The following is a 137,673-nucleotide window of genomic DNA, read 5'->3' as shown; positions in this document are numbered from 1 at the left end:
TGTGTAATCATGCACATTCATTTAAACTTACGCTTCCTCAACACTGACATCAGGCTTCCACACGAGTTCAGCTGGAACAGTCACATCTTTAATACCACAAAATTCTGCTTTGTTCCAACGTACAAACTCATTGTACCACATCTTCAAAGAGAAACAGAGAGAGAACAACGTATTTAAACAGAGTGATGAGGAAAATTATTCAGTCAGGAATTGCTTTTTTCCTCAAAGAGAACTCACCAACTGGATCATACCATAAGGAACAAATATCTGGTCCTTTTCTCTCTATGAACAAAGAAATAGAAAACGTGTGAAATATGTCTTGGACAAACCTGGCAAAGATCACTGTCAAAACAAATGTCTATGTGACAGTTTCATGCTCACACTGCAATAATAAACTAGTAGCAAAGATTACAGCTCCATTTCTTTCAGAATTGACTTTTGTTTGTGCATCTATGTGCAATAAAGTATGCGTCTCTTCAGTGCTAAACTTTACACAGAAAGAAAACATGATTAAAAATACTGAATAAAATAAAAGAGGCATTAAATCAAATAAAGTATGAATCAATAAACAGAGCAGTTGTTCATGTAAATATAGTAAACAGGCTGCATGTGACTGTGAGTGGTGTCAGGGTTTTTAAACTATGCATTACTGATTCTTTCACTTGATATTTAAAGCAGCAAAGATAGAAACATTGAGGTCTTTTTTCTTTGACTTCAGAATGGGTGCAGAGCTAGTTTTTATTATTCATAATTTACTCTGTATATCTGTCCTTCATATACCATTGTTATATGTACTAAACACAAAAAGAGGACAATATGTCCTAACTGCACACATTTCTATATGGATATGCATTATACTCTTGTGTATGATGTTGTTGATATAACATTGTTACAATGTGCTCTAATAAAAATATATTGAAATCGTTCATTACTTATAATTTTTGAAAATACTTACTTTTAGTTTAGTTTTTATTAGTTTAAGTGTTAGTTTGAGGTTTTTGTAAAATGTAGATTCAAAAAGGTCATAATAAGTATTGTGGTATAAAAACACAAACGATGCAATTTTAAAAATGTATTAGCACAGATGAACAACCATCCCTGAATTGAATATAAACTCTAGTTTTTGTTCTTATTTCAGTTTCCGTTTTTTTTGTTAATTTAACTATAATAACCTTGGTGCATACAAAAATTGCAGTAGAATTCCATCATTTATTTTGGCCCAGCATTCTACATAGTCTGATGGCTGCTTTGTGGACTTGTCATTGCAGTAATTTCAATAGGGTTAGGGTTAGGGTTAATATAAGACTTGTAATTAGGGCTGGGTGATATGGCCAAAAACATTATCACAGTTAATAAAGATATTCATATCAGTCAATTTCATCATGATAAAATGTCAAATTATTCAATATAAGTATTTGTACTCCATAAACAAATGGACCAATATACCCTCCTCCACAAACAAAATAATAATTATAGTCTATAATTGTGCTGCAAACAATCACTCACCACTTCTAGAATGGCATAGACATAGAACCCCACATACACGAGTGTGGGATCACTGTAGTCAGCAACAGGTCGGGTCATGTGCAACGCCTTATTGTCGTAGGTCAAATTCAAATGCTTGATAACATCCCGATAAGAACATGTCCTCTCAGAGGATGCTCCATCTGCAGAGAAAACAATACAATTAACCAAGAAAGAATTCTCTCTTAACAATAAAACTGTAAATAATTTGGACTTAATATCAGGACCTCAGTTCTTTTTATGTATTAGTTGATATTTTAGCTTCTGTGAGGACCATGTTGGTTCATGAGTTGGTTCACATGAAGTTAACTCACTTAACATCTCATCTTGTTCATCTACATTGCACTTGTGTATTGTCTTTCACTTCTTGACATCTACTTAAGACACTTAACTAAGGATTTTCACCCGTCTACACACACATTCATGAAACACTTGAATTCTTCATGCATCCCATTCACAGCTGACACACATACAAAGGCTTTTAGCAGCCATTTATCCATGAACCATCATGTTGATAGAGGGATTGGTGTCTCCATCAATTTGGCTCAATGAAGAAACAACTCCCATTTTAGCACAGCACAGTTTAACAGCATCACAAACTACATCCTCCAAAGTGACCATGCAGAGGAATCAACTCTTCCTTCAAGAACAACTGAATTAGAGGTGTTTCTAAAACTATTGCATCTGAGTGTCTATAAGTTAATAAAAATCTCATCCAGGTTCTGATGAGTTCTAGTCATGTATAATAGTTTTAAATCAGTTAATTCAGATTAAGTCCTTTTACTTATTGGCACCACAACAGGGAGCATTTACAATTTGGCTGACAAACAAGTGTCCACATTACTTTGGATTAGCCTCACTGTGAGCAGCAATGACACTATTACTTGGTAGTAAATAGTAACGATGAATATTGTTCACATTGAGGCCTGTGGATTAACTGTAAGAATTCTTACCTGTGAGGAGGAACAGGAAAAACAAGCTGACAAACATCACAAGTTCATTCAGGACCAGAAATAATCCAAAGTCAGAGATGTGAAAATGTTCATCCCTGTCCTCACTGTGCTGTCTATAAATATTAACCCACGCTACAAAGGGGATGGGCAAATTGGATAACTCATCCATTTCTTTTCTTTTTTCCTTTTTTATAGCATGTGTCTAAAAGGCAGTGGGTCTCAACCACAAGAGCTTCTGAGGAAACTATTAAAAATGTTTCTTCATGAGTTCACAGATCAGGGCTTTGTGCGGTCAGTTAACTTCTTTACAGACAAACAACTGCTGCAGGATAAATGATCGTACTGTGTGATGGCAAAACATTTAAATGCCTCAAAACACATTAAACACTATGGTATTTGTACCCCAAGGTATACTAATGCAGTTGTGAGGAAGTGTGTGGTGAGATTTCGCGGAGCTTCTGAAAGAAAACACAACTAATGGGATCATAATATACAACATTGGAAATATGTTCAAGTTCTTTATTTAGGAGGTAAAGAGGAAAGTTTCCACTTGTTTTTGTTCATCCTATTAAAATCCATGACAACATTAGAAACACCTAAAACAATTAGGAGCAGTACAACACCTGTGATCTCAATGCTAAAAACAGTTGTGGCCTTTAAGGCCTTCTCTGCACACCGCTCCGTTTGTGATAGCTGTCATGTTGAAATTATGGAAATATTACAAATGTAGTTACTTTATAATGAAACAACATTAAAACTATGTGATACAGAAAAAAACTTCACCAGCATCACATCATATTTTGCAAAATATTCCAGCACAGACTCAAATAACGTTTAACGTTTCGCTTAAAGGGGAAATAAGTAGTTTATAGTGCCATCTAGAGGAGAGGCTGAAATTTACAACAAAGACCTGCTGCTCTGCTCACCCCCTCCCTTCCCTGAGCGCTACGGTATCAGCAGCTGGTCAAATGTCGTCCTCGTCGTCTTTCTCCGTGTCAGCAGATGAGGTTCGTGAGGTGAGGGAGAGGGCGAGCTACCGCGGCCGTAGCAGACGAAGCGGAGAGAGAGGAGGTGGGACTTCCGCTACAAGTAAAGAGACGCGTGTTTTGTTCTCTCGCGTTTGTCCTTACAGGCTCCGGTAGAAACATGGCGTCTCGCTGCTAACAGTGGCTATGCAACCGCGGTCCGCGGTCATGTTATTTAACATGACTTTTTGAAACACTACGAAAATTAAACAAAAACTATTATACAGCGACTAGATAATGCAGGAGCACATAATATGTATAAAAAAGTGGATTTTGGGTCATATAAACCCATAAATACTACATATTGTACCTTTAAACCCTACACAGCCCAATTAAGTGCACCCAACGATGGTGAACATAACATTGCCATCACTTTAGCAACATTCGCATCTCTTGCTAAATAGTTAGCCATGACAGACACTGCTCTGCTAACCTCTGTTAGACACGTCCAGCATGTGAACCATAATGTGAATCAATAGATTAATTTATTTAAATACTACTAGCAGCCTACATGCTAACTTCACAGGTGATTACATATTGTTTCTCAATGCAGCAAACTGAACCAGAAGCTCACACACAGATAAGTGTTACTATTATTATTTAGCACTACTGAACCCATTTGAAAAACATATAGACTAAAAACAGACTTGCAACTGAGAAATAGAAAAGGAAAAAGACTTTGTTGATCCTTTTAGCCACTCTGGTCCAGTAGCCAGGTTTTGCTTCGTCCGTCCTGCTGCTAACGAGTAAAGTAAGTGTTTTTATCAGCTTGCTCAGCTCATCGGTGGTCAGGGAGGCCTTCACCAGTTGGATATTGTCATCCTGAAAAATAGTTTGATAAACTTTGGTCAGCGATTGGATTATGCAAAGGCATCTGCTAAATTTCAATTTCATTGTTGTGCCGCTTAACCGTAATGCATTTTTTTTATTATTATTATTTCAAACATTGACCTAATACAAAAAAATGGATAAGACACAACCAGTTTTGTGTTATGCAGTAGCAAACTATGCCATCCATCCCAACAAGCATGCAGTGGTGGGAGAAACGATATACTTTTGAAGAACCTCATGCCTTGAACTGGATGCATTGAAGCCAATACAAAGTTTCAACTTTTCTTAAACCAGGCTTTATTTTACAAAGTGGGTCAGGGCGAATGGCAAGCTTTCATGTCAGGAGACACAGTCTGCATTCCCCTGTTTAGAATTAAAAAAATATCTGTCACTACAAAGTAATCTCACAGTTAATCCATAGCATCCAGACAATGAGGAATCAACACCCTGGCTGAACTTTTGAAGGTCTAGTGTGTAATGAAATTTGAATATAGTTCCAATATATATGGTTTATAAGAGTATAATCATTTTTAAATAAAACGTTTTTGGTTTGGTTGCCTCTGTTTAGCAACCGTAATGGAAGGCTTACACGTTGACTTCCTCTCTCGTAGGTTCCCTGATGTGCTGAGTGGAAGACTGCTCCATTTGTTACAATCTGCACTCTCACCAATAGATGTCACTCATACATTATTACTACCAAGTTTATGTGTTGAATAATTATGTGCAACTTAACTCTAACCTCTTTTGCCACCGGCAGCATTTCAGATGACGTCTTAATAGGAGACACATCACAGCCAGATGTAGACTGAGGAGACAGTTTATTCACCTCTGAAAAGAGAAAACATGGTTCGCATACATGCAAAATATCACAATTAACCATTGCGCATGAGTTTGCTTAAGAAGAGAATTCATAAAATACCTAAAGGTGAAAATCACATTAACAAACAAACACAAGGTTAATTTCCATACTGTTTAAACAGTATAATGTCTGGCATTATTATTCATTATTCCATATTTTTTACCTCTTCCAGGTCGGGTTTTGCCTCGTTTGTCCTCGCTCAGCCTCAGGTCTTCATCTGTCTCATAGTCCTGTGGTGCGTTGTCTTTCTCTATCAGATACATTATTAAAACACTCTCCAGGAGGCTGAGCATCATCAGAGAAAAAACTCCAATGCAGTAGGTGGCTGATGGGACAAGACATCTTCATTAATGCAGATAAGTAACTAAACAGAGTCAGGACATGGGGCTTATTTACCTATCAGTGGGATCCGGTCTGATGAAGAAGGCAGAATATCATTGAGAATGAGCTGCATCACAGTTACAGCGAGCAGCACTGTGACCTTGAAGCCCAGCTTCTCGCCGCCACTGTCTGAGATCAGGAAGGAGGCCAAGTCCAGACACAGGAAGAACACAATTGGAAGTATGAAGTTGACTATGTAGAGTGCCGACCTTCTCCTCATGTTGATCTGTTAAACAGTGAACAATTCATAGATGGACAGTAATTTAGCACCAAACAGACCTTTTTTAAAAACAGATTTATTTAAAGAGTTTGTGTGATGCTAGAGAGGGTACAATGTGAGGTAAAAGCTGTATGTATTCTATGATTAATAATTAGTGATTGATTAGTGATGCAATCACTACTTAGTTTTTTGATCTGAGTAAAGTTTTAATGATTTACGTCCAGTGTGTACCTTTAATTGCTCCACTTACTTGTCGACCAGTCACATCTGATCGTAGTCTATATATGGGTGGCTGTCTCTGGGCTTTTCCCTGATGCCGAATCCACGCCCTGCTTCCTGTCCGTCCCGCTTCCGCGTCGCAGGTATGAGCGGTGTGAAATGTTTGTGCCGTTGCGTGTTCATTCATGCAGTAAATGACGATCGCTATTTTACTCAGGTTGCCTAAAAGCAGCTCCCCCACTTCTTCTAGACGTGGATCTTTTACAGATCGCGCTTGGTAGGTCTTTTGTCATCTTTTTGAACGTAATCACATGATGCGCAATTTAGGAATGGGCGTGTAATTATAGGGTGCCTCGGATAGTGGCTGCGTGCGCACAGAGGGTTCACTCCCCCATGCGCTTCGGTGAATATAATTGCACCGAGATTGGTATGTAGACTTGTGCCTTTTTCATATTTTGTTTAACCGTTGAAATTTATATTTTTAACACGGTTCCTTCATGTTGACCTCGGAACAACATGCCTGGTTTGGCGCTCTGGCAGCTCCAGACATATTCCCGTTTGCTGCGCTCTTCCTCACCCTGCGCTGCGCTCCCCAGTGTCCACAGGAGGCAACCTGTATCGCTCATAAGCATCAACAGTGTTACTGGGTTTATAATTATGCCGTTTTTAACGGAGTAAATAGAATTTGGCCACATTTACCTTAATTAGTTTATTTTAGTTTGTTTATTGTGTTGAATTATTCGAGTAATGACGTGTCTTTTTGTTAATTGTGTCATTTCTTTAATTTCCATGCACCACAATTTTGTTTAGTTGTTTGATTTTGGGCCATTAATTTAGGTTGGACATTCATTTTGATTGAATATTAACTTGTATTCTTTACTGATTATTTTATTTTTGGTATTTTGTTTATTGATGATCTTATTTTTGGTATTTTGTTTATTTTCCTGGTCGGTGACTAAAATTCTATTCCTCCTTGTGTCCTTATAGTCAGCTGCATATATGACTTGACCCCAAAAAAATTCTAACAAAAGGTTTCTCAGTGGTTTACAGTAGTATCAGATGTACTTAAAAACATACTAAAAGTTTACCAAAGTTTGACTCCGGGAAAGGCCCCATTTTCAAAATGGCCGCCGCCAGGTCCTAAAAATGACCATTACTCCTTTGTTTACCACCTAGACCAGGAATACTGGTGCCTGATAGATGTTTTGGCCATGTAATATTCTAAATAGCATATTTGCATGATAGATAAGTGAGTACAAGTACAAATATATGTTAAAGTAATTGTTTACAAGCATATATATGCGAAAAATACGTCAAATTTCCCTTTGTAATTGTATATTTCTCCTTTTTCATGTTGTTTTGCACTGTGTTGGTGGTTTCTGTGGTTCATAACCATTCTTTTGATTCCAATGAGGATTCCAATAAGGACTAAATTCATTAGAACTGTGTGGTACTGTAAAATTAGTCAAAACAGGGCTGCCACGTGAAGGCTCAGTACCGCTAACCCCTTTTCATTTTTTGTGTTTTATTTTTTTTAAATATTTTTTATAATGCTTTTATTTATTTTTTTTGCCTTTTGTTTTTATATATATATATTTAAACACTATTCTTATTTATACACTTTAGAGTGTGACCTTAGTTAACCATTAGTCATCACACTCTTCCTCCCATAGAGGTTGATTATAGTGATTCTCACAATTCCCAACTTGACATGGTCCACAAGCAGGCATGCATGGTAGTCCATATGCCCTGCAACTGCACCGTTGTGTTTGGCAAGCAGTTGTGCAATTACAGTGGATCATCTGCAGGAGGCTTTCTGGGGCAGCAGTCTTACTGGTCATAACTGGCAGGAACCGGTTGTCCACCAGTTTCCATCCCCAATCCACTGTGTTTAGGTCACCTTCCTTTCCAATCCAAACCATGATCTGGAAGTAAACTCTTTGGCAGTGGTATTTGGTTGCGGACTCAGTTGGAGGCAGACGCTCTGGGGCAACAAATGATTTGGCGGTAGCAATTTTCTTGCTAAAAAGGTTGTAGCGCAAAGAGGCAAGTGAATCAGTACTCTTTCCGCCAAACAACACTGCCATTGCCTTGGTCCCATGGTCCTCTATGACATTCCTTGCTTGATGTGGGAGAAGAAACACATTTGCACAGGACTGGATGGTTGCCTCACCATTCACAAGTTTCTGGAATGCTGTCTGTTTGCCAACACTAAAAATGCGTGAAGTTGTATCACATCCTGTGAAGGCGTGAATAAACAGCAACTGGGAACACAGGTCACTATCCAGGACTTGTTTCATCTCACTGATGTTGTACACTTTAGTAGCTTTGGACTTGTCTGAACGAAAATAGAGGCCTCTATTTTTCGTCCCAGCATAGTAGAGGAGAAGAATGAGTAAGTCTGTATCCTCCCCTATCAAGGTTGTGGGCTGATGTTCTGAGGCCTTGACTGCAGCTTTGACAATGTCCACGTCTGCATCACCTGATGCATTGATAACGGTGCAGCCCTTCTTCTCCAGCTCCTTGGTCATGAGATTGATAAGTCCTTGTTTGTTGCAAGATCTGGAAAGGAAATCATCCTTTCTTCCCACAAACTCAGTGTCTGCATTGAAGTTAACAATGGGGTGAGTGTTTTCACCACGTCTCTGATGCGTATTGTCTTTGATGGATGGACCTTCTCTATAACCATCAAAAACGACTGTTGCTTTACCATAAAGGCGCATCGTGAAGTCTGCATATGACTGTGCAATGGCACCGTAACTGGCACCCTTTCTCCATGCCAAGCGGTGAACCAGGGAACCACCATCAAGGGTTAGGACTCAAAAGCCTTTGAAGTCCCCCGCCCCCAAAAAAACAAAAAAACATCAAGGTATGTTTCGAACCATGAGTCAAACATTGTGATACAAACCAAATAGTGAGTTTGGTGTATCGTTACAGCCCTATTTATCTCATAAAATCATATTCCATAAGTATACAATTATGCCAGTGCAATTTAGACAAGCCCAATGAATTAATAGACCCAAAAAACATGGTGTTAGACACCAAAATTACTTGGCTAGGTCAAAAAATGAAGGAGTTAGGACATTTTAAGGAATTCCCGCCCATCTTGGACGCCATCTTGAAAATTATACCTTTCCCGTGGTCAAACTTTGGTAAACTTTTAGTATGTTACTAAGGACACCCAATACTACAAGAAATAGCTGAGAAACCTTTTGTTAGAATTTTTTTAGGGTTAGGTGTTTTTTTCCCATATATGCAGCCGCCTATTAGGTGCTGAGAGCCGAAGGTGGTTGAGGCTGTTTTTGGGTGGTGTTGTTTCCGTGTGCTGTGTTGTCCGAGCACCCTTTTGATCTCCCTTCTGGCATGTTGTGAGTGTGTGCACTGTGTGAATCAGGGTGACTCCATAGATCTTCTCCCTCCTTAGCCTTCCTCACCACTCCTCAGCCTCAACCCTACATATTCCCCATCCCCTATCTTAGCTTTTATATGTTGTTTTAACCTCCTGTTAAAGATAATTATAATAATTACGTCTCAAGCTCCTTCGTATGATGAACCTGTGTGCCCTTATTGGGGTATTGTGATCTTAGTTTTAATTTTTGAATTAAATATTTTCCCTGGTTTAACATCTCCAGGGTGGCATTTTATATTGAATGATAGAGCAGTTTATTCCTTATTCTTTAAAGACGCTACTGCGCAGTCCGCCCCAAGGTCAGCTCCATGTATCAGCAGAAGAAGCACCTTTAAGTATCCTAACTCTGGGACTCACAGGCAGACTGACAGAGGATGCCCAACTGTTAACATACTTGTTTTATGTTCGGCATTGTCTCAGTTCTCCTCAGATCTGAGCTGCTTCCAATAAAGCTTTTCAACTTAACTCATCTCTGACTCCAGGAAATTCCATCTTTGGTCGACTCACTTAATAATCAAATCTCCGCAACAAATTGGCGTCACGAACAGGATTTCAACAGAACTACAGACTGGTAAGTGCAACATTCTTAGTTTGCCTTACCATGTCTGAGTTTGACGAAATCCAAAGAACTGTGTAGATAAAGGGGATTGATTATCGACTGATTTACAATTAATAAGTGTGAACAATTCTTGTAAATATTCACATAATAATAGAGTGATTTTGTTCAAAAGTAGAACAAACGTGTTTCTTTGGGGAGGACTGTGGGGGTATGTAGTATAAGATTATTGTCACATTATGAGTGACGTTTTGGTTTCTGGTTCAGCATCAAGCTGTGTCCGGCACAGGGGGCCTCGTGAGAACCAAATCATCGGAAAATTAAGTTTTCGGGGGGATGAAATAAGCCGCCTCGTTTGGTGTCAAGACCGAGAATCTGCCCTGTGTCCTGCCGGAAACGGGGTACGCCCAAATTCCATGTGCACATGGTGTAGAAATAATCACTCATAACCCACACAGGTCCCAGAAACAAAAGAAAATTAAAAGGAGTGAGGAGTCTCTGATGCTGTTGAATAGCTAACGCCTTGTTTTTTTAAGTGTCTATATAGGAATTGGTCAGTTTAGAGTGAAGAATAAATAGGATAATGAAATAACAATCTAAACTGTGACTCTATTCCAGAGAACGACTGCACAGACAAGCTTGATACACTGTTCTGTCTGCTCCTCTTTCAGAAAGATACTAAAATTCACAAAACAGCTACTATTTTTATGACCTTATCTATCCACTCACTAATGTCTGTACACTCATGATGGTTTTATTAAGAATTTGCCATGACAATTTGTTGTCAGAAGGGGGATCGAGTAGAGTGGTGGTCTGAGGCTCCATGGACAGCGAATGGCCAACCTGGAGACAAAATCTCTCCAGCCTCCACCCTCCATTTGTGTAGAGATGGGGGGGCTGATGTGAGGTCTCAGATCGTCACCACTGAATCTTAACAAACTCAGTTCATCTTAACATCCAAACATTTCCTGAGTGGTGTAGATAAGGAGAAAAGAAAAAATTAAATAAAAGTATAGAAAAGTAGGCAAAGTGAAGAATGATTGCATAAACATTTGTCGAGGACATGTGACAAAAAAAAAAAAAAAGAAAGTTCATATTTTGCGACCACCATACTCGCACAGTTCCTCTCTCTGTTCACAGATCACTGCACTGAAACTGACCTGACCTCCACTCCTGCCCGCCATCGAGACACCAACCACCAGTACTCAAAGACCCTCCCACCGTTCAGACAGCTCCACCCAGAAGGGAGATTGAAGTGTCAGATTCCTCCTCCCCTGACTCCTCCTTTAACCCCCCCATAGGCCCAACGTCTACATCGTCATGAGAAATGGGCGTCACAGGGGACGGGCAACGACTACACACGCTGAAGAAGAAATGGTGTGTAAGGCCAGACAGGAGGAGAGGGTGAGACTGTGATAACACTTCAAAGCCTCTACAACAAATCCACTGTGTCATATGATGATGATGATGATGATGATGATGATGATGATGATAAGTAAGGTGACCATGGTGCAGAACACACCTTGCCTATGGTCAAACTGGCCATTCTTGAGCACTCAACACTGGTGTTCAGGCCTTGACTGCTGCTGACATCACTGCAGCTACTTAAACATCTGTCATACTTTTGAGTGTGACCTCAAGTTTGGTGAGCAAATGATGATTGTCTGCTCTGATACTCTGCAAGAACTATGCAGACATGCTAACCACACCCAAGGTCAACTCGAATGGAAGAAGAAAGACTAAAATGAAAAGATGTAAAAGAACTTTACATGGCGCCAATAATGATGAACATTCTTTGACATGACGAGCTACAAACCAGTCAACAAGCTCGAGAAGGGGGCAGGAGGAAGGAGAGGTGACTCAGTGAACGTGTCTGACTGTGATACAAGAGGAGGGAGGTAACACACACACACACACACACACACACACACACACACAACTGCAAAGAAGAAATGCTTGCTAATGCAGAAAACAATACAGATTCACACAATCTTATTGCACAATCCAGTATGTGCATTACTCAGAAAATACACCCCCATGCACACATACATGATCAGCGTACATGCTGAGTACATTTTGCCTACATACATTTCTTGTAAACAGTAGAATTAAAGCAGAATTTACTGAAACCCCAAACTGAGTGGACATAATGTGCACTACAAAGGTTCCTCTGGTCAAAAAAGATAAATGAATGAGTAACTGTAACTCAAAGGCGAATACTTTTAAACATGCTTTTCTGTTTTGTCACATGTAGATTTGTTAGGGAACGACCTTGATGGTCAGACTAGGAATGTCTTTCTGTTTCCACACCTGATGGTGGCGTTGTCAGAAAATGCATGCATTCTAAGCTAAACACACACACGCATGTTCATGTCAGTGCCACACAGTTTTAATATGCAAGTGAATGGAACTTTCCACTGTTTCTGTTAACATTTTGATAGAAGCACAATCTGATGTTTCTCTGTAGTAGACTGATTTTATGTCAATTGATGAGTTGCACTGCACTGAACTTGTGTCTGTCTGTCCTGATGAAGCCAACAGTTGGTTTAAAAATAATAATAATGATACATACACACATGTTCTGGTCAGCACATAGATGACATGGGTGTGCATTGGCTATATCACTTATTTCTGCACAGTTTGAACTTTATGATGTCATCAGTGCCTCACTAGATAAAAAAAAACAAAAAACATTATGATGATGCATAGGTCTTTTTGTTGAAAGACACATGCAAGCTTGCAAGTGACAGAGAACACATCATTAATCTGGTTTGATTTCTCCAACAGGTGTGCACTCCCAGACTGGACCTCTGTTAAATGCTGAAGCATTTTTGTTTGTTGATGTTTCTGTTTTGTTACTAACACAGTCTGTGGTTATGTTGTATCTATGCTGTTTGTTCTTAATCATGCTGTTCTGTCCTCAGGTTCTGCTCCTGTCCACTACTCAGTTCTAGACACTGAGCTTGTGGCTCTTTATGAAGCCTTTACATTAGCAGCTGGTTAAACTAGTTTAACAGTGTACAAATCTACACTGATTCATGTTATGGTTGTTACAACTCGAACTGTTAAATTACTAAGTGATTATTGTCATAAATCTTAACATAAGTCACTGCAGAACTGATAATAGTTCATGTTCAGTGGGGAAGGAGATGACAATATTTAGTTCTGGTCCAAATAATCAGTTAAAATTCATCCCATGTTTTGGTATTTATATGCTATGGTGAGCATGGCATTAAAGTAACTGGGTTTGTTTGATTATTTTGATATAAGTCGGTGCAGTTAAATTTTTTTAGACAAAAGATTTTATGTTTCCAAAATTGTACTCCATCGACTGCACAGGATTAGGTTGGTTTTTCATTTCCTTTTGAAAAGTTTACAAAAGAAGAGATAATGTTCGATTGTTGCAAAATTATAAAAAAAAACATTTTGAGTGTGCAAATTCTTTTGACTAAAAAGAGTTACAAAAATAAGTAAATAGTAAAATGTATATTTTATACATTTTAATATTTATTTTACACTTTGTAAAAAAATGCACAATTCAACAATTCAGTTATTGAACATATAAGGGAGTTAGTAAGTAGAAAAGTGGGTTTAATCATTTTCTTTGCCAAGTTAAAATTCTAAGTCCCTTGTGATGAAGATGATATTTTTTTGTGTTGCTTTTAATAATAGGAATTTCATGTTTCTTTGAGGAGATTGTGAGAATAATATCTTATTGTCATAATCTGGTTACAAGTTTAAGAGTAAATACAAAATACTAATGGTAATTCTATTGACATGTCACTGATAAAGGGGTACATGTCATTGATTGTGTAGTTTACTTATTATATGTAAAGATATTTCCTTGTGGATATTTTCACATGGTAACATGAAAGCCTCTTAAGAGTTAATGAAAACGATTTGCATCCATTGAACCACATTGTCTCCAGCATGTCCAACTCCTATTCTTGTAGTCCTAAAATATCTTAAAGCAGAACTAGACCGGAAGTTCCTATAATCGCTGTTTTTTGGTGTGTATCTGCGTCATTACCTTGTTTATGAAGCCCTGACGGTTCGAAACAAACAGTTCAGCCATTTCTGAGAACGTTGTGTTTTATTGTAATCTCGGGGCTCAACGAGATCACTGAAAATCCCGTAATAGTTACGTAAGCAGCGGTTCTCCTGAACAACCGAAAACTGTCAGAAAAGAGGATTTCTATGGGCTAGTTCACAGCAACTAGGAGGTTTTTGACCATAAAAACAAATTAATATATGTAAGTAGACCTGCATAACTAACATTTATGTGCAACAGGACCACTATATGTGACCTTTAAACATTTTTCAAGCAATGTTCTCTCCAATTCATGTAATTAGTTGAGGACCACTGGAAGATGCAACCCCCCCCCCCCAAGTTTCATCAGAAAGCCTTATTCCTGCTTCTTGTTTCCCACTTGTCTTTAATATATAAGGCGTTTTCAGTTTTTAGCAGAAAAGAAGGCATTATACAATTTAGAAATGGACTTAGTTTTAAGATAATGTCGTACCTGGAGTTATCTGAAATAGTCACTTTGTACTAGGCCATGTTTGTCCTGCAAAGACTGAAAACTCTGTATCTTACTGTTGTATGTGGATGAGAGATAGACAGGTTATAAGTCCTTCCCTTGCCCAAGTTTCTTTTATCCGTTCTCTTGGGGATGAATTCTGAATCAAGATCACAGCATCTAAAAAGGTCTAATTAATACAGATATATATTGATTTATTGTATGGAAGACATGATTTAACACAGTTGATCATTCATTACTCCGGTGATAAATCATTGGTTAAGAAGCAACTTAAATTTTAGGTTACAATATGTGAAATTGTAATGACATTAAAATCCCTCCATGTAGATGTAAATATCCAAAAGCATTGTGATTTGATACAAAACACGTGATCTGTTGAAAACATGATAATGTTTGCATGTACTGAACTGTTCACATGTACTTTCATAAATGTCATATTGTTTGTGGGAAATACCTACAAAACAAATAGAGCACAGAGCACCACAGGAAGGCATTCCTAACTGTGGTCATTGGACTCAACAACTCCTCCCTCCATTAATGTTTGACATCTATGTTGGGATCTGTGCATATTATTTAAATTACCGGTACAATAACATATTTATGTGCCATCACTCAAATTACAACCATCTCTAGATTATTCAGTCATTACTGTATTTACATCTCTCTTGTATAAATTTCACATGTTGACATGTTACATAGGAATGTATACGTTTACTTATCTTTACGTTCAATCTCATTCTATTTAGTTTGTATTATTATTCCTATACATTGTATGTATATCCTTTCATGAATTTCCCCAGTGGGATCAATAAGTATTCTGATTCTAGATACAGATTACCTTATAGATAACCCTAACCCTAGAATCATCAATAAGACTCACCTCACACTGAGAGATGTATGCTATTAAAACTGTACTGGATAACATTTAAATATAAACAAATTAGCTTTGTTACGTTCAAACAATTGTCAATATCAGCCTTCTCTGTGTTTCTCAGTATAGCAGCATTTAGATCTCGTGTCACCCGACGACAGTCCTGCACTGCACACAGAGAGCAATTTATGTATGAACAAAATGAAAACACAAAGAAGTGTCCACAAAGTGTGTAGTAAGTGATTTCTTCTCAGGTGGTACTTGGTATATATGGCGAACGAAGGTGGCAGGGTCCGATATACCTTTGTCCAATATAATACAATTCTGATAACTCCACCCTTGGAGATGTTCAAACCAGGGAAAGTATTTCATCTGAAAATCAAAAATAAAGATCAAAATACTCAAATAAGAGCCCACAGGTTCATTATACCAAGGAGCAAGAGATGTGGTTCCATCCAACAATAATCTTTATTCTACTTTGATTTAGATGAACAGCTCGTTATCAGGCTTCTGCAGAGCTTGATGATGAGCTGATCATTTGAATCAGGTGTGTTGGAGCAGGGCAGTGTTCCCTGAGGACCAGGGTTAGGAAACACTGATTTAAAGATCTAAAGACCCTGCTAACCCTCGTTCGCCCACATATATCTAGTACCACCTGAGAAGAAATCCCTTCCGACACTCTTTGTGTCCTGATAACTTGCTTTAAGGACACCGTTTCTGAAATCATGAGACATAAGACATGGACATCACTCTTTCTACATTAATTTGAGACCATTGCTGTTAGTATTATCAGGAAATTATTATCTACAAAGCAACAATACACAGGTTTGCTTAGATTTTCATGCTTCATCTTTAATACTGATGTATTTATTAATGACTACATGCTGATTACATTAGAATGATGCGTTAAATACATTTCATGGTGTAGTAGTGGACCATAAAATTCCATTGTCATGCTTGTGAATAATAATGTTAAACAATACATATGTGGTGTTACAATTCAAGTGGCAGACAATACACTACCTTAATAGGTGATAACTTGTTGGTTTTTAGTGACTAAACCAGACGTTCAAACAAGTATAATTGTGACAACTAGAAAAGGCAATTTTGAAGAAATTGCAGTGGGATTGCTGTCAAATGAGAAAGCTGAGGCAACACTGAATTGCTGGTTTGAAGCATTTGAATTTGTATGAATAGATTGAACAATAATGTGAGTTTGTCTGCAGAATGAGCAGAAGCTGCGCTGTGTTGCTGCTTGAAGCAGTTGAAGTTGTATTTCTATGAACAAGAAGTTGAAGTTTTATGAATAGTTATAAAAGTACAAATGGACTAAAATGTATATGAAAGAAATCAACACAGATTTTTTTTGTGGAAAAAACCTTTAAAAAGTATCAGCAAAGTGAGTAAATTTTAGGTGGAAGGAAACTTTAAAATGTTGAGAACTGAGACAAAGTTGTATTTTTGTTGAATTACTCCTTAAAACAAAAAGTATCTCGACAGTGATATTTTGGTCGGGATGTTTTTTTTTCGGAAAGATTACTCTTCAATGCTTTTTGGACAAATTGGAGCTCGCCCTAAAAGAGGAGGGGCTATCTTCGACCAAGTCATGTCTCGCGATAAGTTGCTCGCTGTTAAAAATCCGCTCTGCTGGCGGCGCCCTACGCGAAGCGCACTCTTATTAAAAATACACGGAGGATTGTACTTGTTTAACCGGTCCCAGCACTAACTGATAAGTACACCAATGTACTTATGTAGTTTTACCAGTGCCACTGAGTTCACACTTTCATACGTGTTAGCTGTTTATGGCTCGTAGCAGCGGACAGCAGTCGTTCAAGGCGACATTGTTGGTTTGTTTGCTAACATTGTTGATGTTTCTATCAGTCAGGGTTTAATTGTAGGTCATGCAAATCAGACTGTTTTGTGTAAGAAAGTATTTTAAGATGCATTTAGCAACACATCTAATGAATTATCTAATGATAATAAATACTTGACTTAATATGCTGCCCCTGTCTTCATGTGGTTGCTGGACACATCTTGTGTCCTGTTTAACTATTTTACATCATACACTAGATTCATGGAAATAATTTTTGTCTATGAAGTCGCCATCGAGTGGACACAAGAAGGACTCTGTTAATCACCTAACAAGTAATTGATACTGTCTTGCTCTATGCACCGATTGAACCGAATGGGTCACATTAATCATAATCAGAATCATTTATCCCAATGAAATTTTCTTCAGGAGCATCCATTGAAGTCCAAATAGAAAACATGCAGGCTAAAAACACAATGGTAGCTGAGACATAGCAAATGAAAAAAACTTTGTTGATTCTTTTCGCCACTCTGGTCCAGTAGCCAGGTTTTGCTTCCTCCTTCCTGCTGCTGAGGAGTAGAGTCTTTATCAGGTTCCTCATCTCATTCGAGGCCAGAGACGCCTCCATCAGTTGGATGTTGATATCCTGAAAAGAGGTTTCATAAACTGTGGTTAATAATAAGTAGATGTGTCCATTTTTTTTCCAAATAAATATTCCTCTCATTCCAATTGTGTCCAACTTGACTCTAACCTCTGTAGCCACTGGCAGCTTTTCAGATGGCGTCTCAATGGGAGACACATCACAGTCAGATGAAGAGTGAACCTGTTTATTCACCTCTGAAGAGATTAGAGACAAAGCATGGTTAGCATACACTCAGAATAACACAATCACCAGTTTTTACATGTCTGCTTCAGAGAATTAATTAAGTCACTTAAGGTGAGCACCATAACAATCACAGAGTAATGTCCAAACTGCTTAAACTCATCATATTTAAATCATATTTTTTACCTCCTTCACATCTAGCTTTGCCTCGTTTGTCCTCGCTCAGCCTCAGGTCTTCATCTGTCTCATTGTCCTGTGGTGCGTTGTCTTTCTCTATCAGGTACATCATTAAAACACTCTCCACGAGGCTGAGCATCATCAGAGCAAAAACCCCAATGCAGTAGATGGCTGATGGGACAAGGCAGCTTCATTAATGCAGATAAGTAACTAAACAGAGTCAGGACATGGGCTGTTACTGGACCTTATTTACCTATCAGTGGGATCCGCTCTGATGAAGAAGGCAGAATTTCATTGAGAATGAGCTGCATCACAGTTACAGCGAGCAGCACTGTGACCTTGAAGCCCAGCTTCTCGCCGCTGGTGTCTGAGATCAGGAAGGAGGCCAAGTCCAGACACAGGAAGAACAAGATGGGGAGTATGAAGTTGACAATGTAGAGCGCCGACCTCCTCTTTATTGTGATCTGTTCAATGTTAAGCGATTCACAAGCCATTATGAGTTGGTAACTTTAAGAAAGCAGCTAGCACGTAGCTACATTTATCACATCAGCTTTGCAAATAAACACTTGGATAAAGACAGTAATTTAGCACCAAACAGACATTTTGTGCATCTGATCTCAGTTGTGTGTGATGCTAGAGAGGCTGCAATCTGAATTTAAATCTGATGTAGTCTTTGATTCAACCCTGTTTGCTTCTAAATGTGCTTTACAAATAAAGTTGACTTGATTTGACATGACTTTAATCATAAGTGCAATCAATGCTACTTTGTTTTGGCCTGAGCACAGGTTTAGTGATTTACATACTTACAGTCAGAATCGTTACGCTGAAAGAATATATATCAGTTTCATAGTTCTTTTTAATGTTGATCAACTCCCACTCTGTTGACTGTCTCTGTATCATCAATCGAGAGCTTTCTGTGAGCCTTTCATCGTTGAATGAAAATATCTTGATTTCTTTATCTTGAGTGGGAGGTAAAACAAAATTGTGCAGGGTTAGCAAAGATTGATGTACATTGTTGCAAATCAGGCAGACATGAGGACACACATACAAACAACAGGTTACAGACTCACCATTGTATGCAAAAGACCTAAAAGTGAGGTTACAGCTCTGAGTGTCAAAGGGGAATTTGTAAACTTGCATCTTGCAGGTGCAGACCAGCACCGGTTTGTCACTTTTTACAGAAATCCCACTAGAATCTATTAAGACATGATGGCTAGGATTAGACTTGTCACTCTCTGTCCTGTGAATAAAACACACAAACACGTATATGAATTTCATGTAATGTAGTATCTCCTGTACATTACATATGTAGCAGAATAGAGATGACATGAACAGCTGTCTGATGTCTCTTTAATTGCTCTGTGCTGATCAGCATATTAAATATAGAAATAAATCCCTATTCTTTTAACCATGGTTGAAAAACAACACAATTCTTGTAACTCAGCTACTCAATGATGAGAATCTGAGTTCCTCCAAACATTTGGTTTTCCTGTTACCCCAATATTACCCCATTGTAATGGATGCTGACTGTTTGACCTACTGACCTACTTTCTTTGTCGACTGATTGCTTTGCTTTAGCGTCGTTGTTAGACTTTGCCCACAGTTAGTCTGACTGACTTCTGCCAGTATCACAGAGTACTGGTTTCACATGCTTGTAATTTATATGTTTAATATATCTTATCTTATCTAAAGTTTACAACAATAGTAGTTGGTGTTATTTTTTTTATTGATGATCAAAAATGATTTTGTTTTCTTTGAGCATCAAAATGAGCAGTATGGCTGAAGGTCAAACAATCAGGCTTCACAGATTCTCTCCCCCAATTTAGCCATTGTATTGTGTTTAATGATTAATCACATTTTTATGTTGTGAATAAATTACTTGATTACTGTTGGATGAGACCGTGTCTCTTGCTCCATGGAGGTGGTTTGATTTCTGATTTTGTTCAGTAATTACAAATGTGCTGTTTACATCTTTCTCAACAGTAACATGATGTCACACAATATCAGAGACTGAGAATCAAGTGTGTGATCATGCACATTCATTTAAACTTACGCTTCCACAACACTGACATCAGGCTTCCACACGAGTTCAGCTGGAACAGTCACATTTTCAATACCACAAAATTCTGTTTCGTTCCAATGTAAAAACTCATTTCTCCACACCTTCAAAGAGAAACAGAGAGAGAGAACAACGTATTTAAACAGAGTGATGAGGAAAATTATTCAGTCAGGAATTGCTTTTTTCCTCAAAGAGAACTCACCAACTCGATCATACCATAAGGAACAAATATCTGGTCCTTTTCTCTCTATGAACAAAGAAATAGAAAATGTGTGAAATATGTCTTGGACAAACCTGGCAAAGATCACTGTCAAAACAAATGTCTATGTGACAGTTTCATGCTCACACTGCAATAATAAACTAGTAGCAAAGATTACAGCTCCATTTCTTTCAGAATTGACTTTTGTTTGTGCATCTATGTGCAATAAAGTATGCGTCTCTTCAGTGCTAAACTTTACACAGAAAGAAAACATGATTAAAAATACTAAATAAAATAAAAGAGGCATTAAATCAAATAAAGTATAAATCAATAAACAGAGCAGTTGTTCATGTAAATATAGTAAACAGGCTGCATGTGACTGTGAGTGGTGTCAGGGTTTTTAAACTATGCATTACTGATTCTTTCACTTGATATTTAAAGCAGCAAAGATAGAAACATTGAGGTCTTTTTTCTTTGACTTCAGAATGGGTGCAGAGCTAGTTTTTATTATTCATAATTTACTCTGTATATCTGTCCTTCATATACCATTGTTATATGTACTACACACAAATAGAGGACAATATGTCCTAACTGCACACATTTCTATATGGATATGCATTATACTCTTGTGTATGATGTTGTTGATATAACATTGTTACAATGTGCTCTAATAAAAATATATTGAAATCGTTCATTACTTATAATTTTTGGAAATGCTTACTTTTAGTTTAGTTTTTATTAGTTTAAGTGTTAGTTTTTAGGTTTTTGTAATATGTAGATTCAAAAGGGTCATAATAAGTATTGTGGTATAAAAACACAAATTTTAAAAATGTATTAGCACAGATGAACAACCATCCCTGAATCGAATATAAACTCTAGTTTTTGTTCTTATTTCAGTTTCCGTTTTTTTTGTTAATTTAAATATAATAACCTTGGTGCATACAAAAATTGCAGTAGAATTCCATCATTTATTTTGGCCCAGCATTCTACATAGTCTGATGGCTGCTTTGTGGACTTGTCATTGCAGTAATTTCAATAGGGTTAGGGTTAGGGTTAATATAAGACTTGTAATTAGGGCTGGGTGATATGGCCAAAAACATTATCACAGTAAATAAAGATATTCATATCAGTCAATTTCAGTCCTAATCATGATAAAATGTCAAATTATTCAATATAAGTATTTGTACTCCATAAACAAATGGACCAATATACCCTCCTCCACAAACAAAATAATAATTATAGTCTATAATTGTGCTGCAAACAATCACTCACCACTTCTAGAATGGCATTGACATAGAACCCCACAGTCACGAGTGTGGTCTTACTGTAGTTAGCAACAGGTCGGGTCATGTGCAACGCCTTATTGTCGTAGGTCAAATTCAAATGCTTGATAACATCCCGATAAGAACATTTCCTCTCAGAGGATGCTCCATCTGCAGAGAAAACAATACAATTAATCAAGAAAGAATTCTCTCTCAACAATAAAACTGTAAATAATTTGGACTTAATATCAGGACCTCAGTTCTTTTTATGTATTAGTTGATATTTTAGCTTCTGTGAGGACCATGTTGGTTCATGAGTTGGTTCACATGAAGTTAACTCACTTAACATCTCATCTTGTTCATCTACATTGCACTTGTGTATTGTCTTTCACTTCTTGACATCTACTTAAGACACTTAACTAAGGATTTTCACCCGTCTACACACACATTCATGAAACACTTGAATTCTTCATGCATCCCATTCACAGCTGACACACATACAAAGGCTTTTAGCAGCCATTTATCCATGAACCATCATGTTGATAGAGGGATTGGTGTCTCCATCAATTTGGCTCAATGAAGAAACAACTCCCATTTTAGCACAGCACAGTTTAACAGCATCACAAACTACATCCTCCAAAGTGACTATGCAGAGGAATCAACTCTTCCTTCAAGAACAACTGAATTAGAGGTGTTTCTAAAACTATTGCATCTGAGTGTCTATAAGTTAATAAAAATCTCATCCAGGTTCTGATGAGTTCTAGTCATGTATTGTAGGAGCCATTTTTTATGTTGTGTAGGTATTTACTTTTCCACAAGGGTGCAGTATTGTTTCTGTTCCTTTCTTTTACCCCAGAATCTGCCCCAGCTGTTAGAGATCAGGAGAGCTGATTAGTTTGAGTTGAGTGGTGGTGGGAGAGACACAGTTTTTACACGACAGCCAGAGAATCAATAGAAGCTTTTTGTTTGTCAACTTGCCTTATCCTTTTTGTTGAAATAAACGGGAACCTCACCCAAAGACATCATAACCTTCGCAACCTTTCTTTTTTATTCACTCTGGAATCGAGTTAAGAACCATCCCAAACCACCATCAGGTGACAAGTTTTGTTTTTTGAATAGTCACCACACAAGTAAAAACTGTTTGCCCTGGATGGAGGACAAGGCAAAGGAGCTTTGCCTTGGATGGAAAGAGGCTGCTGTGTGGATCAAGAGGAGGCCATGGAGCTTGCAACCCCTTCCCCCTCTTCACCAGACAGAGCCAGATGAGAAGGGTAAAGGAAACAGCAGACAATAAAACTGCACGAACAAAGAAACTGAGCCTGTTTGAGTGATTTAATGGAACTGGACTGTGTTGATGCATTGGATTTTGGAACTGGATGTCATGAATGTTGATGAATGGAAAAGGTAATGAAAATGGAAAGCTAATTGGAAAATGGAGGAAAATGATCATCACCTGTGAATGACTGCTATTGTCTGCTGACGTCACATGTTGACATATTGACAGTGTGGAAATGGAGAAAAATGCTGATGTTGAAAATGTTATTCTTGAGGAGCGTGTTGCAAAAAGTGATGTTGCAACTGCAAACAGTGATGTTGCAAAACTTGAAGAACGTGCTGTAAAAAGTGATGTTGCAAAAAGAGAGAGAAAATTAACTGCAAAAGGTGTTTCATTTCTAATCGAAAACCTACAAAAGAACCGGAAGTTAACCTTGAATCAAGCATCCAAAATCAAGTTGCAGATCGAGGATCTGTTATCTGTCAAAATAACAACTGATTCTTTGAGCAATGTTGAAAATCTTATAAAGGAGTTTAATAAACTGTGTGATGCTGCTGCTGAAACTCATGATGCATTGTTGGAAATGCCACTGCCTGAAGAAGAATGGAAAAGGCAGCAAACATGGTTTGAACAGAAATTTAAAGCAAAAGAAAAGTTCATGTGTGATGTGTATAAATGGTTGAAGGATGCTCAAACACATTGTGACAAAGAGTCTGTACTTCAGGAGGATGAGATTCAACCCAATGATAGTATTTCAAATGTTTCCCCCCTTGGAAAAACACGGGTCTCATCTAAGTCTAAATCTTCGTCTAAATCTTCCATCACAAGCTCTGCATGCTTACGAGCAAAAGCTGAAAAGGCAGCACTAATCCAACACATGGCTGCTCTGGAGAGGAAACATGCACTGGAGGCTCAAGAGGAAAAACTGCATGCAGAACAGGAAAGATTGAAAAGACAAAAGGAACAACTGGAAATGGAAACCCAACTAGCTGCTGCTACAGCTAAAATAGCCATACTGGAAAGCAGTGTGGTGGGAAGTGGTTCTACACCATCTGATGGAATGGACTCATATTTCAATAAAGCCACAAAATCAAAAATGGAAATGTCACAAAGGTCAAAGTCAGAACCAGTGCAACAACCACCCTCACAGCAACCACCCTCACACCTGCATGATGCACGCCCTAAGGAAAGAAAATCTGCCCAAACACAACCATGGGAAACCCTCACTTCAATACAACCCATGCAATCCCTACAAAGACCACCAGGAGGCCATACAACTGTCTTCAATTCACTGCAAGGTCACAGGTCAAGCAATGTTTGTACCACACCACAAATGAACACAAATGAAAATAAAATACAGGACATTGGCAACATTATGCAGCGACAAACAGAAATCACTGCTCAGCTGGTTCAACAACAACACTCAGCATCTCTTCCACCTCGAGCAATACCCATATTTGATGGTGACCCTCTACAGTATGGATCTTTTATCATGGCCTTTGAGCAGGGGGTTGAAAGAAAAGTCAATAATCTCCAGGACTGCTTGTACTACCTAGAACAGCACACCAGGGGGCAGCCTAGAGAACTGGTCAGAAGCTGCTATCACATGCCAAATGATCAAGGCTATCACAGAGCCAAGTATTTGTTAAAGGAACACTTCGGCAATGAAATGAAGATTGGGGCAGCTTACATGGAAAAAGCTTTAAGTTGGCCACCAATAAAAGCTGAAGATGTTGCCGCTCTTCAAACATACATGTTGTTCTTGAGAGGATGTTGCAACATGATGGAAAGTCTACAATATATGGCAGAAATGAATGTACCATCAAACCTGAAACAGCTTGTGATGAAACTGCCCTACAAATTAAAAGAAAGATGGAGAGCAGCTGTTTGTGACCTACAGGAGAGACGAGGAAGTAGAGTTTTGTTCTCTGATTTGGTCAACTTTCTGGAACATCAGATCAAAATTCTCTCTGATCCTGTTTTTGGTAACCTACAAGACACACAAACTGCTACACTTAAAGGAAAAGCTCCCCCAAGATTTCCACCCAGGAATAAAAATCCAGCAACTGTGGCAGCTGTAAACACTTCAGCAGGTATAAGGTCTGCACCGCTCTACCATGCCTTTTCTTTATCAAAAAGCAAGAATACATCATGTTGCATATGTAAAGAGGATCACGCAATAGAAGATTGTGTACATCTTAAGAACAAAGTGCATCGTGAGAAACTTGATCTTTTAAGGCAAAGTGGTGTTTGTTTTGGTTGTCTAAAACCAGGTCATATCAGCAAGAGCTGCAAAAAACGTCTAACATGTGATGTATGTAACTTCAGACATCCTACAATGCTTCACAATCCAGCTAAATTCAGAACATTTGAACAATCAAACAACACTGTTGTCCCTCAGCAGACCTGTGCTCACACTGGGGCCGGTACACAGAAATGTGTTCTCTCAATTGTACCTGTACAAGTAAAGGTTAAGAATGGAAACAAAATTTTGACCACTTACGCTTTCCTTGATCCAGGAAGCTCAGCTACCTTTTGTACAGAACGCCTGATGAGACAGCTGAACATGGACAGTAAACAAACACACATCTTCCTGCGAACTATGGGACAAGCACACACTGTAAAGACTCATGTTCTGACTGGACTGGAAGTAGCTGGTTATGATGACAACAGGTTTCTAGACCTACCTGAGGTTTACACTCAACAAACCATGCCAGTTACAAGAAACAATATTGCGACAGAAAAGGATCTCAGAAGATGGCCTTACCTGCGAAAGATTAAAGTTCCCGAGCTTGAAGTTGGAGTGGATTTGTTGATTGGCACAAATGCCTCAAAGCTTTTGGAGCCTTGGGAAATCATTAACAGCTGTAAGGATGGACCCTATGCTGTTCGGACCCTATTGGGGTGGGTGGTGAACGGCCCACTTAAAGGAAGTGGAAGTGATACAGGGAAGAATGGCTGCCCTACTGTCACTGTCAATAGGATCTCCATTGATAAAGTGGAACAGTTGTTAATCACACAATACAACCAAGACTTCAATGAAAGGTCATGTGATGACACTTTAATGTCAAGAGAAGATATGAGGTTTCACCACATTATGGAAAAAACAATTCGTCTTGAAAACAACCATTATTGTGTTGATTTACCTTTTAAGGATGATGATGTCATAATGCCAAACAATCGATGCATTGCTGAACAACGAGTCATGAGTTTGAAAAGAAAGTTTCAGAGGAACAAAGAGTATCATCAGGAGTATGTGCACTTCCTTAATGATGTTATTAAAAGTGGCTATGCGGAGCAGGTGCCTCAACAGCAACTGAACGGAACTGAAGGTAAAATCTGGTACATACCACATCATGGGGTGTATCATCCCAAGAAGAAAACCCTGAGAGTTGTATTCGACTGTGGAGCAAGTTTCAAAGGCACATCTTTGAACAGCCAGCTGTTACAAGGTCCTGACCTCACAAATTCCCTCTTTGGTGTTCTTCTGAGATTTAGGCAAGAAGCAGTTGCCATCATGACTGATGTTCAAGCTATGTTTCACCAAGTCCAAGTTTCTCAGAAACATGTTGATTTTCTCCGATTTTTGTGGTGGCATAATGGAAATGTAATGCAACCGTTGGTGGACTTCAGAATGAAAGTTCATATATTTGGAGCAACTTCATCACCGAGCTGCGCCAATTATGCGTTAAAGAGAGTTGCTGATGACAACACGGCTCATTACAGTGACAAAGTGTTACAGACCATCAAACAAAATTTTTACGTGGACGATTGTTTAAAGTCTGTGTCTTCAGAAGAGGAAGCTTTGCAAATGGTACAAGATCTCACTGCTGCATGTGCCAAAGGAGGCTTTCGGCTCTCAAAGTGGATGAGCAACAGTCGAGCAGTTCTTGCCAGCATCCCTGAAGAAAATCGTTCCAAAGCAACCAAAGAGCTCAATTTGGATAAAGACAACTTACCTGTTGAAAGAGCTCTTGGATTGCACTGGTGTGCAGAAACAGACATGTTCATGTTCAAGATTGCACTGGAAAATCGTCCATGTACCCGCCGTGGAATCTTGTCAGTGGTTAATTCTATCTATGACCCTCTTGGTTTCTTGTCACCATTCACACTGCCTCCTAAGCTGATGCTACAAGAGCTGTGCAAAAGAAAAATTGGTTGGGATGACACAATACCACAAACCTTTCTGCAGAAGTGGACACAGTGGCTGACAAATCTGCATAAATTGTCACTGTTAAAGGTGGAACGGTGTATCAAGCCGAAGAACTTTGGAAAGGTAAGCAATGCACAGCTGCATCACTTCTCAGATGCTAGTGAGTGTGGATACGGCGCTGTTTCTTATCTGAGATTGAAAGGCATCTCTGATGAAGTTAACATTGCTTTCATGGTTGGAAAGTCCAGAGTCGCCCCCATGAAACAAACCACAATACCAAGGCTTGAACTCACAGCTGCTGTATTAGCTGTCAGACTAGACAAGATGATTACAAAGGAGCTTCAACTGGAATTGGACCAGTCAGTGTTCTGGACCGACAGCACGACGGTGCTTAATTACATTTCAAGTGAAACAAAGAGATTCCACACATTTGTAGCGAACAGAGTGGCTGTCATAAGAGAAGCTACAGAGGTGGCCCAGTGGAGGTACATAGGCTCTAAACAGAACCCCGCTGATGAGGCTTCAAGAGGACTGTCAGCTGATGATTTTCTGAAACGTGAACGTTGGCTCAAAGGACCAGAGTTTCTGCTGACTGAGGAAAGGACCTGGCCAAAACAGGAGCTAAACAAACCTGCCGTCAGCTTGGATGACCCCGAGGTCAAACAAGACCTCACAGTTAGTGCTTGTGTTGTTGATGATGCATCCAATACTATGAACAAGCTTCTAACCTATTCTTCAGACTGGGAAAAACTCAAAACTTCAGTCGCCTGGTTTTTGAAGTTTAAAGACCTGCTTCAACAGCTAAGGAAAAAAGGTAAAACATGCAACAAAGGACATCAACACAAAGCAAAGATAAATGTTCAACCATTGACACGGGATGACTTACATAATGCAGAACTGGAAATTGCACGCCTCTGCCAACAGCAAAGATTTCACAGGGAAATCTCCCTCTTGGAGAAAGGAGCATCATCTGTGCCAACCAACAGTGACATCTACAGGTTGGATCCCACACTCCAAGATGGGCTGTTGAGAGTAGGAGGCCGCCTGAGAAAAGCATCCATGCCTGAAACAGTAAAACATCCAATAATTCTGTCTAAAGATCAATACATATCCAAACTTATCTTACAACATATTCACAAGCAAGTGGGTCACGCTGGACGTAATCATATGATATCTACACTTCGAAAAACCTACTGGATAACAAATGCAAACTCAGCCTGCAGGAAAATCATTGCTGATTGTGTTACCTGTCGTCGTCTTCAAGGGAGAGTTGGAGAACAGAAAATGTCTGACCTTCCAGCTGAAAGACTCCTGCCAGACTTGCCACCGTTTACTAATACAGGCGTGGATTATTTCGGCCCTATTGACATCAAAAGAGGTCGCAGCATGGTCAAAAGGTATGGCGTAATCTTCACATGCATGACCAGCCGGGCAGTACACCTTGAAGCAGCCCACTCACTGACAACAGATTCATGCATAAATGCCATCCGACGGTTCATGTGTCGACGTGGGCAAATCTCCAACCTCAGGTCAGACAACGGCACCAATTTTGTTGGAGCTGAAAGAGAGCTAAGGGAAGCTCTTAGAGCCCTGGATCACAACAAAATTCAAAGTGCTTTGGCAAAAAGAGGAATAGCATGGACATTCAACCCTCCTGCTGGATCTCACTACGGCGGAACATGGGAGCGGATCATTCGCCTCATAAGAAAGGTGCTGTATTCCATTGTCAAACAGCAAACCATGGATGATGAGAGCTTTTGCACTATTCTTTGTGAAATTGAAGCCATTCTCAACAGTCGCCCAATAACCAAACTATCCGATGACCCTAATGACCTGGAAACACTTACACCCAACCACATTCTTCTGTTGAAGGCCAAACCCCTTCTTCCTCCTGGACTTTTTGATGAAAGTGATATATACATCAAGCGAAGATGGAGACAGGTACAGTATCTGTCAGATTTATTTTGGAAGCGGTGGGTAAGGGAGTATCTTCCACTGCTCCAAGAAAGACAAAAGTGGACAAAGCCACGAAGGAATTTTTCTGTGGACGACGTTGTTGTTATCATGGACCCTTCTGCTCCAAGAAGTTCATGGCTGATGGGTAAAGTGACCAAAACCTTTCCAGACAGGAGAGGTGTTGTCCGGTCAGTTCAGCTGAAGACCAAGACAGGCTTTCTGGAGAGGCCTGTCACCAAGCTCTGCATGCTATTGGAGACATAAAGATTGTTATTAAAGACTGATTTATGGATTGACTTATGAAAGAAAGAAGATTTGATTTATGGACACCGACTTCTGAAAGAAGAAGACGAAGATTTGCACACACACACACTCTTTTTGGCTCCTTTTTGAAATATGTTTATATAATTGTAGTGCACACCAACACAATTATGGGGCCGGTGTGTAGGAGCCATTTTTTATGTTGTGTAGGTATTTACTTTTCCACAAGGGTGCAGTATTGTTTCTGTTCCTTTCTTTTACCCCAGAATCTGCCCCAGCTGTTAGAGATCAGGAGAGCTGATTAGTTTGAGTTGAGTGGTGGTGGGAGAGACACAGTTTTTACACGACAGCCAGAGAATCAATAGAAGCTTTTTGTTTGTCAACTTGCCTTATCCTTTTTGTTGAAATAAACGGGAACCTCACCCAAAGACATCATAACCTTCGCAACCTTTCTTTTTTATTCACTCTGGAATCGAGTTAAGAACCATCCCAAACCACCATCAGGTGACAAGTTTTGTTTTTTGAATAGTCACCACATGTATAATAGTTTTAAATCAGTTAATTCAGATTTAGTCCTTTTACTTATTGGCACCACAACAGGGAGCATTTACAATTTGGCTCACAAACAAGTGTCCACATTACTTTGGATTAGCCTCACTGTGAGCAGCAATGACACTATTACTTGGTAGTAAATAGTAACGATGAATATTGTTCACATTGAGGCCTGTGGATTAACTGTAAGAATTCTTACCTGTGAGGAGGAACAGGAAAAACAAGCTGACAAACATCACAAGTTCATTCAGGACCAGAAATAATCCAAAGTCAGAGATGTGAAAATGTTCATCCCTGTCCTCACTGTGCTGTCTATAAATATTAACCCACGCTACAAAGGGGATGGGCAAATTGGATAACCCATTTATTTTATTTTCCTTTTTTCTTTTTTATAGCATGTGTCTAAAAGGCAGTGGGTCTCAACCACACAAGCTTTTGAGGAAACTATTAAAAATGTTTCTTCATGAGTTCACAGATCAGGGCTTTGTGCGGTCAGTTAACTTCTTTACAGACAAACAACTGCTGCAGGATAAATGATCGTACTGTGTGATGGCAAAACATTTAAATGCCTCAAAACACATTAAACACTATGGTATTTGTACCCCAAGGTATACTAATGCAGTTGTGAGGAAGTGTGTGGTGAGATTTCGCGGAGCTTCTGAAAGAAAACACAACTAATGGGATCATAATATACAACATTGGAAATATGTTCAAGTTCTTTATTTAGGAGGTAAAGAGGAAAGTTTCCACTTGTTTTTGTTCATCCTATTAAAATCCATGACAACATTAGAAACACCTAAAACAATTAGGAGCAGTACAACACCTGTGATCTCAATGCTAAAAACAGTTGTGGCCTTTAAGGCCTTCTCTGCACACCGCTCCGTTTGTGATAGCTGTCATGTTGAAATTATGGAAATATTACAAATGTAGTTACTTTATAATGAAACAACATTAAAACTATGTGATACAGAAAAAAACTTCACCAGCGTCACATCATATTTTGCAAAATATTCCAGCACAGACTCAAATCACGTTTAACGTTTCGCTTAAAGGGGAAATAAGTAGTTTATAGTGCCATCTAGAGGAGAGGCTGAAATTTACAACAAAGACCTGCTGCTCTGCTCACCCCCTCCCTTCCCTGAGCGCTACGGTATCCGCAGCCGGTCAAATGTCGTCCTCGTCGTCTTTCTCCGTGTCAGCAGATGAGGTTCGTGAGGAGAGGGAGAGGGCGAGCTACCGCGGCCGTAGCAGACGAAGCGGAGAGAGAGGAGGCGGGACTTCCGCTACAAGTAAAGAGACGCTTGTTTTGTTCTCTCGCGTTTGTCCTTACAGGCTCCTGTAGAAACATGGCGTCTCGCTGCTAACAGTGGCTATGCAACCGTGGTCCGCGGTCATGTTATTTAACATGACTTTTTGAAACACTACGAAAATTAAACAAAAACTATTATACAGTGACTAGACAATGCAGGAGCACATAATATGTATAAAAAAGTGGATTTTGGGTTATATAAACCCATAAATACTACATATTGTACCTTTAAACCCTACACAGCCCAATTAAGTGCACCCAACGATGGTGAACATAACATTGCCATCACTTTAGCAACATTCGCATCTCTTGCTAAATAGTTAGCCATGACAGACACTGCTCTGCTAACCTCTGTTAGACACGTCCAGCATGTGAACCATAATGTGAATCAATAGATTAATTTATTTAAATACTACTAGCAGCCTACATGCTAACTTCACAGGTGATTACATATTGTTTCTCAATGCAGCAAACTGAACCAGAAGCTCACACACAGATAAGTGTTACTATTATTATTTAGCACTACTGAACCCATTTGAAAAACATATAGACTAAAAACAGACTTGCAACTGAGAAATAGAAAAGGAAAAAGACTTTGTTGATCCTTTTAGCCACTCTGGTCCAGTAGCCAGGTTTTGCTTCGTCCGTCCTGCTGCTAACGAGTAAAGTAAGTGTTTTTATCAGCTTGCTCAGCTCATCGGTGGTCAGGGAGGCCTTCACCAGTTGGATATTGTCATCCTGAAAAATAGTTTGATAAACTTTGGTCAGCGATTGGATTATGCAAAGGCATCTGCTAAATTTCAATTTCATTGTTGTGCCGCTTAACCGTAATGCATTTTTTTTATTATTATTATTTCAAACATTGACCTAATACAAAAAAATGGATAAGACACAACCAGTTTTGTGTTATGCAGTAGCAAACTATGCCATCCATCCCAACAAGCATGCAGTGGTGGGAGAAACGATATACTTTTGAAGAACCTCATGCCTTGAACTGGATGCATTGAAGCCAATACAAAGTTTAAACTTTTCTTAAACCAGGCTTTATTTTACAAAGTGGGTCAGGGCGAATGGCAAGCTTTCATGTCAGGAGACACAGTCTGCATTCCCTGTTTAGAATTAAAAAAATATCTGTCACTACAAAGTAATCTCACAGTTAATCCATAGCATCCAGACAATGAGGAATCAACACCCTGGCTGAACTTTTGAAGGTCTAGTGTGTAATGAAATTTGAATATAGTTCCAATATATATGGTTTATAAGAGTATAATCATTTTTAAATAAAAAGTTTTTGGTTTGGTTGCCTCTGTTTAGCAACCGTAATGGAAGGCTTACACATTGACTTCCTCTCTCGTAGGTTCCCTGATGTGCTGAGTGGAAGACTGCTCCATTTGTTACAATCTGCACTCTCACCAATAGATGTCACTCATACATTATTACTACCAAGTTTATGTGTTGAATAATTATGTGCAACTTAACTCTAACCTCTTTTGCCACCGGCAGCATTTCAGATGACGTCTTAATAGGAGACACATCACAGCCAGATGTAGACTGAGGAGACAGTTTATTCACCTCTGAAAAGAGAAAACATGGTTCGCATACATGCAAAATATCACAATTAACCATTGCGCATGAGTTTGCTTAAGAAGAGAATTCATAAAATACCTAAAGGTGAAAATCACATTAACAAACAAACACAAGGTTAATGTCCATCCTGTTTAAACAGTATAATGTCTGGCATTATTATTCATTATTCCATATTTTTTACCTCTTCCAGGTCGGGTTTTGCCTCGTTTGTCCTCGCTCAGCCTCAGGTCTTCATCTGTCTCATAGTCCTGTGGTGCGTTGTCTTTCTCTATCAGATACATTATTAAAACACTCTCCAGGAGGCTGAGCATCATCAGAGAAAAAACTCCAATGCAGTAGGTGGCTGATGGGACAAGACATCTTCATTAATGCAGATAAGTAACTAAACAGAGTCAGGACATGGGGCTTATTTACCTATCAGTGGGATCCGGTCTGATGAAGAAGGCAGAATATCATTGAGAATGAGCTGCATCACAGTTACAGCGAGCAGCACTGTGACCTTGAAGCCCAGCTTCTCGCCGCCACTGTCTGAGATCAGGAAGGAGGCCAAGTCCAGACACAGGAAGAACACAATTGGAAGTATGAAGTTGACTATGTAGAGTGCCGACCTTCTCCTCATGTTGATCTGTTAAACAGTGAACAATTCATAGATGGACAGTAATTTAGCACCAAACAGACCTTTTTTAAAAACAGATTTATTTAAAGAGTTTGTGTGATGCTAGAGAGGGTACAATGTGAGGTAAAAGCTGTATGTATTCTATGATTAATAATTAGTGATTGATTAGTGATGCAATCACTACTTAGTTTTTTGATCTGAGTAAAGTTTTAATGATTTACGTCCAGTGTGTACCTTTAATTGCTCCACTTACTTGTCGACCAGTCACATCTGATCGTAGTCTATATATGGGTGGCTGTCTCTGGGCTTTTCCCTGATGCCGAATCCACGCCCTGCTTCCTGTCCGTCCCGCTTCCGCGTCGCAGGTATGAGCGGTGTGAAATGTTTGTGCCGTTGCGTGTTCATTCATGCAGTAAATGACGATCGCTATTTTACTCAGGTTGCCTAAAAGCAGCTCCCCCACTTCTTCTAGACGTGGATCTTTTACAGATCGCGCTTGGTAGGTCTTTTGTCATCTTTTTGAACGTAATCACATGATGCGCAATTTAGGAATGGGCGTGTAATTATAGGGTGCCTCGGATAGTGGCTGCGTGCGCACAGAGGGTTCACTCCCCCATGCGCTTCGGTGAATATAATTGCACCGAGATTGGTATGTAGACTTGTGCCTTTTTCATATTTTGTTTAACCGTTGAAATTTATATTTTTAACACGGTTCCTTCATGTTGACCTCGGAACAACATGCCTGGTTTGGCGCTCTGGCAGCTCCAGACATATTCCCGTTTGCTGCGCTCTTCCTCACCCTGCGCTGCGCTCCACAGTACAGGAACGCTGCTGCTTTGCCGGCAGTAGAAACTGTGTCCACAGGAGGCAACCTGTATCGCTCATAAGCATCAACAGTGTTACTGGGTTTATAATTATGCCGTTTTTAACGGAGTAAATAGAATTTGGCCACATTTACCTTAATTAGTTTATTTTAGTTTGTTTATTGTGTTGAATTATTCGAGTAATGACGTGTCTTTTTGTTAATTGTGTAATTTCTTTAATTTCCATGCACCACAATTTTGTTTAGTTGTTTGATTTTGGGCAATTAATTTAGGTTGGACATTCATTTTGATTGAATATTAACTTGTATGCTTTACTGATCATTTTATTTTTGGTATTTTGTTTATTGATGATCTTATTTTTGGTATTTTGTTTATTTTCCTGGTCGGTGACTAAAATTCTATTCCTCCTTGTGTCCTTAGGTGCTGAGAGCCGAAGGTGGTTGAGGCTGTTTTTGGGTGGTGTTGTTTCCGTGTGCTGTGTTGTCCGAGCACCCTTTTGATCTCCCTTCTGGCATGTTGTGAGTGTGTGCACTGTGTGAATCAGGGTGACTCCATAGATCTTCTCCCTCCTCAGCCTTCCTCACCACTCCTCAGCCTCAACCCTACATATTCCCCATCCCCTATCTTAGCTTTTATATGTTGTTTTAACCTCCTGTTAAAGATAATTATAATAATTACGTCTCAAGCTCCTTCGTATGATGAACCTGTGTGCCCTTATTGGGGTATTGTGATCTTTTTTTAATTTTTGAATTAAATATTTTCCCTGGTTTAACATCTCCAGGGTGGCATTTTATATTGAATGATAGAGCAGTTTATTCCTTATTCTTTAAAGACCTCGTGCGGCCACAAACAATCCAAAGTGTGCTTCGCATTGCGACACTTTGCGCAGCAAAAGAACCCTCTCTGCTGATCTCCAAGCAGGCCTGCTTGTAGCAGCCTGTTATCCTCCCATTAGAGGCAGTGACACCAGAGCCTGTTTAAGGACCAACCAAGGATCCAGAGGCCAGTTTGCTCCAACCAGCTAAGCACCTTCAAAGACTTGGTAACATAACTGGGCCTTGCATAGCATCACACGATTTGGCTAAGCATAGACTGTGCCACTAAAGTGGCTAACAAAGAAGCACAGCAGCCATACGATCAAGAAGCCATCTTTGAATCCGCCACCTTGTTGTAGTTTCTTTGTCAATCGCCATCTTGATTTGATATGCCGTCGGAGAATAATTGCGGCGCCCATGAATAGGCTATAAACTTGTTTTTCTGACGCTACTGCGCAGTCCGCCCCAAGGTCAGCTCCATGTATCAGCAGAAGAAGCACCTTTAAGTATCCTAACTCTGGGACTCACAGGCAGACTGACAGAGGATGCCCAACTGTTAACATACTTGTTTTATGTTCGGCATTGTCTCAGTTCTCCTCAGATCTGAGCTGCTTCCAATAAAGCTTTTCAACTTAACTCATCTCTGACTCCAGGAAACTCCATCTTTGGTCGACTCACTTAATAATCAAATCTCCGCAACAAATTGGCGTCACGAACAGGATTTCAACAGAACTACAGACTGGTAAGTGCAACATTCTTAGTTTGCCTTACCATGTCTGAGTTTGACGAAATCCAAAGAACTGTGTAGATAAAGGGGATTGATTATCGACTGATTTACAATTAATAAGTGTGAACAATTCTTGTAAATATTCACATAATAATAGAGTGATTTTGTTCAAAAGTAGAACAAACGTGTTTCTTTGGGGAGGACTGTGGGGGTATGTAGTATAAGATTATTGTCACATTATGAGTGACGTTTTGGTTTCTGGTTCAGCATCAAGCTGTGTCCGGCACAGGGGGCCTCGTGAGAACCAAATCATCGGAAAATTAAGTTTTCGGGGGGATGAAATAAGCCGCCTCGTTTGGTGTCAAGACCGAGAATCTGCCCTGTGTCCTGCCGGAAACGGGGTACGCCCAAATTCCATGTGCACATGGTGTAGAAATAATCACTCATAACCCACACAGGTCCCAGAAACAAAAGAAAATTAAAAGGAGTGAGGAGTCTCTGATGCTGTTGAATAGCTAACGCCTTGTTTTTTTAAGTGTCTATATAGGAATTGGTCAGTTTAGAGTGAAGAATAAATAGGATAATGAAATAACAATCTAAACTGTGACTCTATTCCAGAGAACGACTGCACAGACAAGCTTGATACACTGTTCTGTCTGCTCCTCTTTCAGAAAGATACTAAAATTCACAAAACAGCTACTATTTTTATGACCTTATCTATCCACTCACTAATGTCTGTACACTCATGATGGTTTTATTAAGAATTTGCCATGACAATTTGTTGTCAGAAGGGGGATCGAGTAGAGTGGTGGTCTGAGGCTCCATGGACAGCGAATGGCCAACCTGGAGACAAAATCTCTCCAGCCTCCACCCTCCATTTGTGTAGAGATGGGAGGGCTGATGTGAGGTCTCAGATCGTCACCACTGAATCTTAACAAACTCAGTTCATCTTAACATCCAAACATTTCCTGAGTGGTGTAGATAAGGAGAAAAGAAAAAATTAAATAAAAGTATAGAAAAGTAGGCAAAGTGAAGAATGATTGCATAAACATTTGTCGAGGACATGTGACAAAAAAAAAAAAAAAGAAAGTTCATATTTTGCGACCACCATACTCGCACAGTTCCTCTCTCTGTTCACAGATCACTGCACTGAAACTGACCTGACCTCCACTCCTGCCCGCCATCGAGACACCAACCACCAGTACTCAAAGACCCTCCCACCGTTCAGACAGCTCCACCCAGAAGGGAGATTGAAGTGTCAGATTCCTCCTCCCCTGACTCCTCCTTTAACCCCCCATAGGCCCAACGTCTACATCGTCATGAGAAATGGGCGTCACAGGGGACGGGCAACGACTACACACGCTGAAGAAGAAATGGTGTGTAAGGCCAGACAGGAGGAGAGGGTGAGACTGTGATAACACTTCAAAGCCTCTACAACAAATCCACTGTGTCATATGATGATGATGATGATGATGATGATGATGATGATGATAAGTAAGGTGACCATGGTGCAGAACACACCTTGCCTATGGTCAAACTGGCCATTCTTGAGCACTCAACACTGGTGTTCAGGCCTTGACTGCTGCTGACATCACTGCAGCTACTTAAACATCTGTCATACTTTTGAGTGTGACCTCAAGTTTGGTGAGCAAATGATGATTTTCTGCTCTGATACTCTGCAAGAACTATGCAGACATGCTAACCACACCCAAGGTCAACTCGAATGGAAGAAGAAAGACTAAAATGAAAAGATGTAAAAGAACTTTACATGGCGCCAATAATGATGAACATTCTTTGACATGACGAGCTACAAACCAGTCAACAAGCTCGAGAAGGGGGCAGGAGGAAGGAGAGGTGACTCAGTGAATGTGTCTGACTGTGATACAACAGGAGGGAGGTAACACACACACACACAACTGCAAAGAAGAAATGCTTGCTAATGCAGAAAACAATACAGATTCACACAATCTTATTGCACAATCCAGTATGTGCATTACTCAGAAAATACACCCCCATGCACACATACATGATCAGCGTACATGCTGAGTACATTTTGCCTACATACATTTCTTGTAAACAGTAGAATTAAAGCAGAATTTACTGAAACCCCAAACTGAGTGGACATTATGTGCACTACAAAGGTTCCTCTGGTCAAAAAAGATAAATGAATGAGTAACTGTAACTCAAAGGCGAATACTTTTAAACATGCTTTTCTGTTTTGTCACATGTAGATTTGTTAGGGAACGACCTTGATGGTCAGACTAGGAATGTCTTTCTGTTTCCACACCTGATGGTGGCGTTGTCAGAAAATGCATGCATTCTAAGCTAAACACACACACACACGTTCATGTCAGTGCCACACAGTTTTAATATGCAAGTGAATGGAACTTTCCACTGTTTCTGTTAACATTTTGATAGAAGCACAATCTGATGTTTCTCTGTAGTAGACTGATTTTATGTCAATTGATGAGTTGCACTGCACTGAACTTGTGTCTGTCTGTCCTGATGAAGCCAACAGTTGGTTTAAAAATAATAATAATGATACATACACACATGTTCTGGTCAGCACATAGATGACATGGGTGTGCATTGGCTATATCACTTATTTCTGCACAGTTTGAACTTTATGATGTCATCAGTGCCTCACTAGATTAAAAAAAAAAAAAAAAAACATTATGATGATGCATAGGTCTTTTGGTTGAAAGACACATGCAAGCTTGCAAGTGACAGAGAACACATCATTAATCTGGTTTGATTTCTCCAACAGGTGTGCACTCCCAGACTGGACCTCTGTTAAATGCTGAAGCATTTTTGTTTGTTGATGTTTCTGTTTTGTTACTAACACAGTCTGTGGTTATGTTGTATCTATGCTGTTTGTTCTTAATCATGCTGTTCTGTCCTCAGGTTCTGCTCCTGTCCACTACTCAGTTCTAGACACTGAGCTTGTGGCTCTTTATGAAGCCTTTAGATTAGCAGCTGGTTAAACTAGTTTAACAGTGTACAAATCTACACTGATTCATGTTATGGTTGTTACAACTCGAACTGTTAAATTACTAAGTGATTATTGTCATAAATCTTAACATAAGTCACTGCAGAACTGATAATAGTTCATGTTCAGTGGGGAAGGAGATGACAATATTTAGTTCTGGTCCAAATAATCAGTTAAAATTCATCCCATGTTTTGGTATTTATATGCTATGGTGAGCATGGCATTAAAGTAACTGGGTTTGTTTGATTATTTTGATATAAGTCGGTGCAGTTACATTTTTTTAGACAAAAGATTTTATGTTTCCAAAATTGTACTCCATCGACTGCACAGGATTAGGTTGGTTTTTCATTTCCTTTTGAAAAGTTTACAAAAGAAGAGATTATGTTCGATTGTTGCAAAATTATAAAAAAAAACATTTTGAGTGTGCAAATTCTCTTGACTAAAAAGAGTTAAAAAAAATAAGTAAATAGTAAAATGTATATTTTATACATTTTAATATTTATTTTACACTTTGTAAAAAAATGCACAATTCAGTTATTGAACATATAAGGGAGTTAGTAAGTAGAAAAGTGGGTTTAATCATTTTCTTTGCCAAGTTAAAATTCTAAGTCCCTTGTGATGAAGATGATATTTTTTTGTGTTGCTTTTAATAATAGGAATTTCATGTTTCTTTGAGGAGATTGTGAGAATAATATCTTATTGTCATAATCTGGTTACAAGTTTAAGAGTAAATACAAAATACTAATGGTAATTCTATTGACATGTCACTGATAAAAGGGTACATGTCATTGATTGTGTAGTTTACTTATTATATGTAAAGATATTTCCTTGTGGATATTTTCACATGGTAACACGAAAGCCTCTTAAGTGTTAATGAAAACGATTTGCATCCATTGAACCACATTGTCTCCAGCATGTCCAACTCCTATTCTTGTAGTCCTAAAATATCTTAAAGCGGAACTAGACCGGAAGTTCCTATTATCGCTGTTTTTTGGTGTGTATCTGCGTCATTACCTTGTTTATGAAGCCCTGACGGTTCGAAACAAACAGTTCAGCCATTGCTGAGAACGTTGTGTTTTATTGTAATCTCGGGGCTCAACGAGATCACAGCAACTAGGAGGTTTTTGACCATAAAAACAAGTTAATATATGTAAGTAGACCTGCATAACTAACATTTATGTGCAACAGGACCACTCTATGTGACCTTTAAACATTTTTCAAGCAATGTTCTCTCCAATTCATGTAATTAGTTGAGGACCACTGGAAGATGCAACCCCCCCCCCCCCCCCAAGTTTCATCAGAAAGCCTTATTCCTGCTTCTTGTTTCCCACTTGTCTTTAATATATAAGGCGTTTTCAGTTTTTAGCAGAAAAGAAGGCATTATACAATTTAGAAATGGACTTAGTTTTAAGATAATGTCGTACCTGGAGTTATCTGAAATAGTCACTTTGTACTAGGCCATGTTTGTCCTGCAAAGACTGAAAACTCTGTATCTTACTGTTGTATGTGGATGAGAGATAGACAGGTTATTAGTCCTTTCCTTGCCCAAGTTTCTTTTATCCGTTCTCTTGGGGATGAATTCTGAATCAAGATCACAGCATCTAAAAAGGTCTAATTAATACAGATATATATTGATTTATTGTATGGAAGACATGATTTAACACAGTTGATCATTCATTACTCCGGTGATAAATCATTGGTTAAGAAGCAACTTAAATTTTAGGTTACAATATGTGAAATTGTAATGACATTAAAATCCCTCCATGTAGATGTAAATGTCCAAAAGCATTGTGATTTGGTACAAAACATGTGATCTGTTGAAAACATGATAATGTTTGCATGTACTGAACTGTTCACATGTACTGTCATAAATGTCATATTGTTTGTGGGAAATGCCTACAAAACAAATAGAGCACAGAGCACCACAGGAAGGCATTCCTAACTGTGGTCATTGGACTCAACAACTCCTCCCTCCATTAATGTTTGACATCTATGTTGGGATCTGTGCATATTATTTAAATTACCGGTACAATAACATATTTATGTGCCATCACTCAAATTACAACCATCTCTAGATTATTCAGTCATTACTGCATTTACATCTCTCTTGTATAAATTTCACATGTTGACATGTTACATAGGAATGTATACGTTTACTTATCTTTACGTTCAATCTCATTCTATTTAGTTTGTATTATTATTCCTATACATTGTATGTATATCCTTTCATGAATTTCCCCAGTGGGATCAATAAGTATTCTGATTCTAGATACAGATTACCTTATAGATAACCCTAACCCTAGAATCATCAATAAGACTCACCTCACACTGAGAGATGTATGCTATTAAAACTGTACTGGATAACATTTAAATATAAACAAATTAGCTTTGTTACGTTCAAACAATTGTCAATATCAGCCTTCTCTCTGTGTTTCTCAGTATAGCAGCATTTAGATCTCGTGTCACCCGGCGACAGTCCTGCACTGCACACAGAGAGCAATTTATGTATGAACAAAATGAAAACACAAAGAAGTGTCCACAAAGTGTGTAGTAAGTGATTTCTTCTCAGGTGGTACTTGGTATATATGGCGAACGAAGGTGGCAGGGTCCGATATACCTTTGTCCAATATAATACAATTCTGATAACTCCACCCTTGGAGATGTTCAAACCAGGGAAAGTATTTCATCTGAAAATCAAAAATAAAGATCAAAATACTCAAATAAGAGCCCACAGGTTCATTATACCAAGGAGCAAGAGATGTGGTTCCATCCAACAATAATCTTTATTCTACTTTGATTTAGATGAACAGCTCGTTATCAGGCTTCTGCAGAGCTTGATGATGAGCTGATCATTTGAATCAGGTGTGTTGGAGCAGGGCAGTGTTCCCTGAGGACCAGGGTTAGGAAACACTGATTTAAAGATCTAAAGACCCTGCTAACCCTCGTTCGCCCACATATATCTAGTACCACCTGAGAAGAAATCCCTTCCGACACTCTTTGTGGACACGTCTTTGTGTTTTCAGTTTTTTCATACTTAAATTGCTCTCTTGTGTGCAGTGCAGGAGTGTCGCCGGATGACACGAGAACGAAACAATATTGAGAAACACAGAGAGAAGGCTGATATGGACAATGGTTTTAATGTGACAAAGACAATTTAAATAGCATACATCTCTCAGTGTGAGGTGAGTGGTGACTGTTTTGTTATCAAGTGTTTGTAGAGATCCTGATAACTTGCTTTAAGGACACCGTTTCTGAAATCATGAGACATAAGACATGGACATCACTCTTTCTACATTAATTTGAGACCATTGCTGTTAGTATTATCAGGAAATTATTATCTACAAAGCAACAACACACAGGTTTGCTTAGATTTTCATGCTTCATCTTTAATACTGATGTATTTATTAATGACTACATGCTGATTACATTAGAATGATGCGTTAAATACATTTCATGGTGTAGTAGTGGACCATAAAATTCCATTGTCATGCTTGTGAATAATAATGTTAAACAATACATATGTGGTGTTACAATTCAAGTGGCAGACAATACACTACCTTAATAGGTGATAACTTGTTGGTTTTTAGTGACTAAACCAGACGTTCAAGCAAGTATAATTGTGACAACTAGAAAAGGCAATTTTGAAGAAATTGCAGTGAGATTGCTGTCAAATGAGAAAGCTGAGGCTACACTGAATTGCTGGTTTGAAGCATTTGAATTTGTATGAATAGATTGAACAATAATGTAAGTTTGTCTGCAGAATGAGCAGAAGCTACGCTGCGTTGTTGCATTGAAGCAGTTGAAGTTGTATTTCTATGAACAAGAAGTTGAAGTTTTATGAATAGTTATAAAAGTATAAATAGACTAAAATGTATATGAAAGAAATCAACACAGATTATTTTTTTGTGGAAAAAACCTTTAAAAAGTATCAGCAAAGTGAGTAAATTTTAAGTGGAAGGAACCTTTAAAATGTTGAGAACTGAGACAAAGTTGTATTTTTGTTGAATTACTCCTTAAAACAAAAAGTATCTCGACAGTGATATTTTGGGTGGGATGTTTTTTTTTCGGAAAGATTACTCTTCAATGCTTTTTGGACAAATTGGAGCTCGCCCTAAAAGAGGAGGGGCTATCTACGACCAAGTCATGTCTCGCGATAAGTTGCTCGCTGTTAAAAATCCGCTCTGCTGGCGGCGCCCTACGCAAAGCGCACTCTTATTAAAAATACACGGAGGATTGTACTTGTTTAACCGGTCCCAGCACTAACTGATAAGTACACCAATGTACTTATGTAGTTTTACCAGTGCCACTGAGTTCACGCTTTCATACGTGTTAGCTGTTTATGGCTCGTAGCAGCGGACAGCAGTCGTTCAAGGCGACATTGTTGGTTTGTTTGCTAACATTGTTGATGTTTCTATCAGTCAGGGTTTAATTGTAGGTCATGCAAATCAGACTGTTTTGTGTAAGAAAGTATTTTAAGATGCATTTAGCAACACATCTAATGAATTATCTAATGATAATAAATACTTGACTTAATATGCTGCCCCTGTCTTCATGTGGTTGCTGGACACATCTTGTGTCCTGTTTAACTATTTTACATCATACACTAGATTCATGGAAATAATTTTTGTCTATGAAGTCGCCATCGAGTGGACACAAGAAGGACTCTGTTAATCACCTAATAAGTAATTGATACTGTCTTGCTCTATGCACCGATTGAACCGAATGGGTCACATTAATCATAATCAGAATCATTTATCCCAATGAAATTTTCTTCAGGAGCATCCATTGAAGTCCAAATAGAAAACATGCAGGCTAAAAACACAATGGTAGCTGAGACATAGCAAATGAAAAAAACTTTGTTGATTCTTTTCGCCACTCTGGTCCAGTAGCCAGGTTTTGCTTCCTCCTTCCTGCTGCTGAGGAGTAGAGTCTTTATCAGGTTCCTCATCTCATTCGAGGCCAGAGACGCCTCCATCAGTTGGATGTTGATATCCTGAAAAGAGGTTTCATAAACTGTGGTTAATAATAAGTAGATGTGTCCATTTTTTTTCCAAATAAATATTCCTCTCATTCCAATTGTGTCCAACTTGACTCTAACCTCTGTAGCCACTGGCAGCTTTTCAGATGGCGTCTCAATGGGAGACACATCACAGTCAGATGAAGAGTGAACCTGTTTATTCACCTCTGAAGAGATTAGAGACAAAGCATGGTTAGCATACACTCAGAATAACACAATCACCAGTTTTTACATGTCTGCTTCAGAGAATTAATTAAGTCACTTAAGGTGAGCACCATAACAATCACAGAGTAATGTCCAAACTGCTTAAACTCATCATATATAAATCACATTTTTTACCTCCTTCACATCTAGCTTTGCCTCGTTTGTCCTCGCTCAGCCTCAGGTCTTCATCTGTCTCATTGTCCTGTGGTGCGTTGTCTTTCTCTATCAGGTACATCATTAAAACACTCTCCACGAGGCTGAGCATCATCAGAGCAAAAACCCCAATGCAGTAGATGGCTGATGGGACAAGGCAGCTTCATTAATGCAGATAAGTAACTAAACAGAGTCAGGACATGGGCTGTTACTGGACCTGGGGCTTATTTACCTATCAGTGGGATCCGCTCTGATGAAGAAGGCAGAATTTCATTGAGAATGAGCTGCATCACAACTACAGCGAGCAGCACTGTGACCTTGAAGCCCAGCTTCTCGCCGCTGGTGTCTGAGATCAGGAAGGAGGCCAAGTCCAGACACAGGAAGAACAAGATGGGGAGTATGAAGTTGACAATGTAGAGCGCCGACCTCCTCTTTATTGTGATCTGTTCAATGTTAAGCGATTCACAAGCCATTATGAGTTGGTAACTTTAAGAAAGCAGCTAGCACGTAGCTACATTTATCACATCAGCTTTGCAAATAAACACTTGGATAAAGACAGTAATTTAGCACCAAACAGACATTTTGTGCATCTGATCTCAGTTGTGTGTGATGCTAGAGAGGCTGCAATCTGAATTTAAATCTGATGTAGTCTTTGATTCAACCCTGTTTGCTTCTAAATTTGCTTTACAAATAAAGTTGACTTGATTTGACATGACTTTAATCATAAGTAAAATCATTGTTACTTTGTTTTGGCCTGAGCACAGGTTTAGTGATTTACATACTTACAGTCAAAATCTTTACGCTGAAAGAATGTATTTCAGTTTCATTGTTGTTTTTAATGTTGATCAACTCCCACTCTGTTGACTGTCTCTGTATCATCAATCGAGAGCTTTCTGTGTGCCATTCATTGTTGATTGAATTGACCAAGATTTCTTTAACTTGAGTGGGAGGTAAAACAAAATTGTGCAGGGTTAGCAAAGATTGATGTACATTGTTGCAAATCAGGCAGACATGAGGACACACATACAAACAACAGGTTACAGACTCACCATTGTATGCAACAGACCTAAAAGTGAGGTTACAGCTCTGAGTGTCAAAGGGGAATTTGTAAACTTGCATCTTGCAGGTGCAGACCAGCATCTGTTTGTCACTTTTTACAGAAAACCCATCAGAATCTATTGTGACATGATGGCTAGGATTAGACTTGTGACTCTCTGTCCTGTGAATAAAACACACAAACACGTGTATGAATTTCATGTAATGTAGTATCTCCTGTACATTACATATGTAGCAGAATAGAGATGACATGAACAGCTGTCTGATGTCTCTTTAATTGCTCTGTGCTGATCAGCATATTAAATATAAAAATAAATCCCTATTCTTTTAACCATGGTTGAAAAACAACACAATTCTTGTAACTCAGCTACTCAATGATGAGAATCTGAGTTCCTCCAAACATTTGGTTTTCCTGTTACCCCAATATTGCCCCATTGTAATGGATGCTGACTGTTTGACCTACTGACCTACTTTCTTTGTCGACTGATTGCTTTGCTTTAGCGTCGTTGTTAGACTTTGCCCACAGTTAGTCTGACTGACTTCTGCCAGTATCACAGAGTACTGGTTTCACATGCTTGTAATTTATATGTTTAATATATCTTATCTTATCTAAAGTTTACAACAATAGTAGTTGGTGTTATTTTTTTTATTGATGATCAAAAATGATTTTGTTTTCTTTGAGCATCAAAATGAGCAGTATGGCTGAAGGTCAAACAATCAGGCTTCACAGATTCTCTCCCCCATTTTAGCCATTGTATTGTGTTTAATGATTAATCACATTTTTATGTTGTGAATAAATTACTCGATTACTGTTGGATGAGACCGTGTCTCTTGCTCCATGGAGGTGGTTTGATTTCTGATTTTGTTCAGTAATTACAAATGTGCTGTTTTCATCTTTCTCAACAGTAACATGATGTCACACAATATCAGAGACTGAGAATCAAGTGTGTAATCATGCACATTCATTTAAACTTACGCTTCCTCAACACTGACATCAGGCTTCCACACGAGTTCAGCTGGAACTGTCACATTATCAATACCACAAAATTCTGTTTCGTTCCAACTTAAAAACTCATTGTACCACGCCTTCAAAGAGAAACAGAGAGAGAACAACGTATTTAAACAGAGTGATGAGGAAAATTATTCAGTCAGGAATTGCTTTTTTCCTCAAAGAGAACTCACCAACTCGATCATACCATAAGGAACAAATATCTGGTCCTTTTCTCTCTATGAACAAAGAAATAGAAAATGTGTGAAATATGTCTTGGACAAACCTGGCAAAGATCACTGTCAAAACAAATGTCTATGTGACAGTTTCATGCTCACACTGCAATAATAAACTAGTAGCAAAGATTACAGCTCCATTTCTTTCAGAATTGACTTTTGTTTGTGCATCTATGTGCAATAAAGTATGCGTCTCTTCAGTGCTAAACTTTACACAGAAAGAAAACATGATTAAAAATACTAAATAAAATAAAAGAGGCATTAAATCAAATAAAGTATGAATCAATAAACAGAGCAGTTGTTCATGTAAATATAGTAAACAGGCTGCATGTGACTGTGAGTGGTGTCAGGGTTTTTAAACTATGCATTACTGATTCTTTCACTTGATATTTAAAGCAGCAAAGATAGAAACATTGAGGTCTTTTTTCTTTGACTTCAGAATGGGTGCAGAGCTAGTTTTTATTATTCATAATTTACTCTGTATATCTGTCCTTCATATACCATTGTTATATGTACTAAACACAAAAAGAGGACAATATGTCCTAACTGCACACATTTCTATATGGATATGCATTATACTCTTGTGTATGATGTTGTTGATATAACATTGTTACAATGTGCTCTAATAAAAATATATTGAAATCGTTCATTACTTATAATTTTTGGAAATGCTTACTTTTAGTTTAGTTTTTATTAGTTTAAGTGTTAGTTTTTAGGTTTTTGTAATATGTAGATTCAAAAAGGTCATAATAAGTATTGTGGTATAAAAACACAAACGATGCAATTTTAAAAATGTATTAGCACAGATGAACAACCATCCCTGAATCGAATATAAACTCTAGTTTTTGTTCTTATTTCAGTTTCCGTTTTTTTTGTTAATTTAAATATAATAACCTTGGTGCATACAAAAATTGCAGTAGAATTCCATCATTTATTTTGGCCCAGCATTCTACATAGTCTGATGGCTGCTTTGTGGACTTGCAGTAATTTCAATAGGGTTAGGGTTAGGACTTAAGACTTGTAATTAGGTCTGGGTGATATGGCCAAAAACATTATCACAGTAAATAAAGATATTCATATCAGTCAATTTCAGTCCTAATCATGATAAAATGTCAAATTATTCAATATAAGCATTTGTACTCCATAAACAAATGGACCAATATACCCTCCTCCACAAACAAAATAATAATTATAGTCTATAATTGTGCTACAAACAATCACTCACCACTTCTAGAATGGCATAGACATAGAACTGCACAGACACGAATGTGGGATCACTGTAGTCAGCAATAGGTCGGGTCATGTGCAACGCCTTATTGTCGTAGGTCAAATTCAAATGCTTGATAACATCCCGATAAGAACATTTCTTCTCAGAGGATGCTCCATCTGCAGTGAAAACAATACAATTAACCAAGAAATAATTCTCTCTTAACAATAAAACTGAAAATAATTTGGACTTAATATCAGGATCTCAGTTCTTTTTATGTATTAGTTGATATTTTAGCTTCTGTGAGGACCATGTTGGTTCATGAGTTGGTTCACATGAAGTTAACTCACTTAACATCTCATCTTGTTCATCTACATTGCACTTGTGTATTGTCTTTCACTTCTTGACATCTACTTAAGACACTTAACTAAGGATTTTCACCCGTCTACACACACATTCATGAAACACTTGAATTCTTCATGCATCCCATTCACAGCTGACACACATACAAAGGCTTTTAGCAGCCATTTATCCATGAACCATCATGTTGATAGAGGGATTGGTGTCTCCATCAATTTGGCTCAATGAAGAAACAACTCCCATTTTAGCACAGCACAGTTTAACAGCATCACAAACTACATCCTGCAAAGTGACCATGCAGAGGAATCAACTCTTCCTTCAAGAACAACTGAATTAGAGGTGTTTCTAAAACTATTGCATCTGAGTGTCTATAAGTTAATAAAAATCTCATCCAGGTTCTGATGAGTTCTAGTCATGTATAATAGTTTTAAATCAGTTAATTCAGATTTAGTCCTTTTACTTATTGGCACCACAACAGGGAGCATGTGAGCAGCAATGACACTATTACTTGGTAGTAAATAGTAACGATGAATATTGTTCACATTGAGGCCTGTGGATTAACTGTAAGAATTCTTACCTGTGAGGAGGAACAGGAAAAACAAGCTGACAAACATCACACGTTCATTCAGGACCAGAAATAATCCAAAGTCAGAGATGTGAAAATGTTCATCCCTGTCCTCACTGTGCTGTCTATAAATATTAACCCACGCTACAAAGGGGATGGGCAAATTGGATAACTCATCCATTTATTTTCTTTTTTCCTTTTTTATAGCATGTGTCTAAAAGGCAGTGGGTCTCAACCACAAGAGCTTCTGAGGAAACTATTAAAAATGTTTCTTCATGAGTTCACAGATCAGGGCTTTGTGCGGTCAGTTAACTTCTTTACAGACAAACAACTGCTGCAGGATAAATGATCGTACTGTGTGATGGCAAAACATTTAAATGCCTCAAAACACATTAAACACTATGGTATTTGTACCCCCAAGGTATACTAATGCAGTTGTGAGGAAGTGTGTGGTGAGATTTCGCGGAGCTTCTGAAAGAAAACACAACTAATGGGATCATAATATACAACATTGGAAATATGTTCAAGTTCTTTATTTAGGAGGTAAAGAGGAAAGTTTCCACTTGTTTTTGTTCATCCTATTAAAATCCATGACAACATTAGAAACACCTAAAACAATTAGGAGCAGTACAACACCTGTGATCTCAATGCTAAAAACAGTTGTAGCCTTTAAGGCCTTCTCTGCACACCGCTCTGTTTGTGATAACTGTCATGTTGAAATTATGGAAATATTACAAATGTAGTTACTTTATAATGAAACAACATTAAAACTATGTGATACAGAAAAAAACTTCACCAGCGTCACATCATATTTTGCAAAATATTCCAGCACAGACTCAAATAACGTTTAACGTTTCGCTTAAAGGGGAAATAAGTAGTTTATAGTGCCATCTAGAGGAGAGGCTGAAATTTACAACAAAGACCTGCTGCTCTGCTCACCCCCTCCCTTCCCTGAGCGCTACGGTATCCGCAGCTGGTCAAATGTCGTCCTCGTCGTCTTTCTCCGTGTCAGCAGATGAGGTTCGTGAGGAGAGGGAGAGGGCGAGCTACCGTGGCCGTAGCAGACGAAGCGGAGAGAGAGGAGGCGGGACTTCCGCTACAAGTAAAGAGACGCTTGTTTTGTTCTCTCGCGTTTGTCCTTACAGGCTCCTGTAGAAACATGGCGTCTCGCTGCTAACAGTGGCTATGCAACCGCGGTCCGCGGTCATGTTATTTAACATGACTTTTTGAAACACTACGAAAATTAAACAAAAACTATTATACAGCGACTAGACAATGCAGGAGCACATAATATGTATAAAAAAGTGGATTTTGGGTCATATAAACCCATAAATACTACATATTGTACCTTTAAACCCTACACAGCCCAATTAAGTGCACCCAACGATGGTGAACATAACATTGCCATCACTTTAGCAACATTCGCATCTCTTGCTAAATAGTTAGCCATGACAGACACTGCTCTGCTAACCTCTGTTAGACACGTCCAGCATGTGAACCATAATGTGAATCAATAGATTAATTTATTTAAATACTACTAGCAGCCTACATGCTAACTTCACAGGTGATTACATATTGTTTCTCAATGCAGCAAACTGAACCAGAAGCTCACACACAGATAAGTGTTACTATTATTATTTAGCACTACTGAACCCATTTGAAAAACATATAGACTAAAAACAGACTTGCAACTGAGAAATAGAAAAGGAAAAAGACTTTGTTGATCCTTTTAGCCACTCTGGTCCAGTAGCCAGGTTTTGCTTCGTCCGTCCTGCTGCTAACGAGTAAAGTAAGTGTTTTTATCAGCTTGCTCAGCTCATCGGTGGTCAGGGAGGCCTTCACCAGTTGGATATTGTCATCCTGAAAAATAGTTTGATAAACTTTGGTCAGCGATTGGATTATGCAAAGGCATCTGCTAAATTTCAATTTCATTGTTGTGCCGCTTAACCGTAATGCATTTTTTTTATTATTATTATTTCAAACATTGACCTAATACAAAAAAATGGATAAGACACAACCAGTTTTGTGTTATGCAGTAGCAAACTATGCCATCCATCCCAACAAGCATGCAGTGGTGGGAGAAACGATATACTTTTGAAGAACCTCATGCCTTGAACTGGATGCATTGAAGCCAATACAAAGTTTAAACTTTTCTTAAACCAGGCTTTATTTTACAAAGTGGGTCAGGGCGAATGGCAAGCTTTCATGTCAGGAGACACAGTCTGCATTCCCCTGTTTAGAATTAAAAAAATATCTGTCACTACAAAGTAATCTCACAGTTAATCCATAGCATCCAGACAATGAGGAATCAACACCCTGGCTGAACTTTTGAAGGTCTAGTGTGTAATGAAATTTGAATATAGTTCCAATATATATGGTTTATAAGAGTATAATCATTTTTAAATAAAAAGTTTTTGGTTTGGTTGCCTCTGTTTAGCAACCGTAATGGAAGGCTTACACGTTAACTTCCTCTCTCGTAGGTTCCCTGATGTGCTGAGTGGAAGACTGCTCCATTTGTTACAATCTGCACTCTCACCAATAGATGTCACTAATACATTATTACTACCAAGTTTATGTGTTGAATAATTATGTGCAACTTAACTCTAACCTCTTTTGCCACCGGCAGCATTTCAGATGACGTCTTAATAGGAGACACATCACAGCCAGATGTAGACTGAGGAGACAGTTTATTCACCTCTGAAAAGAGAAAACATGGTTCGCATACATGCAAAATGTCACAATTAACCATTGCGCATGAGTTTGCTTAAGAAGAGAATTCATAAAATACCTAAAGGTGAAAATCACATTAACAAACAAACACAAGGTTAATGTCCATCCTGTTTAAACAGTATAATGTCTGGCATTATTATTCATTATTCCATATTTTTTACCTCTTCCAGGTCGGGTTTTGCCTCGTTTGTCCTCGCTCAGCCTCAGGTCTTCATCTGTCTCATAGTCCTGTGGTGCGTTGTCTTTCTCTATCAGATACATTATTAAAACACTCTCCAGGAGGCTGAGCATCATCAGAGAAAAAACTCCAATGCAGTAGGTGGCTGATGGGACAAGACATCTTCATTAATGCAGATAAGTAACTAAACAGAGTCAGGACATGGGGCTTATTTACCTATCAGTGGGATCCGGTCTGATGAAGAAGGCAGAATATCATTGAGAATGAGCTGCATCACAGTTACAGCGAGCAGCACTGTGACCTTGAAGCCCAGCTTCTCGCCGCCACTGTCTGAGATCAGGAAGGAGGCCAAGTCCAGACACAGGAAGAACACAATTGGAAGTATGAAGTTGACTATGTAGAGTGCCGACCTTCTCCTCATGTTGATCTGTTAAACAGTGAACAATTCATAGATGGACAGTAATTTAGCACCAAACAGACCTTTTTTAAAAACAGATTTATTTAAAGAGTTTGTGTGATGCTAGAGAGGGTACAATGTGAGGTAAAAGCTGTATGTATTCTATGATTAATAATTAGTGATTGATTAGTGATGCAATCACTACTTAGTTTTTTGATCTGAGTAAAGTTTTAATGCTTTACGTCCAGTGTGTACCTTTAATTGCTCCACTTACTTGTCGACCAGTCACATCTGATCGTAGTCTATATATGGGTGGCTGTCTCTGGGCTTTTCCCTGATGCCGAATCCACGCCCAGCTTCCTGTCCGTCCCGCTTCCGCGTCGCAGGTATGAGCGGTGTGAAATGTTTGTGCCGTTGCGTGTTCATTCATGCAGTAAATGACAATCGCGATTTTACTCAGGTTGCCTAAAAGCAGCTCCCCCACTTCTTCTAGACGTGGATCTTTTACAGATCGCGCTTGGTAGGTCTTTTGTCATCTTTTTGAACGTAATCACATGATGCGCAATTTAGGAATGGGCGTGTAATTGTAGGGTGCCTCGGATAGTGGCTGCGTGCGCACAGAGGGTTCACTCCCCCATGCGCTTCGGTGAATATAATTGCACCGAGATTGGTATGTAGACTTGTGCCTTTTTCATATTTTGTTTAACCGTTGAAATTTATATTTTTAACACGGTTCCTTCATGTTGACCTCGGAACAACATGCCTGGTTTGGCGCTCTGGCAGCTCCAGACATATTCCCGTTTGCTGCGCTCTTCCTCACCCTGCGCTGCGCTCCCCAGTGTCCACAGGAGGCAACCTGTATCGCTCATAAGCATCAACAGTGTTACTGGGTTTATAATTATGCCGTTTTTAACGGAGTAAATAGAATTTGGCCACATTTACCTTAATTAGTTTATTTTAGTTTGTTTATTGTGTTGAATTATTCGAGTAATGACGTGTCTTTTTGTTAATTGTGTCATTTCTTTAATTTCCATGCACCACAATTTTGTTTAGTTGTTTGATTTTGGGCCATTAATTTAGGTTGGACATTCATTTTGATTGAATATTAACTTGTATTCTTTACTGATTATTTTATTTTTGGTATTTTGTTTATTGATGATCTTATTTTTGGTATTTTGTTTATTTTCCTGGTCGGTGACTAAAATTCTATTCCTCCTTGTGTCCTTAGGTGCTGAGAGCTGAAGGTGGTTGAGGCTGTTTTTGGGTGGTGTTGTTTCCGTGTGCTGTGTTGTCCGAGCACCCTTTTGATCTCCCTTCTGGCATGTTGTGAGTGTGTGCACTGTGTGAATCAGGGTGACTCCATAGATCTTCTCCCTCCTCAGCCTTCCTCAGCACTCCTCAGCCTCAACCCTACATATTCCCCATCCCCTATCTTAGCTTTTATATGTTGTTTTAACCTCCTGTTAAAGATAATTATAATAATTACGTCTCAAGCTCCTTCGTATGATGAACCTGTGTGCCCTTATTGGGGTATTGTGATCTTTTTTTAATTTTTGAATTAAATATTTTCCCTGGTTTAACATCTCCAGGGTGGCATTTTATATTGAATGATAGAGCAGTTTATTCCTTATTCTTTAAAGACCTCGTGCGGCCACAAACACACCAAAGTGTGCTTCGCATTGCGACACTTTGCGCAGCAAAAGAACCCTCTCTGCTGATCTCCAAGCAGGCCTGCTCGTAGCAGCCTGTTATCCTCCCATTAGAGGCAGTGACACCAGAGCCTGTTTAAGGACCAACCAAGGATCCAGAGGCCAGTTTGCTCCAACCAGCTAAGCACCTTCAAAGACTTGGTAACATAACTGGGCCTTGCATAGCATCACACGATTTGGCTAAGCATAGACTGTGCCACTAAAGTGGCTAACAAAGAAGCACAGCAGCCATACGATCAAGAAGCCATCTTTGAATCCGCCACCTTGTTGTAGTTTCTTTGTCAATCGCCATCTTGATTTGATATGCCGTCGGAGAATAATTGCGGCGCCCATGAATAGGCTATAAACTTGTTTTTCTGACGCTACTGCGCAGTCCGCCCCAAGGTCAGCTCCATGTATCAGCAGAAGAAGCACCTTTAAGTATCCTAACTCTGGGACTCACAGGCAGACTGACAGAGGATGCCCAACTGTTAACATACTTGTTTTATGTTCGGCATTGTCTCAGTTCTCCTCAGATCTGAGCTGCTTCCAATAAAGCTTTTCAACTTAACTCATCTCTGACTCCAGGAAACTCCATCTTTGGTCGACTCACTTAATAATCAAATCTCCGCAACAAATTGGCGTCACGAACAGGATTTCAACAGAACTACAGACTGGTAAGTGCAACATTCTTAGTTTGCCTTACCATGTCTGAGTTTGACGAAATCCAAAGAACTGTGTAGATAAAGGGGATTGATTATCGACTGATTTACAATTAATAAGTGTGAACAATTCTTGTAAATATTCACATAATAATAGAGTGATTTTGTTCAAAAGTAGAACAAACGTGTTTCTTTGGGGAGGACTGTGGGGGTATGTAGTATAAGATTGTCACATTATGAGTGACGTTTTGGTTTCTGGTTCAGCATCAAGCTGTGTCCGGCACAGGGGGCCTCGTGAGAACCAAATCATCGGAAAATTAAGTTTTCGGGGGGATGAAATAAGCCGCCTCGTTTGGTGTCAAGACCGAGAATCTGCCCTGTGTCCTGCCGGAAACGGGGTACGCCCAAATTCCATGTGCACATGGTGTAGAAATAATCACTCATAACCCACACAGGTCCCAGAAACAAAAGAAAATTAAAAGGAGTGAGGAGTCTCTGATGCTGTTGAATAGCTAACGCCTTGTTTTTTTAAGTGTCTATATAGGAATTGGTCAGTTTAGAGTGAAGAATAAATAGGATAATGAAATAACAATCTAAACTGTGACTCTATTCCAGAGAACGACTGCACAGACAAGCTTGATACACTGTTCTGTCTGCTCCTCTTTCAGAAAGATACTAAAATTCACAAAACAGCTACTATTTTTATGACCTTATCTATCCACTCACTAATGTCTGTACACTCATGATGGTTTTATTAAGAATTTGCCATGACAATTTGTTGTCAGAAGGGGGATCGAGTAGAGTGGTGGTCTGAGGCTCCATGGACAGCGAATGGCCAACCTGGAGACAAAATCTCTCCAGCCTCCACCCTCCATTTGTGTAGAGATGGGAGGGCTGATGTGAGGTCTCAGATCGTCACCACTGAATCTTAACAAACTCAGTTCATCTTAACATCCAAACATTTCCTGAGTGGTGTAGATAAGGAGAAAAGAAAAAATTAAATAAAAGTATAGAAAAGTAGGCAAAGTGAAGAATGATTGCATAAACATTTGTCGAGGACGTGACAAAAAAAAAAAAAAAAAAGTTCATATTTTGCGACCACCATACTCGCACAGTTCCTCTCTCTGTTCACAGATCACTGCACTGAAACTGACCTGACCTCCACTCCTGCCCGCCATCGAGACACCAACCACCAGTACTCAAAGACCCTCCCACCGTTCAGACAGCTCCACCCAGAAGGGAGATTGAAGTGTCAGATTCCTCCTCCCCTGACTCCTCCTTTAACCCCCCATAGGCCCAACGTCTACATCGTCATGAGAAATGGGCGTCACAGGGGACGGGCAACGACTACACACGCTGAAGAAGAAATGGTGTGTAAGGCCAGACAGGAGGAGAGGGTGAGACTGTGATAACACTTCAAAGCCTCTACAACAAATCCACTGTGTCATATGATGATGATGATGATGATGATGATGATGATGATGATGATGATGATGATGATGATGATGATGATGATGATGATAAGTAAGGTGACCATGGTGCAGAACACACCTTGCCTATGGTCAAACTGGCCATTCTTGAGCACTCAACACTGGTGTTCAGGCCTTGACTGCTGCTGACATCACTGCAGCTACTTAAACATCTGTCATACTTTTGAGTGTGACCTCAAGTTTGGTGAGCAAATGATGATTGTCTGCTCTGATACTCTGCAAGAACTATGCAGACATGCTAACCACACCCAAGGTCAACTCGAATGGAAGAAGAAAGACTAAAATGAAAAGATGTAAAAGAACTTTACATGGCGCCAATAATGATGAACATTCTTTGACATGACGAGCTACAAACCAGTCAACAAGCTCGAGAAGGGGGCAGGAGGAAGGAGAGGTGACTCAGTGAACGTGTCTGACTGTGATACAAGAGGAGGGAGGTAACACACACACACACACACACACACACACACACACACACACACACACACACACACACAACTGCAAAGAAGAAATGCTTGCTAATGCAGAAAACAATACAGATTCACACAATCTTATTGCACAATCCAGTATGTGCATTACTCAGAAAATACACCCCCATGCACACATACATGATCAGCGTACATGCTGAGTACATTTTGCCTACATACATTTCTTGTAAACAGTAGAATTAAAGCAGAATTTACTGAAACCCCAAACTGAGTGGACATAATGTGCACTACAAAGGTTCCTCTGGTCAAAAAAGATAAATGAATGAGTAACTGTAACTCAAAGGCGAATACTTTTAAACATGCTTTTCTGTTTTGTCACATGTAGATTTGTTAGGGAACGACCTTGATGGTCAGACTAGGAATGTCTTTCTGTTTCCACACCTGATGGTGGCGTTGTCAGAAAATGCATGCATTCTAAGCTAAACACACACACACACGTTCATGTCAGTGCCACACAGTTTTAATATGCAAGTGAATGGAACTTTCCACTGTTTCTGTTAACATTTTGATAGAAGCACAATCTGATGTTTCTCTGTAGTAGACTGATTTTATGTCAATTGATGAGTTGCACTGCACTGAACTTGTGTCTGTCTGTCCTGATGAAGCCAACAGTTGGTTTAAAAATAATAATAATGATACATACACACATGTTCTGGTCAGCACATAGATGACATGGGTGTGCATTGGCTATATCACTTATTTCTGCACAGTTTGAACTTTATGATGTCATCAGTGCCTCACTAGATAAAAAAAAAAAAAACATTATGATGATGCATAGGTCTTTTTGTTGAAAGACACATGCAAGCTTGCAAGTGACAGAGAACACATCATTAATCTGGTTTGATTTCTCCAACAGGTGTGCACTCCCAGACTGGACCTCTGTTAAATGCTGAAGCATTTTTGTTTGTTGATGTTTCTGTTTTGTTACTAACACAGTCTGTGGTTATGTTGTATCTATGCTGTTTGTTCTTAATCATGCTGTTCTGTCCTCAGGTTCTGCTCCTGTCCACTACTCAGTTCTACACACTGAGCTTGTGGCTCTTTATGAAGCCTTTAGATTAGCAGCTGGTTAAACTAGTTTAACAGTGTACAAATCTACACTGATTCATGTTATGGTTGATACAACTCGAACTGTTAAATTACTAAGTGATTATTGTCATAAATCTTAACATAAGTCACTGCAGAACTGATAATAGTTCATGTTCAGTGGGGAAGGAGATGACAATATTTAGTTCTGGTCCAAATAATCAGTTAAAATTCATCCCATGTTTTGGTATTTATATGCTATGGTGAGCATGGCATTAAAGTAACTGGGTTTGTTTGATTATTTTGATATAAGTCGGTGCAGTTACATTTTTTTTAAAACAAAAGATTTTATGTTTCCAAAATTGTACTCCATCGACTGCACAGGATTAGGTTGGTTTTTCATTTCCTTTTGAAAAGTTTACAAAAGAAGAGATTATGTTCGATTGTTGCAAAATTATAAAAAAAACATTTTGAGTGTGCAAATTCTCTTGACTAAAAAGAGTTAAAAAAAAATAAGTAAATAGTAAAATGTATATTTTATACATTTTAATATTTATTTTACACTTTGTAAAAAATGCACAATTCAACAATTCAGTTATTGAACATATAAGGGAGTTAGTAAGTAGAAAAGTGGGTTTAATCATTTTCTTTGCCAAGTTAAAATTCTAAGTCCCTTGTGATGAAGATGATATTTTTTTGTGTTGCTTTTAATAATAGGAATTTCATGTTTCTTTGAGGAGATTGTGAGAATAATATCTTATTGTCATAATCTGGTTACAAGTTTAAGAGTAAATACAAAATACTAATGGTAATTCTATTGACATGTCACTGATAAAGGGGTACATGTCATTGATTGTGTAGTTTACTTATTATATGTAAAGATATTTCCTTGTGGATATTTTCACATGGTAACATGAAAGCCTCTTAAGTGTTAATGAAAACGATTTGCATCCATTGAACCACATTGTCTCCAGCATGTCCAACTCCTATTCTTGTAGTCCTAAAATATCTTAAAGCAGAACTAGACCGGAAGTTCCTATAATCGCTGTTTTTTGGTGTGTATCTGCGTCATTACCTTGTTTATGAAGCCCTGACGGTTCGAAACAAACAGTTCAGCCATTTCTGAGAACGTTGTGTTTTATTGTAATCTCGGGGCTCAACGAGATCACTGAAAATCCCGTAATAGTTACGTAAGCAGCGGTTCTCCTGAACAACCGAAAACTGTCAGAAAAGAGGATTTCTATGGGCTAGTTCACAGCAACTAGGAGGTTTTTGACCATAAAAACAAGTTAATATATGTAAGTAGACCTGCATAACTAACATTTATGTGCAACAGGACCACTATATGTGACCTTTAAACATTTTTCAAGCAATGTTCTCTCCAATTCATGTAATTAGTTGAGGACCACTGGAAGATGCAACCCCCCCCCCCCCCCCCCCCCCAAGTTTCATCAGAAAGCCTTATTCCTGCTTCTTGTTTCCCACTTGTCTTTAATATATAAGGCGTTTTCAGTTTTTAGCAGAAAAGAAGGCATTATACAATTTAGAAATGGACTTAGTTTTAAGATAATGTCGTACCTGGAGTTATCTGAAATAGTCACTTTGTACTAGGCCATGTTTGTCCTGCAAAGACTGAAAACTCTGTATCTTACTGTTGTATGTGGTTGAGAGATAGACAGGTTATTAGTCCTTTCCTTGCCCAAGTTTCTTTTATCCGTTCTCTTGGGGATGAATTCTGAATCAAGATCACAGCATCTAAAAAGGTCTAATTAATACAGATATATATTGATTTATTGTATGGAAGCCATGATTTAACACAGTTGATCATTCATTACTCCTGTGATAAATCATTGGTTAAGAAGCAACTTAAATTTTAGGTTACAATATGTGAAATTGTAATGACATTAAAATCCCTCCATGTAGATGTAAATATCCAAAAGCATTGTGATTTGATACAAAACACGTGATCTGTTGAAAACATGATAATGTTTGCATGTACTGAACTGTTCACATGTACTTTAATAAATGTCATATTGTTTGTGGGAAATACCTACAAAACAAATAGAGCACAGAGCACCACAGGAAGGCATTCCTAACTGTGGTCATTGGACTCAACAACTCCTCCCTCCATTAATGTTTGACATCTATGTTGGGATCTGTGCATATTATTTAAATAACCGGTACAATAACATATTTATGTGCCATCACTCAAATTACAACCATCTCTAGATTATTCAGTCATTACTGTATTTACATCTCTCTTGTATAAATTTCACATGTTGACATGTTACATAGGAATGTATACGTTTACTTATCTTTACGTTCAATCTCATTCTATTTAGTTTGTATTATTATTCCTATACATTGTATGTATATCCTTTCATGAATTTCCCCAGTGGGATCAATAAGTATTCTGATTCTAGATACAGATTACCTTATAGATAACCCTAACCCTAGAATCATCAATAAGACTCACCTCACACTGAGAGATGTATGCTATTAAAACTGTACTGGATAACATTTAAATATAAACAAATTAGCTTTGTTACGTTCAAACAATTGTCAATATCAGCCTTCTCTCTGTGTTTCTCAGTATAGCAGCATTTAGATCTCGTGTCACCCGACGACAGTCCTGCACTGCACACAGAGAGCAATTTATGTATGAACAAAATGAAAACACAAAGAAGTGTCCACAAAGTGTGTAGTAAGTGATTTCTTCTCAGGTGGTACTTGGTATATATGGCGAACGAAGGTGGCAGGGTCCAATATACCTTTGTCCAATATAATACAATTCTGATAACTCCACCCTTGGAGATGTTCAAACCAGGGAAAGTATTTCATCTGAAAATCAAAAATAAAGATCAAAATACTCAAATAAGAGCCCACAGGTTCATTATACCAAGGAGCAAGAGATGTGGTTCCATCCAACAATAATCTTTATTCTACTTTGATTTAGATGAACAGCTCGTTATCAGGCTTCTGCAGAGCTTGATGATGAGCTGATCATTTGAATCAGGTGTGTTGGAGCAGGGCAGTGTTCCCTGAGGACCAGGGTTAGGAAACACTGATTTAAAGATCTAAAGACCCTGCTAACCCTCGTTCGCCCACATATATCTAGTACCACCTGAGAAGAAATCCCTTCCGACACTCTTTGTGGACACGTCTTTGTGTTTTCAGTTTTTTCATACTTAAATTGCTCTCTTGTGTGCAGTGCAGGAGTGTCGCCGGATGACACGAGAACGAAACACTATTGAGAAACACAGAGAGAAGGCTGATATGGACAATGGTTTTAATGTGACAAAGACAATTTAAATAGCGTACATCTCTCTGTGTGAGGTGAGTGGTGACTGTTTTGTTATCAAGTGTTTGTAGAGATCCTGATAACTTGCTTTAAGGACACCGTATCTGAAATCATGAGACATAAGACATGGAAATCACTCTTTCTACATTAATTTGAGACCATTGCTGTTAGTATTATCAGGAAATTATTATCTACAAAGCAACAACACACAGGTTTGCTTAGATTTTCATGCTTCATCTTTAATACTGATGTATTTATTAATGACTACATGCTGATTACATTAGAATGATGCGTTAAATACATTTCATGGTGTAGTAGTGGACCATAAAATTCCATTGTCATGCTTGTGAATAATAATGTTAAACAATACATATGTGGTGTTACAATTCAAGTGGCAGACAATACACTACCTTAATAGGTGATAACTTGTTGGTTTTTAGTGACTAAACCAGACGTTCAAGCAAGTATAATTGTGACAACTAGAAAAGGCAATTTTGAAGAAATTGCAGTGAGATTGCTGTCAAATGAGAAAGCTGAGGCTACACTGAATTGCTGGTTTGAAGCATTTGAATTTGTATGAATAGATTGAACAATAATGTAAGTTTGTCTGCAGAATGAGCAGAAGCTACGCTGCGTTGTTGCATTGAAGCAGTTGAAGTTGTATTTCTATGAACAAGAAGTTGAAGTTTTATGAATAGTTATAAAAGTATAAATAGACTAAAATGTATATGAAAGAAATCAACACAGATTATTTTTTTGTGGAAAAAACCTTTAAAAAGTATCAGCAAAGTGAGTAAATTTTAAGTGGAAGGAACCTTTAAAATGTTGAGAACTGAGACAAAGTTGTATTTTTGTTGAATTACTCCTTAAAACAAAAAGTATCTCGACAGTGATATTTTGGGTGGGATGTTTTTTTTTTTGTCGGAAAGATTACTCTTCAACGCTTTTTGGACAAATTGGAGCTCGCCCTAAAAGAGGAGGGGCTATCTTCGACCAAGTCATGTCTCGCGATAAGTTGCTCGCTGTTAAAAATCCGCTCTGCTGGCGGCGCCCTACGCGAAGCGCACTCTTATTAAAAATACACGGAGGATTGTACTTGTTTAACCGGTCCCAGCACTAACTGATAAGTACACCAATGTACTTATGTAGTTTTACCAGTGCCACTGAGTTCACGCTTTCATACGTGTTAGCTGTTTATGGCTCGTAGCAGCGGACAGCAGTCGTTCAAGGCGACATTGTTGGTTTGTTTGCTAACATTGTTGATGTTTCTATCAGTCAGGGTTTAATTGTAGGTCATGCAAATCAGACTGTTTTGTGTAAGAAAGTATTTTAAGATGCATTTAGCAACACATCTAATGAATTATCTAATGATAATAAATACTTGACTTAATATGCTGCCCCTGTCTTCATGTGGTTGCTGGACACATCTTGTGTCCTGTTTAACTATTTTACATCATACACTAGATTCATGGAAATAATTTTTGTTTATGAAGTCGCCATCGAGTGGACACAAGAAGCACTCTGTTAATCACCTAATAAGTAATTGATACTGTCTTGCTCTATGCACCGATTGAACCGAATGGGTCACATTAATCATAATCAGAATCATTTATCCCAATGAAATTTTCTTCAGGAGCATCCATTGAAGTCCAAATAGAAAACATGCAGGCTAAAAACACAATGGTAGCTGAGACATAGCAAATGAAAAAAACTTTGTTGATTCTTTTCGCCACTCTGGTCCAGTAGCCAGGTTTTGCTTCCTCCTTCCTGCTGCTGAGGAGTAGAGTCTTTATCAGGTTCCTCATCTCATTCGAGGCCAGAGACGCCTCCATCAGTTGGATGTTGATATCCTGAAAAGAGGTTTCATAAACTGTGGTTAATAATAAGTAGATGTGTCCATTTTTTTTCCAAATAAATATTCCTCTCATTCCAATTGTGTCCAACTTGACTCTAACCTCTGTAGCCACTGGCAGCTTTTCAGATGGCGTCTCAATGGGAGACACATCACAGTCAGATGAAGAGTGAACCTGTTTATTCACCTCTGAAGAGATTAGAGACAAAGCATGGTTAGCATACACTCAGAATAACACAATCACCAGTTTTTACATGTCTGCTTCAGAGAATTAATTAAGTCACTTAAGGTGAGCACCATAACAATCACAGAGTAATGTCCAAACTGCTTAAACTCATCATATATAAATCATATTTTTTACCTCCTTCACATCTAGCTTTGCCTCGTTTGTCCTCGCTCAGCCTCAGGTCTTCATCCGTCTCATTGTCCTGTGGTGCGTTGTCTTTCTCTATCAGGTACATCATTAAAACACTCTCCACGAGGCTGAGCATCATCAGAGCAAAAACCCCAATGCAGTAGATGGCTGATGGGACAAGGCAGCTTCATTAATGCAGATAAGTAACTAAACAGAGTCAGGACATGGGCTGTTACTGGACCTTATTTACCTATCAGTGGGATCCGCTCTGATGAAGAAGGCAGAATTTCATTGAGAATGAGCTGCATCACAGTTACAGCGAGCAGCACTGTGACCTTGAAGCCCAGCTTCTCGCCGCTGGTGTCTGAGATCAGGAAGGAGGCCAAGTCCAGACACAGGAAGAACAAGATGGGGAGTATGAAGTTGACAATGTAGAGCGCCGACCTCCTCTTTATTGTGATCTGTTCAAGCGATTCACAAGCCATTATGAGTTGGTAACTTTAAGAAAGCAGCTAGCACGTAGCTACATTTATCACATCAGCTTTGCAAATAAACACTTGGATAAAGACAGTAATTTAGCACCAAACAGACATTTTGTGCATCTGATCTCAGTTGTGTGTGATGCTAGAGAGGCTGCAATCTGAATTTAAATCTGATGTAGTCTTTGATTCAACCCTGTTTGCTTCTAAATGTGCTTTACAAATAAAGTTGACTTGATTTGACATGACTTTAATCATAAGTGCAATCAATGCTACTTTGTTTTGGCCTGAGCACAGGTTTAGTGATTTACATACTTACAGTCAGAATCGTTACGCTGAAAGAATATATATCAGTTTCATAGTTCTTTTTAATGTTGACCAACTCCCACTCTGTTGACTGTCTCTGTATCATCAATCGAGAGCTTTCTGTGAGCCCTTCATCGTTGAATGAAAATATCTGGATTTCTTTATCTTGAGTGGGAGGTAAAACAAAATTGTGCAGGGTTAGCAAAGATTGATGTACATTGTTGCAAATCAGGCAGACATGAGGACACACATACAAACAACAGGTTACAGACTCACCATTGTATGCAAAAGACCTAAAAGTGAGGTTACAGCTCTGAGTGTCAAAGGGGAATTTGTAAACTTGCATCTTGCAGGTGCAGACCAGCACCTGTTTGTCTCTTTTTACAGAAAACCCCCAATTATATATGGTGACATGATGGCTAGGATTAGACTTGTGACTCTCTGTCCTGTGAATAAAACACACAAACACGTGTATGAATTTCATGTAATGTAGTATCTCCTGTACATTACATATGTAGCAGAATAGAGATGACATGAACAGCTGTCTGGTGTCTCTTTAATTGCTCTGTGCTGATCAGCATATTAAATATAAAAATAAATCCCTATTCTTTTAACCATGGTTGAAAAACAACACAATTCTTGTAACTCAGCTACTCAATGATGAGAATCTGAGTTCCTCCAAACATTTGGTTTTCCTGTTACCCCAATATTACTCCATTGTAATGGATGCTGACTGTTTGACCTACTGACCTACTTTCTTTGTCGACTGATTGCTTTGCTTTAGCGTCGTTGTTAGACTTTGCCCACAGTTAGTCTGACTGACTTCTGCCAGTATCACAGAGTATTGGTTTCACATGCTTGTAATTTATATGTTTAATATATCTTATCTTATCTAAAGTTTACAACAATAGTAGTTGGTGTTATTTTTTTTTATTGATGATCAAAAATGATTTTGTTTTCTTTGAGCATCAAAATGAGCAGTATGGCTGAAGGTCAAACAATCAGGCTTCACAGATTCTCTCCCCCATTTTAGCCATTGTATTGTGTTTAATGATTAATCACATTTTTATGTTGTGAATAAATTACTTGATTACTGTTGGATGAGACCGTGTCTCTTGCTCCATGGAGGTGGTTTGATTTCTGATTTTGTTCAGTAATTACAAATGTGCTGTTTTCATCTTTCTCAACAGTAACATGATGTCACACAATATCAGAGACTGAGAATCAAGTGTGTAATCATGCACATTCATTTAAACTTACGCTTCCACAACACTGACATCAGGCTTCCACACGAGTTCAGCTGGAACAGTCACATTGTGAATACCACAAAATTCTGTTTTGTTCCACCTTAAAAACTCATTGTACCACTCCTTCAAAGAGAAACAGAGAGAGAACAACGTATTTAAACAGAGTGATGAGGAAAATTATTCAGTCAGGAATTGCTTTTTTCCTCAAAGAGAACTCACCAACTCGATCATACCATAAGGAACAAATATCTGGTCCTTTTCTCTCTATGAACAAAGAAATAGAAAATGTGTGAAATATGTCTTGGACAAACCTGGCAAAGATCACTGTCAAAACAAATGTCTATGTGACAGTTTCATGCTCACACTGCAATAATAAACTAGTAGCAAAGATTACAGCTCCATTTCTTTCAGAATTGACTTTTGTTTGTGCATCTATGTGCAATAAAGTATGCGTCTCTTCAGTGCTAAACTTTACACAGAAAGAAAACATGATTAAAAATACTAAATAAAATAAAAGAGGCATTAAATCAAATAAAGTATAAATCAATAAACAGAGCAGTTGTTCATGTAAATATAGTAAACAGGCTGCATGTGACTGTGAGTGGTGTCAGGGTTTTTAAACTATGCATTACTGATTCTTTCACTTGATATTTAAAGCAGCAAAGATAGAAACATTGAGGTCTTTTTTCTTTGACTTCAGAATGGGTGCAGAGCTAGTTTTTATTATTCATAATTTACTCTGTATATCTGTCCTTCATATACCATTGTTATATGTACTAAACACAAAAAGAGGACAATATGTCCTAACTGCACACATTTCTATATGGATATGCATTATACTCTTGTGTATGATGTTGTTGATATAACATTGTTACAATCTGCTCTAATAAAAATATATTGAAATCGTTCATTACTTATAATTTTTGGAAATGCTTACTTTTAGTTTAGTTTTTATTAGTTTAAGTGTTAGTTTGAGGTTTTTGTAATATGTAGATTCAAAAAGGTCATAATAAGTATTGTGGTATAAAAACACAAACGATGCAATTTTAAAAATGTATTAGCACAGATGAACAACCATCCCTGAATCGAATATAAACTCTAGTTTTTGTTCTTATTTCAGTTTCCGTTTTTTTTGTTAATTTAACTATAATAACCTTGGTGCATACAAAAATTGCAGTAGAATTCCATCATTTATTTTGGCCCAGCATTCTACATAGTCTGATGGCTGCTTTGTGGACTTGTCATTGCAGTAATTTCAAAAGGGTTAGGGTTAGGACTTAAGACTTGTAATTAGGGCTGGGTGATATGGCCAAAAACATTATCACAGTTAATAAAGATATTCATATCAGTCAATTTCAGTCCTAATCATGATAAAATGTCAAATTATTCAATATAAGCATTTGTACTCCATAAACAAATGGACCAATATACCCTCCTCCACAAACAAAATAATAATTATAGTCTATAATTGTGCTACAAACAATCACTCACCACTTCTAGAATGTTATAGACATAGAACCGCACAGACACGAGTGTGGTCTTACTGTAGTTAGCAACAGGTCGGGTCATGTGGAACGTCTTATTCTCGTAGGTCAAATTCAAATGCTTGATAACATCATGGTAAGAACATTTCCTCTCAGAGGATGCTCCATCTGCAGAGAAAACAATACAATTAACTAAGAAAGAATTCTCTCTCAACAATAAAACTGTAAATAATTTGGACTTAATATCAGGATCTCAGTTCTTTTTATGTATTAGTTGATATTTTAGCTTCTGTGAGGACCATGTTGGTTCATGAGTTGGTTCACATGAAGTTAACTCACTTAACATCTCATCTTGTTCATCTACATTGCACTTGTGTATTGTCTTTCACTTCTTGACATCTACTTAAGACACTTAATTAAGGATTTTCACCCGTCTACACACACATTCATGAAACACTTGAATTCTTCATGCATCCCATTCACAGCTGACACACATACAAAGGCTTTTAGCAGCCATTTATCCATGAACCATCATGTTGATAGAGGGATTGGTGTCTCCATCAATTTGGCTCAATGAAGAAACAACTCCCATTTTAGCACAGCACAGTTTAACAGCATCACAAACTACATCCTCCAAAGTGACCATGCAGAGGAATCAACTCTTCCTTCAAGAACAACTGAATTAGAGGTGTTTCTAAAACTATTGCATCTGAGTGTCTATAAGTTAATAAAAATCTCATCCAGGTTCTGATGAGTTCTAGTCATGTATAATAGTTTTAAATCAGTTAATTCAGATTTAGTCCTTTTACTTATTGGCACCACAACAGGGAGCATGTGAGCAGCAATGACACTATTACTTGGTAGTAAATAGTAACGATGAATATTGTTCACATTGAGGCCTGTGGATTAACTGTAAGAATTCTTACCTGTGAAGAGGAACAGGAAAAACAAGCTGACAAACATCACACGTTCATTCAGGACCAGAAATAATCCAAAGTCAGAGATGTGAAAATGTTCATCCCTGTCCTCACTGTGCTGTCTATAAATATTAACCCACGCTACAAAGGGGATGGGCAAATTGGATAACTCATCCATTTCTTTTCTTTTTTCCTTTTTTATAGCATGTGTCTAAAAGGCAGTGGGTCTCAACCACAAGAGCTTCTGAGGAAACTATTAAAAATGTTTCTTCATGAGTTCACAGATCAGGGCTTTGTGCGGTCAGTTAACTTCTTTACAGACAAACAACTGCTGCAGGATAAATGATCGTACTGTGTGATGGCAAAACATTTAAATGCCTCAAAACACATTAAACACTATGGTATTTGTACCCCAAGGTATACTAATGCAGTTGTGAGGAAGTGTGTGGTGAGATTTCGCGGAGCTTCTGATAGAAAACACAACTAATGGGATCATAATATACAACATTGGAAATATGTTCAAGTTCTTTATTTAGGAGGTAAAGAGGAAAGTTTCCACTTGTTTTTGTTCATTCTATTAAAATCCATGACAACATTAGAAACACCTAAAACAATTAGGAGCAGTACAACACCTGTGATCTCAATGCTAAAAACAGTTGTGGCCTTTAAGGCCTTCTCTGCACACCGCTCCGTTTGTGATAGCTGTCATGTTGAAATTATGGAAATATTACAAATGTAGTTACTTTATAATGAAACAACATTAAAACTATGTGATACAGAAAAAAACTTCACCAGCATCACATCATATTTTGCAAAATATTCCAGCACAGACTCAAATCACGTTTAACGTTTCGCTTAAAGGGGAAATAAGTAGTTTATAGTGCCATCTAGAGGAGAGGCTGAAATTTACAACAAAGACCTGCTGCTCTGCTCACCCCCTCCCTTCCCTGAGCGCTACGGTATCCGCAGCCGGTCAAATGTCGTCCTCGTCGTCTTTCTCCGTGTCAGCAGATGAGGTTCGTGAGACGAGGGAGAGGGCGAGCTATCGCGGCCGTAGCAGACGAAGCGGAGAGAGAGGAGGCGGGACTTCAGCTACAAGTAAAGAGACGCTTGTTTTGTTCTCTCGCGTTTGTCCTTACAGGCTCCTGTAGAAACATGGCGTCTCGCTGCTAACAGTGGCTATGCAACCGTGGTCCGCGGTCATGTTATTTAACATGACTTTTTGAAACACTACGAAAATTAAACAAAAACTATTATACAGTGACTAGACAATGCAGGAGCACATAATATGTATAAAAAAGTGGATTTTGGGTTATATAAACCCATAAATACTACATATTGTACCTTTAAACCCTACACAGCCCAATTAAGTGCACCCAACGATGGTGAACATAACATTGCCATCACTTTAGCAACATTCGCATCTCTTGCTAAATAGTTAGCCATGACAGACACTGCTCTGCTAACCTCTGTTAGACACGTCCAGCATGTGAACCATAATGTGAATCAATAGATTAATTTATTTAAATACTACTAGCAGCCTACATGCTAACTTCACAGGTGATTACATATTGTTTCTCAATGCAGCAAACTGAACCAGAAGCTCACACACAGATAAGTGTTACTATTATTATTTAGCACTACTGAACCCATTTGAAAAACATATAGACTAAAAACAGACTTGCAACTGAGAAATAGAAAAGGAAAAAGACTTTGTTGATCCTTTTAGCCACTCTGGTCCAGTAGCCAGGTTTTGCTTCGTCCGTCCTGCTGCTAACGAGTAAAGTAAGTGTTTTTATCAGCTTGCTCAGCTCATCGGTGGTCAGGGAGGCCTTCACCAGTTGGATATTGTCATCCTGAAAAATAGTTTGATAAACTTTGGTCAGCGATTGGATTATGCAAAGGCATCTGCTAAATTTCAATTTCATTGTTGTGCCGCTTAACCGTAATGCATTTTTTTTATTATTATTATTTCAAACATTGACCTAATACAAAAAAATGGATAAGACACAACCAGTTTTGTGTTATGCAGTAGCAAACTATGCCATCCATCCCAACAAGCATGCAGTGGTGGGAGAAACGATATACTTTTGAAGAACCTCATGCCTTGAACTGGATGCATTGAAGCCAATACAAAGTTTAAACTTTTCTTAAACCAGGCTTTATTTTACAAAGTGGGTCAGGGCGAATGGCAAGCTTTCATGTCAGGAGACACAGTCTGCATTCCCCTGTTTAGAATTAAAAAAATATCTGTCACTACAAAGTAATCTCACAGTTAATCCATAGCATCCAGACAATGAGGAATCAACACCCTGGCTGAACTTTTGAAGGTCTAGTGTGTAATGAAATTTGAATATAGTTCCAATATATATGGTTTATAAGAGTATAATCATTTTTAAATAAAACGTTTTTGGTTTGGTTGCCTCCGTTTAGCAACCGTAATGGAAGGCTTACACGTTGACTTCCTCTCTGGTAGTTCCCTGATGTGCTGAGTGGAAGACTGCTCCATTTGTTACAATCTGCACTCTCACCAATAGATGTCACTAATACATTATTACTACCAAGTTTATGTGTTGAATAATTATGTGCAACTTAACTCTAACCTCTTTTGCCACCGGCAGCATTTCAGATGACGTCTTAATAGGAGACACATCACAGCCAGATGTAGACTGAGGAGACAGTTTATTCACCTCTGAAAAGAGAAAACATGGTTCGCATACATGCAAAATGTCACAATTAACCATTGCGCATGAGTTTGCTTAAGAAGAGAATTCATAAAATACCTAAAGGTGAAAATCACATTAACAAACAAACACAAGGTTAATGTCCATCCTGTTTAAACAGTATAATGTCTGGCATTATTATTCATTATTCCATATTTTTTACCTCTTCCAGGTCGGGTTTTGCCTCGTTTGTCCTCGCTCAGCCTCAGGTCTTCATCTGTCTCATAGTCCTGTGGTGCGTTGTCTTTCTCTATCAGATACATTATTAAAACACTCTCCAGGAGGCTGAGCATCATCAGAGAAAAAACTCCAATGCAGTAGGTGGCTGATGGGACAAGACATCTTCATTAATGCAGATAAGTAACTAAACAGAGTCAGGACATGGGGCTTATTTACCTATCAGTGGGATCCGGTCTGATGAAGAAGGCAGAATATCATTGAGAATGAGCTGCATCACAGTTACAGCGAGCAGCACTGTGACCTTGAAGCCCAGCTTCTCGCCGCCACTGTCTGAGATCAGGAAGGAGGCCAAGTCCAGACACAGGAAGAACACAATTGGAAGTATGAAGTTGACTATGTAGAGTGCCGACCTTCTCCTCATGTTGATCTGTTAAACAGTGAACAATTCATAGATGGACAGTAATTTAGCACCAAACAGACCTTTTTTAAAAACAGATTTATTTAAAGAGTTTGTGTGATGCTAGAGAGGGTACAATGTGAGGTAAAAGCTGTATGTATTCTATGATTAATAATTAGTGATTGATTAGTGATGCAATCACTACTTAGTTTTTTGATCTGAGTAAAGTTTTAATGATTTACGTCCAGTGTGTACCTTTAATTGCTCCACTTACTTGTCGACCAGTCACATCTGATCGTAGTCTATATATGGGTGGCTGTCTCTGGGCTTTTCCCTGATGCCGAATCCACGCCCAGCTTCCTGTCCGTCCCGCTTCCGCGTCGCAGGTATGAGCGGTGTGAAATGTTTGTGCCGTTGCGTGTTCATTCATGCAGTAAATGACGATCGCTATTTTACTCAGGTTGCCTAAAAGCAGCTCCCCCACTTCTTCTAGACGTGGATCTTTTACAGATCGCGCTTGGTAGGTCTTTTGTCATCTTTTTGAACGTAATCACATGATGCGCAATTTAGGAATGGGCGTGTAATTATAGGGTGCCTCGGATAGTGGCTGCGTGCGCACAGAGGGTTCACTCCCCCATGCGCTTCGGTGAATATAATTGCACCGAGATTGGTATGTAGACTTGTGCCTTTTTCATATTTTGTTTAACCGTTGAAATTTATATTTTTAACACGGTTCCTTCATGTTGACCTAGGAACAACATGCCTTGTTTGGCGCTCTGGCAGCTCCAGACATATTCCCGTTTGCTGCGCTCTTCCTCACCCTGCGCTGCGCTCCCCAGTGTCCACAGGAGGCAACCTGTATCGCTCATAAGCATCAACAGTGTTACTGGGTTAAATTAATTAGGTCTTATGCCGTTTTTAACGGAGTAGATAGAATTTGGCCACATTTACCTTAATTAGTTTACTTCAGTTTGTTTATTGTGTTGAATTATTCAAGTAATGACGTGTGACTGACTTTTTGTTAATTGTGTCATTTCTTTAATTTCCATGCACCACAATTTTGTTTAGTTGTTTGATTTTGGGCAATTAATTTAGGTTGGACATTCATTTTGATTGAATATTAACTTGTATTCTTTACTGATCATTTTATTTTTGGTATTTTGTTTATTGATGATCTTATTTTTGGTATTTTGTTTATTTTCCTGGCCGGTGACTAAAATTCTATTCCTCCTTTTGTCCTTAGGTGCTGAGAGCCGAAGGTGGTTGAGGCTGTTTTTGGGTGGTGTTTCCGTGTGCTGTGTTGTCCGAGCACCCTTTTGATCTCCCTTCTGGCATGTTGTGAGTGTGTGCACTGTGTGAATCAGGGTGACTCCATAGATCTTCTCCCTCCTTAGCCTTCCTCACCACTCCTCAGCCTCAACCCTACATATTCCCCATCCCTTATCTTAGCTTTTATATGTTGTTTTAACCTCCTGTTAAAGATAATTATAATAATTACGTCTCAAGCCCCTTCGTATGATGAACCTGTGTGCCCTTATTGGGGTATTGTGATCTTAGTTCAATTTTTGAATTAAATATTTTCCCTGGTCTAACATCTCCAGGGTGGCATTTTATATTGAATGATAGAGCAGTTTATTCCTTATTCTTTAAAGACCTTATCACCCTCGTGCGGCCACAAACACACCAAAGTGTGCTTCGCATTGCGACACTTTGCGCAGCAAAAGAACCCTCTCTGCTGATCTCCAAGCAGGCCTGCTCGTAGCAGCCTGTCATCCTCCCATTAGAGGCAGTGACACCAGAGCCTGCTTAAGGACCAACCAAGGATCCAGAGGCCAGTTTGCTCCAACCAGCTAAGCATCTTTCAAGGACTTGGTAACATAACTGGGCCTTGCATAGCATCACACGATTTGGCTAAGCATAGACTGTGCCACTAAGAACAGCAGCCATATGATCAAGAAGCCATCTTTGAATCCGCCACCTTGTTGTAGTTTCTTTGTCAATCGCCATCTTGATTTGTAATCTATATCTGACTTGACCATTTTGGTCTGGACACACAGACCCTCGCCGCTCGCTCGCGAAGTCGGGGCTGATTGGCCTACCCCGACTTCACCAAAATGCAGTCGGAGAATAATGGCGGCGCCCATGAATAGGCTATAAACTTTTATATAGTCTATAGCTACTTTTCTGCGTGTAGAATTGTTTTAGACACAGCAATTTTATCACAACTTGTTTTTCATGTTATGGTGTGAAATTATGTCGTCATCTGTTAGCATGAAGATATGCAAGGCTACGGTAAAAGTATACTCATGACGTTACATATCGACATATATCGGTTTTACATATACGGCTCGCTTGTGTATGTAAGTAGACTGAATTGCTGACAGTCAAAATGCCTCTTCAAACATAAATCTAATGCCCCGCAATCGCTTTGAAGTAGGAGTTAGTACAATTCAGGTAGGATAAGTCCCACATTCCATTTGTCTGGATGGGCTCCTGAACGCAGCATTAGTTATAGATACATTTAGTAGATATTGTTGTTTTAACCTTTCATGTCTTTTAATAAACTAGTGTGTATATTGCCAACCTCTTCCTTGTAGAACTCCAATCCTTCAATTCAAGCTAACTATTGATCTGGTATTGTTGATTATTTCTCATAATCCAAATTGGTAATTGGCTTAATTCATGAGACTTGGAAGTTATGAATGAATGGTTAATTCAGAACCGATTGTTCTCCTCTATTGGAATGGTGCCCTGATTCGAGTTTGACTACATTTTGAATATGAAATTCATTATTAATATTCAAAATTCATAACCACGTTGGTTCCCTCAACATTGTCCATAATCTATAGCAACACCTCGCAACAGCTTTTTGTTGGCTGGCATGATAAATCTCAAAAACATGTCGCATCTGCTTACGGGACGACAAAGTGGCGTCCCATTTCAAAGGGCTACATTTTAACCACGGTCGCTCAACTTACCAGGGAAGGGCCAAGGAGTTAGAATATAATGCAACATAATTCATTACTTCCTCTGAAATGTATACTGACACACTTACAGTGTAAATGACCAAGGTTTGGTTAAAGCCGTAATATTGGATAGTTTGGCTGGTGACGGTTATGTTGATGAACAGCCACTCAGACTGGGTCCGCATCAACCCCCGAGACTCCTCTGTGACTGCTGAAGAGTTGCCGTAGTAGACAAGCTTGACTTCCTTGTCTAGAGTGGGAGAGAGAGAAAAAATATTTACATAGAAAGCTGTATATTGGTGGAAATGTGATATCATTCAAATTCAAGCTGACATAGGGACGCATACACAGTATGGGTAACAGTATTTGGCCACACCTGTTATGTATTGAATTCAGGTGCTTCAATCAGGTTTTGGGCTCCAGACCCCTTATCTCCAATAAAGTACAATTTTAATGCTTCAACATACCAAGACATTTTGGACAATGCTATGCTTCCAACTGTGTGGCAACAGTTTAAGGACGGTTATTTTCTATTGCTACATGATTATAAGTTTGGTGTGGAAGAAGTTTACTGGCCCATACAGAGCCCTGACCTCAACCCCATGGAGCACCTTAGGGATCATCTCCACATTAAAGTCCTGTATGTATTTGAATACGTCATTACAGGCCCTGTTGGTGTAATGGTCAGGCGTCCGAAAAGCTTTGTCCATATAGTGTGCATAATTATACAACAGGTTAAAGGCTCACCGGAGTGTATGAACGACTTGAAAGTGAGGTTGCAGCTCTGAGTGTCGAAAGGGAATCTGTAAACCTGCATCTTGCAGGTGCTGGTCAGCACCTGGTCGTTTGTTAGTTCAACATTCCCTTTACTCGTAATGGAGATGTAAGGACTAGGTGCGGCCTTGTCTCGCTCTATCCTGTAAGAGAACACACATATACAGCTATTACACTGATATGTGACCAAATGAAGTTGTCACGCAAAAATAGAGGAAATGAAGACACTTTGTAGCACAGAGAATAAATGCACTATAGGGATCTGGGCAAAAGGGAAGACGGGACAGGAAGTAAAACTTGACAAGATACACACAATGAAGAATTACAAAATAAAACACTATGAATATACTATTAATATACTATATATACTATATTAATTATTTCATTGAAATAATACAGACGCAGCATATTTGATTTTCTGTCATTTGTTTCATTATCAAGTGATGGCCTGTAATTTACAGTTTCCTTGAACAAAAACAGGAGGTGTCGTTCAGATTTATGGTTTTAAACAGGAACTCATGCATTTAAGGAAATGTTCAAAGCATGCTGGTTTGCTGTTACGTGTTTGAGTTTACACATCCTTCTCAACAGTAACATGAGGATATTTGAGTGTGAGATGCATATTCATATTCTTCAAAACTTACATCTCCACAATGGTCAGATCTGGCATCCACATGATTTCAGTTGGAACAGACACATAGGAAATACCACAAAACTGATCAGGATTCCAGCTAATGTAATCATTATTCCACCACTGTAGAGGAAAACATAGAGAGAAACAAGGTATTAAAGTAACACATTTTTTTTAAACAGAGTGAGATGAGGAAAAGCTTTCATTCAGGAAGAGAGAACTCACCATGGTGACCCAAACATAAGGCACAAATATCTGTTCCTTCTCTTTCTATGAGCAAAGAGATCCAGAATGAAAACAAAATACACAAAGAAAACAATAGCGATAATCCACAATTGTACTGCAAACAAACACTTACCATCTCTAGAATGGCATAGAGCACCAAATCCAAGTTCACTTCTGTGACTGTTGTGTAGTTAATAACAGGCCGGGTCATGTAGAACAGTTTATTGTTGTAGGTCAAATCTAAATGATTCAAAACATCTTGGTAGCTGCAGTTCTCCTTTGAGGACGCCTCTTCTGCAGTGACAATGAGACAGTACAACAGAGGCAATTCTCTCTCAGCTTTAAATACGAAAATAAATTGCTCTTAATATCAGAAACTCAGATCTATAATAATTAGACACTAGTGAGACGTATATTCTATACACTACGTCTGCTCAGGACATTGTTGGTTCATGAGTTGGTCCACATGAACTTCTTCTCATCTTGTTAACCTGCATTGCACTTACATATTGATTGAAGAGCACTTAAGGGATTTTCACTCATCCACACACACATAATTAATAGAGAAATGTGTACGTATTAGGTAATGTTCCTTTCAGTGCACTGACAGTCACTCTGGAGTTTGTCCCCAGACGCCGCTCAGTGGCTGACCACCGCTCCTAGTTCAAGTAAGGATTTCCCCACAGAGATCGACAAAGTTACATTTAAAAAGCACTTGCATCCTGTTCACAACCCTCCAATTAGTCGACGACCTGCTCGAATCACTATCACTGTGAGCCATTTCGTCAGCAAGAAAGAAAGAAAGTGTCGTTGTAGTCAGGCTTCCTTCTTCAGCAGGTGATGAGATGATGATGTAGTAAGAAACTCCTCTGACACAGGACTCGTATCGAACAAAGGGAATTTTATTTGTCACAAGTCAAGCGTCAGATCGAGTACTGCAGATACTCGAGAGAGTGTGTGTACATGCCGAATCTCCAAACAACTCAGCCTGTAAAGAGCAGAAACCTAGTTTTTAAGGATTCTCTGACTTCCTTATCTTAAACCCCACATTTGGCAATCGCCCTTGTCTCCTACTTTTATGAGGGTAGCTTTCCTGTGAAACAAGTTGTGTCAGCCAAATCTATACATTCTCACGATTGTCTCAGAATCAATCCTCTCACAAATGTACATATACAGGTTTTGATCGTAATAATCTATAAAATAATAATATTTTTCTGTAGAACTTTTAGCATTGTCACTTTATTAAAAGTGTTTGATCGTAAAAATGGAAGAAAAATCTGTAAAATAACGGTATTTTTCTGCAGAACTCTTAGCATTGTCACTTAATTCAAAGTGTTTGATCGCAATAACTTGGGGAAAATGTGTAAAATAACAGTATTTTTCTGCAGATGTTTTTGGACTTTATTTGAATTAGGATATTTAACTTTAATATTATGGTTTTTTTAAAAAAAGGTTTTTTTTTTACAGTGTACATATACAGGTTTTGACGTTGGTGTTATTTGGTCCAAACAGGATCAACATCTGTACTTCTTTGACCTTATGCATTGTTCAGGACTGGCAGAGAGACTTCTGTTTGCATCCAGATGTTAGGTGATGCCTCTGGGTGCAAACATACTTTTGGTTGTTACGTTACATTATGGAATGCACACGGATGTATACAGAGTCCGCACACTTGCGGTCTGTGCAGACGCTGTATACTGGCGGGCCAGCCCTAGTAATCATTTGGTATTGCTTCGCAGGCCAAATATAATTACACTACGGGCCAAATTTGGCCCGCGGGCCAGCGTTTATCTCCCTTAGTTTAATGTATCGCCTGGACCAGTCTGTAAACAGCATTAAAGGCTTTCACCAGTCTGAGGCATTCAAAGTTTGTGGTCATCCTCTGAATTCTTCATGTGCCTCCTTGCCGTTTGTGGCTTTGGGTGATAATCGTTCCAAGGGAGATGCATATATTCACAAGATACACATAGATGTAGATAACGTCGGTCAAGCAAGTCCAAAGAACGGCTAACTACCAGAGATAAATCCAGCTCATTAATAGTTAGGTATAGTTAATTAGGATAGCAGTAGTAAGCTTGACAGTGTTTATGGTAACAAAGAGCTTTATGAGATGGATGGATATTGACAACTGACCACTTTACAGTCCACTTAGTCTAAGTAGGCTTTCCATTTGGACTCTATTGGCTATGCTGTTAACAGCCAAATGCATGTTGAAAGACACGAGTCAGAAAATGCCACTCACATATGACTTGTTAAAGTTAGCTCTCGTACTCCTGGATTTAACACATTGTTGTCTCTAACAATCAGACTCGGTGTAGAAACACCTGCAAAGTCAGCGCAGCACAGTTTAACGCCATCACACACCACATCCTCCAAAGTGATCCTGTAGTGGAATTCAACTCTTGCCTTAAAATAGTATTTAAAAAAAAAAACAATACAAATTATTCCCAAACGATAGCAAGTGAATATATTAAAATAATAAAAATCCCAGTACAAGTTCTAGTGTGTATCCAGCCTGCAGGTGCAGGGAATTTAGTGGCACCGACAACAGGAAGCATTGAAAATGACAAAACAATGACAATGACAAAGTGTGCACACTACTCTTGTTAAATCTCCCCTTATTCAATAGTAACAATGCATACTGTTCACAGTGAGGTCTACGGATTACCTGCTGCAAGAAAACTTACCCATGATGAGGAACAGGAAAAACAAGTTGACAAAGATCATGATTTTAGGACCAGAAAAAACTTGTCTGTGAGATGTGAAAATGTTCACCCCTGTCCTCACTGTGCTGCCTATAAATGTTAACCCACGCTGCACAGAGGATGAGCAGAAACTGAATGACCCACCCCCTTTTTATTGAATCTGTCTAAAGGCAATGGGTCTTAACAACATGAGCTGCTGAAGAAACTATTAAAAATTCATGAATTCAAACACTGAAATGCATTGTGAGTGTGTGATTGTACTGTGTGTTTACAAAACAGTTCAAAATGATTGTACTGAATAAGATACATGTGAATGGTATAGTGTACAGTTGAAATATGTTCGATGTTGTTTATGAAGGAGTTAAAGAAAGTGTTTGTTATGTTTTCTTCTCCCCATTAAAACACACGAGACTATCAGAAACGCGTCCACATTTTATTAGGAATAGTACAACAACTGTGATACACTGCCAAAATGAAAGATATATCGATAGAAGACACAATCTACAGAATAACCATGCACAATGTTCACATTTAGTAAGATCTATGTATTCAGACTCAGGTGAGAGACTAATATTGAATGAGAACATGCAACCTCGGAGAGCATGTATGACACGTGCTCACTCTGGCACATTTATTTATGTATCGTAACAAGCTGTGTGAACCCTCAATGCCACATAAAATTACAGACTAAAACTGAAATCTATTAATAAGCCATTATGTGTTTACTATGAGGAGTTGCCACCTAAGTAACTACTAACTGTGAAATGTTAATATTAACCCTCTTGTGCATGTTTCATTTAGAGTGAGGAGTAAAACTATCTTTACTAATGATATCAGCCTATTTGTCTACTATCTTGATAAAAGTTTATTTACTAACTAAAAACGTATTAAATCAGTATTATTGAGATGCGATACAAGTTTTACTGGTACATACAAATTGCTAGATACACAGGACATCATACACCAACTAAAATGATGGATCCAAGTGTTTCTAGGGTGGAGTTTCCTATGATAATTAGGTTTTTCCGTTATTATAGCTATATTGGACTATATTGCAATCATGTGCGTTATTATGATTAATGTACTCCGTTCCAGTGGAAGAACATGCACAGCAGAAACAGACTGGTAGCTGAGACATAGAAAATGAAGAAAACTCTGTTGATTGTTTTCGTTTTTCTGGTCCAGTACCCGGTTTTTCTTTCTCCCTTCCTGCTGTTGAGGAGCAGCGTCAGTGTGTTCAGTGTCTCCCTCAGATCATCTGAGATTTTTTGGATGGTGCAGGACTCCTCCGTCATGTGGCTGCTGCTGACCTGAAACACGCACACGTGGCATCAAGACTGTGTACTTCCGTTCTGAAGCCTCCAGATGACACCGGCTACTGGTGAGTATATCTTATTTATGTTTCCCTTTAAGTGAGAACATCAATTAGGAAATGATCATTGTGTGCTAGTGAAGAAGACCTGCAACTAGGGATTGAGACCATTAACTCCACAAGGAAATGTTTACTGACTGTTGTGTAGTGGAAGCTTCAAGTAATGACTGAGTCTCCTTTGTTAACGTAAACATTTACTCGCTTAATTCTGCAATTTATACAACGGAGCGATGTAGGAAAATTAACTGAAAGTAAACAGGAAGTAAAACTACAAGTTAACTTCAAGGCAACCATTAAAAATATGTGTGTGTATGTATATATATATATATATATGTGTGTGTGTATGTATATATACGTATATGTATATATATTTGCAATCAGTGGAGTCGCCCCCTTGTGGCGAATCAGTATAGTTTTGCTTCCACACATAAAGCACAGTGTTACACCGACCTTCAGCAGTTCTGTTGGTGTTTCATCAGCAGATGTGTCACAGACACGCAAACACTTTCTCCATTCCCCTTCTTTCAGAAGAACACACACACAAAAAAAAACACAAATGTATCTTGTTTATATTGTTCAAGTATTTAAAGGTTGGACATCCCTCATTCATTAGTAGCCTCTATATTATGTCTCTCCACAAACTGGCCAGTTGCCTGTTGTTCAAAGAAAACTCAGGATGCATCCTAGTTCCTTTCCTTTGCTGCATTTTTCCTTGCATTAAATCAGCTAAGGATGCAAAAAGGTGCATCAAGACAGTTGCAATAATGACAACATGGCTTGAAATTGCAGATACGCCTGACTGTCCACATAAAATAGAGCGCACACTGTCTCTCTGCACATTAACACAGAAGTTTTCTGTTACATTCTGTTACATTTCTATCACAAAAACTTTATTTTTGCCTCCATTACATTACATATCAACTTTAACAGTGCCGTTAATCCAGTTTTAAACAGTCAGAACATGAGAATTCACTGCTTACTTTGAGCCTTTTACTAAATTACCAATATCAGAGAGAACTTTTGAGTTCTTCGGTTGCAGCTGACCCACTGACAGATGAAGAAAATGTTTTGTTTTTTTTATGTTAATATTAAGGGTCATCGCTAGCTCACAAAAATACACTGCACAAACAGGTGTCATATTAGAATATAGATTAGATTATTATTAGATTATTTGGGTACATATTAATATTTTTCATGTTCTTCTTCTTTAAAGTGCAGTGGGCCAAATGAAAGGCTGTAGCAGCCAAATTTAGTCCGCTGCCCTCGCGTTGGGCATTCCTGCCGATTAGTGTTGGAATTTTAAAAATTGGAAACTTTCCATGGGAATTTACGGGAATTAATTGGACATTTTCAAAATTTGAAGGTTGGAAAAATAAATATAGTTGGTAAATAATATATTGTGGCATATAAAACAATCCCAATTAATGCACATACAGTTGATTATCAATGCTATTCCTCAAATCACTGGCGCATGGCACACTACTTGCAGAGTATTGAGGCCACACCCCATACACGCGACACCAAATATCGATGGAAAGTCTCTATTTGTGTAACTATTGAAGACATAAGTGAAGAGTTCAAAACATGCAGAATTGAAGCACTGATAATGTTTGACTCAAAATGTTATACTTTTTGCATGCATGTCTGTTTATTAATTCCCATGGACATATTCTAATTTGGAGTATTTCCAAAATGCAAAATCCCAAGTTTCAGGAAATTTACCTGGAATTTTCCACCCCTTATTGCTGATACAGTGTTTTAGGAAATGCGTGTGATGATGACAGTGAATCTCACCTCCTTCACAGTTGTTTTTATCACGTTTGTCCTCACAGGCCTGACTCTGACGCTTTTGCTCATTGTCTGCCCGGTCATCTTGTGGGGCGTTGTCTTTCTCCATCAGATACATCACCAGGATCGTCTCCAGGAGGCTGAGCATCATCAGAGCAAAAACCCCAATGCAGTAGACAGCTGATGGGAGACAGCCGCTTCATTAATGCAGATATGTAACTCAACACTGAGTCAGTAAATGAGCTGTAATTCCGGTATCCTTTGGGCTATTAGTGAAGGTGTAACTGCACGTACAGCATCAGTGTGTCTATCCACTATGTCAAATGCATAATAGATGTTCCCCCTGATTATGAAATATGGCTCCATTTTTGGCCGAATCCCTGCAAAGCCCACAACATTCCCATCAGCTTTACCTATAAGTGGAATCCTGTTTGATGATGAAGGCAGGATGTCATTCAGAATAAGTTGCAACACGGTGACGGCGAGCAGCACCGTGACCTTGTAGCTCAGCTTCTCGCCGCCGCTGTCCGAGATCATGAAGGAGGCCAAGTCCAGGCCCAAGAAGAACAGGACGGGCAGCAGGAAGTTCACAATGTAGAGGATGGGCCTCCTCTTCATGTTGATCTGTGAGACCATGTTTTTAATTGAGACAGTTGAGCTTTTATTCTCCTTCACATCTGAGACCACCATGACGTCAGAAGTAACTGGAAGAGTCTCATACTTACAGTGTAGATGATCACATCCTGTGTGACGCCAAACGTGTCGAGGGTTTTGTTGGCGACAGTCATGTTGATGAACAGCCACTCGTACTGGGTTCGCATCACCTCGCGAGATTCCTTTGTGGCCTCTGAAGAGCTGGCGTTGTAAAAAAGCTGGATTTCCTCCACTAAGGTGGGCGATTAAGAGGAAGATAAAGGAATCTGATAGTGTGTGTGTGTGTGTGATGTGTGTGTTCACGTGACACCGACTCACCATTGTGAATGACAGATTTGAATGAGAGGGTGCAGCTCTGAGTGTCAAAGGGGAATTGGTAGACGTGCATCCTGCAGGTGCTGACCAACACCCGGTCGTCCTGAACAAGGACTTCACCGTTACTGCGGATAGTGAGTAGAGGACAGGGGGGAGCTTTGTCCTTCTCCGTCCTGAATAATTAATGCACAGATAGGCTAATGTAGAGGAATAGAGGATATTATATTACATGAACACGTACTGTACATACATCTCCTCAATTGTGAGGTCTGGCTTCCATAAAACGTCAGAAGGAAGGGACACCTTATTAATACCGCAAAATTCACTCGGAGTCCATGAGATGTGTTGATTCACCCATGACTACAGAGAAAGCAAAGCTGAAATCAGGACGCATCAACAGTAACTGAGAGAATAATCAGGAAAAGAGGGAAGGACAGATGAATTCAAGTTGTGTTTTTGCTGAAGAAAACTCACCATAAAAACCCAAACATAAGGGATAAACGTCTGGTCAGTCTCTCTCTGTAAACAAACCAATAAATCTGTGTGAACAGATCATAATATACTGTATCATCATACAATAAATATTCTTGTATTCTGTTTTTGGTGATTTACTTTTTTTCTTTTTCAAATTCACAGATTTTCAAGGATTTTTGGGAGACAAGGGAACCCTGACAGAAGCTGAAGAGAACTGAGATGTTTTTAAAAACATTTAAGAATGGATCTATTAAAGGTGCATTATGTAATAAATCTAAAGCATCTGGCCATAAAATCCACCTAATATGTCACAGAGACTCATATTCATATAACAAACTGAACTCACCAACAACAACAGTACAGACAAAATATTTGTATTAAAAAAATCTTTTGCAGACTGCAAATCATGTTTATGTTTTGAAATCTACCTACCACCGTCTACCAATCATTGCAGTCAGTAGAGTCTCAGCTGCCGAGCAACCACGGCTTGCCAGTTACGTCAAAAAACGAAACCTAAAAGACCTCAGTATTTTGAATTTGAATGTAGTAACCGTTTTTTGGCCACATTCTTACATATGGCACCTTTAATTAATGACCATTTGTTTTTAAGGAGCACGTTCAATCATGAACCTGAAGCTTGTTTATAGGAGCAAGTCTTGCTTTTGTTTTAGTGTGAACTGATGGAATATACATTGTGTTTGTTAGTGGATGTGTTTTACAGTACATGAACACCTCTGCTTACAGTGTGTGTACTATGGGTCACTGGTCAAACAAGGGAATAGGTTATCATAGTATTGGTTACCATACTGGGCAGAAGCTCTTTTTACTTATTTTATCTTTTAAAATGGAAGCATGGAAGCTGTAATCTTTGTGATCTTTGACATCTTGTGTTTTGTTGTTGATAAGGTTGAACTGAAATGGGAAAGAAAGCTTTTAGGTTTTCTGCACCGATAGTTGTGGTGAGAGGTCCCAACCCCTCCTTGCTGACGGGTGCCAGCTCCGGTGGTGTTGTGCGCAGTTATCTATACAGTGGTGTGGTATTATTGTCAGTCGGCAGCAGACTTGTCACAGGAGGCAGATTTATTTTCCTTAAGATAATTTGCTCTCTCATCATCCTCCTATTCCTCACACATTCAGACACTGATACAGCAACATTAGATGAAGTGAGAGATAAAGGTGACTCTTATTTGTTTATCATTTTCTACATTTTCCACCAGAAGTACCACCAGAGGAAGCGCATGTGCGCACCACAGTTTGAGAACCACTGACTTACCACATCCAGAATGGCGTACAGCAGAACTTCCAGGGAGACCTTCGTGGGCTGTTTGTAGTTTTTCACGGGCCGGGTCATGTAGTACAGCTCGTTGCTTTTGGTCAAGTTCAGGTGTTTTAAAACGTCTTGATACGTGCACACTTTCTCAGAGGATTCCCCATCGACGGCTAAAACATCAAGACACGTGCAGCGTGAGAAATAGTTCTGTGTGCCTTTTCATTTCACTTAACATTTTGCCACATAGCACATAATCTATTTTATTTTGTACAGCAACTGTAACAGCTTTATCCATAAAACAGTCATGTTGAAACACAGTCCGATCTTTCAGAGGACGGCAGGGATACAAGGAAATCAATAGACATGTATGGATTTGCCATTATTACACGGCACAGGCTGCTAAGTGTCAGGGCAAAGTGAGACTGAACTCTTTCAACTGCACGGTGCATTTAAGAACAGCTATGGTTCCTTCATGTTAGTGTGTGTTTACAGTCCGCAGGCTGCACGCAGTGTGCCGACTTCTCAGGGACTGAATATCTTCATCAGTTTTCCAGTATCAATCCAAAGAAAACACCAGCTCACGAATGTCTGCAGTAATATCCATCGGTCAAAGACAGACGCTGACATGGAGAGAACCAACTCGTTTAACTCACCACAAAATTATTTTCACAGTCCTGGGTGGCTAAAAAGCCAAAATAGCATTTAAGATTCATCAGCTATCTTCCACCCTAATGCATAAAATTAACCCTAATGCATAAAATCATGGACATGCACCGCAGGGAACATACATGCCCCCAAATCATCCCCAGACTGTTCAACTCTATCATTCCTCTTTAATTAGATCCTCAACTGTAAGAAATACACATGATCCATTTCTTTTGTTGTTTTTGTGCCAAAAATGCTCAAAGTGCACATTAAAACATTGCAGCTTCCACTTTCACAATCAGTATCCACAAGAATATTTAATGCCACAAACTTAATTTAGAAAACTTACCTGTGAGGAAGAAGAGAGAGATGAAGCCAACAAACATCGTGAGCTCAGGACCAGTAACAGTATGGGTGAGGTGTGTGTGCATGTGTGTGTGTGTGTGTGTGTGTGTGTCAGGCAAATGTTTGTCGCCGTCCACTCAGTGCTGTCAGTATTGTCATTATTATTTTCTTTTAAATAAACCTCTTCCTCACACAGGAAGAGGGCTGGGCAGATAAAAGGATCAGGCCTGCATTTCTTTCCTTTCCCCCCCCAAATCTAATTAATCTGAGACTCGCGACACGAATGCGGGAAACATGGGTGAGTGGGAGCCACTCATATCTTCTACTGTGAGTGAAAATTAATTCAGACCACATGCATTGTTTGTCTCAGTCGCTGCACAAAATCAATGTTGGTGAGTGGATTTTTTTTTTTTGGTTAGAATTTCTAATAAGGCATCATTTCATATGGTTTGTAAGCTATAATGGCTCAATGGCTTCTAATGCTTTATGTTTGTATCCGTGTTTTACAGATAACCTGCATCCTGGAAGCCGTCTGATGCAAGTGTCATAATGATGATAATTTACAACTCCTGTCTCTAGTGTTTTTATGAAAACGTTTAAGTGGCATGAGGATAGCAGTTTCTTTGGATACATTTTTACATTTGACGAATCAAAAGTTCCCAAATGATTTATTATAACTGATCTACAAAGCGTTGGAAAACAATGCATTAAAGGTGCATTATGTAATAAATCTAAAGCAACTGGCCATAAAATCCTCCTAATATGTCACAGAGACTCAGGAATAATGTTCATATAACAAACTGAACTCACCAACAACAACAGTACAGACAAAATGTTTGCGTTAAAAAATATATTTTGCAGACTGCAAATCATGTTTATGTTTTGAAATCATGTTTTGGCATGTGGCGCCACCTACCACCGTCTACCAATCATTGCAGTCAGTCGCGTCTCAGCTGCCGAGCAACCAGGAGTTGCCAGTTACGTCAGAAAACGAAATCCTAAAAGACCTCGGTATTTTGAATTCGAATGTAGTTACCGTTTTTGGCCACATTCTTACATATGGCGCCTTTAACCATTTGTGAATTACATAATTACAGAGGAGGGGGGAAAAGCAGAGTATAAATAGTTTTGTTTTATTGTTTATTTCAGCAACACAATAAACAATGTGTTTTCAGAGCCAGATACAGGATTTAAACTCCATCATGAATAAGTAACCTATGGTAAATGCAGGTGTACAAGCAGAAAAAAAGGCAGCATAACAATGCTCAAACCATTAACAAAACATTACATGTGCAATACTGTAAAGTAAAAGTATGTTCTTGACACAGGAGAGCGACACTTTTATTTGTGGAATATATTCAACTATGCACATGTGATTGTGTACATAAACACTTACAGCATACAACCTTTCACAAAACATAGCATGCCATTTTTAATATGAAATACACACAGAGGAGACAAACTAAACGTCAGGAGCTACAACATTTGATCATTTGCCTTTGGTTTAAATGTAAAGCTGCAAAGCTCGTTAACACTTCACTGTCCTCTCAGAGATCCGTGCTTTTAAGGAGTGTTCGTTTCAACTGAGCCAGCCTTCATGTAGCACTTAAATTATCCATCCAGTTTCTACTGGGGTGTGTGCACGGTGCCAATCTCAGCTGACATATGGGGTCCGTCACAGGGTCCACATATAGAGACAAACAACCACATCCACTCTCACATTCACACCTACAGTCAATTTAAAACTGGGAGAAAACCCACGCGCACACACAGGGAAAACATGCAAACTTAATTATGTTATAATTAAAAAGTTTGTAATCATTTTACTGGTGTTGTTTGGGGGTCCACTCATGGTCGAGTTTTTGTCGTCGGAGAGTCACTCATTTGTGTTTCTACTATATTATTATTGTGATTCCCTCTATGTATTGTTCCACTTTAAAAAGAGGACAGTTAAAAACACGCCAACCATTATAACATAGGAAATGAAGAAGACTTTGTTGACCTTTTTAGCCACTCTGGTCCAGTAGCCGGACTTGTAGTCTCCCTTTCTGTTGCCCAGGAGCAGAGTCAGAGTTCTTTCCATCTCCCTCAGCTCATCTGAAACCTTCTCCAAGACACGGCTCTCCCCCACCAGCCTGCTGCTGCTGTTGTGCTGCAGAAGAGGTTTAGTACAGACTTGTTGAGACAGTTTTAACGTTTTCAACATTTGTTTCCTTTGTGATGAGAATAAAAGTACACTTCAAACCTCTATGGCCATACTCTGCAGCTCGGCTGGGGTTTCAGCAGCGACATTGTATATACACCCATTCTCAGTCCAATCATGCATCTCTGAAACAACATTTTGAACAATTGAAAAGCAAGTTAATTTACATTTTTTTAAATTACAAAAATAGAGCATTGCCATCACGTTGCCTCCTTCTCTGATCTAAATTTCCAAATCCTGATCCATTTCTTTCTATCCTTTCTCTGCTTTTGGATCGGGGTTTCTACAGTGCTTCACTTATTTACCACATTGCTTGCATATTTAGGACGGGTGGCAATGTTTGGCCTTTGTTTTTACATCCTCCAACCAATAACAGTATGGGGGGCAACAAAGAAACATGAGGCTAAATTCAAAAATGTCAAATTTTTTAAGTTCTAATTCAAATACCAGAGTGAATCTACGATTGGCCTGAAAGAGAAGACATGATTTTGTTAGATTAGTATAGGGATCAACAAATAAATGTGGCCGAGGGCCAACTTTTTGTAAGCAATTGAATATTGGGCCAAACATTTTTGCCTTAAATGCTCTTCAGTCAGGAACCAAAACCCAAGTTGCTGCCAATAATATGAATGTTGCTTTTAATCAGCAGCTTGTTAGAAAGATGCACGTGAGATATGTACTAGTACTGTTAATAAATTTATTATGCATCATTTCAAATTTAAGAATTACAGCTTCTTCTTTCAGCCTAACATATGCAAGTAGTTATTTTACAGACATTTACTCCCCAAACCTGGCTGTCTCCATGACAACAGCAGTGATTTTATTTTTCAATAACTGTCAATTCTAGCAACAAAGTCCAGTTCCAGAATAAAAGCTGTGAACGCGATATGATTTTTTTTTTTTTTTTTGACGATAACTAAAAAAATGTAAGATCACGACGTGTGACCCATTTGTGGAAATGAGGGATTTTCGTTATATAAATTTGCAAGTTGAAGTTTCTTAGAAGCCACTATATGCTTCAAATCACCTTTTGTGGGTCTTAAAACCATACAATTTGTATTTGAATTTGGGTTGTTTGATCACTGTGAATCAATTCCTAGTTAGGGTGTGGTGATATCACAAAGCCAATCAGCTGCTCCTCATGGAGAAAGCACATGGCTTATTAATATGCAGCCGCAGCTGAGAGGCTCCTCACTGTGACTGTGCTTCGAGAAGCTGCTGCGTGTTCACCGTTGAATGAAGATGGACAAGGGAAAACGCAGAAGAACTAAACATTGGCTGTACATCTTAACGAAGAACGAGGCTTCTCTGGTCATGCGGACGCTGATCTCACTTCTTCTATGGAGTGGACGTGTTAGCGTTAGCATTTAAGCTACTTTATGTCTACATGATTAGATTAAGAACCCTTTAAGTCCCGCAAGGGGAAATTTAATTCTGCAGTGAGTTAGTGAACACACACAGCACACAGTGAGGTGGAGAACATGCTAACCCAGCGCAGTGAGCTGCCATGCCAGTGAGCGGCGCTCGGGGAGCTCAGGGAGCAGTGAGGGGGTTAGGTGCCTTGCTCAACAGCACTTAAACAACTAGTGAAACTGCCTCCTGGTCTCACCTGCATGAAAGTTGTCAAAGTTGACTCTACCCTGTCTGTTACGGTCCCCACTGAACCTTTGGTCTTTATCTGTCTCGTCGTCATGCTGCACGTTGTCTTTTTCCGTCAGATACATCATCAGAATCGTCTCCAGGAGGCTGAGCATCATCAAAGCAAAAATCCCAATACAGTAGATCGCTGATGGGAGCAGACACCATTATTAGTATTGTAGATCAATAACTACACACTGGACCAGTATACTGTATGTGCTGTTACTGATGTGTGCTATTACAATGGATTCACACATGTTGTGTCAGTGTTTAGTAGAGCAGTGTCTGTCATGGCTAACTACAAAGTGACTGTGAAGCATTTCATTTAGGGGTGGGTCAAAATATCAGTTTGGTGATAGATCGGCGTCCATCCTCGTGCAATACGATAATCGATACACCTGCGCAAATATCGATATTTTAATTCACAAAGTAATGTGCTTTAAAGTAATCAGGCTAACGTTTCACTCGGCACTGCTCAAATTAATGAAGGAAGGTAACTCAAGTGGAGAAAGCGACGTTTAGAGATGCTCCATCCACGTGCAACACATAGACTTTATGCACTTTGTTCTCTATGGTGTGAATAAATAGAGAAATCCTGCACTTTTAACTTTTCACAAACATTTTGTTTTCTTCAGTTAGACAGATATTGCAACGTATCTCTATATGATTGTCTTGCAACATATTGATTATCACAGAATTGTTGTATCGTGATATTATTGCTATCGTGGACCGTGTATTGTACCCTGTGATTCCCACCCCTAATTTAATTTGACACATTCTCCACCACACGCGTGAATCCAGTGTAATTGGACTACTAACAGTGGACTTCTTTACCTATGAGGGGGATACTGTTTGACGAGGAAGGCAAAATATCATTCAGAATGAGCTGTAACACAGTGATCGCGAGCAGCACCGTGACCTGGAAGCTCAGCTTCTCACCGCTGCTGTCTGAGATCAGAAACGAGGCCATGTCCAGGCAGAGGAAGAACAAGATGGGTAGTATGAAGTTGACAATGTAAAGGGCCGACCTCCTCTTCATGTTGATCTGTCAAATGATGTTTATGGTTCAGTTGCTACGGCTGAAAGATCACATCTGAAAATATCATCTTATACATACAGTGTAAACAATGACGTCTTGGCTGAGTAAATCACTGGCATTGATGGTGGTGACTGTCATGTTGATGAATAGCCATTCATATTGAGTCCGCATCACCTCTCGGGACCACTCTGTAGCCTCTGAGGAATTGTCACTTGCACGGAGCCGAATGTCCTTGGCTGAGGAGGGAGACAAATTTCATGTCATTGTAATGATGCAAAAACCCAACCGTTTGAACAGAAAGTGCACATTTGTTATTCGTAAGGGCGGCCATGGCTATCACATAGCAAAATAAAAAAAAGAGCTAGAACAAAGAAAGCATCTTCTCTCACTCCCTGAGGACTTCAGAGGAACTGCCAAAGACAGAGAGAGTTGTATATTTTGGAGACTTGGAGCTGCATCGTGCAGGAACAGCAGCAGCTCTGATTAAACATGCAGGCAGTTGATTAGGGGAGAAGTTGCTTTGCTTTGTGCTCAACTGATGGAGCACGGATTGTCAATATTGCACAATCACAATCTTGAGAAGCCAAAACTGTGGTCATGATTGAAATCCAACTTTGAAGTTCTTCTCGTGAATGGTGGGGTTTATTTTTTATCAAGCTGTGTGGCTTTACTAACACGATGTAGCTGTTGTACGTCTGCTTTGCCGCCATCAGTTTTGAAATATTAGGTTTGTACAATGCCTCAATTTGAATGCAGGACGAGAATATCATGACCAAAAGTCGCAGTCAGAGAGAGAGAGAGAGTCATGTGGAGCTGATAAGTTAAATCAGCCTTGTATGAATTTGACAGTGGTTTGAATGTATAGAATACTAAAAGTCAATCAATATAAACTTTAGGTTGTCTCTCATTGTCTCCCACACTATAAGTGGAAATATGTTTGAAAATATGTTTGTTGGTTTTGGTTTTAACACACAAAGACATACAGTATGCAGGTTATTACCATTAACACCTATAAATGACTACTGTAAACTCACTCTCACCAGTATAGATGACAGACTTGAAGGAGAGGTTGCAGCGCTGTATGTCAAAAGGAAATTTGTAGATGTGCATCCTGCAGGTGCTGACCAGCACCAGATCATTCTGGACTTCCACATCGCCTTCATTGTTGATGGTGAGATAAGGACTTGGAGGTGCTTTGTCCTTCTCTGTCCTGTATAAACAGACACATGTGGACACAAGCACACAGTAACCTGCACATTTCCCCAAATTCAAAATCTGTTTAGATCTAATTGCATGTACAGTATTATGTTAATTCATGTTAAGTAACCTGTGAAGAGCATAAAAAACTGTTTTGTCACCTTTGGAATTATTGTTTATTTTCATAGCATTTTCACCCAAGGTTTCCTGAATAGTATAATAGTTCTAAAATAGTAGTGTGTGCTTAAAGGTGCATTATGTAATAAATCTAAAGCAACTGACCATAAAATCCTCCTAATATGTCAGAGAGACTGAGGGATAGTGTTCATAAAACATACTGAACTCACCAACAATAACAGTACAGCCAAAATATTTGCATTCAAAAAGACCTTTTGCAGACTGCAAATCATGTTTATGTTTTGAAATCATGTTTTGGCATGTGGCGCCACCTACCGCTGTCTACCAATCATTGCAGTCAGTAGAGTCTCAGCTGCCGAACAACTACGGGTTGCCAGTTACGTCAGGAAACGAAACCTAAAAGACCTCGGTATTTTGAATTTGAATGTAGTAACCGTTTTTGGCCACATTCTTACATATGGCACCTTTAAAAACATGTGTATGGAAACAGTTAATTGCATCCAAATGCTTCAGCTTTTGTGTCTGTATACTGTTTCTACAAAAAAAAGAAAGAAAAAAACGACATCCGCCACGACTGTCATGAGTGTTTGAGAATTGAGAATTATGTGCTAATTACCGTCAGTTTAGAAAGTCGGCGTAGGCAGTGAACATGCACTTACTTACATTTCTTCAATAGTGAGATCTGGTTTCCACAGAATCTCAGAGGGAAGAGAAACATTATCAATTCCACAAAAGTGATTTGGATTCCAGGAAATGTAGTCATTGTGCCACCTCTGTGGGAGAAAACCCCAAATAAAAACATTAAAAAATATATAATACATTAATAAGAAAATAAATCAAATAGAATAGGAAGACTCACCATGACAGACCAAACGTATGGGATGAATTTTTGTTCTTTCTCAACCTGTGAAGGAAATAAAAATAAGTCCACAGCAGCATTTGCATCACTGATCATAGACATCAGAGAGACTTTATGATTGTTGTATACAACTTCAGGTTCCCTCATGTTCTCCTTTCATGGCTGTAACACTTACTGTATGAGCGTTCTGTCTCCAAGACAGAAAAAATATGACTGGATGACAAACCAGAGCCATAATTAGCATAACTACTTCTGTAACGATGTAAAAACCCTCAGTGCTATCAGTGGTTTACCTGTTTACATGTGACTAACTGCCTCCCCTACTGTCTTTGGTTTCGTAGCTCACTGAAATCTCGTGTAAATATGTAAAAACAGTTTTATTTAAAGGTGCCATATGCAAGAATGTGGCCAAAAACGGTTACTGCATTCAAATTCAAAATACCGAGGTCTTTTAAGTTTCGTTTTCTGACGTGGTTGCTCGTCAGCTGAGACTCTACTGACTGCAATGATTGGTAGACGGCGGTAGGTGGCGCCACATGCCAAAACATGATTTCAAAACATAAACATGATTTGCAGTCTGCAAAATATTTTTTTGAATGCAAATATTTGTTGTTGGTGAGTTCAGTTTGTTATATGAACATTATTCCTGAGTCTCTGTGACATATTAAGAGGATTTTGTGGCCAGTTGCTTTAGATTTATTACATAATGAACCTTTAAAACTAATAAGTATAAAGAAATGAAATACGGAGAAAGGGCAGAGGGAGAGTTTACAATATGACATTAAACTGCAACCAAGTCTTACATTACGTTTGTGGACTCATGCATGTGTGCTTCGGCACGTCCAGTCTATTTTCATGTGACATTGTTTTAACGCTATAACAAGCACTTTAATTACATTAACCTGTGACACATGGACAGTGTAGAGAACAGTTAAAAAAACAAGCTTGCACCACTTACCACATCTAGAATTGCATAGAGCAGAACTTCCAGGTGTACCTCTGTGGGGAGTTTGTAGTCTTTGGCAGGTCGAGTCATGAAGTAGCGCTCGTTGTGTTTGGTCAGGTTCAGGTAGTCTAAAACATCCTGATAGCTGCAGTTTTCCTGAGCGTTCACCCCATCTGCAGCAACAACACAAAACATGCAGGAAGCATAACCCCCAACGCCCTTCAGAGGACCAGTGTGGAGGATGTAATAACCAACCTAATCATGTTTTGTTTTGTTTTTTTGCTTAGGTTTATCCAGTCATGGCTACACAAAATGGCGGAGGAAGACCAGCTCCTCCTGCACGACAAATGCTTCATTCTCAGGTAACAAAACACAGAGATACTTACATTTGTCAAGTCAATTACACATGTTTCTCATGTGAGAGCATGCATGTGTGTGTTCATATTTGCCAGAAACTATACAACTTTGTGTGTGTTGCTGCTTCTGAAGTTACGATCCAACCATAAAAACCACCAGCTCATAAATATGTGTCGTAATATCCAGCGACTGTGGTCAAAGAGAGGCCATTATGAGATGGGTGTGCAGATTATTATTATTGGATCATTTTCGAGTTCAAATGAGGATCTCTGTCTGAGGTCCATGTGATGTCTTGTGCTGTGTGTCTGATTGGCTACATGTTGTTTTATTATACTTATAGCCTCACACAGGATTATACAGTCTCTATGAAATTTACATAGACCCATGACAAATGATAAACAGGAGAGCAGCTCCAAAAAAAAAAAAAAAATAAATAAAGCAGCTCTTTCTTACTCTCTTACAACAGTCAATACAGTTTACATGAACACAATATTAAGACAAGGTACTTCAGGCTTTGTGGATTAAACTGCATGCATCATGTTCAAAGCTTACCTGTGAGGAAGAGCAGGAGAAGGGAACCAACCAGCATCATGACTGCAACACCTGCGAGAGGCAACTATGCACTATACGCACGCACTGTGTATCACCGCCTTCTCAGTGTTGTCGGGAAATCAAACTAAGCCCGTCGCAGTGATGGTGCCGCTGCCTCATACTGTACAAGGGCCAGAAAAGTGAATTACGAAACCTTCGTATTCTGTTTTTTTTTTTTTTTTTTCCTTCAAATAACATTAGCCTAATAGCCATTCGGAGACAGTGTTCACTCCCACAGCAGTCATCACTGCATCTCTGTGGTTTTTCCAGGGGAGAAGAAGAGGCAAAAATGCTACTGGTGTTGACAAAATGGACTGTAATGATTGTTTAATGGTGAAAGAAAAATGCAGCGATTGCCATGATTAATAAATGCTTCTTTTCCCTTAAAGCTACAGTGCATAGATAGATAGATAGATAGATAGATAGATAGATAGATAGATAGATAGATAGATAGATAGATAGATAGATAGATAGATAGATAGATAGATAGATAGATAGATAGATAGATAGATAGATAGATAGATAGATAGATAGATAGATGCAGGTCTACTAGATTGACTGTGTGAATTGCACAAGACAAGACACTGAAAGACTAAAAGCTGCAGATGAACAAAAACAGATTACTACCAACAACATGGGGTATAAAGTGAAAATGTGTGTTTGTTTTCTTGAGATCTGTCAATCTTGGTGCTTTTAGTTCATCATCTGCTTTAGATTCCAGACTTAATTTTCATTTCATATCATTTTTTTAATCAGTTTTATAATCATTCACTTTCATTTCACTAAAGCCACATACAGGCTCTGCCATTGTCTCCTCCTCCCACCACACAAACATTAGGTTTCCTGGCCGTAGACGTGAACAGGAATGTGAATGGTTGTCTGTGTTATATCAGCTCTGAGGCTGCAGGACTGCAGACCAGGACTCCAGCTGCCCCTTCAACCCGTAATTTGATGAGTGGAGTAGATGATGATGATGATTGAAAGAAAGAAAGAAAGAAAGAAAGCTGTTTTGTCAAAGAGAACTCAATCTGCAAAAAGTCTCGCACACCATCTAGTGGTGACTTAGAGAAACTGTCAGACATTCATACATTACAGCAGCTTCTTAGGTGTGGTCACAATGTAACCACACCTTAACATGATGATGGTGATGATGATGATGATGATGAATGGGTGACCATCTTCCTTTTGTGTCCTTTTATTAAACTCAGGATATTACGCTGGTTTGAAGCCTGAGAGAATGATGAGCTGAAACAGCACAGCGGGGACAGAAGATGTATTTGTCTGAATGTAGAGATAATATGAACGACTGCAGGGTAAAAGTGAACACGACAGCAGTGAGGCCAGCGAGTCTGTGTCCATGTACAATGTCATCGCAGTGAAGGATTCGAACAGGAGGCAGAACAATTTCCTCTTTCATCTTTGGCAAATGATTGTCCTGATTTGATTACATTGGATTTGCTTCATCTCTGTTACTGTCACACTGCACTATGGTGCACTTTTATAACCACACTCTGTCGGTTACCACATACAGAGAAAGTGCATCAGTACATCTATGGATTCGATTTACAACTGAGATCTTTAAGACCAATCACTGGAAGGTAGGTTTATGTGTTATATTTTTATTTTAGTCTACAAAATCAAAGATTCCAGTAGATTATTTTTGTCTTTTCTCAACTTTGCTTCAACTTTATCCTGCAAATTTTAAAAAGCAGTCCAGTAATCAGGCCACACACAATGCAAAGAACCTCAGTTAAATAACATTTAGTAGATTCACAAGTTGGACAACTACAGCACAACATGACACTCTAAAAATGGAACAGATACTGACAAATCATACAGAGGGCTTATAGTACAGACGCCGAGGTGCTACATGGTATTACTGTACATTTCTAACTGGTCCATTCATAGAAGATGAGGGACAGAAACAGTGACACCGTGGTTAGGTAGAAGATGAAGAAACCCCTGTTGATCCTTGTGGCCCAGCGGCCGGGTCTCCCTCCCTCGTCTCTGGAGCTCAGGCACAGAGTCAGGGTTTCCTGCAGCGCCTTCATCTCCTTCAGAATCAACAGCAGCACATGACACTCTCTGGACTGAACGCTACTGTTGGCCTGCACAAACACAAGCAGCAACAGTGTCGCGTCAGAGTGGGATTATTCTCCCTCTGATGCCGATGATGTCCTACGCAAGAATCATTGTGGCAACTATTTTAGCTTTCATTATGCAGATCGTAACACAAAATAATCCACCACAAACATGTAAAACTCTAGTATGTAACTGTAATGCTGTGTTTCACACCGAGCAGGATTCGTTGCATCGCTCCACGCCAATAGCGTCTATCACGCCGCGGGATTAAGTCGGCGTATTTTAAACAGAAGTAATGGGCACTCTGTTGGAGCCATACAGAGCCAGACACCAATATGGCGCTCCTCAATTTAACGGTGAAACTCGCAGAGTTGTGTTCGGCCCTGTGTGGTGTGTTGTTGTGAAACCACATAAGACGGCTGTTTCTTCTCTGCAGACTTGTTTCCACAAGAGTGTCCAGAGTTTGGCCACTGGCAAGTACTGTACATGACGTAATTTGGAGAATTTCAGCGCTGATTGGCCAGGGGTGGGCTCTGTGAAGCAAAACTATCAAACTAGACTGAGGGAGTGTTTGTGTGTAGGCGGAGCACAGGGGCGGGCGGAGACAAGACGCGTTTATCCCATCACACTACAGGTTTCCTGAGGAGTAGAAGTCACTCCCGGGATAGATAAAAAGTTTGCCACGTCGCTGTGAACGAATCCAAGTTCCCGGGAGTGACTTCTACTCCTCAGGAAACCTGTAGTGTGATGGGATAAACGCATCCTGTCTCCGCCCGCCCCTGTGCTCCGCCTACACACAAGCACTCCCTCAGTCTAGTTTGATAGTTTTGCTTCACAGAGCCCGTTTACAGATGGGTGACGCAGCATACAAACAACGTTTACATCATCGCAGCTCATTTCTGATCGCACGGAAAAAAAATCAACAAAAGTTACTCACTGCAGCTTTAGCCGTTATCCAAATAATAGTTTGTATCGGATAAATAATCTTTACAGATATTGAAAAACATAATCGGTCTACACGTAAATACATGAAAGAGAAAAGGTATTATCCCACAGTATAATGACGCCACATTTGTATCTGTGTATAATCCCGTACCTCTTGAGCCAACGGCAGCACTTCATGCTCTTTCTCGCCTTCTGACAATTTGCAGACGCAGGAACAGTGGGTCCATCTTCTCTCAGCTGAAGGAACACAGCAGGTTTGACACCAAAATAACCACATGGACAGAATGATGGAAAAGACACTTTCAGATCTATTTCAGATCACATTCTTAGTTCGCAGGTAATAAGAAGTAACATGTGGATTTGTTAATGCTTTAGCAAAAAGATTTTGAATGCTGGCTGTCACCTGCATAAGAGTCACCAGTGTTGTCTTTTTCCTCTTTGTGCTTGCAGTCGTCCTTCAGTCTGAGCTTCTCCGGTGAGGCCGACTCAAACTCCATTAAGTACGAAACCAAGATCGTCTCGAGTAGACTGAGCAGCATCAGACCAAAAATCACAATGCAATAGGTTGCTGAGAGGAGGAAACAGGCAGTATACGTGCTTTGGTTGGTAAGTGTCATCCTTAGGTTAAAGTTTATCTTAGAAATACTGCATTTCAAACAAAGGAAGAGCATTTTAAAATAACACAGAATGTTTCCTGTACTTTTTGCCACAGTAATTTTTTAATATATTGCCCATTTGTTTTTGAAATACCCCAATAAGTGCCTCATCTGTCTGTTTTATAGGTTAAGATTTAATCTGGGAAATATTTTCTATCAAGTAAATAGTCCATGGGTTGTTGTTACCTATGAGTGGAGTCTTGTTGGACATGCAGGGAAGGATGTCGTTCAGGATGAGCAGCAGGACAGAGATGGCCAGCAGCACGGTGACCTTGAAGCCCAACTTCTCTCCCCTGCAGTCTGAGATGAAGAAGGAGGCGAGATCCAGGCACAGGAAGAACAGGATGGGTAAAAGGAAGTTGATGACGTGGAGGAACGGCCTTCTCTTAATGGTGAACTAGGAACAAACAAATACATTCCCATGTGTACATCTTATGCGGTAACACCTTGCCTTTTAACGGCTCTCAATAGTGTTTATCTTTAGCACAAATGAAGTTACTCAACAACAGAAATATTGTTCACTTGGTCCAAACTTGACCATAAAGGTGCACACAACTTTTTTAAATAATATATGTGGACAATAAATTGGAAAAAACCATGAACACAAAGTAAGTGTCAGATAATGATGAGAGCACAAATTGTGTCATTAAAGAGCAAAATATAAGTGCCAATATTGTTTATGTTAATTTAACGTAAATAATGCACAGATAAGCTTTTGCTTTCACTGAGTCTTTCTTTGAAGTACTGGCAAAAATTTGAAGGAAATGTCCAAACCTGGACCTGGCTCCAGTTCTTCTTCATGTAGATTATTTCTGTCCCTGGACTCTATGAGGGGGCTTAACAGCATTCCTTTAAAACATGCCCCTTTGTTTAATGCATTGACAATGGTGTTTAAGAGTCTAGATAGAGATTTGGATATCCTCTTCTCACCTACTCAGGCTTTTCCTCTAATCTGTCCCAATATTATCGCTCATCAGGATAACACTTATATAATAAATGAATTGTGGATAATTTATACTATTGTGCAATCATGAGTGATATGGAAATCCTGTCCACCTCACAACATACTTAATTTATTTATTTTGTGTCACAATGTGTCGCATGATTTATATTTAAAATTCCCTATTTTTCACTGAAAGATGCATTTATGCTATCCATCAGTGCTCACCATTTCTTACGTTTAATAATCAAAAAAAAAAAAAAAAAGACATTATCACGTATTTCTCCAGTCATCGCAAATTGTGTTAGTCAGGATAACCGTGATGGGAAACTTCTATAGTGTATGTACTTCTGTCTGTTACCTACAGTGTATATGAGCTGTTCCCAGGTTCTGCTGTGGTAGGAGAAATTGTAGTTGGTGATGGACAGTTGGAGGAATTCCCACTCTCCCTGACTCTTTATTAACTCCCGGGAAAACTGAGTGGCCCGGGATGAGTTGGAGAACGGAAGGATTCGGATTTCATCGGCTGTGGTGAGGAAAAATAAAAAGTGACGCCGAGTATAAATAACATCATGGTCACAACCAGGAATAGATTACTGAACACATACAGTATGTGGGGCACAAAGGTTTCAGAGGACACTCTATAGGCTAAGATAAGAAAACCAAACTATTTCAAAGAGCTGCATGACAACAAAGAAGTGCAAAGGATGACATGCAAAGCCACTAGAGAGACACACAACAACTGAAGTGTACAAAGAATTCTCGTTCTTCTCTAAACACAAACTAAACATCTGTTGAATTTTAATGACAACTGAAGGCTGCACTCTTAGAAATAAGGGTTCTTTCCCGAAGAAAGGGTTTTTCAAGGGTTCTTGGTAACACTAATGGTTCCAGTAAGAACCATTTTGATCCAGAGAACCCTTTAAAACCCCTTTCCTGAAGAAATGGTTTTAAAAGGGTTATTGGTGGAACCCTCCAAAAGGGTTCCAGGTGGAACCTTAAAAATGGTTCTATCTGGAGCCAAAAAAGGGTTCTCCTATAAGGACGAACCAAAGAACCATATATGGTTCTACTTAGCACTTTTATTTCTAAGAGTGTATAACACCTACAATTGGATTTTTGTTACCTTTTCACACCTTTCTCACCCTTCCCCTTCCAAGCATTTAGGAAAATCTATGGCACTCTCGGATATTCGGCCTGTCCTCATAGGAGAACCCTTTTTGGCTCCCGTTCACCTGGAACCCTTTTGGAGGGTTCCACCAAGAACCCTTTTAAAACCCTTTATTCGGGAGAAGGGTTTTAAATGGTTCTTACTGGAACCATTAGTGTAACCAAGAACCCTTGAAAAACCCTTTCTTCGGGAAAGGGTTTTTCAGAAGCAAATGGTTCCAGGTAGAACCTTAGCCCTTGTAGAAGAACCCTTTTGGAACCCTTATTTATACACTCATATAAGAGTGTAGTTAGTTTAAAATTGCTTCAATTTGTGCGTCCAGATAGTGGTAAAATATAATTGACAGAACATACATAATGCACAATTTAGGAACAAAAGTGAGCAAATACAACATGCAACTTCACCAATATAGATGTTGCTCTCTCTCACACACACACACACACACACACACACACACACACACACACACACACACACACTCTCACCAGAGTGTATTGCTGAACCGATGGAGATGTTGCACCTCTGCGTGTCAAAGGGGAACTTGTGGACGTCTAATTTACATGTGCTGACCACATTCATGTCCTCTTCAGAAGTAATTTTCCCATCATGGGACAGGTACATGTGGGAATTCTGAGGGGAATCGTCTTTCCGTGTCCTGACACAACACACACACAGAGGTTTGCACAGCTATTCTTCTGGGGACACTGCATTCATTTTGGATAGCCTAAACAAAGCATCGGTTAATGCCTTACCCTAATCTCAACACAGATCAAATCTTAGCCCTAAACCTTAAATGAGGTTCTGCTCAAACAACAGATGCACGTTTGCCTTTGATTGGTTATGTTCTTTTTCATCTCCTTCAAACTCAATTCTCTTTACAGGAGGCAACATTATCGTCCAGCTGCTTCAACTCACGTAGGAGGAATTTTGCCTGCGTCTTACTTTCTGACCGAACATGAAGCCATTCTATTCTTTGAAAAAGGTCAGCCCTGCAGGTGCGTTTAGACACATTTCTCCCCACATTGTTTCTCTGTGTTTGTGTTACAGTAATAAACCAAGTCACAACCAGTGGTACACAAACTGTGTATTGCAGACTCACATCTCATAGATGAAGAGGTCTGGTCTCCACAGCAGGTTTTTGGGAATGGAGATGTGAGCTATTCCACAGAACTGAGCAGGGTCCCAGGAGATGTACTCATTATTCCACGTCTGCAAGAAAAACAGAAATGATCATGGATGATAGATAGATAGATAGATAGATAGATAGATAGATAGATAGATAGATAGATAGATAGATAGATAGATAGATAGATAGATAGATAGATAGATAGATAGATAGATAGATAGATAGATAGATAGATAGATAGATAGATAGATAGATAGATAGATAGATAAACTCACCACTGTTGCCCAGAGAAAGGGATTGAAAGTTTGTGTTTTCTCGATCTGTGAACACACACACACACACACATATAGAGGAACTGATCGGTTACATAGCAGCATTTGAAATACACACACACACACACACACAGCAACACAGCACAACATCTACCACAGCCAGGATGGCGTAGAGGATGAGGTCCAGCTCGACCACAGTGGGGTGTGTGTGGTCCAAAACAGGCCGGGTCAGCTGAAGCATCGAGTTATCGTAGGTCATGTTCAGGTAATCCAGAACATCGTGGTAACTGCACACTTTCTTAGGGGACACCCCATCTACAAAAAAAACAACCCACATTCATGACTTCTGTTAACTGTTAACCTAGTTCTTTGGTTTGTTGTGTTACAGTTTTACAGAATTTATAGGCTGTAGATTTACACAACTACACATTGTAGTTGTGTATGCTGCTGTAAGAACATGATATAGACATACTGTTAGTTACCAACAATACCAACTCCACAGCTGTCACTCCCTGTGGTCATGGTATAAAAAGTTATTAATAATAAAACACTGCACCTTCAATCTTAGTTAATCAAAAAAGTTAGTTAACCAATATTTAGAAACACATCAAAAATCATGCATTCATGCACATTCATGAGGAGTTCTTAGCCATTGAACAAATGTTTAACACACCTCAAACATCCTGATATGACAGAAAGTCTTACCCGTGAGGAAGAGCAGGGCGAGGAAAACAACAGGCGACATATCTACAGCTGTGTGTTTGTGTGAGGGAGGTAGTGTGAGTGTGGGCTTCCAGCCTCTATAGTCGAGTGTGTATCCCCACTCTGCACCCGCTGTACTTTGGTTTGCAGTGATTGAGGAGCTGGACACAACAAATGATTTTGTTGCCTCGCTGCCTGAAATGAGAAACCCCTCCCTCAGAGAATGAACAAACACTATAATTGGCTTATAGAGGAGGTGAGGCGGCAAACAGTGTGTACTTCAGGCGTTGTTTGTTTTGAGGGCAGGTGAGAGTGTAGGTGATTGCTTTAAAGGTGAGGGATGCACGATAAAGCTCAGGCAAAGGCAGGTGGGGAGGATAAATCCATCCCGAGAAGCAGGCGCGATGAGAATTTACAGCTTGCAGAAACCTATTTGACAGCAGCGGCAAAAAAGCAGCGGGTGTAATTTTAGTCACAAAACAGACATTTAGTGTAACACACGAGACGAGCACAACACATGACACAATCCAATTAGAGAGGAACTTGATCACCAAAGTGACTTGATAATAACATTATAGACACTTTCCACATTTGAACCCACTCATTGTCATTCTGCGTCATTACGCCGGCAGCTGAGCCCAAGTTTTTTTTTTATTCAGTATTTGAATACACTTTTACAAAGAGTTTACAAAACAATCAGGGTTTGAATCAAGGGGCTATGATTATATTCATGACTGATTATCATTATTGATTCTTCTTTTAGGTTTTGTCAGAACATTGTGGAAGTGTTGCAGATGAGATGATCTCTTCAGTCTCTTAATGTTTGACCAACATATCAGAACAGCGTTGTATAAGCACTGGGGAGGACTCAAACAAACACTCTTTGCTACGGTGGCCCTGAGGTGCAAAACACAAACGTGAATCACAAAAACACAAACGCAAATGACCAATACACAAACGCAAATGACAATAAACAAACGCAAGGGCCAGCGTTTAGCTCACTTTGTAGAGCTGCCGTCTCATGTTGAGGCTACAGTCCTGAAACGGAAATGCAAATCAAATCAAATCAAAAAACGGAACTATGTTTGTGTTTTTGCGTTTGTGTTTTGTGATTTGCATTTGTGTTTTGCACCTCAGGGCCACCGTACTTTCCCATTTACATCGAAAAGCAAATCCCTGTGCAACCGTTCAGTTGCAAAAACTTTATTGTCCGTTTGACATTTTTACTCATAGTCCTAGAAAAGTAGAGTCTTGTAGATTTGGGACCATTACTGTTTGCAGCTGGGATATATAGCGCAGTAGTCCTGACCTCAGCAGTGTGGTCAAGGGGAAAGGGAGCCAGCAACTGATTAGATAACACTCCAGAAGAACATGGTGCGGCTTCATGTGTGTGTGTGTGTGTGTGTGTGTGTGTGTGTGTGTGTGTGTGTGTGTGTGTGTGTGTGTGTGTGTGTGTGTGTGTGTGTGTGTGTGTGGTGATCCATCATCATGTCCTCTACAGGAGGGAGCAGGCTGACCTAGACTAACATGCTTACTCTACTATCGCCTCATGCACCGCAACGTGTGTCGTCTAGGAAACAGCTAATAGTGCATTAAATGTTGAGCTCGTCCCTTTTTCGAGTGTGTAAATGTCTACAAATGTTTCACATGTTTTTTTTTTGTTGTCATGAACATTCTGAATGAACAACACAGTGTTTTTGCAACGTATCGAAAAAAGAGAAAAAACAGAAATGGAGAGAAAGTTAAGAGTTATACCAAAAAAAAATAAAAATAGAAGAAGCGTCACAACTGAGAAGGAAAGGGTCAAAATGACAGTTAAACCCTCACGTTCTAACCAATAATAAAACACATGGAGAATTCTGAATTGTAGTATCAGTAACAGACTAGTGTAAACACAGTTTTGTCATCGTTTGGACTGTAAATGAGCATCCAGCTGCAAAAGGAACGGGATAGGTGCAGCGTCAGCATCTTTATTGCTTAGTGGTACTTGTCGATTTACAGTTGCAACTTTGAGAGAAACTGGCATGCTAACATGGAGCTGCAGAGGGAGAGAGTGGCAGGGTGTGTGTGTGTGAGAGACCACAAAGAACCACTTTAACACTATCTTTACATTCTCTGTGATGCAGGGGGGGTTTTTTTGTTGTTTTTTTTTGGCCATTTCATTTCATTTTGGCTGACAATTCTGAGCTTGTATGCCACCACGTCACAAGTCCACGGCATTTCTGGATTCACATTCAGTAAAGGTGTTTGAAAAATCATGGCAGGACAAAGTGAAAGAAAAAATAATCAGCAGGAGCTAAAACAAAAACAAAAGCTTCATGCGAGGACCAGACAGGAGCTCCCTGATCCCAGGAGAGGAAAGAGACAGGGTTTTTTGTTTCATTTGTTAAGGTAAAGTAAGGTAGTCTGGTGTGAGATGACCTTTATGTGGAGATTAATTTAACACACAGTTCATAACAGAGAAGAAGTGAGTAATAAATCCGATTGCCGATCACAGTAGCCGCTGACTGTTTGGCTGGTAATATGGGAAAGGAAATGAAAGGAGCAGCATGTGTGTCTAAAGATATTATCATAATACAGAGCAGTCATTTTTTACACCTACAGGTAATAAATAGTAGGCTTATCAATCCTACAACAAAAGGTAGGTTCACAGACAAAAAAAACAAACAAAATGAGGAAAAGACTTTGAGATTAAAGTGTACAGGGGAGAGGTGATGGTGTTTCTCATCCTTCTCATCTTTCTGCTCAGGAAAGATTTCCCGCTCCAGTGATAACGATCGATCCAGGAGACGTTCAGGAAGGCGGGGATGGGTTTCCCTGTTTTGGTGTGGACCGTGTCCAGCAATGCAGCACTATGACGGGATAAGAAGAGCTGACTCGGTCGGAGCTAAGAAGGATTAAGTTTGTGCCTATGTGATTTCTGTGAGCGTGTTAAACACCGAGCGGTCCGTGGCGAGGAGCTGTAGGACTCTGGTTGTCCCTGTTGTCTGCCCCCTGCTCCTCCAGGTTGATATTGCTGGTGGAGGTGTGGTGGTGGAGGGGATCCAAAACAGGCCTGTAGCCCCCGAGGTACATCAGACCTGAACGAGAGGAGAAGGTGGCGAGAGATTAGGCGGATGCTGAAAGATCATAGCAGAGAAGATATCCCTTCTCAATCCCTACTTGTAAGTGAAATGCACAGACCTGGTGTCAAATATGTATGTCAAATCTCCACTCTCTCTCTTCTCACATTGTAAAACAGCCTTTAGAAGCTCATCCTGCACTCTAGTAGAAGTGGAATGCAAATAATACTTCATATATTGTGCATTCCACTCGAAAATATTACATTTTTAAAAGATTTGGCAACCCTACCTGAGTTGTATGTCGTTGTATAAACCTTTTTATTTATTTTATTAACCTTCTATGACTCAACCCAGTCTTTATTTATATTTTTGCAGCATGAAATTGGAATAGGGAGGGATCTGTTTGTGTATATCTCCAAAATCCACGTTTGTGAAACCCCTTCCTGATCGAAAATGGTTTGGCCAAATCATAAATGAACCCTCCATTCACCGAACCCTTTTTACACGCAACTTTTCTGGAAATGTAGTGAGTGTTCATGCATGTTTAGGCCCTGAAATGTGCTATTATAATAATAAGAATATAAAACGGATACAATATTGTCCACAGTGAGTGTGCTTGGACCCTAAACATGCAATTTTATATAAGACTTGTAATATTTGTTAAAGGTGCTATATGTAAGAATGTGGCCAAAAATGGTTACTACATTCAAATTCAAAATACCGAGGTCTTTTAGGTTTCGTTTTCTGACGTCACTGGCAACCCGTGGTTGCTCGGCAACTGAGACTACAGACTGCAATGATTGGAAGACAGTGGTAGGTGGAGCCACATGCCAAAACATGATTTCAAAACATAAACATGATTTGCAGTCTGCAAAATATTTTTTTTAATGCAAATATTTTGGCTGTACTGTTGTTGTTGGTGAGCTCAGTTTGTTATATGAACATTATTCCTGAGTCTCTGTGACATATTAGGAGGATTTTATGGCCAGTTGCTTTAGATTTATTACATAATGCACCTTTAAGAAAAGATAAATTAAAGAAAAATATGAATATGATAGATTACAAAGCAAAGTATAAGTAGTCGCCCTGGTTTCAAATCTACAATCTGACCATGACTCCATACCTAGTCTTCAATGTGCACTGGGCACGACGTCTCGTCTGTCCATCCGAAAGAAGGCAAAATAAGGAAAGGGACATAAAGGAAAGAAAGACACAGGGGACAAGAAGACACAATTCAGGAAAGGACAAATAGATGATGAGAAGAGCGATGGTGGAAAGGAGAGAAACAGAGAGATAACAAATCACTTCTACAACACACAAAGAGGAAAATGTGTCACAGCGTCACAGCACCCCCCGCTAGAGCACTCGAGGGATGATACACAAGATCAGTGAATGGGTGTGAAATCAGGGTTTAAGACACGAGGAGAATGAAAGCTTCACCAATGACGCAGAACTCAAGGATGTGGAAAATGTTTGGACCCAGAATTACTCAACAACATGGATTGGAGCCAATGTCCACTGTTTCATTATCTTCATTTATATGAGAAGCAGAAAACCCACAGTTTGGGGTTTAAAAAATGCAATTAAAGATGCAATAAATTAAGAAAGAAACTGAGACCTTTAGCTCTGATCACGTTGTTGAGAAGCAGGTGGAGGATTAGGATTAGGAGAGGACAGCAGGGTGTAAGAATGAGAAGCGGATGTTTGGCAAAGCAGCTTGGAGCTGGTAGATGCTGAATATGATCTTTAGGATGGACCAGACTATTTCCTCTGTCTGTCTGTCTATATGTCTGTCTGCCTGCCTACAAAAAGCACATATTTGACTGAAAATCGGATGCACTCACACACACACACCATGGCTTCAGCATAAAAGGGAGAGGAGGGAGACGGTGCACAGCAAATATATAAGAAGCAATGAAGCGCCACAACACCAAAGGGGTGGGGATGAAGAGAAGAAGGAAGGCTTCAGACCTTCATGCAACTAAAGGTCCTCTCTGATCTACAGCGACTACTGAATGATTCACTCGCTTCATTGCAATTAGCATCCCCAGCTCTCGTTTGTCCGTGTTCGGAGGGGGGGGGGAGGTTGGGGTGGGAGGGGTTTGCCACTCACCAGCGAATTGGCTGTCGATAGCTTGCTCATTATCCAACCCCAAAGAGGGCGTGTCACACAGAGCGACGCCCTGATTGTTATTGGCCAACTCTGGACACCTGCTCCGCCCACCTGTAAGCGAGGGCAAAGGTCAAACAAGAGCAGCCAGGCACAGCGGGGAGGGGGGGGGGGTGAGGAGGGAGGACAGGCACGGCGAGGGAGGGAGTGAGTCAGAGGTGGAGAGGAGGTGTGGTTTGCCATGCTGGAACGGAAAGAGTTAAACAGCAAATGGTTAATGATCATGTATCTCTGCAGTGAATCAGTGTGAGGCTAGATTAAGCAAGTGGGAAACCTGGTCATGATGACATCACCCATGAGAGTCGGAAATTCCAGTTATGATTTGCAGTAAAATGTAGGACAGCCTGCAACCAGGCTCCTATTGGACGATACCAGCTGTCAATCATGTACCTTTATTGTTTTGTTTTCAATAAATGGAAACATGATTTATGAATTATTTCTTCCATAGCAGAGCAGCTGACAATCAAGTGAGAAGTAGCTTCATTTTTCCCCATAGACATCCATTAAAACTGAGTTCTTTTTGCAACCAGCAAAGGCGCCCCCTGCTGGCTATTCCATATATTCTTACTTCCTGTGAAGCTTCAACAAACAAAATGGAGACTAACCCTAACACTTCAACAAAGGTCATCACTTTTAGAGATAAAGAATGTTGGCTACTTGGCCCTGACTAAATTCTGAGAAATATATAAAAGGCGAAACCAAACGATTCACAGGCTACAGGGCTCGCAAGAACAGGGAGTTAATGTGCAGCGTGTAAAGCTAATCAAGTTCCACAAAGAAACAATGCTCTGATGGTTGCATAGCAGGTTATAATTGGACAGAATGAAATTTACACTGGGAAGAAACGAAACACAGAAGCTATTGGGTTTCATTTTTCTCACTATCCAACGTATCGGATACAACTCGCCGTTTTTCCACAGCGACATCTTGCATTTATATGATTTAACATCATCAAAAGAACACTGCCAGAGAGAAAATCGTTTTACACTTTGCTTCGAAAGCTGCCAATCTGTTCTCACACTGCATTCATTTATCTTTTGCATGAATATGAAATGCTGAGACCAGATTTTGGCGTCAGTTTTGTGTCGTGAGAGATAGAGACGAGCTGATAAATGGGACAGGGATATTAACACTAAACATTAGCACATTTTTCCGCCGTTTCCAGCATGGACATTTAGTAAATAGTGACATGTTTAACACATGCAAGTGCCTCATGCCTGCAGCAAGAACGTGTGTGAACAGTGACAGCGAATGTGTGTGTGTTTGTGTAGCTGACAAAGATGTCTGAACGACAGAGAAACAAACACACAACAAATACACACAGGAGAATGTCTGACAGATGCAAACACACACTTCCTCTAATGCGTGTTTGTTTGCTGTGTGGTATCTCAAGGAAAGTAACATTGTGTTTACTGCAGGTCCACTGGTCACGTCGTCGCACCCTTTAATGCACCACAACTTTAAATGTTGCTTTCTAGATTTTCACACACGCACACGCACGCACTCATGGGCCACATAGACAGCCGTAATGCAGATAGAGCACGAAGAAGCTTTGTGATGCAGCAGCGGAGAAGCTGGAGAAGCTGCTCCACATAAATGCCACATTTGATATACAAACAGTACGATATATACATATATACACATATCTTTATATATGCACATATATATACACACACAACTTTAAATGAGCATCATGCAAATGCAAGTCAGTAAATGCGCAACAGAACCTCATCTAAACAACGCAGGAGGATGCCACAGGCTCGTTCCCTGAAAAGATGCTCTGATCAAACCCAATAATGATATATATTAATCACAAATGGCTCAATTACAGCTCATTAAATTATCCAATCAGGCAACACTAAGTGTGAATTAGGATAATCAAACAAATTTTCACTGCACGATTGCATCGTCTGGGTTTACAATCCAGAGACTGGATCCTCCAGATGATGTAGTTCTGAACTTGAGTAGGGACTGCTCAATAATGAGCTCACTGCAGATGGTCAGGGAAACCTCCAGATAATAGTAACTGTATAGCCTCTAACAGCATGATCTGAGCATCCTCGGTAAAAGCGCAGTTTCTGTATTTTATTGAAGACAATCCAAAGAGCTCAGCCCTGCTGCACAGAATAAAAGCTTGCAAATGCACACAAACTGTATGAGAAGCCCTTTTCGTTGTATTTTTGAAAGGCGCTGTTCAATCTTGAGGATCATATCTGGCGTGGGTTTCCCTTTATTTTCTAAAGGTAATCACTACTCCACAATAACATACAGTTTGTATGAGAAAAGCAGGTTCTTGAGTGCAAGAAATGCAAAAAGAGAGGTGGGAGATCAGGGGTCACCACAGTTACCTTTCCCAATAGATGGGGAGGAGCAGTCCTCTTCTGTCATGTCGTTTCCCTGGAGAAATGAACCATAAAACAAGAATAAATGTTGGTAACATTGAATAAAGAAAATTAGCACAAAATGCCACACGTCAGAGCACAGCAGTCACCTCTGAATCCTGCTCCTCTACAGCCACCAAGTAGTTGTGTTCCTTTTGCTGTTTGGAAAAGTCCTGAACAAAAGAAACAGAACACTCTCCAATGAGCAAATTACACATTTCAGGATAATATCACTGTTTTCTCTTTCCTCCATCCTCACCCCTTCTTGGTGTAATGGTCCTCGCCTCTCCATGGGGGTGTCCTGGTTTTCCTCGCCCTCGCCCTCGCCCCCGTCCTCCCCACCGGGTTCGCCTTCCACCCCGGCTAGGTAGGACCCTGACATGGAGGACATGGTGTCAGTGCTGATGTGGGAGTGCTGCGAGTGGGACGAGGCCATGGACATCACTGATTGGGCCAGGCTGCTGCTCACTGGGTCTGGCAGACAGACGGAGACACACATCACGCCCAGGCTCGCGGGGGGAGTCGTCGGAGGACTTTAATTCGTTTTGTCTTTGGCTGCCAGGTGAGATTTCCATAATCTCATTCAAATGACCAACAGCAGTGCTGTTTCGTTTGTTTATTTATTTGAATTTGGGAGATAGATTTGAACGTAGACACCACTTTTATGTCTATGCACAAAGTGTAGAGCTACAGCCTGGAGGTTGCTCAGCTTGATGAGCTCAGCTTGGCATAAAAACAGGTAGAAGTGGGGGGAAACGGCTCCATCCAAACCAGCAACCGAGGCCTGTTATTTCTAAATTTGTGTCATTGTGACGGTAAACTGTTTAGTAGATTGTTGGATAAACTGATCCTCAATACATTTCTCAAATGCAACCCCTAGAATCTAACAACTTAGATGTTGCTTTGCTTTTTCTGCCATGCCCGGCTCAGGCAGACGACAAAACTTTTGAGAGCCCCTCAACCAAAGCCTTACACCTGACCGTAAAACATATCACTACAATTCACATCTTGAGCCTCAAAAAGAAGTTCTGTCTCATTAGAGTCATCAGAAAAGTGCTCACACACACAACTAAAAGCATTCTGTGTGTAGTTGTCTGACAGAGAATATCTTGTAAGTTGATATATTTGATTCATACATCACAGTGTGGTCTCTCTTCGCCCATTGGAGCAGATCCACATACTGCACATACAGTTGTTTTTTTTCCCCCAAAATGTAAGAATCACACTCAGAAAACAGAGCTCATGTTTCACATTAAAGAAGAAGCATCCGTGAATGTGTGTGTGAGAGAGAGGAAGAGAGCGAGAGCAGAGACAGGAGGTCTGGCTGAATGAATATAAGATGGATCCATTTCAAATGAAGGAAATCTGTTTTTCTCAAAACTCATGTTACTTTCTGCAGATACACTGCAAAAAATGTCTTAAATCAGAGCTATGTATGCTTGGTTTTTTTTGTGAAACAAGATATTTATTCTTGTCAAGCAGTTGTTGTGTTACCGTATTTTACTGAAGCGTCTGTTTTTCCAAACTCACAGCTTACTTATGAAGCTGTCATTATAGACGAGAAGCAGCCACACACACACAACGATAAACATGTTTGAATTCATTATTTCACTCAGCCTTTTTATCCCAGCTGAGTCCTCTCCTCCTGTTTTGTGACGAGGCTCAATCCAGCAGTCATTCATTCGATAAAAATCGGATCCAGTGGAACCAAATATAAAATGCTCTCATGGTACAATCGTATAATTAATTCATGTTTAAATGCTCCGTGCAGCACCATGAGCTATTTCTATTATGCGTCCTTGCTAAATTCAATCCGACAGTTTAGATTTTAGCTTTTTTTTATGCTCACAGGCTGCACGACTAAATCATCTGCAGCAGAAGCCATTGTCATAATCCAAAGGGAAATTTGTCTCTGCTTTTCTTCTAGTAAATCTCTAATTAGTAAGTTCAAAAAAACAAAAAACATGAGTGAGTCATCTTTTTTCACACTTTGCCTACTCATAGGGCCTCCAGAGTTCCAAATATAAGTATTAAAATGATTAAAAATGCTGATTGTACATAATATGTCTCCTTTAAACCACCCAGAACGAAAACTGAGCAAAGCCAACCAACACAGTGAGGACATTTGTGTCAGTAAGTACATTTACAGTTTCCTGTACAGAAAAACAAACAGCGAACAGTGAGATGAATTGTTCTGTATGTTTCGTACCTGCTGTGCATGTTAATCGTAATAAATATTAAATGTAGCATGGCTGTTGTTGTTGTTGTGCCGCCACTGTATGATTTCTGGCATCAGTACTGCAGTTTTTACATCGTTTCCTTCTACTTACAGGTCAAAGACCAGGGAGGAAATGTTGGTGCAAAGTCTGAATCCAGTCCGACTAAGCATATACATGCAGGAGTAATCGGACTATGAATCGCATTATCCAGGTATCCTGGTTAGTCTGACTAAGACCTGCTCAATTTACATGACATGAAGAAAACCAAATTATTGTCTTAAGTGAGTGTGAGTGTTCTTCAGGAACAGAAATAAAGTGATTTGTGCACGTACCTTCAGGGGAGGTGATGGTGGAGGAGAGTGGGGTGCCTGTGCAGGACGACTGGTCGATGGCTCCAGACGAGGAGAGGGTCAGGTTCTCGCTGTCCGGAGTCACTCCACACTACAGGACGACAACAACAACAGGAGCAGCAGTGAGAAGGAGAGGCTCGCAAGACCACACCATCCTCCACACACACAAACACCATGCGTATGTGTGTGTGGAGATCCGTTTTTCATGGTTCACACACACCTCCTGCTGGTCCACAGCGAGTTTGTGGCGACAGGCTTCCGATTCACTGCAAGATTTCTCATCCTCCTCTTCGGGAAGCACGGAGGAATTCTGGGAGAGTGACCTAAAATAAACGAAAGAATGGGTAGTACTGGTCAGCGTGTAGATACATACAGGAAAACAATAGAAAAACAAATGTGCTGATAATGACCAACTCTCTTTTAACAGAATATTTTATGTTACATGTTTTAAAAACAGAATTTACATTATATGCCTTTATTGCTTTAGATTATAATAATAATCATCATATATTTGGAAAGCTAAATATCATATTTGGTATAGAAATGTGCTTTTTTGCTTGAAGAATCTCAATTTCATGTGTCTTTCCACATCTGAAATCAAACCCAGACCCTGGCCAGATGAAGATGAATCAGTAAGAGGACAGTAAACTCAAGTTTTCTCTTCTTGCAGCCGGAAAACACATCCATCACAGTGAGTATGTTTCACCAAAAAACAGTTGCTTCAATGTAAGGTGTAGGGATGGGACGATACCACTATTTTTGTTTCCATTTTAGAACATTAATGAACTATGATTCCCATCCCTAGACAGGGGATGATGTTACGAGTTTTTGGTTCAACATAAACAAAGCATATTTGACTTTAGGAGGCGTATAAGTAAATTCCAGGAACACATTCCTATTTCTCCAAGCAGAAATAAAACTAGCATTAGGTCAAGGCCTGGGATGCAGACTCACTTTGAGCCACTCTTCTTAAGTTTGAGTCCCTGACTGGAGTTGGAGTGGTCTAGAGGAGAGAGGGAGCGCGCCGGTGCCGGGTGAGGCTCGTTACTGTACGGAGGCAGCGTTCCGGCGACGTGGCTGGGACCCGAGTGGAGAGGAGGAGGAGTCATAGAGGAGGTGTTGAGGGGCCCGTTCAACGCCTCCAAAAGAGACACCACTTCGTAGCCTGGCGGGATGTGCTCCGACGCCTGCACACAAGATGAGGACACGACAAATGTAAGTTTCCCAGCACTGGGGGGGGGACGCGTTATATTTGTTTCGTTTGGTTGTCAGCGCTGTCTCACTGAGTGTTCCTCTGAGTCTGAGGTCTGCGAAGTGATGACGGGGTGAAAGCTGGTGGGAGTCAGAGGACTGAGTTTCTTCCTCATGGCTCGGATCTGCAGCAGAGCTCTGAAGGCTGTAAAAAAGACAATAAAAAAAGGGAGAATCTGAAATTTGAAATGTGTGAATATGTGCTTTTTGTTCTTCTATTTAATGTTAATATTTCAGAAGTGACAAGCACTTCTCAAGCAGCATCAAGCTTTGGATAGGACCACTGGTCGCTGTTGAGAACTCACGCAGTCTGCAGATGGGGCAGCAGTTGGCTTGGTAGCGTAGTGTGACTGCACAGGCGTTGCAGAGACACAGGTGCCTGCACGGCAGGATGAGTGTGTCCCGGACATCCGCCAGACACACCACACACTCCGCACTGTTGTCGCTGATCTCATAGTCAGCAACCTGCAGACAAAAAAAAGTTTATATATTCAGGAGAAAGAGGAACAAACGCAGTCTTGGTGAAACACTTCACTAGAAAGACGCGTCACCTGTGATGCACTCAAAGAGAAGCAGACAGGTATTTACCTTTGATTCTTGGCTGTTGTATTTGTTCTCTATCCCGTAGATCTCCTGCAGCAGATAACTCACTCCATCCACCTGAGGAAAAGAACAGTTTGAAGAATGAAGGCAGCAGGTCTCATGGGCTAAATGTTCAATGTTCAAAGCTTTGTCTTTGACAGTATTAAACGTAAAAGGAGGCAGAGTGAGAAGAAATTGAAGTATTTACCACTTGTTTCTGCTTCAGTGGCTTCACGCAGTAGCTCCCGTCCATGTGCTGCCAAAGAGAATAACAGCTGCGCGTTATATTATTAAATTATTTTCCCGACAATTTCATTAGCTCGCATGAGACGTCTTTTTGTTCGTTTTATTTCATGCACACAATCTGCTACATTATGTATGCGCACTAATGTTCATGAACATGATTGATGTCAGAGCTGAGTGTCCTGTCATTTATAAAATAAAATGATGCCTTGGAGTCTTTGCTAATGAGAAACTGGCACTTTGCAATAGAGTTGTTAGTTTATACATTTATCTGCCATTAATCACTGTCTCTTTACCCTACCAGTCTTGTATCAAGTATCAAAATCATTTTCTGATATAAAATAAGGAGTGATCCTAGCTGGAGATTGAGTTATGGTTGAGTTGTCTTTCAACTGGAAGGTTGTGGGTTCAATTCCTGGTTCTACTAGTCTATATGTCAAGTCCTTAGGCAAGACACTTAACCCCATGTTGGAGTGTGTGAATGGCAAAACTATAGTGTAAAGCAGCTCATCAAGACTAGAAAAGCTCAGTACCAATACATGCCATAATACCAACTCAATTTTATCAGTAGTAATGAGTAACAAAGATAGTTGTAGAGGAAATGTAGTGGAGTAAAATGAAAAGTTGCTGGAAATATAAATAACTAGAAAAGCACTCGGAGAGCGCAGACCTCCGCCCAAGACAGCTCAGCCCCCCACAAAATAGCTATACAAATAGTGATAGCGTCTACAGATCACGCCCAAAATTCCCCAAATCACTTGTTCCTGGTCCCATTGCAGGTGAAAATGTCATCCAAATCCGTCCGACAAACAAACTCCCGCAAAAACATATACCTCCAGGTGGAGGTCAACAAAGTAAAGTACAGATATGTGAATTTTGTACTTGGGTACAGTAACTAAGTATGTGTCCTGTAACATTACAACACTGTAAGATACCACTAACACAGTTCACCTCTGTCTCAGAGCCCTGACTTCATCTGCTTTCTTACCTTCTCAAATGTAGCCAGGAGAATGTGTGAGTGTCCCAAATGTTCTGCAGAGATTGGATACAGTGGACACAGTTTGATATTCTGCTCGGCGCACATCGACATCGGTGTGATAAACGTACGATAACTTACCTTCCCCCTCATCTACGACAGCCTGCACCACCATAGGGAACATCTCCTTGTCCATATCAAACAGCAGCTGAGGGAGGGTTAGGGGATTATAGGGTTAATAATCTGGTATCACAGCCAGCAGAGCCTCATGTGGACTCTTGTGCTTCAGCCTACACACTTAACGGCCTACCTCTTCGTCGGCCCATTCGCTGAGGTTGACGGTGTGTGAGGGCAGACAGAACTGCTGGCAAACTCCTTTCTTGAAGTGCACTGTCTCAGACTGCAGAGAGCTGTCCTGAGGCAGGTAACTGCAAGAAACACACAAACCATGGATCAGTGCGGGATAACATACATGATGCGGTATCAGGGATCAGTCAGACAGCTCTTTATGCAAGATGTGAATAATATGTTGAAGACCACATCTATGTGAATATTAACAAAACACGTTTCACTTCCATTCTTGCCTGTATACCTATTTATTAACCCTTAGTGCTCATGCCACCTTTGGTAAATTGCTTAGGAAATAATACACAACTCCTTATATGGACATCCTGGGGGTGTGTGTTCATACAGTAGATAATATCTTCAGGCTTTACACAATGCGTGCTCTTATATGTTGTTTAGTCAAAGATATGATTAATGGTGATATGATACTTGTTTTTTTTTCGGGGGGGGGGTTGTTTTTATTTTTTTTTATTTAAAAAATTAATAGTTTTTGCTTAGGTGTGTTTATATCAGTGGTGAAAATGGGGGGAAAAAATGATTTCATCAGATGAGCCTATAGGTTGTGCCCCAAAAAGGATATAGGACACTATATTACACATTCTTGTAGCCTCTGTATGTACGTTTTAATATGGTAATGGGAAAAAAAACAGCATAAATGCTCTGTGGTCTAAAGGTTAATACAGTATATGATGTAACATATTCATATTTATTCAAACCCTGTTTCCCTTTTCTTTCATTTTAAATTGTTAGAGGATTTTCTTCTTTGAAAAAACACTGGCATCTGACATTAACCACAATGCAACTCGACGAAGAGCAGTTCCATCAAAGACACGTGTGTTACATTAGTGACGTAGCCTTCATCCTTAATCTGAGATGAGGAGATGACTGCTAACATTGCACAGATGAGGGACACGTCCCTCGAAAGAGTTTCTACTGCAATGTTTTCAAATATGCAGTAGTAATCCCCAAGATCTGTGACTGGACTGTAATGTGTAGAGTTATCCAGTAAATGTAATTATCTTTTGTTGTCTTTTCCGTATACGTACATATGTAAAATATTGTAATGGTAAATAAAATTTCTCTGACACCAGCCCAGTACAGAATACCAGGTCCTTTGTGTATAGTGTATTGTATATTGTGTATTGTGTCTAGCCTGAACTGACACCTTCCTACAACATCCGCAGGGAGTCGGCTCCCCGATACCTACAGTAGACAAAGAGGTGTGAAAACACCACCTGGAATGGCAGACTCTTTGTCTGTTGGAGGAATGCAAAAGGGGAATTGCTCAGGTATAAATGTGGAGGGTTCACTTTGCTCGGGTCTTTCTCCAGCTAGGATCACTCCTGTGAAGATTGACCTTTTCCGTGCAACGAAAACAAAAACTTGTCGGCCGGCAGAAGTTCTCTATTTCATTCTTCACCAGCAGCAGAGAATTTCCACAAGTCTTAAGAAGTCTCCATTACATTTAGAGCCCCCAAAAATGGGCAAATTATTCTTCTTAAAACCTGATATATTCCACAATTCTTATTGATGTTTTGTGTGAATTAAAAAAAAATATATATATGTATTTATAGCACACCCGTTGTTTGCGAGTCCATCAGAAAACAAACTTACACTGGCACTCCGTTGTGAAACTCCTCTATGGCCTGGTAGTAGATAGTGATGGCCACCTGTGTGTCGGCGTCGAAGGTGAACTCTACGTTGTAGCAGGCCCTGTTCTTCCCTGTCGCCTCATCGCCTGGCAGCTTCAGGTCCTCACTGCACCTGAAAAATAGATGAATTCACTCGTAGAATCACTTTAGAATTTGTTTGGCGCAGTGCCTTCAATTTTGGTAGTTGTAGATGTTGCGGGTTGTTCCCTAAAAATAGCCCAGTGTGGTTAGCAGCAACAAGACCCGGGTTCACGACCCAGTTGGAACGAGGGCCTTTCTGCATGGAGTGTGCATGTTCTCCCTGTGTGTGCACGTGGGGTTTTCTTCCACGTACTCCGGTTTCCTCCCACAGTCCAAAAACACGCAGACGTTGATCAGACACTCTAAACTGACCGTAGGTGTGAGCGTGAGAGTGAATGGTTGCTCGTCTCTGTGTGTGGGCTGTTATGTGTGGCTGCTCTCAGCTTCTCTCAGCTTTTATTTCTGTCCGTCTCTTCCTCTCATCTTCTTCTCCACTCATTTCAGTGTTTACAGTATATCCTTGCACTTAAAAGGGGGAAGAAAAGATTGAAACCAGAGGGCGAGACTGGGCATCGAGCATGAGAGCTCTTCCTATTTTCCTCAGATTGTTTTTGTTATTAATTAGTGATGGCACTGATGTTTTCTACAGTTCTCTTGATCTCGTACTTAAATTGGATTGAGGTTACGGTTTTGACGCACTGTGTCTGACAGCCCATTGCTGCACTCTTGGAAATAAGTAAGTAAGTTCCAAAATGGTTCTTCTACAAGGGCTGAGGTTCTACCTGGAACCATATGCTTCTGAAAAACCCTTTACCCGAAGTAAGGGTTTTTCAAGAGGTTCTTGGTAACACGAATGGTTCCAGTAAGAACCATTTTGACCCAGAGCACCCTTTAAAACCCCTTTCCTGAATAAAGGGTTTTAAAAGGATTCTTGGTGGAACCTTCCGAAAGGGTTCCAGGGGGAACCTTTATAAAAAGGTTCTCCTATATCTCCTTATATGGTTCTACTTAGCACTTTTATTTCTAAGAGTGTGGGCTGGTCCAGAAGCTACCAAAATCTCCAACCCTTTTCCTTTATTCACTATGTCTTTCAATTATTACATATTTGTTAGTACTAACTAAACTAATTATAATTGGTTTCAACTTGTGGCGTCCATATTTGTTTGAGCCTTTTCTTATTCATCAAAGGGAGGCCATAACGTTGGCCCTGGGTGGACTCCGCCTTTTGCCCTGTCAGCTGGAATCGGCTCCAGAGACCCAGAAGGATAAAGCAGGATAAACTGATAGATGGATGGATGATGGATGGACAGATATCCCAGTGGATATAATATTAGACTACAGCAAAAATACTTGCGTCGACGAAGGTGCTTACCGCACGAGCCGCACCGTGTCCTTACGTATGTTTACAAGGCTTCGGAGCGTCTTCACTGGTTCCTGAGGTGGAGGTGCCGCGTACGGGAACTGAACACACAGAGAAAACATCATCAGAAAATAAAAAAGACAAGTTGTAAAATAAGCTATTGAGTCCAAAGAGTGGCAGCTCTTCTCAGCCTCGCCTCTACATTCCTAACTGTACCGAGTGGAATTCGGGGGGGTTATAAGACGACTGAGGCCACTCTTGGTTTAACCTTATAACACAGAAGTGCTGTCAGCACCAGTGAGATTCGTGCTGACGTGCTGACCGACAGCAAAAAAAAATCTGCTCAAACCGTGTCTTTCCAGGAACACGGCTGACACTTCAGACACAGGAGTGAACAGCAGTCGTCCAGGGTCAAACAGAGTCTGTCTGTATTTTAAGATGGGTGAACTTTTTCACTGTCAAACCCACACATTTAGTGATAAAAAAAACAAAAAAACATCAATAATCCCAGTGTAAAAAAAAAAACTGACACACCACCTTTAAACTTGACCCAGTTTGTGGTTCTCGTCTCAGCACTCTTCTGTTGTGTGTGTTTGAAGCCTGAAGTTGCTGACTGAGTGTAAAGGGAGAGAGCAGAGGTAGTTTGAGGATCTCTGCGGGGAGAACCGAGCAGGATGTGGTCGGATACCTCTGCACTACAACCCCCTCATCTGTGTGTGTGTGTGTGTGTGTGTGTGTGTGTGTGTGTGTGTGTGTGTGTGTGTGTGTGTGTGGATAAGGCTCTGAATGGCACCGTGTTCGGTGTTATTACACATCTGCGCTCAGCACGAGTCGTGCCTGTAAACCACACAAACAAACACACACACACACACACCGAGGAGCACATGCTAAAAAGAGCCACTCACTGGAAACTCTATATTAGTAACCTGTCACCACACAAGCTCAGACATCCTTTACTCTTTCATACAGGTGAGCAGCGATAAACACAGTTAACCAGCACTACTGTGTGTTTACCATGATCATTGCATAATGTGCCTAATGTCTTGACAGTACAGGATTTAATTAAATCGTTTTTCAACGCATTTTACTGAGAGCCAAAAGTGTTTCTTCCGAAAAAGACGAAAAATGTAATGGCGACTGATCCAATAATTACTAGCTTTGAGATATTTCAGTCAAGACCAACTGACAAACAAACATAGTGAAACCACCAGCATCACTAAAAAATCCATGTCCTTTTGGATATCCATGTGCTTCAGAGAGAAAATCCCTAAACATAGTCCCCATCCATTATCATATTTGTAGAGTGGCAGAGAACACCAAGAACACAACAACTGTGGTTGGGGTTTTATCTTTCCTCGGTGCCATCTGTTTCCAAACCACCAAACACTGTAATGCTGTAAAGCTTTCAGACACACATACATACATGCAACAAAAATGCCTAAAAAAAATCTAAATTCTGTGCCCACAGCAGGATTATAAAACAGCCTCTTTATCAGGAGACAAAATAGCACGCCTAATTTTAGCCCCGGTGTAGACAGACACAGCAGCGCCACTGAGATTAACGCACATAAAGATGGAGCAGAGTATGTCCATATCAGCTTCTATTCAGTCCGTGTGTCTCAGGACATGCGCTCTGTTTGATGTGCGTTATTTTAACCTTCGGGGTTCATGATCAGGCTGAGTGAAAAAAGGAAAAAAAAAACATCAGAGGGAACATCCCTTATCAACATCTCTGCACAGGCAGCTGGCAGACGATCATTTCACTTTCAATTACTTTGACGGGATGACATGTTGATATAAAAGTCAATCGGTGATGGGGTGACAGGATGATAAACGCCACTGGCAGAGTCACGGCTTCTTGTGAAATGCATCCTGTTTAATGTCAAATTAAATGAGCTCATCAGCTGTTTTTGCAGCTCATGTTGTGAGAGGTGGTTTTCTCTGTTTGACATGAAGCAGAAATATTTATATATATATATATATATACAAGAATAGTCAACATGGACACTTCTATCTAGATTTTACCATTTTAATACGTACTTAATTCATTACTTATATATTTTTATGTACTTCATGTTGCTCTGCCTTTAACTCTGTAAAGCACTTTGGTCGAACTTAGTTGTTTTTAAATGTGAAAGTTGACTTAAGGGTGCATTATGTAATAAATCTTAAGCAAATGGCCATAAAATCCTCCTAATATGTCACAGGGACTCGGGAATAATGTTCATATAACAAACTGAACTCACAAACAACAACAGTACAGCCAAAATATTTGCGTTAAAAAATGTTTTTTTGCAGACTGCAAATCATGTTTATGTTTTGACATCATGTTTTGGCATGTGGCGCCACCTACCGCCGTCTACCAATCATTGCAGTCGGTAGAGTCTCAGCTGCCGAGCAACCCCTACCTAGTTGACAGTTATGTCAGAAAATGAAACCTAAAAGACCTCAGTATTTTGAATTTGAATGTAGTAACCGTTTTTGGCCACATTCTTACATATGGCACCTTTAATTGATCTAAAATTTTAGGCAAATGACGGTATGGGGTTTACTCCAAGAAAAAGGCTCATAGAAAATGGAGATTTACTGTTTTCCTGTAACGTTCTCGAATAATTCCTCAGTAAACTTTTGTTGTGAGACAGTTTTTAATACGTACCGCCACAGGTCTGGTCCCCAGGAAGTTAAGGTCTGTATTTTCCCCAAAGAGGTAACCCTCCGGGTGGGTGGAGTCAAACTTCTCTCCCCCCATGATGAAATGGTTGGCGAAGTAACTCCCTGCACACAGAGACGTACAAATAAGTCATATATATGACATAATATTGATTTATTGATTCTTTAAAGGAGATGGATGAAATAAACACTTTGTATTAAGTCATAAAATATGTCATTACAGATCCAAGGAAACATGTACAATTGCAACATAACAATTGTTATGCTATATAGCTCCGTCTTAACATTCACGAGGGATTGGTTCTTCAAACTACCTGGCAACCATGAGCAGGAAGGATGCCACGACAAGCAGATAGTGGTCTCTGTTTAAAACTCCAGTTGCATATCTTACATATAGCCCCTTTAAGAGGCCAACGACTGAAAAACATTTTGTGCAAAGCATCTAAAGTCAAGGAAATAGCTAAACTAACGCATTATGTTTTGTATACTCGCGCATCTATAAGCTGGTCAATCTTAATTTCCAATATGTTGAGCTGCTTGAAGCAAACAAAGCTGTAGTATAACCCTGGTTCAGTGAAATAAAGGGGGGCTGGAATAAGATAAAGGAAAATATTTGCATATGTCACTCTACTTGCAATATTTGATCTCCCAGTCACCACTGAATCTGCCTCATAGATGCACGATTCTTCATCTTACACCAAAAAACAACATCTCAACAACAACAATTTCTTCCTGGATGAGCAAGCAAGTGGCAGCTTGGTGGTAGAAGAATGTCCAGGTGAGAAGGAGTGATGATGAGGTGACTAACTCAAGACTGGCTCGAGTGTTGTTGTTGTTGGCCAACAGCTCATCTACCTGTTTTCCAAGAGTTTGGGAAGCTCTTCTGCTTCATAATCACAGTGTGGGATGTCATAACACTGTAATGGTGGTTTGGAGTTTCTTTAAATACACGCTGGACACTCTTGTCATGTTTCTGCTGGGAGGCCGTGTGCACTGGAAACACTCGACTGAACCTCGTTTATTACGTTTACTAATTCTAGAGGATAAAATGGGTTTTGGATGACCTGGCCACAAAATCCATAACGGGAACTAAAAAAAGCTACAGTGACAAGGCTCCTGCTCTCTCTCTCTCTGTCTTTATCACCTTATTATTATTTACAGCAGGTGCAAGAGGCGAGCTGGGCCAAGGCTTTGTCACCAGATCCCACAAACAGGAACTGGGGCTGACAGATCGGTTTCATCAGCAGCCATCGCTGCCACCACCACCACCTTCCTCCCCTCCCAGCATCACCACCACCACTGCTTCCAGGTGCAATATTACATATTAATCTGTTATATTACAAATCCTGTGACGAATACAGCTGAACTTCCACTATGAAATCACCATAAATCTAAAGATTTTAAAGCCTAATACATCACATCTGGGCCACACACATCAAATTCTTAATGTGTTTCTGCTACATTTAAATTTGCTTTATGTCTCCGCTTTTGGTAGGAGTGAAAATTGATAACACGACAACATAATCCACTATTACCATATTAAAAAAGTGATGTCATATGGTGAGCTGAATGTATAAACACACATCGCTATACAGTAGACTATATATACCAGTGTTTCTGCTGCTGATGTTGACTGATCGTTTTATTTTCATCCTCTCGGGATCCATCATCCTCATCATCACTTATTTATATTAAAGCCCAAGTCCAGCCTTCTGCTGAGAGATGCACCCAGACAAGAGCTGACCCCAGTTCAGCGAAGAGATGGGAACATTATTACACGTTACTTGTGTACCTATTACAACACCCAGCAGAGGAGAACTGGAAACTGACATTGCAGGTGGATTTCATGGAATCATTATGCTCACATTTATTCGAAATGGAACATTTCTGTGTGTATATTTCAACAATCCAGATAGTAATGGATGTTTTTTGCGTTATGTTCTGTCTCTGTGGGTCCATGTCAGCAGTGAACTAAAGGCAGAAAGACAATGTTTGTGGCCCTTCATAGAAATCATAAATCATGTAATAATAATAATAATAATAATAAACTATACAAGGTGAAATTAAGTCTATTAAATGTACATACAGCAAGGTAAAAGTTTATATATGTGTTAAGGGATTTCTTTTAAAAAATGATATGGATCTCCCCTCTCTCCACAGGTATGTACCCAGGTGAAAGGCCCGCAGGCCTGGCTGTAACCAAGGCGTGAGGAGGTGGATGATGGTGCTCATGGTGCTGATATCCAGGCTACTTTTCCTTGCGTCTCCGTGTGTTTGTAGCAAAAACTGCTGCAATAAAAGCTCTGTCTTTGGGAGCAGAGGCTGTGTGTAACAGATGCCCACCTCCACCTCCTCCTCCTCTCGCTCGCCCCCCAGCAGCAGCAGCAGCAGCGGCGGCAGTGTGACCTGTTGTTCGATGACTTACCAGATTTCGGTGGATAACGGTACACCGCATTGGACGGTATGTCCACTTCTTCCACGCCTATGTTCTGTCTGCTCGTCAAAGCCCCCATTGTCCGTCAAGCGAAGAGCACACGGTTGAGCGGGCATAACAGTCCGGGCTCGCCGCTTCGATGAATGTGACCGTCCCCCCCTCCGGGGGAGAGGGGGATTAGTGCGTCTTCTCTGGCCCGCTTATCTCCCCACGACGCACGGACGCTGCGGCTCGTTTCCCGAGGCACGAAAACCTGCCGTTCAACAGCGGAGGGACGCTCGCATGGTTCCCCCCATCCGCAGCAGCTGCACGGGCCGAGCGAGACGAAATCTGCGGGTTTACTTCTCTCACTTCACGCAGGCGACTGGGTCGTACGGAGCGGCGATGTCGTCGTCGACATGTCCCAGCCAACCGGATGATGGTCGTGAATCCCCGGTGCTTGTCCTGTCAAACAGGTCTGTGGCTCCCCATGACGTCAGTCAGCCACAAATCCGGACCGTGGTTTTTGCGCAGTCCCCCTTCTCTCTCTCTCTCTCTCTCTCTCTCTCTCTCTCTCTCTCTCTCTCTCTCTCTCTCTCTCTCTCTCTCTCTCCTCTCCCTCTCCCTCTCTCTCTCTCCCTCTCCCTCTCCCTCTCTCTCTCTCTCTCTCTCTCTCTCTCTCTCTCTCTCTCTCTCTCTCTCTCTCTCTCTCTCTCTCTCTCTCCCTCTCCCTCTCCCTCTCTCTCTCTCCCTCTCTCCCGCTGACTGCAGCAGTGCAGAAAGCTCTGTCCAAACATGAGTGTAAATGTGTGGACAAAAGCTGGACTTTATTATTAGTATTCGTATTATTGCTGCTGCTGCTACTGTTGCAACAGAAATAAAGTCATATTAACCCCATCTGAGCGTAAAACAGCGTACATATCAAGCCATATATGACATATCATTATATCATGCGATTATTATTATTATTAGTAGTAGTAGTATTGCTGTTGTCGCAGCAGAAAAAAAAGTCATACAAACCATATCTGAGTGTAAAACAGCTTACACATAAAGCCATATATGACATATGTATATCATTATATAATTCGATTATTATTATTATTCTTTTAAGTGTTATTAATACAACAGGTAAATTAAAGATCAAAAGCCAAAGCCTCTAAAATCACACCAGTGGTGATCGTCTGTAGTTTTCGTTTATGTTTTTATAATTATACGTTTTATATAATAAACAACTCTTAAGAGCCATTTGTTTAATAGCATCACATAGTTTATTTTTTGCTCTCCATTGGAACCCCCGTCTTACTTTGATCTGCATAGGTTACCGTGATTAAAGGACTTCGCATCGCCATTTGTATTCGTAAATGTTCGTTTTATTTCGTAAATGGTCATTTTTCTACCCATTACAGCAAATGTATATTGAATAAAAAGAGAATAACCGCCCTGCGTTTGTGGTAATGTGACTCCCCGCCATCGGGGGCGCTGTTGGAAACTGTGTGCTAAATGAGGGCAGTGCTTCCGCCAATCAGAGGAAGCCAACGCGGGCTCAAAGACAGAGGAAAAGGAAGCCTTGTTGCCGCCATTTCACGTGAAAGCAGCGAGGCAGGAGAGCGAGAGATCCAGGGCTCGGCGAATTCTACGATAAGGTAGTATTTTTAATCGAATTCTATAACTGCAGCTTTGTAAGGAAGCACTGTAATTTTAATAAGTTGCGAGATTACATTGTTTTCGTTTTCCTTAACCGGTCTGTTTTGTAGCTTTTTAGACGGTAAAATGAGCTACGGAAGGCCGCCGCCTGACGTCGAGGGAATGACCTCCCTCAAAGTGGATAACCTGACTTATCGGACTTCACCGGAGACCCTGCGCCGAGTGTTCGAGAAGTATGGCCGCGTAGGAGACGTGTACATCCCCCGGGACCGGTACACCAAGGAGAGCCGAGGCTTTGCCTTTGTGCGGTTCCTCGACAAGCGTGACGCAGAGGACGCCATGGACGCAATGGACGGCGCGCTTCTCGACGGGCGGGAGCTTCGGGTGCAGATGGCCCGTTATGGAAGACCACCAGATTCTATGTACGGACGGCGAGGTGCTCCGCCACGCCGATATGGCGGGTAGGCACGCGGGAGCAGTAATTCTGTTCTGAAGAATATTTTAGTCACTTGACGAAAGTAGTAGTTTGAAACGATACCTAAGCTAATGAGCGATAAACGGTAAAATATAAATTACTTGTTGCGCTAAGATCCCCTTATGAGCCGCCATTGATTGATCAAAGAAAACATCCATTCAATATTTTTTTCAAACCGTATATAAAAGTTTTTAAATGCAAATTTCCCCAACGGCCAAACCTGCAGTACCTTCACAGTCCGCCAAGGGGCCACAGCACATGCTTTTTGATTCACTGAACTAAACTATTAACTGACTTATTTTAGCTCTGCCTTTGCCAGAGCCATTTCGTTATATGACATTAATATCTTCAGAACAAGTTGCTGTTAGGGTGTTAATTTGCCTGACATGCATACATTTATTCATATTGAATGTGTATTACTAAAATGTTTCTCTTTGTGATCATAGCCGCTCAGCCAGCCCCCGTCGCCGCAGGCGTACCCGGAGCCGCTCCAGGAGCCGAAGCCATTCCCGATCCAGGAGCCGCCACCACTACAGCCGCTCCAGGTCCCGCTCTTATTCCAGGTCCAGATCCAAGTCCAAGTCCAGAACCCCCAGACGAAGCAAGACAAAGTCTCCCTCCAGGTCTCGCTCCAGGTCCAAGTCAAGGAGTCGAACCCCGCCTTCCAACAGGGGATCCAAATCCAAGTCCAGATCCAGATCTAGGTCCAAATCCAAGAGTAGGCCTAAGTCACCAGAAGACAACGCAACCAAGTCTGCAACCAAGTCTTAAACCAGACGTGGACACAGTATGACGGTATTCAGGGGAATGGGTGGATTCATAATTATCTTACTTGAATTGTCCAGATAGTAGTCAGCACTGTGGTATTATGTGGGTCTTGATGCTACATTAGTCATTTAGACATGAGCAGCAAATTCTGCAGAATCCTGTTGTAGTTTTCAGATATTACAATCAGATTGGGACTCATGCTCTGTGTGCTTTAATTTGCTTGTATATTCACTCAAGCTAAAACACACACGGGCAGACACAAGGAGATTTGGCTTTCTGTGATCTGCCATAGCGCATGTTTCAATTTGGGGTGACATGAGTTTTTGGGGAGGGAGGGGTGGGTGGTTGGGACGTGGGCTGCTTCACTCAAACGTTCACCTAAATGTGGAATTTTTTCCTCCAAGCTGCGGAGTCCTGTTTGCAAAGAGAGGAGCAGGAGATGGGGGTGTGGCAGTGTGAGAGCAGTTAGTGTGTGACCCGCCCATGTGACCTGCCTGTTGCTGAGAGCGATGGCTGTTGCTAAGGAGCAGGTCACCAAGGCAACGGTGGTTGCTATGGAGCAGGTCGTCATGGCGGTGGTTCGGGCTGTCAGTTGGTGTATGAGGTGGTGAGGTGAGGTACGTTCACGGGGATCACGGGCAGATGCTCTGAGCACTGCTCCCACCCATGCCTGTGGTTTCCTCCGCTTCTCTCAGAGGGAACGGACCCAGAGGTTTGTTTTTCACATATGCCCGTGTAAGAAACTTCTTACGCCAAGAATGGTGTATAAACAAATTTGAAGATCATTAGAAATGTTCAGTATATTTATTTATAAGATGGATGCAAAAAAGCCTGTTTTAAATATTAAAGGCCATACACACAAACGGGTTAAGGTGAATCCATTTAAGTTAATCACATTGGCCTTTTATCCACACGGAACAGGCGTTTTGGGAGCACGGAAACTGGTCCCAGAGTGGTGAAATCTCAAAACCCCAACCCTTGTGTTTTCATGTATACAACTAATTTGCGTCTGTGGGAAAACGGTGTCATGGCCCCATGTCTCTTGTGCGTGCATTTGCTGTCTTCCTTGTGTTTGGAGTTTGTTTGGTCTATTTCACTTTAAGATTACTGACATTTTCTATCCATAGTCCCCTGGCATGGCTTATTCTATCTCTGTGATTGTATACATTCTAACATGCATATACAGCGTGCATGCCCAAAATCTCAGTAGCAGCATTTCAGCACCATGGCCTGCTCATGGTCACATATGCTATGCTGCAGTGGTAAGGTCGTTTTTAAATCGTCAAAGAAAAATATCATACAGGGAAATTCCTGTTTCCGTGTGGATATATGGCCTTAGTGCCAGGGTGAAGATCAAACTTACTGTTAAATCACTAGATCAACTATAGGAGATGAGATGTTTTGGTTTAGCTCTTGTTAACTCCGTTTTGTCTTTCTTTCCAGATCTCAGATGACTGAGCCTTTGCCGAGGACATCGGGAAGAATCTCACATTGAGCAAGTGGATTCCATAATTAAGAATGCAGACTGAAAGGTTATTGGAGCTTGATCTAAATTGTTTTAAACGTTACATTTGACTTAATTTGCTTTAATTTTCAAACATTGATGTCATTCTTTATAAAAAGCCGAGCATATTGAAAGGGATTTGTGAGATGTCCCCCATCAAATTGTTTTTTTTTTTGTTTTTTTTATTTGTCTTGTTTTTTGAATTTGTTCTTAATAAAGTTTTCACACAGAATATTTCTTTTAAATGAAACCCCCTTGTTAATTGATTTGTCCAGCTAATGTAGAAAAGGTCTTTTTGGATGTTACAGCTGTTTAACACCACTCTGGGAAAATGGCTTGCTGTACAGTGACCTAAGCAAAAACTTTACAAAAAAAAAGAATTGCTGCGCTACTTAATTTGTGACTTGCTAATCTGGCATCTTAGTGTTTTCTACTCTGTCAAATCTGTTTTCTGTCTGGTCAAGATTTTTTTTCCTATGACTCTAACCCTCTTTCTTGTGTATCTTTTGTGCACTAGGCGCAGTTGTGTAGCAGTTGAGTAATGCTGGTTAGCTGTTAAGATGCGGTGCAGTGCGGTGGTGACATGGTGTGGCGTGTTGCGGTGCTGAGTGCCCGGCGCTGTTCCGGGGCTCGACCCTCCGCTGCTGTTTGGCGGTTTGTAAGCTCACAGGTGTGGCAGATCATCCATCTTGTCTTGTGACCTCTTCTTCCCTCCATGTCCAGTTCAAATTCTTCCTCTTCATTCTCCCCATTTTCCTTTCCCTCTACGTGGTTTTTTCCCACTGAAATCTGGCCTTTGCTCGCAATTGGAATTCGAGTCCAATGTGACTTGTAATGAAGGGTTTTAGAGGCAGTTCAACTGCTTCATGAATAAATTCTGTGTATTGCATTCCTCTGTAAACCTCTCAAATGTCTTGTAATTGCTTCAGGTAAATGCTAATAAATATGTTGTCGGAAATTTGCTCAATTATGTTTGGTTCTTTTAAGTGAGAATACATCGGTCGTTGGCATGAAATACATGGTCACTGGTTTATACCTTGCACTGCATGGTGTCTATTTTAAAACTTATGTTACAGGACTAAAATGTTAGATTTTTTATATCTTGGTTGTACCTGTGTTAAAATGAACTTCCATGTACTAGCATATGGGGGAATACTTTGGTTTTTCAAAAACGGAAAGGTGAATTTGAACTATGCTCGGTGTGTTGCGAAAGTGCTGTTAATGTTAATCAATGTATTACTTTTAATTTTACACTAAAATGGCTGTGCAGGGAGAGGTGTTCAGCGTAACGGTGACATCTGCCTGTGCATATGTACACATGAACAATTCTTTAGTTGGCTGTCAATTCTAGCGAACAGAATCTATTTGGATAAATCTATATTTTTTCAGAATTGTGTTTAAATAAGTCAAGACCAACCACTGCTGGACCACTGCTTACAGCTCTAGCCTCCAGTATAGTATATACATTTTATATAACACTATATATTTGAATATATAATACAAATGTCTGCATTAAAATATACTGAAATGTGTTAAAGGGTCGTGTTATACATGATTTAGCTGTATATGTTCTCTGTGTGTGTGTACACGGGAGCTGTCGCTAACCATTTTAATCCCCCACTTTGTCGTTCACTCCCCGTTGATGAGATTAGAAGCCTAGAGGGACGGGCACGTAGCGCCGTGCAGTGCCGTGCCAGTCCACCTGACCTCCAGTCTGCTGTGGACAGATCGGGGGGCGGACCCGTAGGATATGACGTCCGGCTCGGACTGTAGCTTGTACCATATCCTTTTAGCGCCGATCTTCAACGCTGATGTTTGGTCGGGGATTAAAATGAGTGAGTGAAGTGGACTCAGCGGGTGAACACAAACAAACAGCAGCAAAGTTCCACAGCCATGGATTTGACGTTTGTATTATCGGCCATTATCTTCACGCTTCTCGCTATCGTGGTCGCGACGTCCGTCTTCAACGGCTCTTCGTCTGCGGCCGATTTCGCCAACGGGTTTTTCGGACACAGAGGCGGAGACGGCGCTGCCGAAGGATCCGGTCAGCCGAAGCCGAAGCAGAACGGTCATGTTCCCGAGAAGAAGGAGGAGGAGGAGACGGTGGAGGAGGACTGGTGTGAGATCAGCGGCAGCTCTCACGACCACTGGGATGTAGTGAAGTCAGTAAGTTGTCTTTAATCACTCTGACTGTTTAGTTAAGGGCAGCAAAACGGTTTGTCATGACTTAAGTCTCTTAATCTCTCTGTCCCTGGCTCACAGCAGCTGTTTACACGTCCGGTTATAGAAATGTAAGCAGTTCTATAAAGAACACGGGCACAGATAAGGTGACACATTATGTTTAAAGGGTAAATCATTTAGCAGGAAAAATACATGTTTAAAAACACAGAAACATAACTGGGAAACATCACATTTAAACATTTGAAATGTTGCTCAAATAGTATCTTTCGTCTGCCATGATATCCATTTGTGTCTTTTTATATCCAAAAATTAGATTGTATTTATATGTATATGTATATGTATATGTTTATATATAAGTATATGTGTGCATGTGTATATGTGTGCATGTGTATGTATGTGTATATGTATATTATACATATACATACATACACATATACATACATACACATTATGTGTATGTATGTATATATGTATATGTATGTATATATATGTGTGTGTATATGTGTGTATATATGTATGTATAGATACGTATATAGATACGTATATATATACATATGTGTGTCTGTGTGTGTATATATATATATACGTATATATGTATATGTATTAACATATACATATATACGTATATATACATATATACGTATATGTATTAACATATACATATATACGTATATGTATTAACATATACATATATACGTATATATACATATATACGTATATATGTATATGTATTAACATATACGTATATGTAGTTTCTTTTCCCTTCATATTTCGTTATATCCTCGCCTAGGGCTACATTTCACTGTGGGTTATAGGAAATAAAACTCTTGAATCTTGATTCAAAGGGGTTTATGTATTTATTTATTTATATATTTAATAGTGAAACCAGTTACTCATTTTGGCACCACCTCCACATGCTATTCGTGACTGATTTTAGCCTACCAAGGGTCAGAGTGTAATGTAAGAGGACAGGGAGGAATGCAGTCATTCGTTTGTAGTTAAATTTCTGGATATTTGGGAGGTTGAAATATACTGTGTATATATATATATATATATATACATTATTTTGGGCAAAGTGATGCTCCTCATCTGTCCCCTTATTTCTCTGTCAGGAGGAGGCATATCCTAAACTTCAGCCCGAGGAACACTCCTCCTCCACATCCAGCCTGTTCATCTCCAGGACTGAATCTAGGAAGCTTAGCTCAGACTCCTCTTTGGAGGCCTCGTCAGGGAGGAGCTGTGGCTCGTTTTTGGGGCTCTCTGATAAGGAGCTCCTAAAGTGTGCTTTCTCTCATCCCCAGAGTGAAGGAGCCACAGAGAGCCCGGAGAGCGATGGTAAGCACTTTCACCCACTGTAAATAGATATGTGATTGATGTCTTTATCCTTTTCCACTATATTTTTTTTCAGTTTTCAGATGATTATCATGTTTATTTTTGCTTTAGCAGATAATGCGGACGCAGATTCAGACAGTTCCTTAAGATACATGCCGGGAAAGGCACGATCCCACCACTTGCAAGTGATGATGTCCAAAGACGAGCTGGAGGAGGAGCAAAGGTCAGTGAAAACCACATATACAGTATGAGCACCACATTTTTTCTTCTTAAATGTTCCAAGCATGAATTCAGAATTTGGTGTTTGTTTTTGAGGGATTCAGGTTATGGGTCTTATTCGTATGGCCTTTTTTTAAAACTCTTTTAATTACCTCCTTTTAACTTTTATGTCCTGTTATGAGTTTTATATTCAAAATTGTCTTGTCCTTATAACTATTTGTTCTGTTTATGCTGCTATCTTGACCTGGAAGAAGAGATCTCAATGGGACCCTCCTGGCTAATTAAAATCTAATTCTTGAGTATGATACCTTCAATCGTCTGCTCACTGAATTCGGGAGAGGTCTCCCTGATTAAAAATGTCAGGACCAGCTAGGAAAGAGTCAGTTATGTTTTCCATCCCTAGGAAGTTGAATACAAATAGCATCTGCATATCCTGTCTTTAATTAATTATCTGTAAGTCTGAAAAAGGAGCCAACGGCGATGAGTTATTCCCACTTGTTTGTCCCAGTGGACTCACTTTCTGGCCATTGTATGACAACAACCCCCAAAGCTGTTTTTTCTGGCCTCATCACAGCAGTGCTTCATTAGCTCCTCTTTATCCTCAAGTGGCCACGGAGAGACTGGTGTAACCTCAGTGCTGCGGCGTCTCCCTGATACCACCTGTCCACCTCCTGCCACCCTGTTATTCCACATTAGATGTGTGATTTTTAAATGTCACGGCCACACAGGTGCTGATTGTGTCTCCGGGGGTTGGGGGTTCCAGCTTACCGCTGGAAACATGGTCAGAAATGACTTATTATATTAGAACGGCCACATCCTCTGATTATGTTCATCCTCTGCAGGATTTCTCATAGCTAGTCTTTGTTTTTCCGCATAGAGGTGAACTATGAACATTAACGTCTTCTGTGCAAGTTCATTAAAGTTGTCAGTTCTTGTATGAAAATGGCAAGGAAGTTAACAATTTGTGTGTTGTTGTGCTTTGTGTTGTTTTTTTTTTTTTAATCCCTTTTGGTTGCATGGGTTTCCTCCACAATCAAAAAACATGCAGATATGGGGATTGGACAAAATTGGACAGTCTATATGTATTTGTGGTCAAAAAAGACTATGAAGTCGATGGTATCCATAGAAACCTGCTTGAGGTTATATATAAGGAAGTCCACTGGTACCCACACATGCAATCTAAAAGAGGGCATCCCCGGTACTGTATGTACACGTGGACCACTTACTTATGAAAACTGCAGGTATGTAAGCACATGTGGTAATGCAAAGCAAGTATAACCAGGGCTTTAGTCACCATTTTTTTTACACACTGGACCTTTTAAAGGAATGGTTTGACCCTTTAAAACATGCGTGGTAAAAGATCAATGATAATCTCTTCCCTGTGATCCACTGTTTTTAAGGGGACTATTTCGCGCTTCTGTGCATTTTCCACTTTTATTCATTTTAATTCAATGTTTCTTTCCCTCTGGTCTTTGTTCGCTCAGGGTGCAGCGGGAGCAGCTGGCCACCATCTTCCAGCTGCTGAAAGAGAACAAGGAGACATTTGGGGACGTGTCAGAAGGAGACATGGAGGAGCAGCTCAGACTCTACTCCATCTGAGACTCGTCTCAGCTGCTCGACTTGACTGTGTTCTTCTGACCTGTGACCTCTGGTGCTCTCCACTGCACAAACGCCAGTTCACAGTGTTTAACACAGCTGTGCTCGGCCCCTCGTCTCCTGTTGTAATATGACATGCTATTTTTATTTTTTTTTGCTGTTGATTTAATTTGTTTGTAGTCCACATAAGAGACCAAAGAAAGAATTGTGTTGCTTTCAAATTGCACATATGGACGAAAACTATGACTTTTTATATTATAATAAAAACAAGGGATAACATTTTACTTTGATAGTTCATTTTTGACTCTATTAGGATCATGTCAACAGATAATCAGTTGAGAGTAAATGGACATACTATTAACTAACTACAAGTAGATTGTGCTTCAAGATGATCTTTAGATTCTAACCCTAACCTATACAAACATGCCTATGTAACTATTTCTCTGTAGATCGTGTCAAAGTCAATTGTTTATCTGTTGACGGAGTTCGATAATGGACTGTAAAAAAATAAGGTGACATCAAAAAGTGTAATTTATTGCTTTTAAACTTTTCTATAAACTCGGCTTTGTCTTTCATTTTATGTGTAACGGGTAGGCCCTGACACCTGTCTGTTGTGAAATAAACCACACTCTGTCGTACTGTGAACGTGGTTGTGTTTCACTGTACACGCTAAATTGTGTTATTACTGCATAATTAGAATTAGGCTGTATTTGATATTTGTGTGTGCTTGGTCAGGGTGTCTGGTCAGGAGGGGGCCGGTTAAGTGAAGAAAAGAAAAAAAGGAACAGTTCATCAATATGCCATCATAATATTGCAATAACAATATTTTGGACAATATTTCCCAAAAAGTTGTCATTTTATCTATTATTTCACAGCACCTTTGATCTGCTGTGGTTGTTTTAAAGCAGGGGTCTCAAATTCAAATGACCTGGGGGCCAATGCGCATCTATTGTGGTCAAGAGGAGGCCGGTCTACAGAACAAAAAGTGGGGGGAAAAAAACAACTGTGCACAATATTGCATGATAATATCACACGCATACTTAATAATACTATTTATGATGCAAAATGAATCTATTAAAATTCAGAAACAGACATTTATTTTAAATGACATGAATAATAGTGTGGACAATTGTAATTAAAATTCGTACCAGGAGCCGTTTAGGCTCGGGCCCTAAAAAGCATATTTATATATGTAACTGAATGTTGTATATGATACCTTTAAAAATGGGATAATTATGACTAAATGTCTTATTATTATTGTTATAAAAAACATTGTTAGCAAACATATATTAGATTCTATCACCTCGCTGGCAGCTGTGCCTCGGCTACACACTGTGTTTAAAAAAACGGTGAGGTCGGGGCCATGTTTTCATTTTAACATGATATTAAGTGGGGCCGTCAGTTTGAGACCCCTGTTTTAAAGGGTTTTACAAATAAAGTTTGATTGAAGAATTTCAAAACAAAAGTATGATGCTGAATTAATCATTCATTTAAAAAAAAAAAAAAAAAAAACATACAGAAATGAGTAATTATACCATGATATTTGTGAGGGCTAGAAATTGAGACCACTGTATTATAGGGAAGAAGAATAAATGTGCTGATTCAGCGTTTAAAAGTGTTCAAATTAGCTGGACTGCTCTCTCAGGGCAAGAAAACGACAGTTGTTTTTAAAGATTCAGTTCACATTTGGATGTTTAGAGGAGCAAAACTGTCTGATTCTATGAAAGCAGTTACACAGTGACAAACTGGTCCAGTGCAAAATCTCAGGCCTCGACATCCTTCCAAAGGCTTCCTCGTGGCGTGTCACGTTTATTTGTTAGCTGTGAACATGGACAAAAAAGGGTTTTGCTATTAAATCTTTAATTCTACATTCTCTGACCTGTGACCAGCCTCTGTGAAACTCTGACTCATGAGCGTGTGGAACATGCTAAACGAGTAGATCTCTGCCCTTTCTAAGATTCAGACAAGCTTTTGTTTATTTTTAGTCGTCTTCTGACTCCGTTAAAGGCTCAACTGCTTACTGTTAGTGTTGCAGTGGAGCTGGGGAAGTTGTGTACGGTGGGGTTTTCCTGACATGTGTCATTAAAAACAGCTGTTGGGGGGGGGGGACAAAACAATGAAGACGTGATAGGAGAAATATTGAGCAGAAACTCCCAACAGTGAGGGAGGCTGCAGATGCAGTTGATAATTGATTGCTATGAGACATCTCCCATTTTAGATGAAGAGCACATTGTAATTTGATGCATGAAAAGAAAAAGAGCCTCTTCTTCATCTTAAACCAGGCCAGATTATGTTGTTTTTCAGTAAGAAGGATTACAGAAGGAAAAAAGATGGAATAATTCTACTTTTTTTTGTCCTTTTTATTATATTTAGTTTGCACTCACTCATTAGGTCTTTGATACAATGCATTTCTTAAAAGGCAGCCACATGCACCATACAATTTGATAAAGTCCCACATTTTTAACTTCTATATCAAATCCCAGTGTAGAATTTCACTTCATTTTCAGCATTTCAACTGTTTTTAAATGCAAAAACACATATTAATGGTCATAAAACTCTTCCATATAAAGAGTAGGAGAACATTAAGTCTTTTAATCGTTATCTGTCTCCAATACAAAGGCCATAAAAGTTTATTTCCATAGCACTGTGTCTGTCATTAATGTCTTTGCAGCAGCACCATCGTCCTTATATTTGTCTGGACAATATTAAGCTATGCTTGAATAGCTTTTTTAAAAAGTATTTGGAGCATAAAGAGCGTTTTTGACTGTTGGCTTCACTCTGTCTACTCTCCTGCACTGTAATCTTTAGTGCCATGGCGCCACCTGCTGACGCATTGGAGCTGCTGTCAGTGTGTGAAACTAATAATGAAGATGAAATATCTTATCAAGGTTACATATTTGTTTTTTTAAATGTTTTTTGACTGTCTTTGTACTGTTAAAATGTTGGCCAATTATGGACTGACCTTGTCTATTTTAACTCATTGTAATATTTAGGGATGGATTGGATGATACCACTTTTTTTTGTGTCCAATATCACAAACTCGAGGATCTACCAATACTTAAATCAGTCCCACACAGTCATTTTAGACTATTTATGAACTGTGAAGCTGTTGGCAACACATTTGTCATGAGTCATTTCAAAGACATGATTCTGCGTAACAAATTGCCCTGATGCACTTTGACATTGAGGTGACTTTATAAAAAAAAAAAAAAGTATCTTGAAATACTTGAAAATTTCTATAATAATAGTCAGCATCACCCTGAACAAGTATCAATTGAAAATATTTACAAAAATCTTAAGGAATAATTTAAATAAATTTTTGAAATTGAGGAAATGATCCAAAAGCAGAACTACGCAGCCCAGACATGACTCAGCTAAAATGCTTTTGCTGGTTTTTATTGACATTTTTACAGTCTGTGTATAGTGAAGCATGTGATACATATATTGTATTGGATTTTCCATTTTTATCTGTGCGAAATTCGATCCAGGGATTTTGACCAGTATCAGACCGATGCGGATTCCCACCCCTAGTAATATTGTGGCATTTGTATTTTTAAAAACACATTCATCGAATAAAAGTTATTTAATTTAATCTGTAACAGGCAGCTGTTGCTTTTTTCATGAAAGCATATCGCTGATGCATTGTGTTATATTTAAAAAAAACCTTTTTTTTATGATTTTACAGAGGTATGTCTGCCAAAGCAGAACCTTAACTTGTACTGGTCATCAAATACTTCTTCAATGTGTTGGAATTGTATTTTAAATCACCAGTCACTATACATGTGTGTTCTGTACCTAATATAATGGCCGCTGAGTGGCTTCTTTCATCCTCTGTTACAGTGGTAAAGCATGTGCAGTACCTACTATGACCACAGTGTGTCATTAAACTTCAAAAAATACGCTTTTTACCATGAAGGCCAACATCTATTCACTCTCACATTCTGGTCAGGTAGTACCTTAAAGGGATACTTGAGTAAAAGTACAGTAGTATGTTACCAGAAAATGGCTTTAGTAGAAGTTGAAGTCAGTTTTTATAATATTACTTCAATAAAAGTCTTTCAAGTATATGACATTTACTGTACTTCAGTATCAAATGTCATTTTCTGATATAAAATCGACAGAAGTTTTAGAAGTAAAAGTATTTTTTATTTTTTATTTTTTGTAAAGTGAGGAGTTAGGATTGAGCCATGGTGGCTTAGTGGTAGGGCGAGTTGTCGTTCAATTGGAAAGTTGTGGGTTCAATTCCTGGCTCTGCTAGTCTTTGGGAGTAACGTAGTTAGAGGAAATGGAGTGGAGTAAATGTAAAAGTTGCTAGTAAAGTAAAGTACAGATACGTGAATGTTGTACTTAAGTACGGTAACCAAGTATTTATACTTTGTTACATTACAACACTGAGATCAGAGCAGGGGTGACCTGTGGGCCAATGAGGGCCAATGAGGAAGATGATGTTTATATTTATGATGGTATTTCACTGAATTTCAAAGTAAAAGCGCTTGTTTTGCATATAAAATGATAGAATAACAAACATTTTATGATGCAAAATAAATCTAAAACAGTAGAATCTAAAATTAAGTAAATAATGTGTGCAACTGTAATTAAAACACTAAACAAGCTTATAGATATATTAATACATTTAACAATGCGATAATTGCAAATGTCATATTATTACTATTGAACAAAATATTACTAGCAAATATATTTAGTATTATAGTCTATCACCTTGGTGACACATTGTGTTTACATGAAGAGGTCAAGGGCCATTT

At 39.7% G+C, this 137,673-nt stretch overlaps 7 protein-coding genes across 18 annotated transcripts; 2 read left to right on the top strand and 5 right to left on the bottom strand.

Moving 5' to 3' along the window:
• Positions 1–59,845: 59,845 nt before the first annotated feature.
• On the bottom strand, positions 59,846–77,793 carry LOC310939018 (5-hydroxytryptamine receptor 3B-like; the record flags this gene model as incomplete). The annotated part of the gene is made up of 14 exons (XM_083903685.1): positions 59,846–59,866; positions 62,243–62,380; positions 62,486–62,571; positions 62,744–62,905; positions 62,988–63,198; positions 69,774–69,862; positions 70,057–70,218; positions 70,290–70,500; positions 73,526–73,686; positions 74,184–74,353; positions 74,855–74,964; positions 75,067–75,111; positions 75,200–75,360; positions 77,754–77,793. The coding sequence occupies 14 exons, from the start codon at positions 77,791–77,793 to the stop codon at positions 59,846–59,848; spliced, it is 1,767 nt and encodes a 588-aa protein (XP_083759811.1).
• A 1,232-nt stretch (positions 77,794–79,025) lies between these two features.
• Positions 79,026–84,675, bottom strand: LOC310939017 (5-hydroxytryptamine receptor 3A-like; the record flags this gene model as incomplete). The annotated part of the gene is made up of 8 exons (XM_083903684.1): positions 79,026–79,081; positions 80,938–81,111; positions 81,345–81,555; positions 81,657–81,817; positions 81,904–82,073; positions 82,151–82,260; positions 83,648–83,814; positions 84,639–84,675. The coding sequence occupies 8 exons, from the start codon at positions 84,673–84,675 to the stop codon at positions 79,026–79,028; spliced, it is 1,086 nt and encodes a 361-aa protein (XP_083759810.1).
• A 1,877-nt stretch (positions 84,676–86,552) lies between these two features.
• On the bottom strand, positions 86,553–93,603 carry LOC310939016 (5-hydroxytryptamine receptor 3A-like; the record flags this gene model as incomplete). The annotated part of the gene is given in 12 exon segments (XM_083903683.1): positions 86,553–86,567; positions 86,637–86,786; positions 86,880–86,962; positions 88,447–88,623; positions 89,310–89,520; positions 89,553–89,580; positions 89,582–89,750; positions 90,555–90,724; positions 91,513–91,622; positions 91,709–91,753; positions 92,667–92,827; positions 93,564–93,603. Coding segments are annotated over 12 exon segments (1,359 nt in total).
• Positions 93,604–95,491: 1,888 nt separating this feature from the next.
• LOC310939015 (5-hydroxytryptamine receptor 3A-like) lies at positions 95,492–101,539 on the bottom strand (the record flags this gene model as incomplete). The annotated part of the gene is made up of 10 exons (XM_083903682.1): positions 95,492–95,710; positions 96,781–96,866; positions 97,033–97,197; positions 97,472–97,682; positions 98,591–98,751; positions 99,882–100,051; positions 100,496–100,605; positions 100,798–100,842; positions 100,949–101,109; positions 101,500–101,539. The coding sequence occupies 10 exons, from the start codon at positions 101,537–101,539 to the stop codon at positions 95,492–95,494; spliced, it is 1,368 nt and encodes a 455-aa protein (XP_083759808.1).
• A 675-nt stretch (positions 101,540–102,214) lies between these two features.
• rnf157 (ring finger protein 157) lies at positions 102,215–123,727 on the bottom strand. 5 transcript variants are annotated; one of them, XM_083904169.1, is made up of 20 exons: positions 123,204–123,727; positions 120,765–120,883; positions 118,121–118,209; positions 116,690–116,839; positions 115,041–115,158; positions 114,872–114,938; positions 114,743–114,786; positions 113,720–113,767; positions 113,518–113,589; positions 113,235–113,394; positions 112,962–113,074; positions 112,633–112,865; positions 111,899–112,001; positions 111,661–111,769; positions 109,369–109,583; positions 109,220–109,282; positions 109,077–109,125; positions 106,672–106,782; positions 105,682–105,716; positions 104,439–104,576 (listed from the first exon to the last, which is right to left on the bottom strand). In XM_083904169.1, the coding sequence occupies exons 1-19, from the start codon at positions 123,289–123,291 to the stop codon at positions 105,682–105,684; spliced, it is 1,986 nt and encodes a 661-aa protein (XP_083760295.1). In that variant the 5' UTR covers positions 123,292–123,727; the 3' UTR covers positions 104,439–104,576. The 5 variants fall into 5 exon arrangements, with proteins under 5 accessions (XP_083760299.1, XP_083760295.1, XP_083760297.1 ...); XM_083904171.1 differs by having other exon boundaries at positions 109,369–109,484; XM_083904170.1 differs by having other exon boundaries at positions 116,690–116,833.
• A 1,024-nt stretch (positions 123,728–124,751) lies between these two features.
• Positions 124,752–128,497, top strand: srsf2a (serine and arginine rich splicing factor 2a). 6 transcript variants are annotated; one of them, XR_014593034.1, is made up of 4 exons: positions 124,752–124,834; positions 124,946–125,296; positions 125,757–126,790; positions 127,522–128,497. XR_014593034.1 is itself a non-coding variant. In XM_083903339.1 (4 exons), exons 2-3 carry the CDS (start codon positions 124,962–124,964, stop codon positions 126,079–126,081), a joined length of 660 nt encoding a protein of 219 aa, XP_083759465.1. In that variant the 5' UTR covers positions 124,752–124,834; positions 124,946–124,961; the 3' UTR covers positions 126,082–126,105; positions 127,522–128,497. The 6 variants fall into 6 exon arrangements, 4 of the variants coding, with proteins under 4 accessions (XP_083759465.1, XP_083759464.1, XP_083759466.1 ...); XR_014593035.1 differs by having other exon boundaries at positions 125,757–127,610; positions 128,100–128,497; XM_083903339.1 differs by having other exon boundaries at positions 125,757–126,105.
• An 884-nt stretch (positions 128,498–129,381) lies between these two features.
• mxra7 (matrix-remodelling associated 7) lies at positions 129,382–133,492 on the top strand. 3 transcript variants are annotated; one of them, XM_083904155.1, is made up of 4 exons: positions 129,382–129,748; positions 131,065–131,098; positions 131,207–131,318; positions 132,799–133,492. In XM_083904155.1, the coding sequence occupies exons 1-4, from the start codon at positions 129,476–129,478 to the stop codon at positions 132,911–132,913; spliced, it is 534 nt and encodes a 177-aa protein (XP_083760281.1). In that variant the 5' UTR covers positions 129,382–129,475; the 3' UTR covers positions 132,914–133,492. The 3 variants fall into 3 exon arrangements, with proteins under 3 accessions (XP_083760281.1, XP_083760280.1, XP_083760279.1); XM_083904154.1 differs by having other exon boundaries at positions 130,876–131,098; positions 131,210–131,318; XM_083904153.1 differs by having other exon boundaries at positions 130,876–131,098.
• Positions 133,493–137,673: the final 4,181 nt, after the last annotated feature.

This window comes from Microchirus variegatus (assembly GCF_963457635.1).
Source record: "Microchirus variegatus genome assembly, chromosome: 17".
Classification (NCBI taxonomy): Eukaryota; Metazoa; Chordata; class Actinopteri; order Pleuronectiformes; family Soleidae; genus Microchirus; species Microchirus variegatus.
This window is presented reverse-complemented; position numbering and strand designations above follow the sequence as displayed.

What these genes read in the sequence shown, in the direction of transcription:
- rnf157 (XM_083904173.1), bottom strand. Translation starts at nt 123,291, where the DNA reads ATGGGGGCTTTGACGAGCAGACAGAACATAGGCGTGGAAGAAGTGGAC. An exon ending in GACACGGTGCGGCTCGTGCG is followed by an intron (nt 116,840 to 118,120) that starts GTAAGCACCTTC and finishes TCTATTTTTCAG; the next exon opens with GTGCAGTGAGGACCTGAAGC. An exon ending in TTTCACAACGGAGTGCCAGT is followed by an intron (nt 115,159 to 116,689) that starts GTAAGTTTGTTT and finishes TGTTTCTTGCAG; the next exon opens with TTACCTGCCTCAGGACAGCT.
- srsf2a (XM_083903339.1), top strand. Translation starts at nt 124,962, where the DNA reads ATGAGCTACGGAAGGCCGCCGCCTGACGTCGAGGGAATGACCTCCCTC. An exon ending in CCGCCACGCCGATATGGCGG is followed by an intron (nt 125,297 to 125,756) that starts GTAGGCACGCGG and finishes TTGTGATCATAG; the next exon opens with CCGCTCAGCCAGCCCCCGTC.
- mxra7 (XM_083904153.1), top strand. Translation starts at nt 129,476, where the DNA reads ATGGATTTGACGTTTGTATTATCGGCCATTATCTTCACGCTTCTCGCT. An exon ending in ACTGGGATGTAGTGAAGTCA is followed by an intron (nt 129,749 to 130,875) that starts GTAAGTTGTCTT and finishes TTTCTCTGTCAG; the next exon opens with GAGGAGGCATATCCTAAACT. An exon ending in GAGCTGGAGGAGGAGCAAAG is followed by an intron (nt 131,319 to 132,798) that starts GTCAGTGAAAAC and finishes TTGTTCGCTCAG; the next exon opens with GGTGCAGCGGGAGCAGCTGG.